General features: G+C 37.8%; 9 protein-coding genes and 2 non-coding genes across 22 annotated transcripts; 6 read left to right on the forward strand and 5 right to left on the reverse strand.

Annotated features, from left to right (window-relative positions):
- Positions 1-37,649: 37,649 nt before the first annotated feature.
- LOC138879121 (uncharacterized) lies at positions 37,650-38,329 on the reverse strand. Its single transcript, XM_070158706.1, has 3 exons — positions 38,222-38,329; positions 37,999-38,090; positions 37,650-37,905 (listed from the first exon to the last, which is right to left on the reverse strand). The coding sequence occupies exons 1-3, from the start codon at positions 38,327-38,329 to the stop codon at positions 37,650-37,652; spliced, it is 456 nt and encodes a 151-aa protein (XP_070014807.1).
- Positions 38,330-41,051: 2,722 nt separating this feature from the next.
- On the forward strand, positions 41,052-46,862 carry LOC104213763 (heat shock 70 kDa protein 15-like). The gene is made up of 10 exons (XM_070159994.1): positions 41,052-41,188; positions 42,404-43,619; positions 44,194-44,421; positions 44,548-44,643; positions 44,752-44,973; positions 45,280-45,474; positions 45,553-45,699; positions 45,777-45,926; positions 46,043-46,173; positions 46,369-46,862. Exons 2-10 carry the CDS (start codon positions 42,450-42,452, stop codon positions 46,616-46,618), a joined length of 2,589 nt encoding a protein of 862 aa, XP_070016095.1. The 5' UTR covers positions 41,052-41,188; positions 42,404-42,449; the 3' UTR covers positions 46,619-46,862.
- Positions 46,863-49,392: 2,530 nt separating this feature from the next.
- On the forward strand, positions 49,393-55,352 carry LOC104217099 (heat shock 70 kDa protein 15-like). Its single transcript, XM_070160027.1, has 10 exons — positions 49,393-49,520; positions 50,934-52,149; positions 52,724-52,951; positions 53,078-53,173; positions 53,282-53,503; positions 53,810-54,004; positions 54,083-54,229; positions 54,307-54,456; positions 54,573-54,703; positions 54,900-55,352. The coding sequence occupies exons 2-10, from the start codon at positions 50,980-50,982 to the stop codon at positions 55,129-55,131; spliced, it is 2,571 nt and encodes an 856-aa protein (XP_070016128.1). The 5' UTR covers positions 49,393-49,520; positions 50,934-50,979; the 3' UTR covers positions 55,132-55,352.
- Positions 55,353-64,941: 9,589 nt separating this feature from the next.
- On the reverse strand, positions 64,942-65,412 carry LOC104217100 (uncharacterized). The gene has a single exon (XM_009767254.2). It carries the CDS (start codon positions 65,410-65,412, stop codon positions 64,942-64,944), a length of 471 nt encoding a protein of 156 aa, XP_009765556.2.
- A 4,378-nt stretch (positions 65,413-69,790) lies between these two features.
- LOC138880568 (small nucleolar RNA R71) lies at positions 69,791-69,897 on the forward strand. Its single transcript, XR_011403302.1, has one exon. It is a non-coding gene; the product is annotated as a small nucleolar RNA R71 (small nucleolar RNA).
- A 5,873-nt stretch (positions 69,898-75,770) lies between these two features.
- Positions 75,771-77,116, forward strand: LOC138879122 (uncharacterized). Its single transcript, XM_070158707.1, has 4 exons — positions 75,771-75,920; positions 76,711-76,770; positions 76,862-76,978; positions 77,024-77,116. Exons 1-4 carry the CDS (start codon positions 75,771-75,773, stop codon positions 77,114-77,116), a joined length of 420 nt encoding a protein of 139 aa, XP_070014808.1.
- A 3,826-nt stretch (positions 77,117-80,942) lies between these two features.
- LOC104217984 (pentatricopeptide repeat-containing protein At3g16010) lies at positions 80,943-95,331 on the forward strand. Of its 11 annotated transcripts, none has more exons than XR_011402772.1 (5): positions 80,943-81,455; positions 82,022-83,869; positions 84,034-85,804; positions 86,781-87,536; positions 94,729-95,331. XR_011402772.1 is itself a non-coding variant. In XM_070159966.1 (3 exons), the coding sequence occupies exons 1-2, from the start codon at positions 81,383-81,385 to the stop codon at positions 83,857-83,859; spliced, it is 1,911 nt and encodes a 636-aa protein (XP_070016067.1). In that variant the 5' UTR covers positions 80,943-81,382; the 3' UTR covers positions 83,860-83,869; positions 94,729-95,331. The 11 variants fall into 11 exon arrangements, 1 of the variants encoding a protein (XP_070016067.1); XR_011402775.1 differs by having other exon boundaries at positions 87,134-87,536; XR_011402769.1 differs by having other exon boundaries at positions 84,034-84,527; positions 84,614-87,536.
- A 398-nt stretch (positions 95,332-95,729) lies between these two features.
- LOC104223665 (trihelix transcription factor ENAP1-like) lies at positions 95,730-98,050 on the reverse strand. Its single transcript, XM_009775136.2, has one exon. The coding sequence runs from the start codon at positions 97,024-97,026 to the stop codon at positions 95,917-95,919; it is 1,110 nt and encodes a 369-aa protein (XP_009773438.1). The 5' UTR covers positions 97,027-98,050; the 3' UTR covers positions 95,730-95,916.
- A 132-nt stretch (positions 98,051-98,182) lies between these two features.
- Positions 98,183-98,256, reverse strand: TRNAR-UCG (transfer RNA arginine (anticodon UCG)). Its single transcript has one exon. It is a non-coding gene; the product is annotated as a tRNA-Arg (tRNA).
- Positions 98,257-126,907: 28,651 nt separating this feature from the next.
- On the forward strand, positions 126,908-133,909 carry LOC104223664 (uncharacterized). 2 transcript variants are annotated; one of them, XM_070160471.1, is made up of 4 exons: positions 126,910-127,000; positions 127,257-127,982; positions 129,587-129,813; positions 133,283-133,909. In XM_070160471.1, the coding sequence occupies exons 2-4, from the start codon at positions 127,759-127,761 to the stop codon at positions 133,288-133,290; spliced, it is 459 nt and encodes a 152-aa protein (XP_070016572.1). In that variant the 5' UTR covers positions 126,910-127,000; positions 127,257-127,758; the 3' UTR covers positions 133,291-133,909. The 2 variants fall into 2 exon arrangements, with proteins under 2 accessions (XP_009773437.1, XP_070016572.1); XM_009775135.2 differs by having other exon boundaries at positions 126,908-127,982.
- A 3,731-nt stretch (positions 133,910-137,640) lies between these two features.
- On the reverse strand, positions 137,641-142,861 carry LOC104223663 (probable sulfate transporter 3.4). The gene is made up of 12 exons (XM_009775133.2): positions 142,310-142,861; positions 141,438-141,645; positions 140,243-140,414; positions 139,940-140,005; positions 139,727-139,840; positions 139,403-139,519; positions 139,192-139,318; positions 138,828-139,114; positions 138,540-138,730; positions 138,331-138,416; positions 138,169-138,245; positions 137,641-138,041 (listed from the first exon to the last, which is right to left on the reverse strand). The coding sequence occupies exons 1-12, from the start codon at positions 142,722-142,724 to the stop codon at positions 137,886-137,888; spliced, it is 2,016 nt and encodes a 671-aa protein (XP_009773435.1). The 5' UTR covers positions 142,725-142,861; the 3' UTR covers positions 137,641-137,885.
- Positions 142,862-144,179: the final 1,318 nt, after the last annotated feature.

Raw genomic sequence — 144,179 nt, forward strand, 5'->3', positions numbered from 1 at the left:
TTGAATCCGAGGTATTTTAGTTGATTTGATGTTATTTGAAGTGTTTTAATGATTGGAAAGTTTGTATAAGGTATTGGGTTATGTTTGTGCTTTTGGTTGAGGTCCCGGGGGTCTCTGGGTGATTTCGGATGGTTAACGGAAAGGTTGGAATTTTGTGGCAGCAGCTGATATTGCTGCTTCTGGTATTTTCACACCTGCAGATTGGGGACCGCAGGTGCAGCGCCGCATATGCATTGGATTGGCCGCAGAAGCGGACTAGGAGGATTTGTCAGGGACCTCAGAAGCGGTCAGGATGGCCGCATCTGCAGGAGTCGCATATGCGGAAGGGGTATCGCAGATGCAACTGTTGGGATCTTAAGTGAATTCCGCAGAAGCGGAGCATTTACCGCAAATGCGGTACCGCAGAAGCGGCGATGGGGCCGCAGATGCGAAACAACTGGACAGAAGAATTAAAAAGAGTCCTTCGCGAATTTTGGGTTATTTCACAATTTTTGAACTTCGGCTTGAGAGCTTTTGGATGATTTGGAAGGGAGATTTCAAGGTAACTTCACTAAGGTAAGGATTTTTACCTAAAACACATCCCTATGGTAGTATTCATGGATTAAGGCTGTAATTAAAGGAATTAGAGGGCTAAAAATTGAGGATTGGGACTTGAGTTTAAGAGGCCTTTAAAGGAGGATTTGAGGGGTCATTTGGACTCCGATTTTAGTGTTCTTGATATGCATAGACTCATGGGGAGATGAGGAATCTATGGATGTAAAATTTCTGACTTTCGAGATGTGGGCCCGGGTGTTGGGTTTTGGTAATTTCGGGATTTGTGCCTTTTATTGATTGTTTTCGCTTGGGCTTTGTTCCCTTAGAATACTTTGACGTCCTCGTTCTGATTTTGGATAGATTCGATGCGCGTGGAGGCCGATTCGAGGGGCAAAGGCATCGCGAGCTAGAGATTTAGCCGGTTCGAGGTGAGTAATGATTGTAAATGATGTTCTGAGGGTTTGAAACCCCGGATTTGCACATCGTAGTGCTATATTGAGGTGAGGCACACGCTTGATGACGAGCGTGGGGTCGTGCACTATTGGGATTGTAACTTGGTCCATCCCGATTGATCATTTTACCGCGTATTTGATTGAAAACTATTTGCTATTATCATATTTCGGGTTGAATGCCATATTTGGGCCTAGTGCCAACTACTTAAATCCTTCGGGGATATTTATTAATATTTCCTCACTGTTTTGACTTTATACTTGGAACTCAGTCATGTTATTTTTCACTGTTTTACTACTCAGCAATGTTTACTCAGTTTTAATACTTAAATGATGTTTGGTCTGAGAAACATTATTTTACTATTTTCCGAGGGGCTTGTGAGGATTTTTGACTGAGTAAGGCCGAGGGCCTATGTTGTGAGGAAACACTGATACTGATTTGAGGTCGAGGGCCTGAGATATGTACGCCACGAGGTGGCTTGGTTGATATGAGGCCGAGGGCCTAGTTTTGATGCCATGAGATGGCTTGTTATTGCGCTTGGGCCGTAAGGGGCCGCTCTAGGAGTCTGCACACCCTAGTGAGTGTGGGTACCCATTGTGATGTGAGATTGAGCCCGAGGGGCTGGTATTGTTCTATGTGATTGAGCCCGAGGGGCTGGTATTGTTCTATGTGATTGCTCGATGGGCTGATACCATTCTAAGATGTTGTCCAAGGGGCGGATTTGTTGATACTGTGCTCGAGGGGCGAGCCTTTTATGTGTTTACTTTTCATAATTGACTGTCAATTACCTGCTTAATCATTGAAAAGGGCTTTTTCATGAAGTTAAATTTTGAGTTAAAGGATTTTACCTATCTTTCACTGTTTTACTATTTTGAAATGGTTTTATTGCTTCATTATAGAATGCTTTGTACCGTACGTGATTTCTTGCCTTCAGTCTTTATTTACATTTGTTAGTCACTGAGTTTGAGTACTCACTTTACTCCCTGCACCCCTGTGTGCAGATTCAGGCGTAGCTGGTCCCACTCATGAGTGCTGATTCATTCCAGCTTCAGACGGATCTCGAGGAGTCTTTAGGTAGCTATTGGCGTTCGCAGCCCGGAGCTCATCTCTATCTCTTTCCTTTATGTCCTTAGTTCTGTATTTAAACTCTATAGTTACATTTGAGGACTTAGTGTTGTTAGATGCTCGTGACTTGTGACATCCCGGTTAGGGCTGTGTTGGGTTGTACTTCCATATTCTATTGATATTATCTGCTACTTCATATTATAAATCATGGTTTTAGGCTATTTTATTGTTGATTAATTGTTTAACGTCAAATTGGGAATAGTTGGCTGGCCTTGTAGGTGCCATCATGACCGGGTCCGGGTTAGGGTCGTGACAAGTTGGTATCAAAGCCTAGGTTACATAGGTCTCATGAGTCATGAGCAGGTTTAGTAGAGTTTCGTGGATCGGTACGGAGACCTCTGTATTTATCCTCGAGAGGTTGCAGAACCTTTAGGAAAAAACTTCATATTCTTGAAATTCTTGTCGTGCAAACTTGTTGATCCGAGTACTGAACTTCTGTTATTCTATTCTCTCACAGATGGTGAGGACACGCGCTACCGGACATAGTGGACGACCACCAGTGCCACCTGCTTTGGCCACCAGAGGTCGTGGTCGCGGTCGTGGACGTGGTAGAGGCAGAGCAGCGAGGGCAGCACCTGTGGATCCACCAGCTGCCCCAACTCAGGATCAGGCTCCAGCTATAGATGCTCCATCAGCACCAGCTCAGGCACTAGCTGTGCCCATTATGATTCGGGGTCTTCAGGAGGCCTTGGCACAGATCTTATCAGTTTGCACTGGCCTGGCTCAGGCGGTTTCAGCCACTACAGCCGCAGCTACTTCACAGGCTGGGGGAGGCAATCAGACTCCTGTCGCTCGCACACCTGAGTAGGTCATGCAGGGACTTCAGACGTCGGGGGCGCATCCAGCCTAGTCGGTTGCAGCTGCTCAGGACTATGTGGTTCCTGTCATGCCGGAGGATGAGCAACGTAGGTTGGAGAGATTTGGTAGATTGTAGCCTCCGACCTTCAGTGGCGCAGAAGGCGAGGATGCCCAAGGCTTTTTGCATAAGTGTCAGAGGATGCTTCGTATTGCAGGTATTCTGGAGGCCAGCGGGGTCACTTTTGCCACCTATCAATTTTCAAGAGATGCTTTCACTTGGTGGGAGGATTTCGAGAGGCGTAGGCATGTTGGTGCAACACCCCTTACCTAGCAGCAATTCTCTGTTCTCTTTCTGGAGAAGTATGTGCCGCAGTCTCGTAGAGAGGAGCTGCATAGGCAGTTTGAGTGGTTGCATCAGGGGGAGATGACCGTGTCGCAGTATGAGTTGAGGTTCTCTGAGTTAGCTCGACATGCCATCTGGTTGGTCCCGACAGATAGAGCGAGGATCAGGAGGTTTGTTGATGGTCTTACTTATCAGCTCCGTATTCTCATGACCATGGAGAGGGTGACTGGTGCTACGTTCGAGGAGGTTGTTGATATCGCCCGTGAGATTGAGTCTGTTCGCCGTCAGGAGCGAGGGGAGAGGGAGGCCAAGAGGCCTCGAGGATCTGGCAGCTATAGTGGTGCTCCTTTGAGGGGCCAGTTTCAGCACAGTAGAGGTCATTTATTTAGGCCTGCTTAGCCAGCTCGCCCAGGTTATCGTAGGGCATCTTCGGGTCATGGTTATCATGGTACTCAGTAGGGCCAATCATCACTTAGTGCCCTTCCAGCTCAGAGTTCATCTCGTGCTCCATCAGCTCAGGGCTCTTCTATGCTGAGTGCATCTGCTAGTCACTCCGGTGCGAGAGGTTCCCTTCAGTCCCCTTCTCCAGCATCTGGGAGTTGTTATGAGTGTGGCGAGATGGGCCACATATGGAGGCAGTGTCCTCATCGTGTTGCTAGTTCGTCCTAGCAGAGGGGTCAGTCATCGGCTCTAGTGCCAGTTTCTTCACCACCGCCCGCTCAGCCAGTTAAGGGTGGAGGTCAGTCAGACAGGGATCGCCCCAGAGGGAGAGGTCGATCAGGGGGCAGTCAGGCCCGTTTCTATGCACTCCCAGGCAGACCCGATGTTATCGCTTCAGATGCTGCTATTACAGGTATTGTTTCAGTCTGCCATAGAGATGCCTCTGTATTATTTGATCGCGGTTCCACCTTTTCTTATGTGTCATCATACTTTGCTCGTTATTTGGGTACGCCCCGTGTGTTTCTTGATTTACCTGTTTATGTATCTACCCCGGTGGGCGTTTTTTTTGTTGTAGACCGTGTGTACCGGTCGTGTCTGGTGACTATTGGGGGTCTGGAGACCCGAGTGGATCTGTTGTTATTGAGCATGGTGGATTTTGATGTCATTTTGAGCATGGATTGGTTATCTCCGTGTCGTGCTATTCTGGACTGCCACGCTAAGACAGTCACATTAGCTATGCCGGGTATGCCACGGATCGAGTGGCGAGGTATGACTGATTATGTTCCTAGTAGAGTGATCTCTTTCTTGAAGGCCCAACGTATGGTTGGGAAGGAGTTTCTTTTGTATCTAGCCTTTGTGCGGGCTGTCGGAGCTGAGGCTCCCCGTATTGATTCTGTTTTAGTTTTGAGGGATTTTCCCGATGTGTTTCCTACAGACCTGTCGGGCATGCCACCTGGCAGGGATATCGATTTTGGTATTGACCTAGTGTTGGGCACTCAGACCATTTCTATTCTGCCATATCGTATGGCACCAGCGGAGTTGAAGGAATTGAAGGAGCAACTTCAGGAACTCCTTGATAAAGGGTTCATTCGGCCTAGTGTGTCACCTTGGGGTGCGCCGGTTCTGTTTGTGAAGAAGAAGAAGGATGACACAATGAGAATGTGCATTGATTATAGGCAATTGAACAAGGTAAAAATTAAGAACAAGTATCATTTGCCTCGCATTGATGGTTTATTCGACTAGCTTCAGGGAGCGAGAGTGTTCTCCAAGATTGATCTCCGTTGGGGTTATCACAAGTTGAAGATCAGGGATTTGGATATTCTTAAGACAACCTTCAGGACCCGGTATGCTCATTATGAGTTCTTGGTGATGTATTTTGGGCTGACCAATGCCCCAGCAGCGTTCATGCATTTGATGAACAGCGTGTTCCGGCTTATCTCGATTCGTTTGTCATAGTCTTCATTGATGATATTCTGGTGTATTAGCGTAGTCAGGAGGAGCACGCAGAGCATTTGAGAATTGTGTTGCAGAGATTGAGGGAGGAGAAGCTTTATGCAAAATTATCCAAGTGTGAGTTTTGGCTCAGTTCAGTGGCTTTCTTGGGGCACGTGGTGTCCAGCAAGGGTATTCAGGTTGATCCGAAGAAGATAGAGGCAGTTCAGAGTTGGCCCAAACCGTCCTCAGCCATAGAGATTCATAGTTCTTGGTTTGGCGGGTTATTATCGTCGGTTTGTTCAAGGATTCTCATCTATCGCATCGCCCTTGACCAAGTTGACTCAGAAGGGTGCTTCATTTGTATGGTCGGGCGATGTGAGGAGAGCTTTCAAAAGCTCAAGACAGCTTTGACCATAGCTCCAGTGTTAGTTTTGCCATTAGCTTCAGGTTCATATACCGTGTATTGTGATGCTTCGAGAGTTGGCATTGGTTGTTTTTTGATAGAGGAGGGTAGAGTTATTGCTTATGCTTCTCGTCAGTTGAAGCCCCATGAGAAGAACTACCCCGTTCATAATTTGGAGTTGGCTGTCATAGTTCACGCATTGAAGATTTGGAGGCATTACTTGTATGGCATATCTTGTGAGGTGTTCACTGATCATCGCAGTCTTCAGCATTTGTTCAAGCAAAAGGATCTTAATTTGAGGCAGCGGAGATGGTTGGAGTTGCTTAAGGATTATGATATCATTATATTGTACCATCCGGGTAAGGCCAATGTGGTGGCTGATGCCTTGAGCCGAAAGGCAGTGAGTATGGGAAGTTTGGCATATGTTCCAGTTGGGGAGAGACCTCTTGCAGTTGATGTTCAGGCCTTGGCCAATTGGTTCGTGAGGTTAGATATTTCAGAGCCTAGTCGGGTATTGGCTTGTGTGGTGTCTCGGTCTTCCTTATATGATCGCATCAGAGAGCGCCAGTATGATGATCCGCACTTGCTTGTCCTTAAGGACAGAGTTCAGCATGATGATGCTAGAGATGTGACCATTGGTAATGATGGGGTGTTGAGGATGCAGGGCCGGATTTGTGTGCCCAATGTGGATGGGCTTCGGGAGTTGATTCTGGAGGAGGCCCATAGCTCGCGGTATTTCATTCATCCGGGTGCCGCGAAGATGTATCAGGATTTGAGGCAGCACTATTGGTGGAGAAGAATGAAGAAAGATATTGTGGGATTCGTAGCTCGGTGTCTCAATTGTTAGTAGGTAAAATATGAGCATCAGAGACCGGGTGGTTTGCTTCAGCAGATGGATATTCCTGGGTGGAAGTGGGAGATGATCACTATGGACTTTGTTGTTGGACTTCCATGGACATTGAAGAAGTTTGATTCTATTTGGGTGATTGTGGATCGGCTGAACAAGTCCGCGCACTTCATTCCTGTGTGTACTACCTATTCTTCAGAGCAATTGGCAGAGATCTATATTCGGGAGATTGTTCGTTTGTTTGGTGTCCTAGTTTCCATCATTTCAGATAGGGGCACTCAGTCTACCTCGCAGTTTTGGAGGTCTGTGCAGCGAGAGTTGGGTACTCAGGTTGAGTTGAGCACAGCTTTTCATCCTCCGACGGACGGACAGTCCGAGCGTACTACTCAGATATTGGAGGACATGTTGCGTGCTTGTGTCATTAATTTCGGAGGGTTATGGGATCAGTTTCTACTGCTTGCAGAGTTTGCTTATAACAACAGCTACCAGTCGAATATTCAGATGGCTCCATATGAAGCTTTGTATGGGAGACAGTGTAGATCTCTAGTTGGTTTTCGAGCCCGGTGAGGCTAGGCTATTGGGGACTGATTTGGTGCAGGATGCCTGGGAGAAGGTGAAGGTGATTCAGGAGAGGCTTCGTACAGCGTAGTCGAGGCAAAAAAGTTATACGGATAGGAAGGTTCGAGATGTGTCCTACATGGTTGGTGAGAAGGTTCTGTTGAAGGTTTTGCCCATGAATGGTGTTATGAGATTTGGAAAGAAAGGGAAATTGAGTCTGTGGTTCATTGGGCCTTTTGAGGTGCTTCGGAGGATTGGGGAGGTGGCTTATGAGCTTGCGTTGCCACCTAGCTTGTCGAATGTGCATTCGGTATTTCATGTTTCTATGCTCCGGAAGTATATTGGGGATCCGTCTCATGTTCTGGATTTCAGCACGGTTCAGTTGGATGATAATTTGACCTATGATGTGGAGCCATTAGCTATTTTGGGTCATCAGGTTCGGAAGTTGAGGTCAAAAGATATAGCTTAAGTGAAGGTGCAGTGGAGAGGTCGGCCCGTGGAGGAGGCTACCTGGGAGACCGAGCGGGAGATGCGAAGCAGATTTCCTCACATGTTTGAGGCTTCATATATGTTTCTTGATTCGTTCGCGGACGAACGTTTAATTAAGTGGGGGAGGATGTGATGACCAGGCCAGTCATCTCATGAGTTACCGCTCTATTTTTACCATTTCTGCTTCTTTATCCGTGTTTTGTGGTATCGGGTTGGTCGGATCGAATTCGGAAAGGATTTGGCAAGATTTGAGACACTTAGTCTCTTTAGAGTGAGTTTAAGTTGAAAAAGTCAACCGAATGTTTACTTATGTGTTAGAGGGCTCGGATGTGAGTTCTGATGGTTCAGATAGCTTCAGGAGGTGATTTATGACTTAGGAGCGTGATCGGAATGAGTTTTGGAGGTTCGGAGTAGATTTAGGCTTGAATTAGCGAAGTTGATAATTTGGCGATTTCCGATTGGTAGGCGAGATTTTGGTATAGGGGTCAGAATGGAATTCTGAGAGTTGCAGTAGTTCCGTTGTATTATTTGGGATGTGTGTGCGAAATTTCAGGTCATTCGAACGTGGTTTGGTTGGGTTTCTGATCAAAAGCGGAATTCGGAAGATTTTAGAAACTTAGGCTTGAATCCGAGGTGTTTTAGTTGATTTGATGTTATTTGAAGTGTTTTAATGATTGGAACAAGTTTGTATAAGGTATTGGGTTATGTTTGTGCTTTTGGTTGAGGTCCCGGGGGCCTCGGGGGCCTCGGGGTGATTTCGGATGGTTAACGGAGAGGTTGGAATTTTGTGGCAGCAGCTGATATTGCTGCTTTTGGTATTTTCACACCTGCAGATTGGGGACCGCAGGTGCGGCGCCGCATATGCATTGGATTGGCCGCAGAAGCGGACTAGGAGGATTTGTCAGGACCGCAGAAGCGGTCAGGATGGTCGCATCTGCAGGAGTCGCATATGCGGAAGGGGTATCGTAGATGCAACTGTTGGGCTCTTAAGTGAATTCCGCAGAAGCGGAGGATTTACCGCAAATGCGGTACCGCAGAAGCGGCGATGGGGCCGCAGATGCGGAACAACTGGACAGAAGAATTAAAAAGAGTCCTTCGCGAATTTTGGGTTATTTCACAATTTTTGGACTTCGGCTTGAGAGCTTTTGGATGAATTGGAAGGGAGATTTCAAGGGAACTTCGCTAAGGTAAGGATTTTTACCTAAAACTCATCCCTATGGTAGTATTCATGGATTAAGGCTGTAATTAAAGGAATTAGAGGGCTAAATATTGAGGATTAGGGCTTGAGTTTAAAAGGCCTTTAAAGGAGGATTTGAGGGGTCATTTGGACTCCGATTTTAGTGTTCTTGATATGCATAAACTCGTGGGGAGATGAGGAATCTATTGATGTAAAAATTTCTGACTTTCGAGACGTGGGCCCGGTGGTTGGGTTTTGGTAATTTCGGGATTTGTGCCCTTTATTGATTGTTTTCGCTTGGGCTTTGTTCTCTTAGCATACTTTGACGTCCTCGTTCTGATTTTGGATAGATTCGATGCGCGTGGTGGCCGATTCGAGGGGCAAAGGCATCACGAGCTAGAGATTTAGCCAGTTCGAGGTGAGTAATGATTGTAAATGATGTTCTGAGGGTTTGAAACCCGGATTTGCACATCGTAGTGCTATATTGAGGTGAGGCACACGCTTGATGACGAGCGTGGGGTCGTGCACTATTGGGGATTGTGACTTGGTCCGTACCGATTGATGATTTTACTGTGTATTTGATTGAAAACTATTTGCTATTATCATTTTTTGGGCTGAATGCCATATTTGGGCCTAGTGCCAACTACTTGAACCCTTCGGGGATTTTTATTGATATTTCCTCATTGTTTTGACTTTATACTTAAACTCAGTCATGTTATTTTTCATTGTTTTACTACTCGGCCATGTTTACTTAGTTTTAATACTTAAATGATATTTTAAATGATATTTTAAATGATGTTTGGGCTGAGAAACACTGTTTTACTATTGCCCGATGGGCTTGTGAGGATTTTTGACTGAGTAAGGCCGAGGGCCTATGTTGTGAGGAAACACTGAAACTTATTTGAGGTCGAGGGCCTGAGATATGTATGCCATGAGGTATCTTGGTTGATATGAGGCCAAGGGCCTAGTTTTGACGCCACGAGATGGCTTGTTATTGTGCTTGGGTCGTAAGGGGCCCCTCCAGGAGTCTGCACACCCCCAGTGAACGCGGGTACCCATTGTGATGCGAGATTTAGCCCGAGGGGCTGGTATTGTTCTATGTGATTGAGCCCGAAGGGTTGGTATTTTTCTATGTGATCGCCCGAGGGGATTGTACTGTTTTGAGATGTTGCCCGAGGGGCGGATTTGTTAATACTGTGCCCGAGGGGCGAGCCTTTATGTGTTTACTTTTCATAATTGACTGTCAATTACCTGCTTAATCATTGAAAGGTGCTTTTTCATGAAGTTAAATTTTGAGTTAAAAGATTTTACCTATCTTTCACTGTTTTACTATTTTGAAATGGTTTTATTGCTTCATTATAGAATGCTTTGTGCCCTACGTGATTTCCTGCTTTCAGTCTTTATTTACATTTATTACTCACTGAGTTGGAGTACTCACTTTACTCCCTGCACCCCTGTGTGCAGATTCAGGCGTAGCTGGTCCCGCTCACGAGTGCTGATTCATTCCAGCTTCAGGTGGATCTCGAGGAGTCTTTAGGTAGTTGTTGGCGTTCGCAGCCGGAGCTCCTCCCTATCTCTTTCTTTTATGTCCTTAGTTCAGTATTTAAACTCTGTAGTTACATTTGAGAACTTAGTGTTGTTAGATGCTCGTGACTTGTGACACCCCAGTTAGGGCTGTGTTGGGTTGTAGTTCCGCATTCTATTGATATTATCTGCTACTTCATATTATAAATCATGGTTTAGGCTATTTTATTGTTAATTAACTGTTTAACGTCAAATTGGGAATAGTTGGCTGGCCTTGTAGGCGCCATCACGACCGGGTCCGGGTTAGGGTTGTGACATTTAATGTAGAAATGGGATTTCTATGTCGCATTGGATACAAAATTATCCTGTTCTCATTGGAGCTCACTTACCAATGTTAGGGTTGTTGATGAGTTAAAGTTGAAATTGACGGATGAGCATCTTCAAATGTTTAGGAAAACTTATTTTGGCTATTTCCTCGATTTGCCTCCTGTTGTTGTACATAATCAAGTTATACGGTTCTTAATGTCAAGGGAGTTAGTTCAAGATAGTGAGGATGAGTTTTACGTCAAGATCAATCATAGTACCCTATGTTTTGGGATTAGAGAATTTGCAATTATATCTGGTCTAAGGTGTGTTTGTGAAGTCAATGATAAGGGAACTTATAGTGGATCAAATAGGCTCAAGGAAGCCTACTTTTCCGATCGTGATAGAGTATCAAAGGATGACCTTATTGATTGTTTTATGGAAAAAAGATGGCAGTCAGATAATGATGCTCTAAAAATTTCGTTATTGTACTTCATATACACCTTCTTATTTTCTACAATTAGTAAAAGATCCTTTGTAAGTAATCAAGATTTTTTTTTTTATAGAGAGTGGGGAATACGAGCAATTTCCATGGGGGGAAATAGTATTTGAAGCTTTAATTGGTTCTGTGAGAAATATGTTTAGATTTGTAAAGAAGTTTCATAGGTTTGGGGGTTTACCACTTGCATTGTAGATTTGGATTTATGAGTGTTGTTCTAAAGTAGACCCTAATATTGCCACCCGTGTTGCAAGCCGAGTGCGGCGGATACTAAATTGGAATGTTATACAAAGGCCTAGCTTTGAGAAATTATGCAACGACATATTGGGAGAATCAAGGAACAAGGTAACATTGTTAAATTCTTAAGTACTTTAAATTATTCTATTATGTTAAAGTAATTGTTATATTTTTATAGTTCCACTAAAACAGAATGATTCACATTTCTATGCATAATAATATTCTACTTATGATGCTTGATATACATGTACTTAGCATCATAAATTGTTGTCTTTTTGTTTATTGTAGTTGGTGTTTACAAATATTTCGGCAGCCGTGGATGAGTTAGGTGCATTATATTTTCCCATAAATGTTGAATATGCTGCACAAAAAGGTGTTGCTTCTGAGGATGCTTGTTAATTTAGTGTCAATGAATCTGGTTACATAATGCCGCCTTTGAAAAGGAACAACAAGCAGCAGCAACAAAATATAAATAGTAATGCCTCAAATGATCAAAGCTTTTTGGAGGAAAAATATAGTATAAGTGACTTTGAAAAGGTATGTTTGTTTTCAAATTACATTTGTTGAAATACAGTGAATATTTTAGAAATAAATTTTTTTACTTTTGAACTCTGTTAAACTGAGAAGGGAATATGAATCTTTCAAAAAGTTTGTCATGGAGTCATTCGAGAAAGTGTTTAATGGTAATATACCCGCACATGATTATGATCAAAGGTCCGATGAAAATGTTGAGAATGATTTTGAAAAGGTAAGAATTCTTTATATTTATTATTTTATAAATCTTCATTCTTTTTTTTCTTATAAAAAGGCCTTTGTATTATTTTGTGCCATTTATGTTCAGCTTAGCAATGATGTTTATTTATTCAAGGAGTATGTGATGGATTCTTTTACTAAATTATTTGACGAAAACAACAATCTTCATAATAGATTCTCTGAGAAGAGTGATGCAAAGGTATTCTAATTGTCACGACCCGGATTTTCCACCCTCGGGAGTCGTAATGGCCCCTACTAATGAGAGCTAGGCAAGCCAACCCTTAACTACCTTTTTCAGTAACAAATGACTTCTTTTTTAACAAATACCAGTGATAACATGAAAACAATGAAACTTTAATTAATCAAGCGGAAGGTAACGATGAAATATCTAAAAGCAGCGTCTATTACAACTTTTAAAATCCTCTAAATAACCCAAAATCTGGTGTCACGGTGTCACAGACTGTCTAAGAGTTACTACAACCATGGTCTGAAGAAAATACAATACATTGTTTCTGAACAAAAATAATGAAACAAAGAAAAAGGGATAGAGGGAGACGCCAGAGCCTGCGGACGCCTGCAGGTCTACCTTGGCCTCCGGGTGGACTGAAGGAAGCCCACCAACTATTGTCCGAAAGCTACTCCTGGATCTGCATACAGTGCAAAGTATAGTATCAGCACAACCGACCCCATGTGCTGGTAAGTATCAAGCCTAACCTCGGCGAAGTAGTGACGAGGCTAGGAACAGACCACCAAATAAACCTGTGCAGTTCATATATATATACAGCGGAAAATAAATACATAAATAACCAGTCAATGTGGGAGGGAGAAACATGTTGTGGGGGAGATAATAGTTCCAAATAGCAAGGCATCAAGTAAGGAAAGAAACAACATAACTAGAATATCAGCAAGGAAGCAGAAATCAACAATTGCACGGCATCACCCTTCGTGCTTTTACTCTCAGCCTCACCAAAGTAGTTATATAATAAAAATGTGCATGGCATCACCCTTCGTGCTTTTACTCTCGTCCTCACCAAAGCAATTATATAATCAAAATGTGTACGGCATCACCCTTCGTGCTTTTACTATCTTTCCTCACCGTATAATCAATAGATTCGGCACAGAATGGTATGTCATGCGGCACGACATCACCCTTCATGCTTTATACTCTTTCCTCACAATAACAAACAATGCACGACATCTCCCTTCGTGCTTTAACACTCTTCCTAACAATAACAAACAATGCACGGCATCACCCTTCGTGCTTTAACACTCTTCCTCACCCAAACAACAATCACAAGCAAAAGGGGCAAGGGAATAAACAAAATAGTAATAGAGATCCCGACAAGGGCACAACAATTAAATAATTAAATCCCGGCAAGGGAAAAACAATTAAACAATTAAACCCCAGCAAGGGAACAACAAATAAATCAACAATAGCCCGACAAGGGTGACAATATAATGATCTCTTCTCTTTCTCAATTTTACTTCACAATTCACTTCACAACTCGAGCCAATGCTCTAGAGGTGCGATTATCACTTATACTTCCACAATTCATTTCACAACTCGAGCCAATGCTCTAAAAGTTCAATTGTCACTTATACTTTCACAATTCCGCTATACAACTTGAGTCAACGCTCCTCAATGTTCATAGGTCACAATTCTTTCAACAAACTTTATACAACATTTAGAAATCTTCACCAAGGCATGAATAATACAACGAAATTATGAAAAATCACAATATAAGACTCACGGTCATGTTTGACACCCATATATAGATACTCGTCACCATGCCTATACGTCGTACTCGACAAGAAGAAAATAGAAAATAGGACACAACTCCTAATCCCTCAAGCTAAGGTTAGACCAAACACTTACCTCGATGCCACGAACACAACTCAAGGTTCAATTATAGCTTTACCCCTTGATTCCACCGCCAATTTGCTCGTATCTAGTCACAATTTACTTAATTACATCAATAAACGCTAAATGAATCAATTTTGAATGCATGAAAATGAGTTTTCCAAAGTTTTACCCAAAAAGTCAAAATCGCCCCCGGGCCCACGTGGTCAAAACCCGAGGTTCGAACTAAAACCCGATTACCCATTCCCCCACAAGCTCAAATATGTAATTTATTTTGAAATCGGACCTCAAATCGAGGTCCAAATCCCCAATATTTGAAAAACCTAAGTTCTACCCAAAACACTCAATTTCCCCCATGAAAATAATTGATTTGAAGTTAAAATTATGTTAAAAGATGTTAATAATTAAAGAAAACTAGTTAAAAATGACTTACAATTAATTTGGAGAAGAAAGGTTGTTTGAAAAATCGCCTCTTATGTTTTGTGGTTTTTGAAAAGTGCAAAATAACTGAAAATCTCGTCTATTTATACCCCTCTCAGACCCTCTCCGCGGACCGCATAAAAAAGACTGCGATCGCGGAGCTCTACCGCGGACCGCAAGAAATTGAGCGCGGCCGCGAAGGCTTTGCCTTGCTTACCATGGACCGCACAAATCCCACCGCGATCGCGGAGTTCCCACCGCGGACCGCGAGACCTGGCTTCAGAAACCTGCAACTTCTCTGAATCTGCAACTTTTTCCTAAGTGTAAAAACATCCTGAAACTCACCCGAGCCCTCGGGGCTCCAAACTAAATGCCATACTAAGACAAAAAACATCATATGGACCTACTCGTGCGATCACATCATCAAAATAACATGTAAAATCATGAATTAAACCTCAAAACTGAACATTTTCATCAAGAACTCTCAAAGTTCATAATTCTTCAACCGGAAGTCTAATTCACGTCAAATAAACTCCGTTTTTCACCAAATTTCAAGGAAACGTCTTAAATCATATATAGGACCTGTACCAGGCGCCGAAACCAAATACGGGCCCGATACCATCATGTTCTAAGCAAATTTCATTTCAATTTTCCTTAAACAATTTCAGAAAATAATTTCTTTTAAAAATTTATTTCTCGGGCTTGGGACCTTGGAATGCGATTCCGGGCTTACGCCCAAGTCCATATTTTCCCTACGGACCCTTCGGCACTGTCAGGTCACGGGTCCGGGTTCGTTTACCCAAAACGTTGACCGAAGTCAAATTAGCTCATTTTGAAATCAAAACTTATTATTTTTCACAGATTATCATATTTAAGTTTTCCGGTCATGAGCCCAGACTGTGCACGCAAATTGAGGTGACTCTAAATGAGGTTTTCAAGGCCTCAGAACACGGAAGTTTCGTTTTAAAGCAAGTGATATCATTCGTCCTCAAACGGACAGAAGAAGGAAGTACCTGAGTCAGGGAAAAGATGGGGATAATGGCTCCGCATATCGGACTCGGACTCCCAGGTCGATGCCTCAGGAGGCCGACCTCTCCACTAAACACGAACAGAAGGAAAACTCTTCGACCTCAACTGACGAACCTGCCGGACTAGAATAGCTACCGGCTCCTCCTCATAAGACAAGTCCTTGTCCAACTGGACAGTGCGGAAATCTAACGCGTGGGATGGATCGCCGTGATATTTCCGGAGCATGGACACATGAAATACTGGATGCATGACTGATAAGCTCGGCGGCAATGCAAGTCTATAAGCCACCTCTCCCACTCGATCAAGAATCTCAAACGGGCCAATGTATCTAGGGCTAAGCTTACCCTTCTTCCCAAATCTCATCACGCCCTTCATAGGCGACACTCGGAGAAGTACCCGCTCACCGACCATGAAAGCCACATCTCGAACCTTGCGGTCTGCATAACTCTTTTTCATGGACTGAGCTGTACGAAGCCGATTCTGAATAATCCTGACCTTGTCCAAAGCCTCCTGAACCAGATCCGTACCCAACAATCGAGCCTCTCCCGGCTCAAACCATCCAACCAGACATCGATACCACCTACCATATAAAGCCTCATAAGGAGCCATTTGGAACTTGACTGGTAACTGTTGTCGTAGGCAAACTCTGCTAGAGGCAAAAACTGATCCCACAAGCCTCCAAAGTCAATGACACAAGCTCGGAGCATATCCTCCAAAATCTGAATAGTCCGCTCGGACTGCCCGTCCATCTAAGGATGGAATGTTGTACCCAACTCAACCTGGGTGCCCAACTCTCGCTAAACTGCTCTCCAGAAACGCGAGGTAAACTGCGTACCTCGGTCAGAAATGATAGATACAGGCACACCATGAAGATGAACAATCTCCCAGATATAGATCTCACCTAACCTCTCGGATGAATAGTAGACCGCCACAGGAATGAAATGCGCTGACTTGGTCAGCCTATCAACAATGACCCATACTGCGTCGAACTTCCTCCGAGTCTGCGGGAGTCTAACAACGAAATCCATAGTGATCTGCTCCCACTTCCACTCGGGAAGCTCAATCCTCTGAAATAAACCATCAGGCCTCTGATGCTCGTACTTAACCTGCTGACAATTCAAACACTGAGCTACATATGCAACGATATCCTTCTTCATTCTACGCCACTAATAATGCTGTCACAAATCCTGATACATCTTCGCGGCGCCTGGATGAATAGAGTACCGGGAGCTATTGGCCTCCTCTAAAATCAACTCTCGGAGCCCATCACCATTAGGAACACAAACTCGACCCTGCAATCTCAAAACTCCATCATCATCTAAGATAACCTGCTTGGCACCTCGCGCTGCACCGTGTCTCTAAGGACACACAAATGGGGATCATCATATTGCCGATCACGAATACGCTCTAATAAAGAAGAACGAGCGACCGTGCAGGCCAATACACGACTAGGCTCAAAAATATCCAACCTCACAAACTGGTTAGCCAAAGCCTGAACGTCCAAAGCAAGCGGTCTCTCACCGACCAGAATATAAGCAAGACTGCCCATACTGGCTGACTTCCTACTCAACGCATCGGCCACCACATTGGCCTTTCCTGGATGATACAAGATAGTGATATCATAATCTTTCAACAACTTCAACCACCTCCTTTGTCTCAAATTCAACTCCTTTTGCTTGAACAAATACTGAAGACTCTTGTGATCCGTGAACACCTCACATGCCACGCCATACAGATAATGCCTCCAAATCTTCAATGCGTGAAAAATGGCTGCCAACTCCAAGTCATGAATCGGATAGTTCTTCTTATGAATCTTCAACTGCCGCGAAGCATAGGCCATTTACCTTGCCATCCTGCATCAACACCGCACCAAGCCCAATATGAGATGCATCACAATAAACTGTATAAGGCCACGAACTTGTGGGCAAAACCAACACCGGTGCTGTAGTTAGAGCTGTCTTGAGCTTCTGAAAGCTCGCCTCACACTCGTCTAACCATCTGAACTGGGCACCCTTCTGGGTCAACCTAGTCATCGGGGCTGCGATAGATGAGAACCCCTTCACGAACCGACGGTAGTAGCCTGCCAATCCCAAGAAACTCCGAATCTCTTTAGCTGATGCTGGTCTAGGCCAGTTATTGACTGCCTCAATCTTCTTCGGATCAACCTGAATACCCTCTGCTGATACAATATGACCCAAAAATGCAACTGAACTCAACTAGAACTCACACTTCGAGAACTTAGCATATAACTGATTATCCCTCAAGGTCTGAAGAACCACTCTAAGATGTTGCTCGTGCTCCTCCCGGCTGCGGGAATATATCAAAATATCATCAATGAAGACTATCACGAACGAGTCCAAATAAGGCCTGAACACTCGGTTCATCAAATCCATAAAAGTTGCTAGGGCACTGGTCAACCCAAATGACATGACCAGGAACTCATAATGCCTGTACCGAGTGCGGAAAGCTATCTTAGGGACATCGGATGCCCTAATCCTCAACTGATGGTAGCCAGATCTCAAATCAATCTTTGAAAACACCTTGGCACCCTGAAGTTGATCAAACAAATCATCGATCCTCGGAAATGGATACTTGTTCTTGATTGTGACCTTATTCAACTGCTGGTAATCAATACACATTCTCATCGATCTGTCCTTCTTCTTAACAAACAACACCGACGCACCCCAAGGCGAAACACTAGGTTTAATAAAACCCTTCTCAAGCAAGTTTTGCAACTGTTCTTTCAACTCTGGCGGGGCCACACGATACCTCAAAATAAAAATGGGCTGAGTGCCCGGAGCCAAATTAATGAAAAAGTTAATATCCTTGTCGGGTGGCATACCCGGCATGTCCGAAGGAAAACATCAGGAAACTCTCGAACAACGGGCACAGAATCAATAGAAGGGACCTCAGCACTAGAATCACGAACATATGCTAAATAGGCCAAACACCCCTTCTCGACCATACGCCGAGCCTTCATATGAGATAACATTGCGGGTAGAATGACCAGGAGTTCCTCTCCACTCTAAACGGGGCAAATCCGGTAAGGCTAAGGTCACTGTCTTGGCGTGACAGTCCAAGATAGCATGGTAAGGTGATAACCAGTCCATCCCCAATATAACGTCGAAATCGACCATGTCTAGAAGCAACAAATCCACACGAGTCTCAAGACCCCCAATCACCACAATACAAGAACGATGGACTCAATCTACCACTATTGAATCACCCACCAGTGTAGACACATAAATAGGAATACTCAATGAATCACTAGGCATGACCAGATACGGTGCAAAATAAGATGACACATACGAGTAGGTAGACCCCGGATCATATAACACTGAAGCATCTCTATCACAAACCAGAATAGTACCTGTAATGACTGCATCTGAAGCCTCAGCCTCGGGCCTGGCTGGAAGGGCGTAACATCGGGGCTGGGCCGCACCACCCTAAACTACATCTCTAGGACGGCCTGCAGCTGGCTGGCCTCTACCTCCGGCGGCCTGAGCTCCACCTCTAGTACCTCTACCTCCACCTCTAGCACCTCTACCCCCACCTCTAACTGGTTGGGCAGGCTGTGGAACACCTTGTGCTTGTACCATAGCACGAGGACCCTGATGTTGAGAGCTACTCAGTGCTCAAGGGCAAAACCTAGCAATGTGACCCGTATCACCACAAGTGTAACAAGCCCTCAGCTGCTGAGACTGCTGGCCCTGACGACCTGAATGACCACCCCGAAAACTCTGAAGTGGTGGTGCACTAATAGGAGCAGGTGGTGCGCTATAGGACTGTTGATCGGGATACTGCATCTAGGGACCACGACCACCTGAAGTACCGTGAGAAACCTGGAGCGCTGACTGAAAGGGCCTAGGAGGATGGCCTCTACCATACGAATCTCGACCTCCGGATGAGGTACCACTGAATCGGCCTGAATGACAGGGCCTCTTGTTTGATCCATGACCGCCTCCCTGTGACAGAACCATCTCAACTCTACGGGCCACATTGGCCGCCTCCTGAAAAGTAATCTCACTCCCAGCCTCTCTAGCCATCTGAAGATGAATCGGCTGAATAAGACTGTCAATAAACCTCCTCACCCTCTCTCTCTCTCGGTGGGGAGTATGATGAGAGCATGGCGAGCTAAGTCGATGAACCTGGTCTCATATTGGGTAACAGTCATGGAACCCTGCTGGAGGTGCTCAAACTGCCTCCGATAGGCCTCTCTCTGAGTAACGGGGAGAAACTTTTCCAGGAATAACATTGTAAACTGCTCCCAAGTCAAGGCTGGCGATCCGGCTGGTCTCGCTAAGATATAATCCCTCCACCTAGTCTTGGCGGATCCAGACAAGCGAAATGTAGCAAAATCGACCCCATTGGTCTCGACAATGCCCATGTTCCTGAGAACCTCGTGGTAGCTGTCTAGATAATCCTGGGGATCCTCAGTAGATGCACCGCTGAAAGTAGAAGTGAAGAGCTTGGTGAACTTATCTAGTCTCCACAAAGCATCGGCGAACATAGCCGCTCCATCACTGGTCTGAGCTACCACACCCGGCTGTATTGCTCCAACTGGCTGAACCGTTGGAGTCTGAATCTGAGGAGCTACCTGCTCCGGAGTGCGAGTAGCAGGAGTCTGGGCCCCTCCTCCAGCCTGAGAGACGACTGGTGCTACAGGAAGCAAGCCTGCCCGGGTGACAATCTCTATGAAGCCCACCAATCGGACCAAAGCATTCTGAAGAACTAGGGTAGCAATAAACCCCTCTAGGACCTGAGATGGGCCCACCGGAACTGCTGGAGCCGGAACCTCCTCATCGAAATCGACCTGAGGCTCCGTCACTGGAGCTGCTACTCGGGGCTGAGATCTGCCCCTACCTCGGCCTCTAGCACGGCCTCGGCCTTGCCCTCCGCCCCTCGTGGGAACTGCTGCTGGGGGCTCGGGCTGCTGAGCGGAGGATGAGGAAGCTCGTATTCTCGCCATCTGCGAAAGAACAGAGTAGAGGTTCAATTAGCATTGAGAAACAAAATCGCACGAAGAGAAAGAACAAATGTGAAGTTTTTCCTAACTCTGTAGCCTCGGGGGATAAATATAGATGTCTCTGTACCGATCCCTCAGACTCTACTAAGCTCGTCTGTGAACTGTGAGACCTATGTAACCTAGAGCTCTCATACCAACTTGTCACGACCCAGATTTTTCATCCTCGGAAGTCGTGATGGCGCCTACTAATGGGAGCTAGGCAAGCCAACCCTTAACTACCTTTTTCATTAATAAATGACTTCTTTTTTAACAAATACCAGTGATAACATGAAAACAACGGAACTTTAATTAATCAAGCGGAAGGTAACGATGAAATATCTAAAAGCAGCGTCTATTACAACTTTTAAAATCCTCTAAATAACCCAAAATCTGGTGTCACAATGTCACAGACTGTCTAAGAGTTACTACAACTAAGGTTTGAAGAAAATACAATACACTGTTTCAGAACAAAAATAATGAAACAGAGAAAAAAGGATAGAGGGAGATGCCAGAGCCTGCGGACGCCTGCAAGTCTACCTTGGCCTCCGGGTGGACTGAAGGAAGCCCCCCCAACTACTATCCGAAAGTTGCTCTATCTGCATAGTATCAGCACAACCGACCTCATGTGATGGTAAGTGTCTAGCCTAACCTCGGCGAAGTAGTGACGAGGCTAGAACCAGACCACCAAATAAACCTGTGCAGTTCATATATATATACAGCGAAAAATAAATACAGAAATAACCAGTCAATGTGGGAGGGGGAAACATGTTGTAGTAATAGTTCCGAATAGCAAGGCATCAAGTAAGGAAAGAAACAACATAACTAGAATATCAACAAGGAAGCAAAATCAACAATTGCACGGTATCACCCTTCGTGCTTTTACTCTCAGCCTCACCAAAGTAGTTATATAATAAAAATGTGCATGACATCACCCTTCGTGCTTTTACTCTCGTCCTCACCAAAGCAATCATATAATACAAATGTGCACGGCATCACCCTTCGTGCTTTTACTCTCTTTCCTCACCATATAATCAATAGATTTGGCACGAAATGGTACGTCGTGCGGCACGGCATCACCCTTCGTGCTTTATACTCTTTCCTCACAATAACAAACAATGCACCGCATCACCCTTCGTGCTTTAACACTCTTCCTCACCCAAAAAATAATCACAAGCAAAAGGGGCAAGGGAATAAACAAAATAGTAATAGAGATCCCGGCAAGGGAACAACAGTTAAACAATTAAATCCCGGCAAGGGAACAACAATTAAACAATTAATTCCCGGCAAGGGAACAATGATTAAACACTTAAATCCCAGGAAGGGAACAACAAATAAATCAACAATAGCCCGGCAAGGGTGACAATATAATGATCTCTTCTCTTTCTCAATTTTACTTCACAGTTCACTTCACAACTCGAGCCAATGCTCTAGAGGTTCGATTATCACTTATACTTCCACAATTCATTTCACAACTCGAGCCAATGCTCTAGAAGTTCAATTGTCACTTATACTTTCATAATTCCGCTATACAACTTGAGCCAACGCTCCTCAATGTTCATAGGTCACAATTATTTCCACAAACTTTGTACAACAATTTGAAATCTTCACCAAGGCATGAATAATACAACGAAATTATGAAAAATCACAATATAAGACTCACGGTCATGCTTGGCACCCACATATAGATACTCGTCACCATGCCTATACGTCGTACTCGACAAGAAGCAAATAGCAAATAGGACACAACTCCTAATCCCTCAAGCTAAGGTTGACCAAACACTTACCTCGATGCCACGAACACAACTCAAGGTTCAATTATAGTTTTACCCCTTGATTCCACCGCCAATCCGCTCGTATCTAGTCACAATTTATTTAATTACATCAATAAACGCTAAATGAATCAATTTTGAATGCATGAAAATGAGTATTCCAAAGTTTTACCCAAAAAGTCAAAATCGCCCCCGGGCCCACGTGGTCAAAACCCGAGGTTCGAACCAAAACCCGATTACCCATTCCCCCACAAACTCAAATATGTAATTTGTTTTGAAATCGGACCTCAAATCTAGGTCCAAATCCCCAATTTTTGAAAAACCTAGGTTCTACCCAAAACACCCAATTTTCCCCATGAAAATAATTGATTTGAAGTTGAAATCATATTAAAAGATGTTAATGATTAAAGAAAACTAGTTAAAAACGACTTACAATTGATTTGGAGGAGAAAGGTTGTTTGAAAAATCGCCTCTTATGTTTTGTGATTTTTGAAAAGTGCAAAATAACTGAAAATCTCGTCTATTTATACCCCTCTCAGACCCTCTCCGCGGATCGCATAAAAAAGACTGCGATCGCGGAGCTCTACCGCGGACCGCGAGAAATCGACACAGCCGCGAAGGCTTGGCCTTGCTCACCGAGGACCGCACAAATCCCACCGCGGTCGCGGAGTCCCCACCGCGGCTGCAAAGCTTCCACCGCGGACCACGAGACCTGGCTTCAGAGACCTGCAACTTCTTTGAATCTGCAACTTTTTCCTAAGTGTAAAAACATCCTGAAACTCACCCGATCCCTCGGGGCTCCAAACCAAAAGTCATACTAACTCAAAAAACATCATATAGACGTACTTGTGCGATCACATCATCAAAATAACATGTATAATCATGAATTAAACCTCAAAACTGAACGTTTTCATCAAGAACTCTCAAAGTTCATAATTCTTCAACCGAAAGTCCAACTCACGTCAAATAAACTCCGTTTTTCACCAAATTTCACGGAAATGTCTTAAATCATATAAAATACCTGTACCGGGAGCCGGAACCAAAATACGGGCCCGATACCATCATGTTCTAAGCAAATTTCATTTCAATTTTCCTTAAACAGTTTTAGAAAATAATTTCTTTTAAAAATTCATTTCTCGGGCTTGGGACCTCGGAATTCAATTCCGGGCATACGCCCATGTCCCATATTTTCCGATGGACCCTCCGAGACCGTCAAATTACGGGTCCGGGTCCGTTTACCCAAAACGTTGACCGAAGTCAAATTAGCTCATTTTATAATCAAAACTTATTATTTTTCACATATTATCATATTTAAGCTTTCCGGCTACGCGCCCGAACTACGCACACAAATCGAGGTGACTCTAAATGAGGTTTTTAAGGCTTCAAAATACGGAAGTTTCGCTTTAAAGCAAGTGATGACCTTTTGGGTCATCACACTAATCTAGAAAAGAACAATTTTATTTCAAAATTTAAAATTTCAACCATCATATTGTTATGTATATAATTAATGAAATCATTATATTCACTAAATGTGTAACAGAGTGATGGAATGGTTGACGAGCTAGGTAATGCAGATATCGATTCTCCTAATAACAATCATGACCACGGTACTAATGATGTTATTCATGTGCATGAGACTACCCAAATGTATATAATAAGCCAAGTCAACCGGGGAGATACCAATGTTCTTCATGGTATATTTGGAATCATGCTTTATTTTCTTAATTATTATACATGTTTATACAATCAACAAGTAAACTTATTTTAATATTTTTTATGAATTTTTTAACTAGACCGGTTGGAAAGTGTGGCTGAATGTCAGAAAGATTTTCCTACGTTTGATGGTGGTGATTATCCGATTCCAAGCGAGTCTCAGATTGTTATAGTTGAACAAACTGTTGTTCAAAAAGTAGTTGAGGTGGCAAATGACCCAATGCCAAAACAATCCACAAGAGTAAGACGTATTGGAAAATATGAGAAGTCTCCATATATGCCACTTGATTCAGGAGATTGCAGTTCTGCGGCACTAGTGCGTAAGCAATATTTTAACCTTAAGCATCCTTTTACCGTTGACATCGGGGTTGAACCTGATCTTGCTTTGCGTTGGGATTTTGAGCAATTTGTTGATGCGGGGACGTATAAGAAACCCAAGAAAGCTAATTTTTAATATCTAGCATAAATTATATTATTTTATTAATTTAATTTTTCTTTGATATTTAAGTTTTTATATTTTATTTTTTAAGAGTGGGTGCGATCTACAAAAAGGGAAAGGATTTGATTGAGCCTTATGTCTTTGGAGATCATCATATTGTTAAGAAAGAATGGTTCCACACTTTGAATTACAGTGGTCAACCTTTGGACAACACAGTATGATTTTTGTACTCCTTTTACATTATATTATATCATTGTGTGTGTGTGTGTGTGTGTGTGTGTATATATATATATATATATATATATATATATATATATAAACCCAATCCCTCGCTTAACTGCCTCACTACTGTGGATTATTTGAATGCATATACTTTGGATTAATAATGTAAGGTTAATGCTTCATGTCAATATCAAGCTTACCAAGTTCATTTTTTTATTATTGATTTGAAGGAGTTGAGAGCTCACATGAGCTAAATTGATAACATATCTCCTTAAAATAGGTATTGCACATTATGATAGGCTAAATTTGTGTATAATTGAATATTGTGTTACACCCCAAGTTTTCGTACGTGAGAGTACGTCGTAAGTCATTGATGTAAGCTCGGAAATGAGATTATATTTGGAAGCAAATAAAGTAAGTTAATCATGTTACATTGGAGATTACAAATATTTAAGATCATGAATAACGAGTACCAAGAGGGTTGGAAATCTTAGAAGCTAAACCAATTGAAGAAAATAAGTTTCGTTAAAAGTCGACAAGTTTGGAATGTTATAACATGTACTTTGGGGTGAGACTAGGGTTCTTAACATGAGAAGGAGGTTATTCTATGAGTTATTTTAGTCGTATGATAATCATTTTCTACATTTTGAAGGCAAGCAAGTTGTGGAACAAGAGTTGGCAAAGGTCATCACAAGTTACATTCATAAATTTGCTGAAATTTAGGTCAAATGTATCTGAGAATTTCTCCAAATATACTTGGAATCATGGGGTGTTCTACCTACCAAATTGAAGACCTATGAGTCTAGTTTTTAATGCATTAAACCGTTCATCAATACGACATCGGAGTAGAGAGAATTTTGTTTTTTGCGAGACCGTGCAAGCAGCTCCCAATGGGACCCACTTAGGCGGTGGTTGACCTACTTCAATTTATAAATGATTTGAACGCCTATTTTTGCTCACTTTTCAACTAATATTCGTCTCCAAACTTCTCCTAACCCTCCTAAATATATACCACAAGGGTTTGAAGTGATTCCAAAGTGATTACACTATATTTCAACATCAAAACTTAGTTCTAGTGAAGAACAACACCTCTTTGAGGTTGTGTTGTCATTGAGGATTGTTGTGGGCTGTATTTGGATGAAATTCCAAGTTGTTGTTGTTGTCTAAGGTGGGTATAACAGCCTACTAATTGTGCTTAATCTTGCTTGTATGTTGGTTAAGTTGTTAGGATGATAAACTACAAGATAATACTTGGGTTAGCTTAAGTCACTTCTATGGTGTTGTATTGCTATTGAGGGTTGTTGTAAACTGAATATAACTTGGATTTTGACTTGAAGTTACTGTAGGAGGTATTTATATTGTGTTCTTACTTGTTCCTAAGGTTATCTTGATGTTGATTAAGTTAAATGGATGGGCTAGACATGAACTAGTGAATAAAGTTGCTAATTGAGGATAGTTGAAGTTGTGGATTATTTTCGTTGTTATAAATATATGGTTTAAGGCTGGAATCATTGATTAATGACTTCATTATCATGTTAATGATACTTTTATGTTGAAGTAAGAAGTCTATAAGGATTGATAAGGGGTATACGGATTCCAATCGGAGCTTGCCGCTCGTCGTAATGTAGTTGTGACTTGTTGTTGTTATATGGTGTCTTGATATTGATAATTATGTATTGATGGATTGCTCTGGTCATTGTTGTTTGTATATGGTATTGGAGGAGGCCCTTGTTACAAGGGAGATGCTGCCAAAATTTACGTAAACGAGCTACTAGCTTAAGTTATAGACTTAGCCTTTGCTCAGCACTGATTTTGAATCTCCTTATACTATGATAGATTGAGTTGACTTGTTTGAAGAGTTGCTTGGAAGTGATTAAGGACTCAACGGGTTTAAGGTATGTTAAGGCACTTTCTTCTTTCTTTTGGCATGATCTAAAGTGAAATGAATACGCTACTTCATAACGGATCTACTCCTAGCAACTAAGGTTGTCCATGTTGTTCTTTCCTTATAAAATTATTCTAAGCAAGTGTGTATGATCCTTGAATCCTACTAAGGTTCATATTGAGGGTATGGATGTCCATAGTGTTCTTAAGTCACTCCAAAAGGTTTAGAAGGTGATTCTATGAGTTTAGCATGCATTATATATAGTATATATTTTACTCTACCGAGCCGCGCTATAGTCGGCCGGGTACGGCACCTATTGTGCAACCACTGATCAGTTGGGTTTACCGAGCTCCACGTGGCCGGGTACGATTCTACCGAACCTTATGATGGTCGGGTACGCTTTTACCGAGTCCTCTTTGAGGCCGGGTACGATATGATGATGATGATGCCCACAGAGGCGAATGTTTTAAAAAGTTTATGTATATATATGTATTATGCATTTCATATCAGTAACCCCCAGAGGCACTCTGATGTTACAGGTTGTATCTCCTCTATCTCTCTCTTTACATTACTGTTCTTGTTTATGCTTTCCTGCCTAACATACTCGGTACTTTATTCGTACTGACGTCCCTTTTGCCTGGGGACGCTGCATTTCATGCCCGCAGGTCCCGATTGATAGGTTGACAGTCCTCCTAGTAGGCTATCAGCTCAGCGAAGGTGTTGGTGCACTCCACTTGCTCCGGAGTTGCCTATTTGGTCAGTATGCTTTGGATATGTATTGATTGGTATGGCGGGGCCCTGTCCCGACCTTTATAATTTTTTGTACTCTTAGAGGCTTGTAGACAGATGTCAGGTGTATGGATAATTGTATGGCCTTGTCGTCCTATGTTTCGAGTTTACTAATGGTCATGTCGGCCTTATAGGCCCGTATGTCACATATATTAGTTTGTATATCATATTGGGTCTTCATATGTTGAGTATTCCCTTATGTTTTATTCTTGTTTTCTCATGACGGGTTTTCTGGCTCATTTACTCATGATAACATGATAAGAAAGATATGTTACGTTGGTACTCGGTTGAGTAAGGCACCGGGTGCCCGTTGCGGCCCTTCGGTTTGGGTCGTGACAGAAGTGGTATCAGAGCAGTTCTGTCCTAGGGAGTCTACAAGCCGTGTCTAGTAGAGTCTTGTGTATGGGTGTGTTGTGCACCACACTTATAAGCAGGAGGCTACATGGCATTTAGGTTTGTCACTCTTTTTTCTTACTCTAGATCGTGCAGTAGAGCTCAGTTGTAAGAATTCAAACTCCTAAATTCGACTTTAGTCGTAATACAACGATACCTACATCCACAAAGATAGTTGGTAAGAGATTGCATGTGGATGTCGAAGAGTTGAGTCAGAGGAACTCGATTTCACATCATGCTTATGATGAGTAAATATGAGGTCTTCTACATATCATGTGTGTACTAAGATGTGTATGCTTCTTAATAAGGAGCCTTAAGGCACGGATATCTATTCACGAATATGGTGAAAATCTATGAGGAATTCAGAAGTTAGATACAAGTTTTAACAAGTAAAAGAAGTAAGGTGAAGAGGGGTACGAGGCACCCAAATAATGAAGATTATCAATATTTTCAAATCAAGCAGAGAAATATAAGCATTTTGGTACCTTCATCAATGACAGAGGTAAGTACAATTGGCCACACCCATCTCAGTTATGTTCTATGGGAGCTAACAGATATTATTTAAGAGAAAGATGGGATATCAGGATCCAGTTGGAGTTAGAGTAACCCAAAAATTGTGGATAGGTTGTTATCATTAACTAACGTTTCCGAAAGATGGTGCAAATGTGGTAATAGATCTCCTTCTAAGACACCCAGATGGTGAACTCTAGAGTAGTACAATCAGATACGAATACTGGAATATTCAGAAATTTCAGAAGATAGGCAGTGGGATCCTAGAAGGGACAAATATTTACCTTAGTATGACTTTAGCCCCGAGTAAAAATAAAGAATGTTAGGCATTCCCAAGAGCCAGTGAGATGAAGCTAAAGGAGCTTATAGGGAAAGAACTTTTTGTTGAAGTTTTCAGAATAAAGTGATAGACAAAAAAATATTATCCGGAGAATAAGAAGAAAATAAATGAAGCATCATGAGTAAGATGTGATATATGGGTGATAACAGTAAATCAAAATATGACACGATGACAGAGTCTATAGTCAAGTGAAGGAAAATACAAGAGGTGACAAGCCTTAAGGCAATAAAAGAGTATAAGCCATAAAGTCATATTCTTATTTCGAGAAATGAGTTGGTGACTTCAACGTGATTACCAGGAGGAAAGGTTAGACCCCAGAGTAATAAAAATCAGTATGGGCTGGTGAACAAGATAAAACCGAACATGAATTAGGGACCGGAGGATTTGATAATGGTCGACATCGTGAGAATTTCAAAGATCGTGCTCCAACAATAATAGAATAGACAACAGACGAATAACCTTTAAAGGCCATTTAGGAAGTCGCTTACCTAAAGCAAGCACTCTGAGCAGAGTTAATCTTAAGGGACTAAGTATGCCAGTTACCGTAGGTGTCACCTTCGTGCTTAAGAAATTTAGTTATCCCTGGTACAGAAGGTTACCATAAGGTGATTAAGGTTCATTGATAATGTGAAAAGACGCCAAATATGAAAAGGTAAAACAACTATAGGTAGATCGTCGTAGTACTAAATCTTAGTACACCCCTAAAGGGGGAATATAGTGTGATATGATATTAAGTCAGAGTTAAGCGGTTTAGTTAACTATGGAATGGTAAAGAAAGAATGTGGTAAAAAGGAGAAAGGGATGATGTTGCATTTATTCAGTTCCTGCAGATATGTTGCGACTCCAAAACATTATACAAGCACGACACCAGAGAGAGGCAGTAAAAGTTTTCGGCCAGGATTTTATTGATAAATAAGTGTGAATGGACACTTGATACATCAGGAGCTAGTGGAGAGAGATAAGTTAAGACAAAGGATATATCCCAAGAGGGATTATGCAGAATATATATATATATATATATGAGAATGGACCAACGAGTAATTAGTAGTTGATTCAGGATGAGCCCAGTTATGACTAGACATGTCACAGATAAATCAATAGATCATGCAAGATAAATGTAGTGAATCGCAGCATAGTGAATTCAGTCTCGCAGATACGAGATCACAATCATTTGAAAAAATTCCAGATAGGAGTTGAGGCAGTTAAAGGTACCATTTTTAAGGTTTATGAAAATAAGAGAGAGTGCCACTAAGGAGACAATAAAAATTTGAGCTTAGAAGTAACCCTACGAGCACAAAGGCATAAATTTATGTAACTAAGGATTATTATAGGCGAGTAAGAATAACGAAAATTACCTTCGGGTGTACGATATATCAAGCTCGCAACTTTACAAGAGCCAGAAGGTCTCCCTAAGTACTACAATGAAAGACTAGCTGAGGAAATAAGGAAGAAGGTTTCCACCTAAGCATAGTGAGCTAAAGAGTAAATGATCCTGTAACAACAGTCTCACTACAATATTGTATACACTCCATAAGAAAGTGGCACCTATCATGGCTAATGAATGGTAAAAAAAAGCCATCAAAGGTGATGTTTGAGATCATATGAGGTACAGGAAATTATAGTATTCGTGGGCAAAAAGACAAGCCAAGTATTCATGCAACAAGTGATAGAACGACCAGCAAAAGTAATTGCTTACATTTAAGGACAACTGAGAAGGCACGAAAGGAAATTTATGGTGCTAGCAAGTTAAAGGAAGGTTGCGAGTAGTATAAATAGATCGGTGTAGGTCCTAAGGTAAAGTATTGTAGAGCAACAAGGTTTTAGGTAGATAGGAGTAAGGATATGAAAAGGTGAGTGAGAAGGTGACGAGAATATGTATGTCCTCGGGATTAAACCCATCAAAACAAGGGAGCTGATGATTTCCATATGTAATAAAAAGCTCGGTACAGCCTGAATGAACACAGAGGAGTCTGAGACTAGGTGCATTTAGAAGAGATGGAATGCTGCCCTGGCAGTAGAATAAGGGTGTAATTGTGATAGATAAGAGGATGATGCTTAGGCCTTTGATTGAGTAATGATTTAACGAGAAAGGGATTTCATTAATTGCACGGGATTAGAATACCCCCATAAGATGAATCGCATTGGGATGCAATGAAATACGGTTATTGAAGTATAGTATTATCCCTAGGTGGATCAGGAAAATCACTTCATATGTTCCCCGATAAGATGTGAGCCCTAGTGACAGTGTATTACGTAAGAGGTTGCAAGTTATCAGTGATAGATTATAGATCAACATTAAGGTGAATAAACAATAGATGGGTACAAGTTCCAAAGTTCGAGATGAGATTTGTTTGTTATTCTTAGATGAATAATAATGAGGAAGCACTAAAGGACTTAGATTTATACATATAGGATAAGCAGCGAGAGAGTAACCTGGAGTTGGGTAGCAAACCTCGGTAATAATAAACCGAAGTAAGTTTTATGGTATAGTATAACCTACCTAGATGTAGTAAATCCATAAGGATAGATATACAAGGCTATGAAACAAGAGATAGAAATAGTCTTAAGTTCGATAAAGTACCAAGCGAAAGACATCAGTACACCTATAGATGCCTAGAGGGACAGCTTGTCATAATTCTGTATATGTTCATAAAGTGAGGCTTAGAGATTGGCTAAAAGATGGAGGAAAAAGAGAATACGAGTCGCTAGGCGCTCATACAAGGACACAGTCGTACATACCGCATGACATAAGGTAGCAAATGTTATGATGTTGGAAGAATTCCGACCACATGTCATGGCGTGACAAAGAGGCCTAAAAGGGGGGAATGCCCAAGCGTTTGGATTTATTCACAAAACAATGGCTTAGATGGAAAGATGAGCATTAAAGTATTTGTAAGAGCTATAGTTTATGAAACTGATAAGCGCATCAATCAACATTCGAGGACGAATGTTCCAAAGGGAGGGAAAGATGTTACACCCCAAGTTTTCATACTTGAGAGTACGTCGTAAGTCATTGATGTAAGCTCGGAAATGAGATTATATTTGGAAGCAAATAAAGTAAGTTAATCATATTACCTTGGAGGTTACAAATATTTAAGATCATGAATAACGAGTACCAAGAGGGTTGGAAATCTTAGAAGCTAAACCAATTGAAGAAAATAAGTTTCGTCAAAAGTCGAAAAGTTTGGAATGTTATAACATGTACTTTGGGGTGAGACTAGGGTTCTTAACATGATAAGGAGGTTATTCTATGAGTTATTTTAGTCGTATGATAATCATTTTCTACATTTTGAAGGCAAGCAAGTTGTGGAACAAGAGTTGGCAAAGGTCATCACAAGTTACATTCATAAATTTGCTGAAATTTAGGTCAAATGTATCTGAGAATTTCTCCAAATATACTTGGAATCATGGGGTGTTCTACCTACCAAATTGAATATCTATGAGTTTAGTTTCTAACTCATTAAATCGTTTGTCAATACGACATCGCAGTAGAGAGAATTTTGTGTTTTCGCGAGACCGCGCAAGCTGCTCCCAATGGGACCCACTTAGGCGGTGGTTGACCTACTTCAATTTATAAACGATTTGAACGCCTATTTTTGCTCACTTTTCAACTAAAATTCGTCTCCAAACTTCTCCTAACCCTCATAAACATATACCACAAGGGTTTGAAGTGATTCCAAAGTGATTACACCATATTTCAACATCAAATCTTAGTTCTAGTGAAGAACAACACCTCTTTGAGGTTGTGTTGTCATTGAGGATTGTTGTGGGCTTTATTTGGATGAAATTCCAAGTTGTTGCTGCTGTCTAAGGTGAGTATAACATCCTACTAATTGTGCTTAATCTTGCTTGTATGTTGGTTAAGTTGTTAGGATGATAAACTACAAGATAATACTTGGGTTAGCTTAAGTCACTTCTATGGTGTTGTATTGCTATTGAGGGTTGTTGTAAACTGAATATAACTTGGATTTTGACTTGAAGTTACTGTAGGAGGTATTTATATTGTGTTCTTACTTGTTCCTAAGGTTATCTTGATGTTGATTAAGTTAAATGGATGGGCTAGACATGAACTAGTGAATAAAGTTGCTAATTGAGGATAGTTGAAGTTGTGGATTATTTTCGTTGTTATAAATATATGGTTTAAGGCTGGAATCATTGATTAATGACTTCATTATCATGTTAATGATACTTTTATGTTGAAGTAAGAAGTCTATAAGGATTGATAAGGGGTATACGGATTCCAATCGGAGCTTGCCGCTCGTCGTAATGTAGTTGTGACTTGTTGTTGTTATATGGTGTCTTGATATTGATAATTATGTATTGATGGATTGCTCTGGTCATTGTTGTTTGTATATGGTATTGGAGGAGGCCCTTGTTACAAGGGAGATGCTGCCAAAATTTACGTAAACGAGCTACTAGCTTAAGTTATAGACTTAGCCTTTGCTCAGCACTGATTTTGAATCTCCTTATACTATGATAGATTGAGTTGACTTGTTTGAAGAGTTGCTTGGAAGTGATTAAGGACTCAATGGGTTTAAGGTATGTTAAGGTACTTTCTTCTTTCTTTTGGCATGATCTAAAGTGAAATGAATACGCTACTTCATAACGGATCTACTCCTAGCAACTAAGGTCGTCCATGTTGTTCTTTCCTTATAAAATTATTCTAAGCAAGTGTGTATGATTCTTGAATCCTACTAAGGTTCATATTGAGGGTATGGATGTCCATAGTGTTCTTAAGTCACTCCAAAAGGTTTAGAAGGTGTTTCCATAAGTCTAGCATGCATTATATATAGTATCTATTTTACTCTACCGAGCCGCGCTATAGTCGGCCGGGTACGGCACCTATTGTGCAACCACTGATCAGTTGGGTTTATCGAGCTCCACGTGGCCGGGTACGATTCTACCGAACCTTATGATGGCCGGGTACGCTTTTACCGAGTCCTCTTTGAGGCCGGGTATGATATGATGATGATGATGCCCACAGAGGCGAATGTTTTAAAAAGTTTATGTACATATATATATATGTATTATGCATTTCATATCATAGCCCCTAGAGGCACTCAGATGTTACAGGTTGTATCTCCTCTATCTCTCTCTTTATATTACTGTTCTTGTTTAATGTTTCCTGCCTAACATACTCGGTATTTTATTCGTACTGACGTCCCTTTTGCCTGGGGACACTGCGTTTCATTCCCGCAGGTTCCGATTGATAGGTTGACAGTCCTCCTAGTAGGCTATCAGCTCAGCGAAGGTGTTGGTGCACTCCACTTGCTCCAGAGTTGCCTAATTGGTCAGTATGCTTTGGATATGTATTGATTGGTATGGCGGGGCCCTGTCCCGACCTTTATAATTTTTTGTACTCTTAGAGGCTTGTAGACAGATGTCAAGTGTATGGATAATTGTATGGCGTTGTCGTCCTATGTTTCGAGTTTACTAATGGTCATGTCGGCTTTATAGGCCCGTATGTCACATATATTAGTTTGTATATCATGTTGGGTCTTCATATGTTGAGTATTCCCTTATGTTTTATTCTTGTTATCTTATGACGAGTTTTCTGGCTCATTTACTCATGATAACATGATAAGAAAGATATGTTACGTTGGTACTCGGTTGAGTAAGGCACCGGGTGCCCGTCGCGGCCCTTCGGTTTGGGTCGTGACAGATTGTTTGGTGCCTGCTTATGCCAAATTAATCGCTCCAGGGTCATTCTTTCGTGCAGTTGTATGTGCTTTGTCTAGTGAGAAATTTGATATTTTTTATCTCCTTGTGTACAATACTTACGATATCATGTTTTCGGATGGAAGTTTTAGAATCTTGATTTCTAGTAATTATGGATGCCCTTATTTGGTGTTTTACTGTGTGCTGAATTCCTAATTGTAGTTTCTGCCATCTGAATTACTAATTATAGTTTCTGCAATCTGAAACCTATTTTTCCTAGTATTTTTTTAGAAAACTCTATGTGTATATTTAACTCTCTATATATATATATGTAATTAATTGTCGTACTGTCATTTATAACCATTTATAAATAATGAAAGTAAATGTATAACTGCCTAGTGTATTTGTATATTCAAACACTCAACTATATGGATATGCTATATATCTACATGTATATCAAACCCAAAAATTATTAACTTCATTTATATCTTTAATTGTGAAGAAAAAGTTACCACTTATATAGGCATCTACATAAGATAATGTATGCTGTCCTATGTGTTGTACTGCTTGAACATTTGATTAATCCGGCATTATTTATTGTTCAAGTGTTTAACTGTTTCATTACATGATTCTTTTGGTGAAAAGATGCAATTAAAGTCCATTTAGTGCAGATGCCTATTATGACAAGTATGAACCACTTAAACCTCAGCAATATAGATGGAGATTATGGGCATTGTCTCTTTTGTCTAACATAACATGTCATGCTATTGCTGATTAAAGAAATTACTTTGCTATGGTAAAGAATGACCTTCTATGTATCTAGATTATATTGGTTTTGGGGTATTAATGGAAAGTCTGTATCTTATTCTGAATACCATAGCAATAATGTTAAAAACCTGAAAGGGATTTCTTGATTCTGGATAGTCTTTTACTTTAGTCCTCAAGATATATTTTCCATGTTCTTCCATGTATACTTCTTAAAAGTATATCCCGATATGTATATTTAATAGTAAAACACATAACTATATGTTTATATTAATTTATTTCATGTATATCAAGATATTAATTGTATATCATACCATGTTTAACTTGAAGCACATCAGTTTTTGCTTAAATACTTAGTTTTATTTTATTAAATCTTTAAGTGTTATATTTATTGACTGAAATCCATTTTTATTTTGGCAGTATATTGATGTCATCTTCTACTATCTAAGGAAAAAAATAAAGTATGATGTTAACATTCCAAAGTCCTTCACCACGATAAATTTTCCATTTTGTGTTAAGGTAAAATCATTGTATGATCCGTTTCTGTCGAGCAATAGGGACAATGGTGTCATTCCTAAGGATCATGAAATAGCTGATTATATGTGAGGCTCATACATGCAGTGCAATGTTCTGTGGCACACTGTTGATCATGTATTAATTCCTATATGCTTAAAAGACGAATGACATTGGATTTTAGGTGTGTTGACTTTTAAGGACAGGTGCATACACGTGTATGATTCTATCAGAGGAGCGCAACATGATGCTAAAATTCGTGATGCCGTTCAATCATATGCAGTGTTGATTGCTCGTTTCTTGGCTAGCACAGGTTTTTACAGGAAGAGACATGATATTGATTTGACCAATGTACCATACAACGACAGACCACTTGCTGATCCATTAGCTATTCACTTGGTTGATGATCTGCCACAACAAGAACGCGCGTATGTTAAGTTTGCGTATATTTTATTTCTTTAAATAATAATATTTTATTAAAGGGTGTTGATTCCTTCTAACTTATCTTCACTTTGTTTTAGTGATTGTGGTGTATATGTGAAATCTTTTGCCAAATATTTTATCCATCAAAGATCAATTCCAGCTGTCTTGGCTGCAGAGCAACATCGCAAATGACTTGGTACATTGTTGTGGGATTATGGTAGATCCAAACAAGAGAATGAAGATGAAAGTGTGCCAGAGTTTTCTAAAAGAAGTTTCAGAATAAATGCTCCTGTAACATTGAAGAACAATTAGTCTTACTCTTTAGTTTAGTTATCTATTATTAAAATACATTTGTATTTTATTAGTGGCTCATTATGGCACAATATTTGTAATATATTATTTATATTTTGCAGGTTAAACGTATCTTTTTCCTTTTTTCGTCAAATTAAGAAATTTCTAGTATGTAGCATGGGTATATTTATGCAATTTTCTTTTTTACTTTGTTTACTGTTTATTCTTTTTTTTAAAAAATTTAATATGTGTATGTCTAAATTTTCTTTAGCATGCTCATGTATTTATAACATGTGAGTCACCACTCGATAGTGTGTAAATTAAGTTAGACAACAAACAAATATTGTGGTCATTATGCAAGATAGCAGACAAATATCTATTTCACAGCATGAGTAGATGCCAAAATTAGGAATTCGAAACAAAGGTTGCAGAGTAAGAATGAATAGATTGAGTATACATAATCATAACTGATGAATTGCTAATCTTCTTTTTATTTCGGCTATTTTGATAACTAACATAAATGAATGTTGCAGTTCCTTCCCCCTAGCTAGTACACATTTACTATCTTTCTTTAATACTTAGTATAATTTAATATTGAATTATTTTGTGTCATGCTATAAATAACATGTATATCGTGAACTAGGTTATGAATATCCATAAACAAACACCACCATTATTGTGTATCTCTACCCACATGTATATCAATACATAATTATACTACTACATGTATATATCTTTTTCTGTATATCTGTAAACTAATACACTAGCATTGTGTACATCTCTATCCACATGTATATCAACACTTAATTGTACAACTACATGTAAACATTTAAGAGTGCTAACTTGTATATATTGATATTTATATCCGTGAACTAACTACACCAGTGTTGTGTACATCTCCATCCCCATGTATATTAATAATTAATTGTCAAATACATGTATACATTTGTTTTAGCTAACATGTATATCTTGTTCTGTATATCGTTCAACTAACAACACCACTATTCTGTATATATCTATCCCTTATATATCAATACTTAGTTTTATAAATACATGTATACATTTAATAGATATAACATGTATATTCTACTATGTATATCCGTGAACTAACTACTCCAGTTTTGTGTATATCTCCATTCCCATGTATATCAATACCTAGTTGTACAAATATATGTTTACATTTGTTTGAGCTAACATATATATTCTGATGTGTATATCCTTGAACTAATAACACCAGTATTTTGTATAACTCTATTCCCATGTATGTCGAAACTTAATTGTTCAAATACATGTATACATTTTGTTGTATATTTGTATGTGTAACAAGCACAAAGATGTATATTCAAACTTGTATATCCTTAAGTAATGTTAAATCTTTATGTATCAATAAAATTCAGTATTCAGTATGACAACATAGTAATTCAACTTCATATAAAATGATTAAATTGTTAAAGACCATGTGCTATAATACTGTTTACATATCTATGCAATAATATACATGATGATATACATGTCCTACACAACTTAATGTATTGACCTTGTCCAACTAATTTATATGATACATTTTGATATGCATACGAAAATGCAACCTCTATTAAATTAAAACTTGCATACACAAGTGCAAAATTTAAATAACTTCTGAACATGAATAATACTTCAATCATTTAATAAACTTGATATATATACAAATCATTTATCTTTAAGGCCATTCAGTGGTGATAAGGTATATTTCTACATGTTCTCCTATTGTGGCCCTCACGTCCACATTGTCCGCATGAACTCTTTGGCCTCTTAGCTTGTGATTCTGTAACCTTCTTGTATCTCACCTTCTTCGGTCTTCCAGGCATCTTATTCCAGACTGGTGGCAACACAACTTGTTCTAATACCTCTACTGGAATTGTCCATGTGCTTTCATCTAGAAGAGGATAAATTGGAATGTTGTATGCTTTAAACATGTATTCATTGCTATAGTACATAGAGCAGTAATCTTCACCCTCTAAGTTTTTTTACCTCAAAACCGCCCACGCATGCGGACAAGGGATTTGCTCGAGCTGGAACCTTCTACAACTACATATCCTTTCCCTAAGGCAAACGATGAACAACCTCCTATTGTCAATAACTGAATGTAAGTTTTCAGTCGATGATCTCACCTATATTTGGTAGAAAAGCAAGATTAGTCTACACTTTATGTAAAAAAATCCAAAAGAGTAACCTTATTGAGTGTTTCTGTAGAAAAACATGAAGTTGAAAATAAGGAATATGTTATATAATATAAACGTACTATCATATGCTGTGATGCATCAAGATTTTTATCCAGTATAGCATTGTATTTAAAGGTAAGCTTTGTAAATATCGCTTGTACAGTGTTTCGATTTGTGTAGTTCCACATGTTGATCAACATTCAAATTTCTTCCAGTAATTGCTGTATCGGAAGTTCCCTCGTTTCCTTAGTTGCTGAATTTAATGATTCTGCAATGTTGGAAGTCATTGTCATTGTTTTGTTGACTTTTGCATGCGCTCTACTCCACCTGTGATACCCAATATCAAATAAGTAATCCTTCACTCTTCCGTCTATTTGTTCCATCTTTGTCATATGGTGATTAAACTCTTGAATAGTATATACTCTTGCAGTAGCAAAAAATATGTCTCTTAGCTTTTCTTGGCTCCTCTTATATCTGTCTTTTATGTTATTCCATAGATGCCATATACAAACACAATGAGAAACTTGAGGATATACTATTGAAGCTGCCTTAGCTATGCTCTCATTTATGTCCGATACAATGCATATATCATCTGTATCACCGAACGCTTCTTTGAACCTTTCAAAGAACCACCCCCATGAGGCATCATTCTCCTTATCAACAATTGCATATGCAAGTGAAAAATCTTGTCTGTTTACAATATATCAATTATATTCCTTCAACAAAGTGCTTATTATAAATATGTTCTATTTAATAAATACATATGGATGGTTAATTGATACGCACAGATTTAAAATAACTATATAAGTATAAATGGCTATACACAGAACTTTTATACATATATGGATACTCTGATATACAATGAGATATTTGGATATACATGAATATGTAAATGAAATATAATAGAGTATTTCTAGAACAAACCTCCAGCATCTTGCGAGCAAGCTGTGAGTAACATTCCTCTCTACATTGCTTTAAGGAAGCTTTCATCAACCACAACAATAGGTTTGCAAAATACACATCCCTTTATTGATGCATATAAGGTGACAAAGGCATACGTGAAGTGTCCTTCATCTGATTTTCTCAAATTCACAACTGACCCGGGATTGGAATGCATCAACATATATAAGTAGCTTGGCAGCTTTGCATACGACTCACTTGGGTCTCCTCTTAAAAGCTGAAGGGCCTTTTGCTTTCATCTATTTGCCTTCCAGTAGCTTAAGTCAATACCATAATGTTTTTTCATGTCTTTCATTACGTCCTTTGCAATGTATATTGTTTTAGGATCAATATATTTATCACAAATAATTCTTCCAATAACAGGAGCAGTAGCTACACGTTGTGTAAACAATCTATCCCTCGCCGAACATGTGTGATCCTTACTGAATTTTCTAATCCTAAAGATTTTTTACTTGTTTAGCGATGAAGACTTGAAAAACCACGTGCAACGATCATTGACACATACCAGGTAGTATCTAATAACATCCAAATTTACACAATAGTAAATAAATTAAGATAAACTATCGTGCGTAGTGAAAATAAAAAACTGATGGTTGTATACAATTATTAAAGTTAGATATACATTCATAACTGATGGTTGTATACAATTATTAAAGTTAGATATACATTCATACCTTGATGGACTTGATCGATCAAACTTAAACTGAAATTTTTTCTGAGTAGCATAGTTTTTTAACACCATCATCAGTGTGTCTCCTTGTCCTTGTAAAGTTGGCCTTCCGAAACAGTATTATTTAGAGGATCATATATTATTGGAGTTTCATCAAAATCTACAACTTCAGGATCATCTGCGTTATCAGACGCAATCAACTGTAGTGTATCCCCGTTATGTATATCATATGTATTGGCAATTTGTAGGCATACAGATGAATTTTCCTTGTTTCGATTAAACGCGTGCATATCTTTCTCTTTCACTGTTAAACACAGCAGATACTCATTAAACGCATAATTTTTCTTCTTCAACTCGATATATACACGCAATCCCATATCATTGTGTATTATCATTGGCGGTGAATCTTCATCGCATTTATACTGGATTCAAGCAAATTAATTGTGGTGTCAATCATCAATTGTTTTGAAATTGTAGAAACAAAATTAATAAATTTAGTTTCGGTACTAAGCACCACGCCTTCAACTGAGTAATCTACAAATCGATTGTTGCTATCCCAGTGTCCCCCGTGCTGTATCAAAATCGACAAAGTAGCCATTGAATCTGTATTCTATATACAGAGATTGACACCCTTCTTCAGCCGATATCTTAGAACTTCAAAAATAAGAAAAAGTTATTGCCAAAGAAAGAACTAATTATTGCATCAGAATATAGAAATTTGATATTCAATTTCCGTGATGGCTGAAAAATATTTGCACCCTTTTTGATTTTTGAAGGAAATATATTTTCTGCATTTGGTTTTATTTTGGTCGACTGGGTAGTTACGCTTCTGAAGGGATACATCATGCAAGCGTGATTGGGGGACAAAATCTTAAACCTTCCCTATTTTTGAGGGGTTGTATAATCGTGTATTTTGGAATTTGGCTATTTTATGCCAATATTTTTGGATTACTAGTGCCAACCTAAATTTATGGCCAATAAAATGCCAATTATAGTGAAGGATTTACGGTGTCAATTCCTCTTTTCAAAGCCCACTTTTAGATCCACGAACACAACAGAGCCTGTGAACAAACCCTCGAGGCCCAGTACCTAATTAGTTCAGAGTTCAGACATCAGTTGGAGAAAGATCTTTCTAGAAGAGTTAGCACCTCTACATATATCTAGGACCACTAGAACCCCCCCCCCCCACCCCGCTTCAGTCAAAAAAAGGAAAAAAAAAAATTCTATTTTTAGTGAATTATAAAATCGAAATTCTACACAAACCCCTATTCTCTTGTTCCTCTTTATTGCTCTCCCTTAAACCCCTTTTATTTTATATATCAGTATCCTCCGCTTTGGCTCACAAAAAAAAATCAACCGTACACCCACGAAGTGCGTGGAACATAGATTCCAGAAGATTCTGTTCTTCGTCTTCAAGGTATTGTTTGAATCACGAAACTCTAATTTGCAGATCTATGATTTTTGTTTTTTCTACTTTTAGGAATTTGTTACAATCGATTGCTTGATTGTTCGTTAGCTTCAGATTTTTCGCTAGAGATGTAGTATCATTGGTTATATTTGACGTTTTCCCTTTTGAATCGCATGCTTCATAATGTTTTTGCAGGAGTTAAATAAATTTGTTGTCTGGTGATGCAGACTGTTGTATAGCTTCATGAAATGCTTTATGATTAGTACAAAATTGTCTCGTCGTCCTTCTACTTCCTGCATTGTTAGTTGCTAGTGTGAAATCTTTAATCTATTTTTGGAAAATTAGAAAAGAGCAAATGGTAATTCCTATCTGCCTAACCCTTGGTGTGCATAGTTACCCGATACGTGCAATGCTAGTGGAAGATAGCAGGTACCTGGTGGAATGCCAGAGGTGCTGTCAAGTCAGAGAACAAATGATAAAGAAATGAAGTAACATAGTTAAGTTTATTATCAAAGGTGCAAGATTGAGAAAGGGGAGGGTAGCAAATTCCTTAGGCTAGATAAAGTGGTGATTGTAATTTACTAGGTAGCCATTAGCCAGTCTTTAATTAATCCTCTATTCAATTAGTTCTTAACATTGAAGATTCTTTTTTAGGGAAAAATGGAACAGGCTACGGTCTGCTTTGATCAGTGCCTGACTTAGTTTGTATAAGGCTTTCTAGAGAGTACCTTCTTTATAAAGGCTGAGTTTTGGGCGTGTTTGGTGTATTCCTAGATAGTAGATTCAAAAATCCTTGTTCTTGTTGGTTCTTTACCAATTGAGTCCCGGCTTGTTGGTATGTGGGCAAGCTCATTCATGCAGGAAAGTTTCCTTGGCAGGAAAATTAGATAAAATCGTACTTGAACTTTGGATTCTGTAGGGGAAAAAAACTTTCATGATCTTTGAGTCCTTGTTACATTAGTCTGTTGATGTTTTCGGTTGCGCCAGCCAACTCATATTGCTCTCTTCAGTGTACCGATGATTGAGACATAGTGTAGTTGCATTTCAAGAAAACCCAGCCATGAGTGATCATCTTTCTTAGCTCTTTAATGGAAACGTAATCCGTATTTTCATGTTGATTTTGAAAGCTGTCATTTAAAATGCATAACTTCTTTCAGCATAGATTTGTGTAAGGTGCATGCTGGTGTTTTAGTTGATTTTATCTAGTCTTTTGATGTTGTCCAGGTACTTTGGTTTATTGTTGGATATTGAGTGATTGCAGCCAGCAAAGATGAGCGTGGTTGGTTTTGACTTTGGGAATGAGAGTGGCGTTGTTGCAGTTGCAAGGCAGAGAGGTATTGATGTCGTACTTAATGACGAATCAAAAAGGGAAACGCCAGCTATAGTCTGCTTCGGAGAGAAGCAACGGTTTCTTGGGACTGCTGGTGCAGCGTCAAGTATGATGAACCCAAAGAACACCATTTCACAGATAAAGAGGTTAATAGGGCGGCAATTTTCTGATCCCGAGCTGCAAAGAGATCTTAAGGCACTTCCTTTTTCGGTAACTGAAGGACCTGATGGATATCCTCTCATCCATGCACGATATTTGGGTGAAATGAGAACTTTTACACCTACCCAGGTTCTTGGAATGGTGTTTTCGGATCTTAAAACTATAGCAGAGAAGAATCTCAATGCAGCAGTAGTTGATTGTTGCATAGGAATTCCGATTTATTTCACTGATCTTCAGAGAAGAGCTGTAATGGATGCAGCCACCATAGCTGGCTTGCATCCTTTGCATCTAATTCACGAGACAACAGCTACTGCATTGGCATATGGTATTTACAAGACAGATTTACCTGAAAATGACCCACTGAATGTTGCTTTTATTGACGTTGGACATGCAAGCTTGCAAGTTTGTATTGCTGGCTTCAAGAAAGGCCAGTTGAAGATATTGGCTCATTCATTTGACAGAAATCTTGGTGGGAGGGATTTTGATGAAGCTCTTTTCCAACATTTTGCCGCAAAGTTCAAAGAAGAATACAAAATCGATGTTTTCCAAAATGCTAGGGCATGCATTAGACTTCGAGCTGCTTGTGAAAAGTTGAAAAAGGTTCTCAGTGCAAACCCCGAGGCACCTTTGAATATAGAATGTTTAATGGATGAGAAGGATGTCAGAGGATTTATCAAGAGGGAGGAGTTTGAGCAAATCAGCATACCTATGCTGGAGAGAGTGAAGAAACCACTTGAGAAAGCTCTTGCCGAAGCTGGGCTCACTATTGAGAACATTCATGCAGTTGAGGTTGTTGGGTCAAGCTCTCGAGTGCCTGCAATTATGAGGATTTTGACGGAGTTCTTTGGTAAGGAACCAAGGCGCACCATGAATGCAAGTGAATGTGTGGCCAAAGGATGTGCGTTGCAATGCGCTATTCTCAGTCCTACCTTTAAAGTGCGAGAATTCCAGGTAACTTGTCAGCCTTGTATTCTCTTGATTGATTTGTTTTTCCATGGTCATATTGGACTCAGGGCGTTCAACTTCTTAATGTGTTGCAATGTCGTCGATAATCATTGTTATTTAAGTAGACACATTTAGTATGTGAAGAAAAATATTGGTTTGATCTTTTCTTCATTTTATTTAGTTGTTTGAGTGGGGTAAGGTCTGCGTACATATTACCCTTCCTAGACTCCACTTGTGGGAATATATTGGGTATGTTGTTATTGTTGTTTGAGTGGGACCTAATTTTTGGTTGGCTTGAAACAAGCATGAAAGTGAGGTAATTAATGACGAAGTTCTAAGAAAAAAAAGGCAATGAATGACAAAGTGGGAGGTTGAAGATATTGTCTTCTTGAAGGATGAAGGAAATGCAAGATTTATTATAGAATGACCAAGATTTTTATTGAAGCGAATGTCAATTGTTTTACTATTAACCTTTGATGAACGATTATGTCGCTACTGCACATCTGGCTCCAAGCTGAATAAATTATGGTGATTTATAAGCCTAATAACTGTACTAATTGTTATCATTGGCTGATTGAAGGTCAATGAGAGCTTCCCTTTCCCAATTGCATTGTCATGGAAGGGGCCTGCTCCAGACGCACAAAATGGAGCTTTAGAGAATCATCAGAGCACGGTTGTTTTCCCCAAAGGGAATCCGATACCCAGTGTGAAAGCTCTGACATTCTACAGATCTGGCACTTTTACAATAGATGTGCAGTATGCTGATGTTAGTGAGCTTCAGGCGCCAGCAAAGATCAGTACTTACACGGTATTTCATAGTTTCACTCACTCATTAGGTCCTGTGTTTTTCATCTGTTAAAATAAATGGAAAATGGATCCTCTGGTTTCAGGTGAGTCCTTGGCTCACTTGGGTTTTCTTTGATCTCCTTGACAGATCGGACCATTCCAATCTGCAAAGGGTGAAAGGGCCAAACTAAAAGTTAAAGTACGTCTAAACCTGCATGGTATTGTCTCGGTTGATTCTGCCACTGTAAGTCCAGAAATTTGTGGTTTCTCTTCGTTTTTCTTTTTTATGTTGCAATTATTTAGTGAATGGAGAGACTATCATCTAATCTTATGGTTTTGGTCTGTAATTTAGCTTTTGGAAGAAGAAGAGGTGGAAGTCCCAGTTGTGAAAGAGGCAGTTAAGGAACCTGCCGAAATGGAAACAGATGAAGCTTCTGGTGATGCTGCTCCTTCAACGACATCGGAATCTGATGTAAATATGCAAGATGCTAAAGGAGCTGGAGATGCTTCTGGGGCTGAGAATGGTGTTCCAGAATCTGGTGACAAACCTGTCAAGATGGAAACAGATGCTAAGGTAACACGGCGCTGTTTTATCTCTTCTCATTACTGCTTGAGCTAGTTTATATTTCCTATCAGTCATATTTGGTTGTTTTTAATCAAACTATGCATCTATTCAAATCGCGGGATTTGATTTATGCATTTACTATTGCGAATGCATGCATGGATTAGTGTTTACCTGTATTTTAATTCTTGAAATGCATCAGTGCAGTGCTTTTTTCGCTTAATTAATGTTGGATAACTTATATTCTTCTTCTGCTTCAGCGTATTAGCTCAAAGATGTCGGTAAAGCTTAGCATTTACTGTTTTCATTTTCTTGCAGGTTGAAGCCCCCAAGAAAAAGGTCAAGAAGACATCTGTACCAGTGACAGAGATTGTTTATGGAGCAATGGCAGCTGCTGATGTTCAGAAGGCTGTTGAGAAAGAATTTGAAATGGCTCTTCAGGACCGTGTTATGGAAGAGACAAAGGACAAGAAGAATGCTGTTGAGGCCTATGTTTATGACATGAGGAATAAGGTATTTGTTGGCCTTATGGTAGTTGTATGAAAACATTTGATATGTTACTGACAGGTCTCCCCTTCTTAATATATCCAGCTTTCAGATAAATATCAAGAGTTTGTAATTGATACAGAAAGAGAACAATTTATGGCTAAACTTCAAGAAGTGGAAGATTGGTTGTATGAAGATGGAGAGGATGAAACGAAGGGTGTGTATATTGCCAAGCTTGAGGAGCTTAAAAAGGTTGGTGTTTCTTGAATATCCTATTTCCATTGTCCTTTTGGCATGTATGGAGCTGATTTAGTGTGGCAAATCTGCAGCAAGGTGACCCGATTGAGCAACGGTACAAGGAATACATGGAGAGGGGTTCCATGATCGATCAATTTGTTTATTGCATAAATAGTTACAGAGAGGCGGCAATGTCAAATGATCCTAAGTTTGATCACATTGATTTAGCAGAGAAGAAGAAGGTGTGCGCATATCTGCTTAATCTTGCTATTTGCCTTTTCTTTTCTTTTGTCATATGCTCTCCCCTCTGCTTCCTGAAAGTGTTTTTTGATGTTTATGTTTCCCTTGCACTTCCTAGGTTCTGAACGAGTGTGTCGAAACTGAGGCTTGGTTTAGAGAGAAAAAGCAGCAGCAGGATGCTCTTCCGAAATATGCCAACCCTGTTCTTCTGTCGGCTGATGTTAGGAAAAAAGCAGAGGCACTTGATAGGTACTGTTGACTACTGAATCTATTTTGCTATCAATTGAAAAATATAATTTTTTGGGCTAACCTACAGCAAAATCTTGTTTGGCTAGTTGCTATATCTGTTTTGGCTGCGTAGGGCCGGCCTTCTTTCCTTTTTCTTCCTTTTCCTTGCTTTGCGCTGCCGATTTGTCATTTTCAAGGTACTTTCTGTCACTACAGGGTTTGTAGGCCTATAATGACAAAGCCTAAGCCGGTAAAGCCAGCAACTCCTGAAACACCATCATCTCAACCTCCTCAAGGAGGTGAGCAACAACCTCCTCCAGGAGGTGAGCAACAACCTCAGGGTGCAGAAAGTCCGAATTCAGGAAATGCAAATACAGCTGAGGGTGCCAGTGCTGGAAGTGCAGTACCACCTGCTGCTGAGCCAATGGATACAGACAAATCTGAGACCGTGCCAAGTGCTTCATGAGTTAAGTTGAAAGTTTGATCTTCAGATATTTTATGAAGGCAAAGACTTGGTTCGAATTGTATTGTTTTGCATTTTAACCATATCTTTTTGAAGGATCTATACCGATCAACATTTTGTCATTAGATTGTTGCGATCAATTTCGTCCATCCATTTGCCCAGTCAAGTTATATTAATGATACCGACTCTGTAAAATCCTGCTTTTCAGAGGGTTTTAAAAAAATTCAATTGCTGTTGCTTTGTCCCACATATCTCTTAGCTAAATGAGATTTGCTGAGTCCTGTTTGGCTCCTTGTAGCAAGAATATATTAGCACTTTAACATTTGTAAAAATAAACACAAAACCTTTACCCCATCATTTTCTGCAATATTGTCTCATTGGAAAAGGCTTGGAGGAACGTTGAGCTTATGCTTGCGTGTAGTGTGATAATCAACTTGTACTCGTTCATGAGATTGGGATCTTCCTTTTATCCTTCAGAGTATTGCCAAACCGAAAACATTAGGACTCATAATATGTAGGAATTTTGTTCATAGGAGGTATAGCAGGCATCATGATTTAGGAATGACATTTACCAAATATCCTGTTATCTCTTGGCAATGTCTGAAGGTCCTTCGAGAATGGTTGAGACATAACAACCTAGTCAAGCGACTATCGTTGCGCTTAAGTTTATCTTGGGCAATACTCCAAACAACAATTATCTGTTCGGATCTTGGTGTCTGCCGGTCTGTTAATTGATTTTGACTTTGGATCTCTGTATAAAAAATAGTAGTGTGCATAGGTGAACAGCAGTCAGTCTATCCTACCTAAATATACAGTGTCAATTGACCAATTGACACTGTATAAGCAAGGAAAAGATTGACGAAAATGGAAGACAAAGTACAAAGAAAAAGGGAACACTGTATAAGCAATGAAAAGAATGACGAAAATGGAAGACGAAGTACAAAGAAAAAGGAACTACATTTGTTGCTTCGCCTTTCAGAAACACGAACTTTTACAGTAAAAGATTTGATATTGGAATCTTGAATCAAATTATTATTTTTTATGATAAAAGAAACATAAAACAACCATAGTTTCCTTAATTGTATTTTACCCTACGAAAAAAAGAATGTTTTCAAAATCTTTTACTAACAGGGCTGGCACAACATAAGTTGAACGAAAAAATGTTGGGATCTTTCCGCAAATAACTGGCAGATCTGCTACTCTTTCCTAGCATTATTTTTCACAGATAGCCATTCTTAGGGCCGGCATTAAAGTTATATTTAGATTGCACAAAAATTTGCAAAATTTACCTATCGGGATATGAAATTTTTCTATCTCTTTAATGCAATTTCAGAATTCGGATTGAAGTTCTATCCTTCGAACGCAACTTCAAAAAACAACATCTTAAGTTATTCTATCTTTTTAGTGTAACTTCAGAAAAATCGGATCTTAAGTAGTTCTATCTTTTCAATACAACTTCAAATATTGGATTTTAGTTCTTCTATCTTTCCAATGCAACTTCAAAAAGTTCAAATTTTAAGTAGTTCTATATCTTCAATACAATTTCAGAAATCGAAGTTGTTCGAATTTCAACAATCTAACACACGATTCAACACCCAAATCTACTCCAAATGAGATCAAATTTTGAAACATAACTTTCAAATATCATAAAGAACAAACTTTAATTATCAAATTATTAAAATAACAACAAATTTAACAAATTCATTTTGTAACTAAGAAGAAGTAGAAACCTTAAGCACAACCTACAAAGGTATTTTACAACTAAGAAGAAGAAGAAGCCAAATGGCTCCTGTATACATGGGACATGAATACAGAGAAGAAGAAAGCAACAACGAAGCTGAATACATAGGGTATAGAGAAGAAGAAAGTAGTAGCGGAGAAGAAGAAAAACACGTATCTAAAGTTACTCAAAAATTCGGTATCTATTTTTTTTTTAAAAAGTGGGTATAACTTAAATGAGGGTGCATGGCATCCCGTAAAATTTTACACTGATATACAAGTTTATATATGATTATATATGTATTACACAAATATATTATACATATGTCGGCTATTTTTTATTTATTTAAATAATTTAATAAACGACTATTTAAGTTAATTCTTCAAAAATAGTTCACCTCATCAAAGCCCACTTAGATCCACGAATCCAAAGAATCTATGAACTAAGTTAAAATAGCACGGTCTAGCTAGTTTTCGGACTGGTCATTCAAAAATAGCAGCGTTTGCCAAGTCACTGAAAAATAGCCACTATTTTGCTGCAACAGAGACCGGTCCAGTATAATATACTGGAGTTCGTTGCACATGTGTATGAACTTCCAGCATATTATGCTGGACCAGTATACTTTGTTGGCTCCGGTATAATATACTGGAGATTAGAGCACCGATGCTCCAAACTGGAAACTGGAGCACTGATGCTCCAAACTCCAGTATATTATGCTGGACCGGTATATTATACTGGAACTTCAGTATACTATGCTGGAGTATTTTTTCGGATCTTGAACACTTTTAAAATTGTGGCTATTTTTGAATGATAACTTGTAAATGTGGCTATTTTTGAATTTCTCCCATGAACTAACCCTCTAGGCCCATAACCTCTTAGTTCAGACACTGTCAACAAGGGTATAGCTGTTGGAGAAAGATCTTTCTAGAAGCGCTAGTATACCTCTACACAAATCTAGGACCACTCGAACCCCCGTTAGTCAACTAAAAAAAAAAAGGAATAAAAGAAGTCATTTTGAGTAATTATAAAATCGAAAATTCTACACAAACCCCTCTTCACTTGCCTCTTTATTGTCTCCTTTAAACCCCTTCTATTTTATATCAGTATCCTCGGTTTGCCTCACCAAAAATTCAGTCGCGCACATTGGAACATAGATTCCAGAAGATTCTATTCTACGTCTTCAAGGTATTGTTTAAATCACGAAACTCTGATTCTCTCTATCACAATTTGCAGATCTATGATTTCTGTTTTTTCCTACCTTTAGGAATTTGTTATAACCGATTGCTTGACAAGAGGGGTTGCTCTGATGGTAAGCAACTCCACTTCCAACCAAGAGGTTGTGAGTTTGAGTCTCCCAAGAGCAAGGTGGGAAGTTCTTGGAGGGAAGGATGCCGTTGTTTATTTGGAAACAACCTCTCTACCCGACCCCACTAAGTGGGATTATACTGGGTTGTTGTTGTTGTTGTTGTTTGTTGTTGCGATTGCTTGACTGTTCGTTGGCTTTAGATTTTTAGCTAGAGATGTAGTATCATTGGTTAGTTTTGACGTTTTCCCTTTTGAATCGCATGCCGCATAATGTTTTTGCTAGGAGTTAACTAAATTTGTTGTCTGGTGATGCAGACTGTTTTATGGCTTAATGAAAGGCTTTATGATTAGCATCTCTGAGTGCTTCTAATTCCTGCATTGTTGGTTGCTATTGTGAACTCTTTAATCTATTTTTGGAAAATTAGAAAAGAACAAATGGTTATTCCTTTCTGCCTAATCCTTGTTGGGTATAATTACCCGATACCTGGTGGAATACTCAGGTGCCCCAAGTTGGTTCGGAGACCAGCGTCATAATAATAAAAAGAACAAATGATAAAGAAATGAAGTAACATACTGAACTTTATTGTCAAAGGTGCAAGATTGAAAAGGGGACGATAGCAAATTCCTTAGGCTAGATAAAGTGGTGATTGTCATATACTAGGTAGCCATTAGCGAGTCTTTAATTAATCCTCTAATCAATTAGTTCTTAACATGAAGATTCTTTTTTAGGGAAAAATGGAACAGGCTGATCAGTGCCTGACTAAGTTTGTATAAGGCGTTCTAGAGAGTACCTTCTTTATAAAGGCTGAGTTTTGGGCGTGTTTGGTGTTTTCCTAGATAGTAGATTAAAACCTCCTTGTTCTTCTTGGTGGTTCAACAATTGAGTCCCAGCTTGTTGGTACGTGGGCAAGCTCATTCATGCAGGAAAGTTTCCTTGGCAGGAAAATTAGATAAAAATCGTACTTGAACTTCGAATTTTGGGAAAATTAGGGGGAAAAAAACTTTCATGATCTTTGAGTCCTTGTTACTTTAGTCTGTTGATGTTATGGGTTGCGCCAGCCAACTTATATTGCTCTCTTCAGTGTATCGATGATTAACACATAGTGTAATTCCATTCCAAGAAAACCCAGCCATGAGTGATCAGCTTTCTTAGCTCTTTAGTGGAAAAGTAATCAGTTTTTTCATGTTGATTGAGAGCTATCATTTCCTATGCATAACTTCTTTCTGTGTAGATTTTATACAGTGCATACTGGTGTTTTAGTTGATTTTATCTTGTCTTTTGATGTTGTCCAGGAACTTCCGTTTGTTGTTGGATATTGAGTGATTGCAGCCAGCAAAGATGAGCGTGGTTGGTTTTGACTTTGGGAACGAGAGTGGCGTTGTTGCAGTTGCAAGGCAGAGAGGTATTGATGTCGTACTTAATGACGAATCAAAAAGGGAAACACCAGCTATAGTCTGCTTTGGAGAGAAGCAACGCTTTCTTGGAACCGCTGGTGCAGCATCAAGTATGATGAACCCAAAAAATACCATTTCACAGATAAAGAGGTTAATAGGGAGGCAATTTTCTGATCCCGAGCTGCAAAGAGATCTTAAGGCATTGCCCTTTTCAGTAACTGAAGGACCTGACGGATATCCTCTCATCCATGCACGATATTTGGGGGAAATGAGAACTTTTACACCTACCCAGGTTCTTGGAATGGTGTTTTCGGATCTCAAAACTATAGCAGAGAAGAATCTCAATGCAGCAGTAGTTGATTGTTGCATAGGAATTCCCATTTATTTCACTGATCTTCAAAGAAGAGCTGTAATGGATGCAGCCACCATAGCTGGCTTGCATCCTTTGCATCTGATTCACGAGACAACAGCTACTGCATTGGCATATGGTATTTACAAGACAGATTTACCTGAAAATGACCCACTGAATGTTGCTTTTATTGACGTTGGACATGCAAGCTTGCAAGTTTGTATTGCTGGCTTCAAGAAAGGCCAGTTGAAGATATTGGCTCATTCATTTGACAGAAATCTTGGTGGGAGGGATTTTGATGAAGCTCTTTTCCAACATTTTGCCGCAAAGTTCAAAGAAGAATACAAAATCGATGTTTTCCAAAATGCTAGGGCATGCATTAGACTTCGAGCTGCTTGTGAAAAGTTGAAAAAGGTTCTCAGTGCAAACCCCGAGGCACCTTTGAATATAGAATGTTTAATGGATGAGAAGGATGTCAGAGGATTTATCAAGAGGGAGGAGTTTGAGCAAATCAGCATACCTATGCTGGAGAGAGTGAAGAAACCACTTGAGAAAGCTCTTGCTGAAGCTGGGCTCACTATTGAGAACATTCATGCAGTTGAGGTTGTTGGGTCAAGCTCTCGAGTGCCTGCAATTATGAGGATTTTGACGGAGTTCTTTGGTAAGGAACCAAGGCGCACCATGAATGCAAGTGAATGTGTGGCCAAAGGATGTGCGTTGCAATGCGCTATTCTCAGTCCTACCTTTAAAGTGCGAGAATTCCAGGTAACTTGTCAGCCTTGTATTCTCTTGATTGATTTGTTTTTCCATGGTCATATTGGACTCAGGGCGTTCAACTTCTTAATGTGTTGCAATGTCGTCGATAATCATTGTTATTTAAGTAGACACATTTAGTATGTGAAGAAAAATATTGGTTTGATCTTTTCTTCATTTTATTTAGTTGTTTGAGTGGGGTAAGGTCTGCGTACATATTACCCTTCCTAGACTCCACTTGTGGGAATATATTGGGTATGTTGTTATTGTTGTTTGAGTGGGACCTAATTTTTGGTTGGCTTGAAACAAGCATGAAAGTGAGGTAATTAATGACGAAGTTCTAAGAAAAAAAAGGCAATGAATGACAAAGTGGGAGGTTGAAGATATTGTCTTCTTGAAGGATGAAGGAAATGCAAGATTTATTATAGAATGACCAAGATTTTTATTGAAGCGAATGTCAATTGTTTTACTATTAACCTTTGATGAACGATTATGTCGCTACTGCACATCTGGCTCCAAGCTGAATAAATTATGGTGATTTATAAGCCTAATAACTGTACTAATTGTTATCATTGGCTGATTGAAGGTCAATGAGAGCTTCCCTTTCCCAATTGCATTGTCATGGAAGGGGCCTGCTCCAGACGCACAAAATGGAGCTTTAGAGAATCATCAGAGCACGGTTGTTTTCCCCAAAGGGAATCCGATACCCAGTGTGAAAGCTCTGACATTCTACAGATCTGGCACTTTTACAATAGATGTGCAGTATGCTGATGTTAGTGAGCTTCAGGCGCCAGCAAAGATCAGTACTTACACGGTATTTCATAGTTTCACTCACTCATTAGGTCCTGTGTTTTTCATCTGTTAAAATAAATGGAAAATGGATCCTCTGGTTTCAGGTGAGTCCTTGGCTCACTTGGGTTTTCTTTGATCTCCTTGACAGATCGGACCATTCCAATCTGCAAAGGGTGAAAGGGCCAAACTAAAAGTTAAAGTACGTCTAAACCTGCATGGTATTGTCTCGGTTGATTCTGCCACTGTAAGTCCAGAAATTTGTGGTTTCTCTTCGTTTTTCTTTTTTATGTTGCAATTATTTAGTGAATGGAGAGACTATCATCTAATCTTATGGTTTTGGTCTGTAATTTAGCTTTTGGAAGAAGAAGAGGTGGAAGTCCCAGTTGTGAAAGAGGCAGTTAAGGAACCTGCCGAAATGGAAACAGATGAAGCTTCTGGTGATGCTGCTCCTTCAACGACATCGGAATCTGATGTAAATATGCAAGATGCTAAAGGAGCTGGAGATGCTTCTGGGGCTGAGAATGGTGTTCCAGAATCTGGTGACAAACCTGTCAAGATGGAAACAGATGCTAAGGTAACACGGCGCTGTTTTATCTCTTCTCATTACTGCTTGAGCTAGTTTATATTTCCTATCAGTCATATTTGGTTGTTTTTAATCAAACTATGCATCTATTCAAATCGCGGGATTTGATTTATGCATTTACTATTGCGAATGCATGCATGGATTAGTGTTTACCTGTATTTTAATTCTTGAAATGCATCAGTGCAGTGCTTTTTTCGCTTAATTAATGTTGGATAACTTATATTCTTCTTCTGCTTCAGCGTATTAGCTCAAAGATGTCGGTAAAGCTTAGCATTTACTGTTTTAATTTTCTTGCAGGTTGAAGCCCCCAAGAAAAAGGTCAAGAAGACATCTGTACCAGTGACAGAGATTGTTTATGGAGCAATGGCAGCTGCTGATGTTCAGAAGGCTGTTGAGAAAGAATTTGAAATGGCTCTTCAGGACCGTGTTATGGAAGAGACAAAGGACAAGAAGAATGCTGTTGAGGCCTATGTTTATGACATGAGGAATAAGGTATTTGTTGGCCTTATGGTAGTTGTATGAAAACATTTGATATGTTACTGACAGGTCTCCCCTTCTTAATATATCCAGCTTTCAGATAAATATCAAGAGTTTGTAATTGATACAGAAAGAGAACAATTTATGGCTAAACTTCAAGAAGTGGAAGATTGGTTGTATGAAGATGGAGAGGATGAAACGAAGGGTGTGTATATTGCCAAGCTTGAGGAGCTTAAAAAGGTTGGTGTTTCTTGAATATCCTATTTCCATTGTCCTTTTGGCATGTATGGAGCTGATTTAGTGTGGCAAATCTGCAGCAAGGTGACCCGATTGAGCAACGGTACAAGGAGTACATGGAGAGGGGGTCCGTAATTGATCAATTTGTTTATTGCATAAATAGTTACAGAGAGGCGGCCATGTCAAATGATCCTAAGTTTGATCACATTGATTTAGCAGAGAAGCAGAAGGTGTGCTCATATCTGCTTGATCTTGCTATATGCCTTTTGTTTTCTTTCTTTATATGCTCGACCCTCTTCTTCCTGAAAAAGTCTTTTGATGCTTATGTTTCTCTTGTACTTCCTAGGTTTTGAACGAGTGTGTCGAAGCTGAAGCTTGGTTTAGAGAGAAAAAGCAGCAGCAGGATGCTCTTCCGAAATATGCCAACCCTGTTCTTCTGTCGGCGGATGTTCGGGAGAAAGCAGAGGCACTTGATAGGTACTGTTGACTACTGAATCTATTTTGCTATCAGTTTGAAAATATAAATATTTGGGCTAATTGTACTGCAAATTCTTGGTTTGGTAGTCGCTTTGTCTGTTTTGTCTGCATAGGGGGCCGTCCTTATTTCCTTTTTCTTCCTTTTCCTGCTTTGCTCTGCCTATATTCATTTTCGAGGTACTTTCTGTCTTTACAGGGTTTGTAGGCCTATAATGACAAAGCCTAAGCTTAAGCCGGCAAAGCCAGCAACTCCTGAAACACCATCATCTCAATCTCCTCAAGGAGGTGAGCAACAACCTCAGAGTGCAGAGAGTCCTAATGCAGGAAATGCAAATGCAACTGAGGGTGCCAGCGCTGGAAATGAAGTACCACCTGCTGCTGAGCCAATGGAGACAGAGAAATCTGAGACTGTGCCAAGTGCTTCATGAGTTAAGTTAGTGGTTTGATCTTCAAATATTTTATGAATGCAAGGACTTGGTTCGATTTGTATTAGATTGTCTCTAAACCGATCCAACATTCTGTCATTAGATTGTCGTGATCAATTTCGTCGATCCATATGGCCTGTCAAATTATATTATTGATACCGACTCTCTAAAATCCTGCTTTTCAGAGGGTTTTGAAGAAATTCAATTGCTGCTGTTTTCTCCCACATATCTATTCACCGAATGAGATTTGCCGAGTTATGTTTGGCTCCTTGTAGCAAGAATATATTAGCACTTTATAAAGATAAAAACAAAAACAACTTTACCCATAGTGAAAACAATGACTATTATTTTGCATTATCTTTCAGATGCTGCGACTGAAATAGGAGCAATTGACACATCTCGATCCATAGTGAAACAATGACTACTATTTTGCATTATCTTTCAGATAAACCTTATATATTAATGGTACAAATTTTGATTTTAATGATGTAAATAAACAGAATATGTCACGTATATTAATTATATATGTATAGTATACTTTTTTATTTAAAAAAACATACAAAAGTAAAACAATAACAGACGACGTACATTTGAGTTTTTCTGCCAAGGTTATGTCCATACAAGCAGAAAAATGTAGAATGGTTCTGTACTCTTTCCTTTTTTAAGCTAAAATTCAAGCGTCGGCTTTACCGTTCTAATGTGGATACAAAACCTCGGGAAATGGAAAACTCCATGTAGCATACCTTCGATTTTGTAGTATCACATCTGAATCCAGCGCATCAGCTGCGTAGGATTGGCTATAGCCGGGAATATGGGTCTAATCAATTTTCAACAAGTTAGTCAATTCAACAAAACTTCAGCTTCCGATCCCTACTCGGCTCGGGACTTGAACCACTCATTTTTCTTCTTCTTTAATTCGGTTAATATATTCACTAATCACTTGAATAGCTTCGGTAAAATACTAAAATGCACTTAATACGTCCATTAATATACCTTTTACATTGGGAGTAATCTATCACATGTATTGTTTAAGTACGCATAATTTACATAATATATATCACTAATATACTATACTATTATATACGTATAGTGTATTTGTTATATACATTCTAATAAGTATATAATTAACATTTGAAGCTATAGTAGAATTTGTTTTAGTTGTTGCTGATTTATCTCAATTGGCATGGTCAAATGCTCTGAAACTTAATGGCCTCTCCATATTATAACCACCCAAAGCTTTTTATGGTCCAAATTTTTCACAGGCGTAATTTTTTTTTCCTGTTGAAGTCTCCAATGAATCCATATTTTCCAAAACTTAGTCTGTAGGCTCGTCTAATGGTGTTCTAGCATGTAATTTTGATTTGAAAAGCTGAATTAGATATTTTATGTTTAGCCAAGTTTCTAAAAACTACTTATTTTGATAAATATTTTGTTAAAATAGCTTTTTAGAGAAGTAGTTTGTGTTTATCTAATTCATTTGAGAAATCTTTTAGTGCTATTTAATAAGCTGGTTGTGTTTAGTCAATCTTTTCAAAAAGTACTTTTGAGCGTTAGATTACAAAATAAAATATATTTTTTTGGTAATAACTTTGTATTAATCACCAAGTGCCAACATTATAAAGCCACAGACAGTTCAACACAATTAGCTATCTCAAGGAAAATCAAAATAAGCCTAAGCTGGACAAGCTACAAACTACAGTCAAAACATAGCTAAACAAGCTAGAACGTCATGTTATGTAACAAGTTCTAGACTCTATGAGATGCTCTACATTGCACATGTAGGCAATCTCTCCAGCTATTAACCTCCCAGTTCTTAGTCTTCTTTTCCAAAGATCCTCTAATTTCTCTCCATCCAAATGGTATAGCCACACTCTGCATAAAAAAATTCCGAAGATCTTGTTGGGTCCTCCCGTTGGCATTTTGAATTATCCATGCTACATGTTGATCCCAATCAGTGGTAGATCATGCCTGTTTTTGAAGCCATAGAAGAATCCTATTCCACACTGCTCTGGTAAATTCACAACTCATGAACAAATGATCTCTACTCTCAGGATGAGCATGGCACATGGCACACTCCAAATCAACAGTTATATCCCATTTTGCTAGTCTATCAGTAGTGAGAAGCTTGTCTTGTACCTGTAACCACATAATGAATTTGGCCTTACGTTTAGCGTCATTCTTGTACATCACACATTTTCAAGGTACTCTAGGATAAATAGGCAGGAGCTGATCGTAAATTTCTTTGGTCAGGCTACCTGGAATATTTCTAATTTGCACTTATGCCAAAATTTGTCTTACTTCCAAAATCTTCCTCATGATCCAACAAGTTTGATAACTTGATCCATAACTTGTTATCCATAACTTTGAGGTAGAACTCATGGCCTTTGAGGTAGAACTCATGGATCCACTTGATCCATAACTTGTTATCGTTGTGAGCAACATCCCAGTATGTCTTAGCCAGAGTAGTTCTATTCTAGATCTTTATATTAAGGAAGTTTAAACCTTCAAAAGTTCTGGGTAAACAAGTGAGCTTTTTTAGTAGTGTCAGACCATACAAAACTTCTTATATGCATCAATCAGCTAAAGAACCTTAACTGGCATTTGAAACAATCGGGACCAGTATGATTATACTTTAAATAAAACAGATTCATCCAGTTGAACTCTCCTAGCATAGGAGAGTTTCTTAGCTGTCCGGGATGTAATTCTGGCCACTATTTTCTCTATTAGAAAAGAAATTATAAATATTTTTTATGGAAGGATTTAATTAAGTTTTTTTTATTTAGTTAAAATAACAACAACATACCCAGTATAATCCCACAAGTGGGGTGTGGGGAGGGAAATGTAATGATCCAGCCGGTCGTTTTAAGAATTAATGCCTCGATCCTCCTATTAACTGCTTTTCCCGTGTTTGTTTCTGCTATTATGAGTTGCCGGGAGGATTCGTTTTGAGTTTCGGAGTGTTTTGGGACACTTAGTCCCTAAATGAGAGCTTAAACTTTAGAATTTGGACCGTAGTCGGAGCAGTGTGAAGACAGCCTCGAAATAGAATTCTGTCAATTCTGTTAGCTCCGTTGGGTGATTTCGGTCTTAGGGGCATGTTCGAATTGTGCTTTGGAGGTCCGTAGCTTATTTAAGCTTGAAATGCCGAAAGCTGAATTTTTGAAGTTTCCGGATCGATAGTGAGATTTTTATATCGGGGTTGGAATCCGATTCTGAAAGTTGGAATAGCTCTGTGTTGTTGAATGTGACTTGTGTGCAAAATTTGGGGTCAATCGGACTTGGTCTGGTTGGTTTCGGCATCAGTTATAGGATTCTTGAAGTTTCAAGTTCTTTAGGTTTGGATTGGAGGGTGATTCATGATTTTAGTATTGTTTGATATGTTTTGAGGGTTGGACTAAGTTCGTATGATAATTTAGGATTGGTTGGCATGTTTGGTTGAGGTCCCGGGGTCCTCGGGTGAGTTTCGGATGCTTAACGAATTGGAATTTGGACTTAGGCTATTTTCTGAGGTGCTGATTCTAGTATTTTCGCACCTGTAGTGAGGAGCCCGTAGGTGCGGCCTGCAGATGCGAGGAAGTTGGTCGCAAGTGCGATTTGGGTCCTGTTGGCCAGTGACCACAGATGCGGTTAGAGGGCCGCAGAAGCGGACCGCATCTGCGGAGAATGGAGCGCAGGTGCGGTTTCTGGCCGTTTTAATGAATCTCGCAGGTGCGAGTCCCCAGCCGCAGAAGCGGGACTGCAGGTACGGTCCCATGATCGCAGACCAGAAATATGAAAATCGAGGGTTTGAGTTCATAACTGGGAAAATCAAATTTAGAGCTCGAGGTAAGGCGATTTTTGGGAGGATTTTGAAGAGAAAATCAGTGGGTAACTATTCCTTATCCCTTTCTAGTTATATTCCAACAATCTAATCTTAGTTTTGTCATTTAATTTCGGATTTGGGGTAAAAAATTGGGAGAATTGAGGAAAAGTTCCCCAACCAAGTTTTGGATTTTGATCGAGGTTTTGGTATCAGATTTGAGTGTTTTTGGTATGGTTAGACTCGTGAGTGAATGAGTGTTCATAATTTGTAATTTTTACTCGATTCCGAGACGTGGGCCCGGGGAGGATTTTTGGGCGTTTTTCTATTTTCTTACCTTAGCTTCGATTCCTTTAGCTAAATTCGTTGTTTGTAGTTATATTACATTATGAAGTTTATTTGATTAGATTTGGGCCATTCGGAGTTGGATACTCGTGGCAAGAGCGTGATTTAAGATTGATTTTGAGCTGGTTCGAGGTAAGTGGCTTGCCTAACCTTGTGTGGGGGAAACTCCCCTTAGGATTTGGTACTATTGTTATATGAGTGTCGTGTACGTGCGGTGACGAGTGCGTATATATGCTAATTGTTGAAAAACCCCATTTTCATTAAGTAAATATTTATGTTTTCTTGTAATTGCAATTGTACTTGAAGCCTCTTGTTTAGTTTAGGAAAAAACGTGCTTATGTGATTTAATTGTCTTACCTACTTCAACTGCTTACTTGTACTCTGTGCAACATATTTAGAGTAGAATTTTCTGTTTAATTCTCAAATAGAACTGTAAATTCTTTCTTAAGACTGTTGTGTGTTTACTTTGGGACTAAGGGACGATTTCACGGCAGATACCCCTACATGTTTATTTTGGGACTACAGATCGGTATTCCGGGAGATCCCCCTGCATTTTTACGTTTGGGACTATGGGACGACACCCGGGAGATTCCTCTGTACTGGATATTTACTTTGGGACTATGGATTGGTATTCCGGGAGTTCCCTCTGCATATTTATGATTTGGACTACGGGACGATATCCCTAGAGATCCTCTGTACATTTACATTTGGGATTACGGGATGATATTCTGGGAGATCCCCTATTGCTATCTCTATGTACTAAGTATATTCTGTCTGTGATTTTACTCTTTATCGACTATTAGTGTTTTTAATTATACTGTCGCCCTTCATATATATATAACCAATAGGGCCCTGACCTTCCTCGTCACTACCTGACCGAGGTTAGGCTTGGCACTTACTGGGTACCGCTGTGGTACACTCATGCCCTTTCCTGCACATGTGTTTCGTGTGCAGATCCAGGTTCTTCTGCTCAGCCGTTCTACCAGTGAGGCGGGCGACATCAGAGACTTCAAGGTATATCTACCGCGTCCGTAGACCTAGAAGTCCCTCTCTATTCTTCCCTTCAGCTTTAGATTTCATGTATTTTCTTTTGATTAGACATTCTGGAATTAGAACACTATGTAGTATCTTTAGTTTGTGATTTCATGAGATTTCGGGTTTTGGAAGTTGATTTGGTTTTGAGAGTGAGTATTTGTATATGTCGAGCGGCATCTTAAACGTTTTTATTATGTTTTATCCGCAATTTTTGCTACTTTTGTATTTCGTTTTCTTTTTTCGCAATCTGTTAGTCTTACCTAGTCGTAGAGACTAGGTGCCGTCACGACAGTTCACGGAGGGCGAACTTGGGTCGTGACAAGTTGGTATCAGAGCTCTAGGTTCATAGGAGTCATGAATCACAAGCCAGTTTATTAGAGTCTCGCGGATTGGTACGGAGACGTCTGTACTCATCTACGAGAGGCTATGTAACTGTTAGGAAAATTTCACTTCATTTGATTACCTTATCGTGCGAGATTTTTGATATCGAAATTCTAAACTTTTGTCTTCTATTCTCACAGATGGTGAGGACATTTTCTATCGGAGATGACCAGGCACCCGCGCCCCCTGCTAGAGCCGTCATAGGTTGGGGTCGGGGTAGAGGCCGAGGACGTACACGTGGTGCAGCCAGAGCACCTGCGTGAGCTGCCACCGAGGAGACACCAACAGCTCTAGTTAGAGCCCAGGCACCTGATACGCCTACTACTACTACTAATCCAGCTCTTTAGGAGACCCTTGCACAGTTCGTGAGCATGTACACCACTCTAGCTCAGGCAGAGTTGTCCTCTTACTGCAGCCACATCTCAGGCCGGGGGGGGGGGAGCACAAACTCCCCCCGCCCACACTCCTAAGCAGCCGATCCAGGTTGATCAAATCCCTGAGGTTATACCGATACCGCATGTAGCCTCAGTTCAGCCCGAGGACAGGGCAGCAGTTTTAGAGGATGAGCAGTGGAGGCTTGAGAGGTTCAAGAAGTACAAGCCTCCTATATTCAGTGGGTTAGCATCAGATGATGCTCTGGGATTTCTGGAGGAGTGCTACCGTATCCTCCGCACTATGGGTATATTAGGATCGAGTGGGGTTTCTTTCACTGCCTTCCAGCTTCGAGAAGCAGCCTATCAGTGGTGGCGTACTTTTGAGTTGGACAGTCCAGCTGAGGCAACATCCCTTACATGGACCCAGTTTTCAGATATGTTTTTGAGGGAGTATGTTCCTCAGAGCTTCAGGGACGCATGGTGCGCAGAGTTTGAGCATTTGTGCTAGGGTACTATGACTGTGTCGGAGCATGCTGTCTGTTTCATTGAATTGGCTAGGCATGCACCAGCCTTGGTTTTCATAGTTCGTGAGAGAGTTTTCCAGTTTATTAAGGGGCTCATTCCCAACATCAGGTCTAGCATGTCTCGGGAGTTGGAGATGGATATTTTTTATCAGCAGGTGGTGAGCATTACTAGGAGAGCAAAGGGTATGCATGCTCGGGATAGAGAGGAGAGGGAGGCCAAGAGGTCTCGAGAGTCGGGCCATTATTCTAGTGCCTGCACCCCAGCTACAGTTCGTCATGGTAGGGGTTATATGAGTCGCCCCGTTCATTCAGCTCTTTCAGCAGCCAGTGGTATTCCAGCTTCTCCTAGACCTCAGGAGCCTTATTATGCACCTCCAGTATCTAGTGCGCCTCCTGCACGGGGTGCTTTCAGCGGTTAGTCCAACAGACCTGGTGACGAGGCCAATGCGTATAAGATTTTGCTACTCGTACTTTGTCAAATTCTAGTATAGTTTATGATATCGTCCCACAGAGATTGGAGAATCTAGCTACAAACTTATAATATTCTTACTACTATTTGAGAGAATCAGATTGATGAAGTTTTGTTTGTTGAAAATTTAAATTGCTTAAGTTGAAACAAAATAACTTTCGGAAGATTTATATTTAAAAAGAGTTGGGAATCATTGAATTCACTCGATAGCGTGATAATAATAAAATCTTAGCTTCTACATGTATTTCTCTTAGGAATAACTGTTTATTGCTAATACAATTATATTTTGCTCACTAAGAAATAATTAATTAATAACACTCCGCGAGGTTATGTAAATCAATTGATATATGACTCGTGACGATTAAACTGAAATAATTTTCTTACCTGAATTGTGCTAAAAGATAGCTAAAACCTCTTGCGATTAATTTTTACTAAAAATCAATAATCTTGCCAACTACAACTCCTCCGTGAGAATTAGAATGGAAGTAAGCAAGATTACAGACTTGGAATGATAGCTTAAAAAGAATTACTCTCACTCTATTATTTTACCCAATAGTTATCGTATATTAATTTTGCTTCGTGAGAATTACAAAATTGACATACAACTAACTTTGGAGAATAAATAGATAGAAGTGATAATAATTAATTAAAACTAATATTCTAGCACAATATAGAAATATAATTAAAAAGTTTCAGGTCAAGCATGTAGTAAAATTGAGATTAATATTATAACACTATCGAGCTTCATCAACTATCCCAACAAAAGAGTTCATCAACTATCCTAACAAAAGAGATTACTCCATTATGGAGTATTTAAATCTCACAAAGAAAGAAATTCTTAAAATATTATCAACACTCTTAGAAAATTCAAAGACTACAAGATAAAATGAAATAGATAAAGAGAGAAGTAAAGACCAAAGCTAGAGAAAAGTTTGCTAATTAGGCACGTATGATATCTCCCCCCTTTCAACACAAACATCCTATTTATAGAAATCAAATCTCATAAGGTGCCACGATGCCTCGTGGTTCTTTTGCCATGATGCGTCGTGCTTCTATTGGCATGATGCGTCATGCTTCTATTGTCATGATGCCTCGTGCTTCTCTTTTTATTCCTTTATTTGCTTTATCATGATATTTTTATTTCCTGCAAAATACTATTAGAAAATACAGATAATTGACATATTATCTCTCTCTCTCTCTCTCTCTCTCTATATATATATATATATATATATATATATATTATTTAAAATAATTTATTTTTAAGTATATAATATATGAATATTTTATAGTCATCAAACTCCCCCGCACTTGAATCCTTGCTCGTCCTCGAGGCAGTAATTTTATTAATAATTGTTGTTTCTTGTAGAGTAGAAAAGTAAAAAAATAAAGTTTCACATAAAATTCAAAACCTATAAGTTTTTCAAGTCGCCAAATCTATACCTTGTTTCTGCTTCTGCTTTTGTTTGCCAAAAACTTTCAACTCCTTTTTTGATGAACCTTTTGAGATTGATAACATTATGATTACAATTTCGAGTTTCTCAAATTTTGTCCATAGGCTTGCCCTTCATGTCAGTCTCCACTAATGTAGAATCAACACTAATTTCTAAAATTATTTTAGGATTTTTTCAGGCTTGTAATGATAGACTTAATGTTGGTAAGGTAAAATGATATATTTGTAGTGACTTTGTTCCATCCAGCTTTATTATGAGAGCCGATTATTTTATCAAAGTAACTATGTACAACTCAACACAAGAAAATAACTCTAGAGATTGGGCTAAAGGTCTCGGTCTCCAATTTCATAATTAACATCACTTAATTCATCATTTCTCTCAATAGATTTCTTAAATTCAAGCTTCTTGAACCAATAATTTATTTTACAGATATATACACCTTGTTTTCCTCTTTTTTTTAAGAGTAAAATAGAACATTTACTCTATAAGTATTCCTTCATCGCTTGCTATAATAATTATTTTTGCTCAACAATAGCCGGAAGGAGTAGTATCAATATTTTGTAAGGTAAACCAATATGGTGTATCAATAAAAGTTGGTTTATCCCTCTCTTTTTTTCTTTTTTTTGGGGGGGGGGGGCTCAAAGTTGGGTGCTAAAAGGTAAAATATAAATATTTGTGGTGAAAAATAGATAGGCTAAAAAAAAGTGTCAAAGAAAGCCTAATTTCATTCTAAAAATAGTGTTGTCTAGAATTTCGCCTTGATAGACATTTGGGGCAAGTTCTAGCAGAATTTTGTTGATTCTACCTGTTGAGATCATAATGCTTCTCAATTCCAACACTTTCTCAAATTTGGAGATACTCGTTCTTGCCTTCACAAAAATAAAATCACAAACTTGGAAGTTATATGGCATAAATGAAAAAAATATGTTGAAAAATATGTAAACTTTTACTTTGAAACTTTAATATTGTATAAGAACAACAATTAAGAATAAAATAAAAAATGGATATATATATATAGGGAGAGAGAAGAAAAAACTTGAAAGAGTGTGTGACAATACATATTTTTATATGTAATAGACTGACTAATTTAAGACCTTATCAGTCATTTGGTTCTGGTTTAAATATAAACCAACAAATTTACCTGTGCCAACATTTTGAATTGATTCATTAAATGGTTAATCAACCAGTTACTTAGGCATACCGATCACCATGGAGTTACTCCTGCACATGTGACTCTGTTGTTGTAGAGGCCTTCATGAGATGTTGTGGTTGTACAATAACCTGGATATTGACCAGATCAATTGATTAAGCATTTAATTATCCAAATCTATGTCGGGCTTATGAGGCTCCACTGCTTCTCCCTCAATGGCTACGGGTTTTGTATCTTAGTTCTGAGTTTAACATCGTTAGCTCGACTTATTAATTGCAAAATTCATCAGTCTATCAAAGTAACCGATGGATGTTGTTCAAAATATCTTCCATAGTACAATTTTAGCCTGTGACCATTTACCTTAAACTTGTCTCCTCCATTTTTCTGAATTTCAATTGCCTCGTACGGAGTAACACCTATAATATTGTAAGGACCCGTCCACCTGGATTTTAATTTTCCTGTGAATAACCTGAGTCGACTATTGTAAAGAAGTACCTGATCTCCAATTTTGTAACTCTTTGGTCGGATCAACTTGTCATGCCATATTTTTGTTTTTTCTTTAAAATTTTTAGCATTTTCATAGGCTCCCAATCTCAGTTCTTCCAATTCATTAACCTGAATAAATCGCTTTTTACCAGCGGAGGTTAAATCAAAGTTCAGTGCTTTCAATGCCCAAAAAGCTTTATGTTCTAATTCTACGGGCAAATGACAAGCTTTTCCAAAGACTAATCTATATGGAGATGTTCCAATTGGCATTTTGAAAGCCGTTCATTACGCCCATAATGCATCATCTAATTTTAAAGCCCAGTCTTTTCTTGAGATTCCAACCGTTTTTTCAAGAATTCTTTTTAACTCGCGGTTGTAAACCACAACTTGCCCTTGAGTTTGAGCATGATATGGTATTCCTGTTTTGTGAGTCACATTATATTTTGACAGTAAAACAGAAAATTGCCTATTGATGAAATGAGTTCCTTGGTCACTAATGATGGCTCGCGGTGTGCCAAATCTGGTAAAAATATTTTTTCTAAGAAAATTACACACTGTACGAGCATCATTATTTCTTGTAGGGATGACTTCAACCCATCTTGACACGTAATCCACAGCCACAAGAATATATTCAAAAGAGTGAGAAGAAGGAAAAGGACCCATAAAATCTATTCTCTAAACATCAAATATTTCACATACTTGTATTGATTGCAGCGGCATCTCATCTCTCTTGGTGATATTACCTGTTCTCTGACACCTGTCATATTGTGTTACATATGCTCAAGCATCTTTAAAGAGTGTGGTCCAGAAGAATTCGGCTTCTAAAACTTTAAAAGCTGTTCGATTTGCTGCATAATGTCCTCCAATTGCTCTATCATGACAGTGATATAGAATTTTATTCATCTCTTCTTCAGGTACACACCTTCTAATGATATTATCTACTGCCAACAGCTTTACGATCTCTTTTTTCACTACTTCCTGCATTGCTGGATTCAATCTTCTTTGCGGCCGGACTATTGGCTTGTAGCTATCCTCCATGAGGATTCTGTGTGTACAAATAGCTGGACTAATCCCTTTAATATCTTCTACAGTCCACCCCAAGGCTCCTTCGTGTGCTTTCAATACTTTAATCAAACTATTTTCTTGTTCTGCAGTAAGAGAAGATGAAATAATTACTGGAAATAATTCTTGCTCAAGATAAACATATTTCAAATGAGAAGGGAGAGTTTTGAGTTCAATTTTTTATTGAACTTTTTCGGATTTCATCTCTTCTTCTGAATCTTTGTCCAATATTTCAGCTTCTTTTCTGATGGTGGGATCATCGTCTTGTATGGTGTCTGATTTGATCAAGCATCTTTCCATTGAATCTGGAAGTAATTGATCATCTTTGAATTCATCTATAAGATAACTAATCATGTCAATTGAAAAACATGAAGATGATGTTTCATCTCCTGAATATCTTAGTATCTTTTGCATATCAAATATGACTCTTTCTTCATCAACTCTTAAAATTAATTGTCCTTGATGAACATCTATAATTGTTCTTCCTGTAGAAAGAAATGGTCTACCTAAAATTATTGGTTCATTAGGACATTCTTTCATTTCAAGTACTATAAAATCTACAGGGAAAATAAACTTATCTACTCTTACGAGTACATTTTCAATTATTCCCTTAGGTTTCTTAGTATTTTGATCTGCAAACTGAAGAGAAACACTTGTGTCTTTTATTTCACCAAGATCTAACTTTTTAAAGATAGAAAATGACATTAAATTTATTGAAGCTCCAGAATCACAAAGTGTTTTTTCAAAATATACTCCTCCCAAAGTGCATGGAATTGTAAAACTGCCTGGATCACCAAGTTTTTGTGGTAGCTTATTTTGAAGTATAGCACTGCATTTTTTCATAAGCATTACCACAGAAACTTCTTCTAATTTTCTTTTACTTGACAAAATTTCCTTTAAAAATTTGGCATATGAAGGCATTTGTAACAAAGCATCAGTAAAAGGAATATTGATGTGAATTTGTTTTAAAATCTCCAAAATTTTTGCAAATTGGTTGTCAAGCTTTTCTCTTTTCATTTTTTATGGAAAGGGAATATTCACAGGGAGAGGAGTCAATTTTTCAATATTTTTTTTTTTTTTTTTTGACTTCATTTTTTTGAGATGGTTCAGAGGGTATTTCAACATTCTTACCGTTGTTTACCTGTTGTTCTGACTGGTCTGCATAGGGTTCATCAAGCTCCTTACCTGATTGTAAGGTGATGGCCTTAAGGTGCTCTTTTGGGTTTTTCTCTGTATTGCTTGGTAATGGACCTTGAATCTTTTCTGAAACAAGAGCTGTCAATTGGCTCAACTGTATTTTCAGATTTTTGAGGGATGAATTTTGGCTCTCCATCTTTTCATCAGTGACCTTAATATACTTATATAGAAGATCATCAAGACTTCAATGAGCTTGTTGAGGCCTTTGCTGATAGGGCCCTGCTTGTTGATAAGGTTTAAAGTTTGATTGACCATGGTTTGGATTCTGGTGTCCGGGTGGACCCTGTATTTGTTGCTTCTGGAAGCTTTGAGAGTTCTCTGCACCATTTGGATTGCTCCATTGAAATCCTGGATGTTTCTGTGCCCTTGGACTTCCAAAAGGATACTGCTTGTCACCGATGACATTGACATGTTTATCATTGTGATTGGTTGCTTGACATTCATGGTTTTGATGATTTCCTCCACACATGTCACAAGCCTCAGATTGACTTGGTTGTTGTGTATTCACCTGAAAAGTTTCAAATTTTTATGCCAAAGAAACAATTTATTGTGTTAGTGTATTTAAAGCATCAACCTGATTTACTATAGCGACCTTCTTGATAATTATACACTCAGATGGCCATTGGATGGTGATCGCAGCAGACTCAACCTAAGGAAGAGTAGGCGCTAATACTTTTACCCAATAGCGGTATCGGGGTCAATTTTTCACAGGGAGCTTCAATTTGGAGTTGAGTGTTTGTATGGTCTAGGACTATGTTTTAGCTCCTAATTGATCTTCTAACATTTTTGGTTTTCTTTTGATTATCAACTCAATATATCAACTACAAATTTAAAGCTAAGTTATGCTAAGATATTAATTCTAAGTTATATGCAATATAGAGAAAGGCACTAGGGTCGTGGCATGTACCTAGGTGGTCAACTAACGGGTAGAGATTCCTAATGCAAGAATGATGAATATGGGACTTATGCTATAACCGTTGCACTTTTGCACCCACTCTCACACCTCTCGGTAGAGAGAGTGATTTTGCCCAATTGACTCTCTCGAGACCAATTGGGTAGGCCAATTTGCCCAAGCAACTTATGGTTCAAATTGGGTAATTACTCTCTCGAGGTTTAACCCGTTAATTGGGACTACCATTCTCATGGGTCCATCCCAATTCCTTGTTGGAATTAATCTTGGGGTCATAGACTCTCTTTCTCAAGAGGAGTCAAGACTCACTAAGCTAGACTTAGTGTTTTCAACCACCAAATCTTAATGAAAATATAAGATTAATCCAAATAACAAATACCCAACATCATTGATGCACTAAACAATCACACCCATTAATTACCCACACTAGGGTTGAGCCACAACCCTAGCTAATGGGTTTAGCTAGCCATAATAGAAACAGAAATTGAAGAAATAGAAGATGAAACAACCATATTAATTAATTGCTAATGTTAAACTACAATAATCTATGATGAAAACTAAGCTAAAAATGCCCAAGATAGGCCAAAATATGAGTCTCACGAGCTCAGCTGCTATCCGCCCAAAAACAGAACTAAAGAAAAACTGCTCCTAAAAAGTAAAATGTTCTATTTATACTACACAGAAAAAACCGGACAAAAATACCCCTGAGGGTCTGGCGCGGACCGCGCACAAATGACGTGCGGCCGCGGAGGGTTTTGGGTCTTCATATCTTGCTTCTGGCACTGGGGACGCGGACCGCACAAAAGTGACGCGCGGCCGCGTGAACTTCATCCACGCGGACCGCACTGATTAGGTGTGCGGCCGCGTGGGTTTTTGCCTTGAATGATTGAGTCTCTGACACTCTTAGGCGCGGACCGCATGAAAAGGGGCGCGGACCGCACGGAAAGAGGCGCGGACCGCACGGAAAGGGGCGCGGACCGCGCAGCTTGACTTACAAAATGGCATGGCCTCTGAACTTTCCTGTGCGGCCGCGTGGCAAAACAGTGCGGACCGCGCAGGTTGACCTTGCAAATGCCCAGCCTCTGAACTCTCCTGTGCGGCCGCATGACAAAACAGTGCGAACCGCACAGGTCATTTTGTTCCCCCATTTTGTTATCTTTTGACACTTGGTAGATTTCACTCCTTTTTGAGCCGATTTTTAGTATTTGTCATCTTGTCGCTCAAACTTGCAATCAAGCGCAACTTGTAAGCATTTTGGGACTAATTTATGGCAGTTAATGCACAAAGCTTAGGTAAGAATGAGTATAAAACATGTAGAAATCACAGTTATCAGATGGCATTCTCAGAAATTTCATTCAACAATTGCAACACTTCCTCTGTTGTTTTTCCCATTACTGAACCTCCTGCAACTGCATCTATCACATTTCTAGAAGAGGGTTTTAGCCCGTGATAAAAAAATACAATTGCATATGTTCAGGAATGTCGTGGTGTGGACATTTTCTTAACATTGTTTTTAACCTTTCCCAAGCTTGATAAACTGACTTTGTGTCAGTCTGCAAGAAATTAGATATGTCTTGTCTTAACTTTGTGGTTTTAGCATTGGAAAAATATTTGTTTAAAAATTTCTGAGTCATTTGATCCCATGTGGTAATGGAACCTTGTGGCAAACTTCGCAACCAAGTCTTGACATCTCCTTTTAAAGAGAAAGGAAATAGCCTTAACTTGATAGCTTCAGGAGGTACTCCATTATACTTAGCTATTTCAACAAGTTCCAAAAAGTCAATTAAATGACTGTGTTGATCTTCACTTGCGTCTCCAGTAAAGATGCAAGACTGTTGAATTGTTTGAATCAAGTCAGTCCTGATTTCAAAGTTGTTGGCTGTCACTGGAGGTTTTCTGACACTAAATTCACAGTTGAAGCGGTCAGGTCACTGTTTGTTGGCCTTGGCGCCACTTCATCAAATTGATCCTCTATTTGGACTGGTGGTGGTACTTCGCGTGGGTTGATATTTTCTACTTCCTGATTCTCCATACCTTCTTCACAAGCTATGCTTTGGGAAGATAATGCTTGTCCTTTCCTGCGCAATTGAAAAGATCTTTCAATTTCAGGATCGTAATTGACCAACTCTTTTATAGAAGAGCAGGTCATAACCTACTCAAAATTCTAAAAAAAAAAACTGAACTTAACTCCTAAAGTGGTGTTAGTAGTAGTACTTAGAAGAAAATAATTAAAAGAAAGTGATGAATAACAAGGACAACAAAGATTACAAAGATGACAAAAATAATAAGCGATCAGATAAAAATAGTAGTATGATAATGTTGTTGTTGTTGTTGTTATTATTATTATTATTAATAGTAGTAGTAGTATATGATAATAGTAATTATATTAGTACTAATTAGCAATAGATGTTATGAAAAAAAATGGTAACGAAATCAGTTAGTAGTTACAGTAACTAACGATGGAAAATAATAATATAATACTAATATAGTTTATAGTTACAAGTAGTACTAGTATTAATAATAGTGACCGCTATGTTATAATGATGATAAGAAGGATAAATGATAATAACACTTGTATAAGATGTTAGTACTTGTAATAGTAAAAGTAATAGTAGAAATATTTAGTAAATATTGATATCAAAGATAATAATACTAATACTAAGTTCCCAAATTAGTAACAGAATATTTAGTCTGAAGTAGACTTGTGCCAATCCCCGACAACGGCGCCAAAAATTTAATGAGGCCAATGCGTATAAGATTTTGCTACTCGTACTTTGTCAAATTCTAGTATAGTTTATGATATCGTCCCACAAAGATTGGAGAATCTAGCTACAAACTTATAATATTCTTACTACTATTTGAGAGAATCAGATTGATGAAGTTTTGTTTGTTGAAAATTTAAATTGCTTAAGTTGAAACAAAATAACTTTCGGAAGATTTATATTTAAAAAGAGTTGGGAATCATTGAATTCACTCGATAGCGTGATAATCATAAAATTTTAGCTTCTATATGTATTTCTCTTAGGAATAACTGTTTATTGCTAATACAATTATATTTTGCTCACTAAGAAATAATTAATTAATAACACTCCGCGAGATTATGTAAATCAATTGATATATGACTCGTGACGATTAAACTGAAATAATTTTCTTGCCTGAATTGTGCTAAAAGATAGCAAAAACCTCTTGCGATTAATTTTTACTAAAAATCAATAATCTTGCCAACTACAACTCCTCCGTGAGAATTAAAATGGAAGTAAGCAAGATTACGGACTTGGAATGATAGCTTAAAAAGAATTACTCTCACTCTATTATTTTACCCAATAGTTATCGTATATTAATTTTGCTTTGTGAGAATTACAAAATTGACATACAACTAACTTTGGAGAATAAATAGATAGAAGTGATAATAATTAATTAAACTAATATTCCAGCACAATATAGAAATATAATTAAAAAGTTTCAGGTCAATCATGTAGTAAAATTGAGATTAATATTATAACGCTATCGAGCTTCATCAACTATCCCAACAAAAGAGATTACTCCATTATGGAGTATTTAAATCTCACAAAGAAAGAAATTCTTAAAAATACTATCAACACTCTTAAGAAAATTCAAAGACTACAAGATAAAATAAAATAGATAAAGAGAGAAGTAAAGACCAAAGCTAGAGAAAAGTTTGCTAATTAGGCACGTATGATAGCTCCCCCCTTTCAACACAAACATCCTATTTATAGAAATCAAATCTCATAAGGTGCCACGATGCCTCGTGGTTCTTTTGCCATGATGCGTCATGCTTCTATTGCCATGATGCGTCGTGCTTCTATTGCCATGATGCCTCGTGCTTCTCTTTTATTCCTTTATTTGCTTTATCATGATATTTTTATGTCCTGCAAAATACTATTAGAAAATACAGATAATTGAACATATTATATATATATATATATATATATATATATAATTTAAAATAATTTATTTTTAAGTATATAATATATGAATATTTTATAGTCATCACCTGGTCTGAGTCAGTCACAGCCGCCACATCCTCTCAGAGCTTGTTTTGAGTGTGGCGACACACGCCATATGGTGAGGGATTGCCTCAGACTTAGGAGGGGTGCACCTCCACAGACTTCTCAGCCACAGCGTGCTCCGCAGAGTTCCCAGTCTATGATCACAGCACCAGTTGCTGCCCCACTTGCCCAGCCAACTAGAGGTGGAGGTGAGGGAGGTAGAGGTTGCCTTAAAAGGGGAGGCCAAACCAGATATTATGCCCTTCCTGCCCGTACCGAGGTTGTCGCCTCTGATTCTGTCATCACAGGTATTGTTCTAGTTTGTCATAGAGATGTATCAGTTTTATTCGATCCATGCTCTACTTATTCTATGCGTCCTCTTATTTTGCCCCGCATTTGGGCGTATCTCGGGATTCTTTGAGTTCCCCTGTTTATGTTTCTACTCATATGAGAGATTTTCTTGTTATGGACCGCGTTTATCGGTCATGTTTGGTTGCTCTTAGTGGTTTTGCGACCAGAGCCGATTTATTATTGCTCAGCATGGTAGATTTTGATGTTATCTTGGGCATGGACTGGTTGTCGCCCCATTATGCTATTCTTGATTGTCACGCCAAAACCTTGACGCTGGCTATGCCAGTTGTACCGGAGTAGAGTGGATGGGTACCTTAGATCACACTCCCAATAGAGTTATTTCTTTCATTAAGGCTTAGCGAATGGTTAAGAAGGGGTGTGACGCGTATCTAGCCTATGTGAGAGATGTCAGTATTGATACCCCCATAGTTGATTCAGTCCCAGTAGTATAGGATTTCACTGATGTGTTTCCAGCCGATCTTCCAGGTATGCCACCCGACAGAGATATTGATTTCGGCATTGATTTGTTGTCGGGCACTCAACCTATTTCTATTCCTCTGTATCGTGTGACCCCTCCTTAGTTGAAGGAGTTGAAAGATCAGTTACAGGAATTGCTTGATAAGGTTTTTATTCGGCCTAGTGTATCACCTTGGGGTGGTCCTGTCTTGTTTGTGAGAAATATGATGGTTCTATGCGTATGCGCATTGATTATCGCCAGTTGAACAAAGTTATAGTGAAGGACTGATATCCTTTGCCTCGTATTGATGATTTGTTTGACCAGTTACAGGGTGCTCAAGTGTTTTCTAAGAGTGACTTGCATTCGGGTTATCATCAGTTGAAGATTCGGGAGTCAGATATCCCGAAGATTGCTTTCAGGACTCGGTGTGGTCATTACGAGTTCCTGTTATGTCATTTGGGCTGACCAATGCCCCAGCAACCTTTATGCATTTGATGCACAACATGTTCCGACCATATCTTGACTCGCTCGTTATTGTCTTTATTGATAGTATTCTGGTATACTCCCGGAGTCGGGAAGATCGTGAGCAGCACCTGAGGACAGTTCTTTAGACTTTGAGAGAAAAGAAATTATAAGCAAAGTTCTCGAAATGTGAGTTTTGGTTAGATTCGGTGGCATTCTTGGGTCACGTGGTATCAAGTGAAGGGATCAAGGTGGATCCGAAGAAAGTGGAAGCAGTGCAGAGCTGGCCCAGACCATCCTCAGCTATAGAGATCCGTAGTTTTCTTGGCTTGGCAGGTTATTACCATCGATTTGTTGAGGGGTTTCATCTATTGCAGCACCTATGACCAGGCTGACCCAGAAGGGTGCTCCATTTCAGTGGACGGAAGAGTGTGAGAAGAGCTTCTAGAAGCTCAAGACAGCTTTGACTACAACCACAATATTGATATTGCCTACAACTTCGGGGTCTTATACTGTCTATTGTGATGCCTCGAGGATTGGCATTGGAGCGGTATTGATGCAGAACGGTAAGGTGATTGCCTACGCGTCCAGACAGTTGAAAGTACATAAGAAGAATTATCATGTCCATGATCTCGAGTTAGCTGCTATTGTTCACGCCTTGAAGATCTAGCGTCATTATTTGTGTGGTGTTCCTTGTGAGATTTATATTGATCACCAGAGTTTGCAGCATCTATTCAAGTAGAAGGATCTTAATTTGCGCCAGAGGAGGTGGTTAGAGCTGCTGAAGAACTATGATATCACTATCTTGTATCACCCGGGCAAGGCCAATATGGTGGCCGATGCTTTGAGTCACCGGGCGAAGAGTTTGGGGAGATTGGCCTATTTACCAGCAGCGGAGAGGCCCATAGCGATGGATGTTCAGGCCTTAGCCAGCTAGTTTGTGAGATTGAATATTTCGGAGCTTAGTCGGGTTCTAGCTTGTGTGATTTCTCGGTCTTCCTTATTTGATCGTATCAGAGAGTCAGTATGATGACCCTCATTTGCTCGTCCTCAAGGACAAGGTTTTGCACGATGACGCAGAGATGTGACTATTGGTGATGACGGGGTATTGAGGATGCAAGGTCGGATATGTGTACCCAATGTTGATGGGCTTCAGGAGTTGATTCTAGAGGAGGCCCATAGTTCGCGGTATTCCATCCATCCGGGTGCCGCGAAAATGTACCAGAACTTGAGACAACACTAATGGTGGAGGAGAATGAAGAAAGATATAGTTGGGTTTGTAGCTCGGTGCCTCAATTGTCAGCAGGTAAAGTATGAGCCCCGGAGGCCGGGTGGTTTGCTTCAGCAGATAGAGATTCCGGAGTGGAAGTGGGAGCAGATCACCATGGACTTCGTAGTTGGACTCCTACGGAGTTTGAGGAAGTCTGATGCCATTTGGGTGATTGCGGATTGCTGACCAAGTCTGCACATTTTATTCCTGTCTGTACTACCTATTCTTCGGAGCAATTGGTGGAGATTTATATCCGGGAGATTGTTTGTCTTTATGGTATTCCAGTTTCCATCATTTCAGATAGAGGTACACAGTTCACATCACGGGTCTGGAGACCCGTATAACATGAGTTGGGTACTCGAGTGGAGTTGAGCTCAGCATTTCAACCCTAGATAGACGGACAGTTCGAGCGCACTATTCAGATTCTTGAGGATATGCTTTGTGCGTGTGTGATGGAGTTTGGAGGTTCTTGGGATCAGTTCTTGCCACTGGCGGAGTTTGCCTAAACAATAGTTATCAGTCCAGTATTCAGATGGCACCGTTTGAGGCTTTGTATGGTAGGTGGTGTAGATCCCCGGTGGGTTGGTTTGAGCCGGGTGAGGCTAGATTATTGGGCACAGACTTAGTTCAGGATGCCTTAGAGAAGGTTAAGGTGATTCAGGATAGACTCCATACAGCCCAGTCCAAACAGAAGAGTTATGCGAACTGGAAGGTTCGTGATGTTTCCTATATGGTTGGAGAGCGGGTCTTGCTTCGGGTTTCGCCTATGAAAGGCGTTATGATTTTTGGGAATAAAGGGAAATTGAGTCCGAGGTTTCCTTTTGAGGTATTGCGACGTGTTGGGGATGTTGCTTATGAGTTTGCCTTACCTCCCAGCTTGGCAGGAGTTCATCCGGTATTTCATGTTCGATGCTCCGGCAGTACCACGGTGATCCGTCACACGTGTTGGATTTCAGTTCAGTCCAGTTGGGCAAGGATCTATCTTATGTTGAGGAGCTAGTGGCTATATTGGACATGCAAGTTCGGAAGCTGAGGTCAAAGAACATTGCATCAGTGGAGGTTCAGTGGCGGGGTCAGCTGATCGAGGAGGCGACCTGGGAGACCGAGCAGGATATGCGCAGCCGTTACCCTCATTTTTTCACTACTTCAGGTATGTCTCTATGCTCGTTCGAGGACGAACGAATATTTTAAGAGGGAGAGGATATAACGACTCGGTCGGTCGTTTTAAGAATTAACGCCTCGATTCCCCTATTAACTGCTTTCCCTGTGTTTGTTTCTACTATTGTGAGTTGTCGGGAGGATTCGTTTTGAGTTTCGAAGTGTTTTGGGACACTTAGTCCCTAAAGAGAGCTTAAGCTTTAGAATTTGGACCGTAGTCGGAGCTGTGTGAAGACAGTCTCGGAATGGAATTCCGTCGATTCTGTTAGCTCCGTTTAGGGTGGTTTAAAACCGAACCGAAATCGAAAATCAAACCGAAATCGAAGCTTAATGGCTTATTGGTATCGGGTTAACGGTTTAATGGACAGGGAATGGATTGAATTTTTTTTATTAACGGCTTATTGATTTAGGGCGGATTATTCATTTTTCTTAACGAATAATCTGTTAACCCGTTAAGAATATATATATATATTAAATAATCAAAAACCCTTCTTCCATTTCCAGTACTCTATCTCTATTCTCTATTACTAATTTACTATTACACATTTAGAAACCCTAATGCCTAAATTCACTTGTTTCTATCTACAACCACAAAACATGCTTGGGGTTTTACATTTTTGATGTTCCACGTTATATAAGCTAGATATAACTCCTTATCGCCTTGTGGTTCCATGATATTGTCTCTTTACAGGTTGAAGTTGATGAGGATCCGACAGAAGCCAAGAAGGAAGGAGAAGATGCGACAACAGAGGTAGCTAGGAGTAGTACATATTTTGGGGGTAGCTTTGTTGATTCTGCTGTTGTCTTTTTCCATTTCTGATGAAATTTCCAACTTTCTGCAGCAGAAAAAGGAGACCAAAAAAATTGTGGAGAAATATTGGGACTGGGAGCTTACAAATGAGACTCAACCAATATGGTTTAGTCTCCAGATTACTATCTCCTACTGCTATGCTTCAAAAGTTTGTTCTTACTGATATAATGAGTTACTGTCTTTCCTTTTCCAGTTTCGAAGTCCTAAGGAAGTAAGTAAAGAGGAGTACAATGAGTTCTACAAGAAGACTTTTAAACTCAAAGACACATGTATTCTGGACTTTTAAACTCGAAGTCGTAAAGACATGTATTCTGGACTATCTGTAATGTAGTCTGCTTTGGGATGTAATGGACTCATCTATTGTATTCTATAGAGTGGAATGTAGTCTACTTTGAACCCAAAGAGCGTCATGTGCAATACAGATTGAATTAGGCCGATAAACCGCCCGATCAGAGCTAAATCGATACCAATCCGCCCGATATCTTATCGGGTGGCTAGCGGATTAATAGATTTAAAAACCGATAAGCCAAACCGTTAAGAGTAAATAACCACCCAATCCGCCCGATAAGCAGCCCTAGCTCCGTTGGGTGATTTTGGGCTTAGGGAAGTGTTCGGATTGTGTTTTGGAGGTCCGTTTAGGCTTGAAATGCCGAAAGTTGAATTTTTGAAGTTTCCGGATCGATAGTGAGATTTTGATGTCGGGGTCGGAATCTGATTCCGAAAGTTGGAATAGCTCTGTGGTGTTGAATGTGACTTGTGTGCAAAATTTGGGGTCAATCAGACTTGGTTTGGTTGGTTTCAGCATCGGTTGTAGGATTCTTGATGTTTCAAGTTCTTTAGGTTTGGATTGGAGGGTGATTCGTGGTTTTAGCGTTGTTTGGTGTAATTTGAGGGTTGGACTAAGTTCGTATGATGTTTTAGGATTGGTTGACATATTTGATTGAGGTCACGGGGGCCTCGGGTGAGTTTCGGATGCTTAACGGATTGGATTTGGACTTAGGTTATTTTTTGAGGTGCCGCTTCTAGTATTTTCGCACCTGCAGTGAGGAGCCCGTAGGTGCGGCCCGCAGATGCGAGTTTGGGTCCTATTGGCCAGTGATCGCAGATGCGGTTATAGGGCCGCAGAAGCGGACCGCATCTGGGGAGAATGGAGTGTAGGTGCGGTTCTGGCCGTTCAATGAAATCTTGCAAGTGCGAGTCCCCAGCCGCAGAAGCGGGACCGCAGGTGTGGTCCCATGATCATAGAAGCGGAAATCGCTGGGCAGAAATATAAAAATTGAGGGTTTGAGTTCATAGCTTGGAAAATCAAATTTGGAGCTCGGGGTAAGGCTATTTTGGGAGGATTTTGAAGAGGAAATCAGTGGGTAATGATTCCTTATCCCTTTCTAGTTGTATTCCATCAATCTAATCTTAGTTTTGTCATTTAATTTCGGATTTGGGGTGAAAAATTAGGAGAATTGAGGAAAAGTTCCCCAACCAAGTTTTTGGGTTTTGATTGAGGTTTTGGTATGGTTAGACTCGTGAGTGAATGAGTGTTCATAATTTGTGATTTTTACCCGATTCTGAGACGTGGGCCCGAGGAGGATTTTTGGGCTTTTTTTTATTTTCTTACCTTAGCTTCGATTCCTTTAGCTAAATTCGTTGCTTTTAGTTATATTTACATTATAAAGTTTATTTGATTAGATTTGGGCCATTCGGAGTTGGATACTCGTGGCAAGAGCATGGTTTCAGATTGATTTTGAGCTAGTTCGAGGTAAGTGGCCTGCCTAACCTTGTGTGGGGAAAACTCCCCTTAGGATTTAGTATTGTTGTTATATGAGTGCCGTGTACGTGAGGTAACGAGTACGTACACGTGCTAATCGTTGAAAAACCCCATTTTCATTAAGTAAATATCTATATTTTCATTAAGTGGTTAGACCAACCATGTTTTATGGAGCTGAGTGTTGGCCAATCAAGAATTCACATATCCAGAAGATGAAAGTAGCAGAAATGAGGATGTTGAGATGGATGTGTGGGCACACTAGGCTGGATAAGATTCGTAATAAAGATATTCGGGAGAGGGTGGGCGTGGCTCCCGTGGACGACAAGATGCGGGAAGCGCGGCTTAGATAGTTTGGACATGTGAGGAGGAGAAGCCTAGATGCACTAATTAGGAGGTGTGAGCGGTTGACTTTGGCAGGTACGAGAAAAGGCATAGGACGGACTAAAAAGTATTGGGGCGAGGTGATCAGGCAGGACATGTCGCGGCTTCAGATTTCCGAGGACATGGCTCTTGATAGGAACATGTGGAGGTCGAGCATTAGGGTGGTAGGCTAGGGGTAGTCGAGAGTTCTTCCCTCTTTGTACTGGGTAGTCGGATAGAGTTTCATTTAGGTTTGTTAGCGGTCTTTGTTGTATTCACATTGTTATTTTGCATAGTTTTGTGTTATTGTCATTTCACTTATTTGCTGTGGTTATTTTCTTTCTGGTATCTTTTGTTGTTACAGGTCTTTTCTCTTATTTCTTTTATGATATTATTGCCTCTCCTGTTGAGCCGAGAGTCTCCTAGAAACAACCTCTTTGCCCTTTTCGGGGTAGGGGGTAAGGTCTGCGTACACTCTACTCTCCCCAGACTCCACTAGTAGGATTTTACTAGGTATGTTGTTGTTGTTGTTGAGCAATAATTGTACTTGAAGCCTCTTGTTTAGTTTAGGAAAAAGCATGCTTATGTGATTTAATTGTCTTACCTGTTTCAACTGCTTACTTGTACTCTGTGCAGCATGTTTAGAGTAGAATTTTCTGTTTAATTCTCGAATAGAACTGTAAATTCTTTCTTGAGACTGTTGTGTGCTTACTTTGGGACTGCGGGACGATTTCACGGGAGATCCCCTTGCATGTTTATTTTGGGACTATGGATCGATATTTCGGGAGATCCCCTGCACTTTTATGTTTGGGACTACGAGATGACACCCGCAAGATTTCCCTGTACTGTATATTTACTTTGCGACTACGGATTGGTATTCCGGGAGTTCCCCCTGCATATTTATGATTTGAACTACGAGGCGATATCCCGGGAGATCCTCTGTACATTTACGTTTGGGACTACGGGGCGATATCCTGAGAGATTCCCTGTTGCTATCTCTGTGTACTGAGTATATTCTGTTTGTGATTTTACTCTTTATCGACTGTTGGTGTTATTAATTATACTGTCGCCCTTCATATTCTTTCACCTTTTCTTATATATATATATATATATATATATATATATATATATATATATATATATATATATATATATATATATATATATATATAAGGCCCTGACCTTCCTCGTCACTACCCGACCGAGGTTAGGCTTGTCACGTACTTGGTACCACTATGGTGTACTCATGCCCTTTCCTGCACATATTTTTCGTGTGCAAATCCAGGTTCTTCTGTTCAGGCGTTCTACTAGTGAGGCGGGCGACATCAGAGACTTCAAAATATATCTGCCGCGTCCGCAGACCTAAAAGCCCCTCTCTATTCTTTCCTTCAGCTTTAGACTTCCTGTATTTTCTTTTGATTAGACATTCTGGAGTTAGAACACCATGTAGTATCTTTAGCTTGTGATTTCATGAGATTTCGGGTTTTGGGAGTTGATTTGGTTTTGAGAGTGAGTATTTGTGTTGCCAAACGACATCTTAAACGTTTTTATTATGTTTTATCCACAATTTTTGCTAGTTTCGTATTTCGTTTCCTTTTACTGCAATTTGTTAGGCTTACCTAGTCGTAGAGACTAGGTGTCGTCACGACAGTTCACGGAGGGCGAACTTGGGTCGTGACAGAAAATAATGTGTACGCAGACATTACCCCTACCTGGTATTTGGTTAAAATATAAAATAAAAATACTATATATTAAGACTTGCTATTGATATAAATGTCGTTAAACAAAATAATAAGAGACGAATAATTTGGTATTTATATTTGCGAGATATATTGATGAATGATGGTTTGATAAATATATATTTTTGATAAGAATATTTTTTATCTTGAGATAAATAATTATCTCCCGCATAACATAAAGCTATTCCTGTTATTGCTCAAAAAAATCTCAAAAAAATATTTCTTCCGGAGACAAAATTGCTTTTGGCAATTTGGCTCCAGAAGCTTTGGTCAGAGTCAGACCCGCTATAAGTTGTCAAAGTAGGCTATTAGTGAAAAAAGTTCCCAAAACTGCCAGTGACCCGGCCTGTCATTCGACCCAATACCACCAAGCCCAAACTAGCGGCAGCGTTGCCACTATCACCACCACAACACCGCCAGCAGCGCCCTGTGCCCTTATGAAGTATAGCTGCACAGTGTCCCAACTCATGTTTTGAGCCTTATAAACTGAATTTCAAGGTAGGTAGGAAATATCACTGCACCCATTATCTTTTCTGTCAGAATAGTATATACTAAGCCTAATTTTATGTAGAATTTTTGTAGTTGTTTTAGATACTGAATACTACTACTACAACAAAACAACAACTAGGCCTGAGTCTAAGCCGACTGTTGGCAGCATATTTGTTTGTTTTTTGAAGTTGAAGCTATAACGATGATAGGCTCAGCTTGTTCAAGGAGAAGTATATATGCATTTACTTGTTTATGTCAGAGAATTAAGCAGACAGGTGCGTGTTTCTTCCCGTGAACTTTATTATTCATAATCTCATATCATTATTGAGAATGTTCTTTTCAATCAATTTGTTTGTTGGTTCAAGAAGAGTTGTGTATTAGTTATGGGTATACTAGTGATACCTAAAAGTAGATTTTTTTCTTCATAAGGTAAAAAAAGTTTTTTTTTTCTAGGAGTTGTTTAGGTATGTAGAACATACAAAGAATTTTAGTACTTTTTATTTTTATTTTATTTTTGTACAATATTGGCCTGAGTTGAGTTTATATGGGGTAAGATGGTCAGCGAGGATTACTATAGCCAACCCCAACTTGTTTAAGACTGAGGCATGGTAGTTGTTATTATTGTTGTATAATGTAAAATAGATAGATGTACTGCTAGATCCAATCTATATTATAGTTTTTTCTTGCCCTCAAATAACGGGAAACTTGAGGCGCTACTATGTGTACCAAATGCAGATAGTAGGATTTTTCATGAAAGGTAGAACTTTGCAAAAACTTGATTTTTTCCCCGTTAGGCACTAAGATGATGATGGTAATCGCCTTTATTTATTTGATGTTGCAGATAGTGAAATTGTTAAGATGTTTGAAATGTCAAGGCCTAAGGCCGAAACAGAAGGGTTCCAAGAGAAGCAAGCACCCTTAAGAAGGGGCTCTGTAAGGATATTAGATGAGAGGTTCATCAGGATTCTGAAGATATTTAAGTGGGGTCCTGATGCTGAAAAGGCCTTGGAGGTGCTAAAGCTGAAAGTAGATAATGAATTGGTTCGAGAGGTTCTTAAAATAGACATGGAGATCAGTGTGAAACTTCAGTTTTTCAAGTGGGCTGGTAAAAGGAGGAACTTTGAACATGACTCTACCACCTACCTGGCTTTGATTCGATGTCTTGAAGAAGCTGGGCTAACAGGTGAAATGTGGAAGACGGTGCAAGAAATGGCTCGGAGTACATGTGTCATTACTCCTGCGGATCTCTCTGAGACTGTAAGAATTTTAGGCAGGGCAAAAATGGTAAACAAAGCACTATCAGTATTTTACCAGATTAAAGGCCGCAAGTGCAAGCCAACTGCAACCACTTACAATTCCATTATTTTGATGCTGATGCAAGAAGGTCAACATGAAAAAGTACGTGAGCTCTATACCGAAATGTGTAATGAGGGCAATTGTTTCCCTGATACAGTTACATATAGTGCTCTTATATCATCCTATGCAAAACTAGGTTGTGATGATTCTGCTATTAGGTTGTTCGATGAAATGAAGGACAATGGTTTATATCCCACTGCAAAGATATATACTACCTTGTTGGCGGTTTACTTCAAATTGGGTAGGGTGGAAACGGCTTTAGCATTAGTCAATGAGATGAAAGAGAAAGGTTGTGCTCCAACTGTGTATACTTACACTGAATTGATAAGAGGGCTTGGTAAAGCTGGTAGACTCGAGGAGGCATATTCTGTATTTCTGTCCATGCTAAAAGAAGGATGTAAGCCGGATGTTGTGTTGATAAACAATGTGGTAAACCTTCTAGGAAGGGGAGGACGTATAGGTGATGCTCTTAAACTGTTTGATGAAATGGAATCATTAAACTGTAAACCGAATGTTGTGACATATAATACTATTATAAAATCCCTGTTTGAATCCAGAGCTCCAGTATCCGAGGTATCATCTTGGTTTGAAAAAATGAAAGCAAATGGTGTTGCTCCAAGCTCTTTTACTTATTCAATACTTATTGATGGGTATTGCAAGAAAAATAGAGTTGAAAATGCTTTAGCCTTGCTTGAGGAGATGGACGAGAAGTGTTTTCCTCCTTGTCCAGCTGCCTATTGCAGCTTAATCAATAGTCTTGGAAAAGCAAAACGCTATGAAGCTGCAAATGAGTTGTTTCAAGAACTAAAAGAGAGTTGTGGATCTAGTAGTTCTCGGGTATATGCTGTAATGATAAAGCACTTTGGGAAATGTGGGCGTTTGACTGAGGCTGTCGATCTTTTCAACGAGATGCAAAAACTGGGATGTTCTCCTGATGTCTATGCATACAACGCAGTCATGTCCGGGCTGGTGAGAGCAGGTATGCTAGATGACGCTTTTTCCATGCTTCGTGCTATGGAGGAAAATGGTTGTGCTCCTGACTTAAACTCATTTAACATAATACTAAATGGTTTGGCCAAGACTAGTGATCCACAACGGGCGATTGAGATGTTTACAAAGATGAAACATTCAACAATTAAACCCGATGCTGTCTCTTACAACACCATTCTTGGTTGTCTTAGTCGTGCTGGCATGTTTGAGGAAGCTGCAAGGCTGATGAAAGAGATGCGTGCCAATGGTTTTGAATATGATCTTATTACATACTCATCAATACTTGAAGCAGTTGGTAATATTATCGGGGATGGTACATATCAAACTTCCTAAAAGAGCATTGGTATGTTAGACTCTCTTTTGGTGCTTTTCTTTATTTACGCTATTTAATACTTGGATACCTTTTGAATCATCTTGGCCTGGCAATATAGACTTGCTTTGTGTAGGGTTTTACAGTAATAATTGCAGCACTTTTGTTACTCTTCCTGCTGGTGTTGACTTCTGCAGATATGTAATTGGCTTTATGGTAAAGGTTTGAACTGGGGTATGTTCAGTACAATATTAGCATGCATGCAGAATCTTTCACCTGTTTTCTCAAATCGCTGGGCGGAATTAGGTTTGGCAACATCCTGTAAAAAGGACGGGGATGGTGATCTTTTGGCAGGTGGGACCTGATTAGTTCCTTTTGTTTCGTGATTCTCTCTGTGTTATATTTCTCTAATTCTCTCCGTGAATATTTGAAACTAGTTATAGATTTCCGTTTAGACTATGTTTATTCTACCTGTTGGTAGCTTCTTTATTCTGAGAACTTGCTTTAAGAACTGCGGTTTGGATTTAAATTAAGAATTCCTTATTAATCTTCTTCTGGAAGGGAGGGATGGAGAGAAGGCAGGTTTCACTTGTCCTCTGCATTCGGTAGTTTTTCACTAGAGAATTCAATTACTTTGCGCTCCAGGATATTTAACAGCTGCTCTTTCTATCTTCTTAGAGTGTGCCAAAAGGTATTTTTATATACGGGCTTGGTATTCCTCAAGATTCAATAGAATATCCTCTTTTCTTTTTCTAATAACGGTGGTGTCTGAGCCAGCTTGAGTCCGATCTTTGCTGCTAAAAATTGGAGATTCAGGACTCAGAAATCACTATGGAGCATGGACTATGGAGCGAGTTTACTGAAGCCAAGTACTGTAAGAGAGCACAGAATGGCTAAAGTTTGTGATTATGGACAATCATATTTGGAGAAGATTGATGGAAATCAAACCAAAGGTGCAGGAGTTCATTCTATGGAAACCTAATGCTGAAACTACATTGTTTTGGTGGGATAATTGGTCTGGTCTTGGGGCTATTACGAAGTTTCTGTTACCTGGGCCAAAATCTGGTAGAATTGAATTCAATAACTTCATGGAGGATGATAGGTGGCAAGTCGATGAGCTGAAGGAGAAACTGCCTGCACACATTTTGAAACAAGTGGTAGCAACTAAAGTTGGGACAGCTTGATAGCATGGACCAGGCCATCTGGAAACCTGCTACAAAATGGAATTTTCTCATGTAGATCAGCTTAACAAGTCTTGAAAATCCTTTTCTTCACACAAAGATACGGCACAAAAAACTTCCATTCAAAGTGTCATTTTCTATGTTGAGCTGCTGAAACAGAAATTATCTACAGATAATGTTATAAGGAGATTTGGGATAACTGGGACAAGCAGATCCTTCTGCTGCAGAAAACCCCAGGAAGATATCATATCTCACTTTTTCTTTTCTAGCTAGCAAGCAAGGAGAGTATGGCGACATTTTGGAAATGTTCTGGTAATTAGAGAAGCTGCTGACTTGAGGCAAACCCTGATGACATGATGGTTAGTTAAGCCCAAGAATGAAGTTCATGCCTTTATATTACAATGCCTTCCATCTATTATATGCTGTGAACTTTAGAAACAAAGATGTGCTGCCAAGTATAGTGGAGTGCATTGTTCCTTGAATGATTTTCCAGATTCATTTCTTAGCTGTTATGCAGTTGAAATGCCATTTCAAAAGCCATGAATGGACAGGCACATGGACCAAGATTTGCACCAGTGTTGAAGGCATCAGACCTGGATTGTTGATTATTGAAGTGCAGTGGGAATTAGCGACAAGTGGTAGACTTAAGATAAATACTGATGGTAGTTGTAATCAACAACATACCCAATATATTCCCACAAGTGAGGTCTGGGGAGGGTAGTGTGTACGCAGACCTTACCCCTACCTTGTGCAGGTAGAGATTGTTTCCGAGAGACCCTCGGCTCGGGTAAGCACAGTAATCAGTAGTAAAGAAATGTACTATATAAAACTGAAAAAGTTATGGAAAGGAAAGATAAGCAATAGTGAGAGTAAAACAAAATGAACCAGAAGCAATAAGCGGTAATGATATGCAAAGAATAAGCCACAACTAGCGTAATGCTAAATCTACCGGTAAGAGAGGGAAGTACGCTATACTACCTACTAACCTTCTACCCTAATCTTTGACCTCTACAACTTCCTATCAAGGGTCATGTCTCCAGTAAGCTGCAAAAGCGCCATATCATGTCTAATCACCTCTCCCCAATACTTGTTAGGCCTCCCTCTACCCCTCCTTAGACCCCACATGTGCAAACCTCTCACACATCTTTTTTTTTTTCTTTTTTTTTTTGAGATGGTAACAAATTCAATATATTAATAAATCATTAGCACAAATTTTGTACCGGAACCAAGATTACATCAAGAAGAGCTAGGACAAAAACAAAAATTAAACTTCCTTGTTCTTCTTACAAGGAGCCTAAGACTTCTATGATTGAATCCTGGTCATCTATATATTCTGTTTTACACCCAAAACTAATAAGAAAAATGCAATTCATTTTGATTTTCTATACGGGGCTACTTATATCTTCAAAACACCTTGTATTCCTCTCCTTTCAAATTGTCTACCAAATGGTTGCTGGGACAATTTTCCATCTATCTTTGTTAGATGTAGAGCTCCCCCCTTGTTCCAGCTAGACAAAAGTTCATACGTTCTTCCTGGCATTGTCCATCGGATACCCCTGATGTTAATGAACAACTCCCACAGCTGTCTTGTCACTCTACAATGTAGAAACAAATGGCTAATTGTCTCTGCATCTTGGCCGCACAAATAACATCTAGAACAAATTGATAACCCTCTTTTCATGAGGTTTTCTTGAGTGAGTACTGCTTCTTTAGCCACCAACCAAGTAAAGCATGCCACTTTATATGGTATTTTGACTTTCCAGGTATGCTTCCAAGGCCATAGGCTGAGTTGAAATCCTACCCGATTCAGATTTTTATAAGATGATACTACTGTCAACCTCCCACTAGTATATTTCTGCCATCCTACGGGGCATCTCCTTTTCACATGCTCATACCATCTCAGTCTCTCTTCCGCAGCTTATCTTCCACTGGCCCACCCCCACATTGTCCCGAATAACCTCATTACTGCTCTTGTCTCTCCTAGTATGCCCACACATCCATCTCAAAATCCTCATTTTTGAAATCTGAAGGTGTTGGAGAGATTGCTAGGGCAAAAATGGGGATTTGAGCATGGCATTTGCTAAATCACTCCAGTTCTGCACTAATAATTTTGCAGAATATGAAGCTGCTTTTTCGGTCTTTTCTGGTGCTCAATGCGCAGGGAGTTCGTCATGTCATTCTTGAGATGGACTCTCTCCTATTTGTGAACATGCTAACTGGAGTTTCATCACCTTCCTGGGAGCTTGAGGAGGATATTTTGAAGATGAGAAAAATCATACAGCAGCAGCAGCAGATCACAGTACAACATTGCTACAGGGAAGGGAATATTGTTGTTGATGCCTTGGCTAAATTTGGAGGGGAGTAGCCGCCTATCTTAAAAGCTGATATCTTCCTAACGATACAGGACTTGCTACTGGAAGTAAAGGGTGCTCTCGGGGCTTGACAAAACTCAGATGCCCAGCTTTAGAGTCAACACCAGGCAGCTTTGTAATTGTCCAGATTTGGTCGACCAGTTCGGGGTAATTTTGATAGCTATCTATAGGCCTTTATTTATGCTTTATATAAGTCACTTTTGTGTCAAGCTAACACCGACCAAATTTAAAGGAGTCCTCCTCATCTCATCTTTGGCAAGTCACATAAAATGTAATATGTGACACTATGAAAATACATGTGAAATCTCACAACCACTCATTTAAAAGGGTGATTTTGGTACTTTGCATATATTTATTCTACATGTCAAAAGTTTCTTTAATTTCTTAAACTCCAACTCTGGTCAAACACTTTCACATAAAATGGGATGTAATGAGTGCTATTTTTGTGCCTTTTGGTGAATTAAAATGGGATCTAGGGAGTGTTATTTATGTGCATTTTGGTGAAACATTGCTTATTTATCAGGAAAATGGAACATATGGCAGACTGTTGATAGGAGGATTATTAACTGGATAATGAGCTGAGGCAACTCTTTATCCTACACTAACCAAATATAGGATGAAGCTTTGTTTGAAGATGACTTGCTCCAGAATATGTTGTCCTACTATATCCGGTCTGTAAAACAAACATGTAATAGGTGTTTCTTTAAAGAGCTGAGGCAACTCTTTAAGAACCTAGCGATTATTTCTTTACCTGAAAGGCATTGTTGATAGGTGTTTGTACTATCATGTTGGGTAAATTTCAGGACGATCTGAAAATACTGTTAGAAAATAATAATCAAAATTAGCTTTGAGGCGTGAAAATCGATTGTCCTTAAAGAGTTATCGCCTGTATACTAATTTAGGGAAAATACAAAACGATTCTCTTCAGGATACAACAAAGCCTGCAGTAACACTTGTGATTTTCTATATCCACTTCGTTGGAATTCTTGTGTATTTATAGGCAACCAATAGACCCTTTCAGAAAAGATGTCTTGTTTCACAAACAGACATGACTATTTATTCGAATTTTGAATTTAAAATTCAAATAAATAATTAACTCTAGGATCTCGTGCCTGTTGAGTTAATTTCGTGCCTGTTGAGTCAGTCTCGTGCCTGTTGAGACAATCTCGTGCCTGTTGAGTCAGTCTCGTGCCTGTTGAAACAATCTCGTGCCTGTTGAGTCAGTCTCGTGCCTGTTAAGACTATCTCGTGCCTGTTATGTGCTATTTCATAATGATCAGTTCCGAGGCTAACAAGCACGGTACGAGTAAGGTCGGTCCCGGGAGTGTTTCACATGACAGGCACAGAACTTCTTTCTTCCGTTGTGGGAAGAATCCCACTTCCAACTTGCCAATAACAAACTATCTTACAATCCCCCACTAGTTTGTTATTTCACTTCATAACACTTGTGAATAATTGAAACTATCTTTTACAAATTTGAACTTTCCTTTAGTGTAAGTATATTAAAGTTTTGACGAAGTTAATGGTATCTTAAGATTTGAACCACAAATCCTTGTGCCAAAACCGAAAATACCACACACACAGCATTATCTAGTAGCTTAGAAAATCCAGTATTCGCTTTAGCACGTTTACGGCCATGTGCTCATCCTGAATTCATGAATATTTACAAGATCAACCCTTTAAATCTTGCTAGAAGCGGCACCACTTCAATATTCATATAGGTGGAATTAGTTACTATGTCCCTGTTACTCCAGACATTAATAATTCCATTAAGATTAATCAACCTCTTCATGTAACAGTATGCACTTTGGAGTTTGTCTTTATGCCCCTGTTATAACAAGCATTTAACAACTCCTTAACTCCTCACATAACAGTAAGTAGTACAATAGAATTAGGGCTCCTAAAGAGGAGATCAGTGCTTAAACAATACAAGTAACTTGTTATTACCCATTGAACTTATATTGTTAGAGTGTATACTAACTCAAAGTGGGGTTCCTATTCCTTGTATTTAATTTAAGGGTCTCAGCCCCATCCCTCCACAAGTTTGTTGTACTACATCTCTACCTAATGGCTTCGTAAGTGGATCAGCCAAATTCTTATTTGATCTCACATATATTATAGCTATAGCTCCATTTGTAATTAATTCTCTTATATAAGCATGTCTCAAGCTTATATGTCTCGATTTCCCATTATATATTTTATTGTGAGCAACACACATTGTAGTCTCACTATCACAGAATATGGAAATGGCTGGCATAGGTTGTGGCCACAACTTTATATCAAGTAACATATTCCTCAGCCATTCTGCTTCTTTTCCAGCAGCTGCTAATGCAATAAATTCAGATTCCATAGTAGAATGGGAAATACATGTTTGTTTCTTGGATGCCCAACTAATGGCTCCACCGCCTAGAGTAAATATCCATCCTGATGTGGATTTATTATCATTAACACTTGTAATCCAACTTGCATCAGAATATCCCTCTAATACATTAGGAAAACCATTATAGCAAATGCCTAAGTGCTTTGTATATTTTAAATATCCAAGTACTCTACTTATTGCTTTCCAATGATCATTACCTGGATTACTGGTAAACCTTGAAAGTTTACAAACAGCAAATGCAATGTCGGGTCTAGTGCAATGCATTGCATACATCATACTACCTATCGCACTTGCATACTCCAACTGTGCTACTGCTCTTCCAGTATTTGCAGTTAGCTTAACACTAGAATCATAAGGAGTATTATACCCCTTTATTCCTAAATGACTGAATTTAGTAAGGATTTTATCTATATAATGTGCTTGTGACAAAGTCACTTGCTTGTTATCTCTTTTGACCTTGATTCCCAAAATAGTATCAACTTCATTTAAATCCTTCATTTTAAAAACTGAGGTTAGATACTTCTTGGTCTCGGTAATTCCTTGTAGATTCGTACCAAAAATCAGCATGTCATCGACATATAAACAAATTATTACTCCATATTCTTTTGTAAATTTAGAGTAAATGCACTTGTCTGCATTATTATGTACGAATCCGGTTGATAGTATTACACTATCAAATCTTTCATGCCACTGTTTAGGCGCTTGTTTAAGACCATAAAGAGACTTTATCAATTTACAAACTTTCTTCTCGTTTCCCGGAAGAACAAAACCTTCAGGTTGTTGCATATATATTTCTTCACTAAGGTTCCCATTTAAAAAGGCTGTTTTAACATCCATTTGATGTACGTAAAGATCATAGATAGAGGCCAAGGATAAAAGGACTCTAATGGATGTTATTCTTGCAACAGGAGCATATGTATCAAAATAGTCTATGCCTTCCTTTTGAGTGAAACCTTTTGCAACTAATCTTGCTTTGAAGGTTTGGACAGAACCATCTGTATTGTACTTTCTCCTAAAGACCCACTTACAACCTATAGGTTTTGATCCAAGAGGAAGATCAACCAAAACCCAAGTGTTGTTGGATATAATTGAGTCCATTTCATCATTAATGGCCTCTTTCCAAAAGGCAGCGTCTCTAGAAGACATTGCTTCTTGAAACGTCTTTGGGTCTTCTTCAACATTTAATACAATAGGAATTTGATTACAAACGTTTGTCCTATCTCCTTCAACAAGAAATACTATAGATTGTGAAGAAATAAAATCAGAACCAAGATGTTTTTCTTTTCTTATTCTTTGGTTTTTCCTTGGTTCTATCTGCATATCATCACTTCTTTCCTTAGTTTTAATAATTTCAGAAAGCGACAATTTATTAGCATCGATACGTTTTCCATTTATTTCAGTCATTTCATCAACATTGTCATTTATAAATCTATTTTCAATAAATTCAACATGTATAGATTCTATAATGACATTAGATTCTAGATCTAGCAGTCTATAAGCTTTGGAGTGTTGTGCATATCCTACAAAAACACTTTTAATTCCTCTAGGACCCAATTTTGTTCTTTGATGGTCAGGTACTCTATAATAGGATATACACCCCCACACTTTAAAATAATTTAAATTTGGTTTTCTACCATTCCAAAGCTCATAAGGCGAAATATGCATACTCTTTGAAGGCACTCTATTTAAAATATAACATGCAGTTAGTAGTGCTTCACCCCATAAATTATGTGGCAAATGTGCATTAAGTAACATAGCATTAACCATATCCACCAAAGTTCTATTTTTTCTTTCCGCTAACCCATTTTGTTGAGGAGTATAAGGGGCACTCATTTGATGTATTAGGCCATGCTCTTCACAGAACTTATTAAATTCGTTAGGAAAATATTCTCCGCCTCTATCACTTCGAATAATTTTAATTTTCCTACTCCTTTGATTTTCCACAACAGACTTGTATTCTTTAAACTTTTGAAAAGCTTCGTCCTTAGTTCTAAGTAGGTAAACATATGTAAATCTAGAGAAGTCGTCTATAAAAGTAATAAAATATCTTTTGCCTCCTCTAGTTAATTCTCCATTTAATTCACACAAATCTGAATGTATTAAATCTAATAGTTCTGTGGATCTTTCAACTTTACGAAATGGTTTCTTTGTCATCTTTGCTTGTATGCAAATTTCACATTTTATATGTTGAGTTTTACATGAGATATAACCATTTTTGGACATATAATTCAAGGAGCCAAAATTTAAATGTCCTAGTCTAGCATGCCATAAACAAGAATCAGACTCAACGATGTAAGCAGAAACATAATTTATTTCATTAATACTCAATTTGAACATGCCGTTACAGTTATAGCCTTTTCCAACAAAAACACCATTCTTAGACACTATTACATGATCAGACTCAATAACTATCTTGAAGCCTTTCGCAAAGCAGCGGACATTAAGTTTTTCTTCATATCAGGAACATGATACACATTCAGTAATGTCAACTTCTGGCCAGATGTGAAGTTAATCTCAATACTTCCTTTTCCAGCAACATCTGCCGCAACATGGTTTCCCATCAAGACTTGTTCAGAATCCTGCACTTCTGCATATGTCTTGAACATCTTCTTGTCATAACAGACATGAATAGTAGCACCCGAATCTAGCCACCAGTCTTGAGTATTTGTAGCAGCGGTAGCCACATTCAACTCTGTGACCATACCAATTTGCATTGCGGAAACCATGGCAACCAGTCCTTGGGCAGAATTTTCCACTACGTTTGCCTTTTCAGAATTTCCAGATTTTTTAATCTTTCCAGACTTTTCGGTATTGCCTGCATTGAAATTTATTCCTGCCTTTCTATATCTGCAGTCCCGAATCATATGGCCTTTCTTTCCACAATGATGACAACTAAAGTTCTTTCTCTTTTTAAAAGAAGACTTTTTGGAAACTTTCAGATGTTTGTTCCCACTTCCTGAATCATTCTGACTGACAAAATTGACTGCGGAACTCGAAGGCTGACTAATAACATCACGAGCACGAGTCTCACTTTCAATTTGAATGTGAGTACGAAATTGTTCCACAGTCATTTTATCCATAGAATGTAGGATTTTCTTTCTATAGTCATTCCAAGAGGAAGGCAATTTCGAAAGAATAGCACCTATTTGAAGTGCATCAGGAATTTTAACTTCAAGATCACTTAGTTTTGATACTAAGATTTGCAGTTCATGAATCTGATCCATTATAGGCCTAGTATCAAATATTTTAAATTCAAAGTACTGCAGAGCCAGGAATTTGTCAATACCTCATTTTTCATTCTGGTATGCAGTTTGTAGAGCAGTCCAAATCTCTCTTGGCGACTTTCAGATTGCAGTAAAGATCATAGAGTCGATCTGTCAAAGTATTCAGAATATGGCCGCGACACAACAGTTCATCATGTTCTCGTTTCTTCCTTTCTTCCTTGACTACGTCAGAATCTTCTGCTGTGGGCTCAGGCATCGGAGGCAAGGCAGAATCAAGAACATAGTAGATATTGAGAGCGGACAACAAGAATATCATCTTGTCTCTCCAACGGGTAAAGTTCGTTCCATCAAAGCGATCAAGTTTGATGAACTCCTTCGGATTCTCAACAACAGACATCAATTTCTCCATAGCAGAATAACTCTTTAAGATTGTTAGAAAATAATAATCAAAATTGGCTTTGAGGCGTGAAAATCGACTGTCCTTAAAGAGTTATCGCCTGTATACTAATTTAGGGAAAATACAAAACGATTCTCTTCAGGATACAACAAAGCCTGCAGTAACACTTGTGATTTTCTATATCCACTTCGTTGGAATTCTTGTGTATTTATAGGCAACCAATAGACCCTTTCAGAAAAGATGTCTTGTTTCACAAACAGACACGACTATTTATTCGAATTTTGAATTTAAAATTCAAATAAATAATTAACTCTAGGATCTCGTGCCTGTTGAGTTAATTTCGTGCCTGTTGAGTCAGTCTCGTGCCTGTTGAGTGCCTGTTGAGACAATCTCGTGCCTGTTATGTGCTATTTCATAATGATCAGTTCCGAGGCTAACAGGCACGGTACGAGTAAGGTCGGTCCCGGGAGTGTTTCACATGACAGGCACAGAACTTCTTTCTTCCGTTGTGGGAAGAATCCCACTTCCAACTTGCCAATAACAAACTATCTTACAAATACCTTCTCTAGGTTAAAAAAATAACAAACACCTGTCACATTTGAGAAACTGAGAGATACCTTTGCTTTAATTTAATGAGTTATTACTAGTTAAACTCCAGTATTACTTGGTTTAGGGTGCGTGATCTCAACAAGATTTGTTGAGATACTGCCAACCACCTGTGAGATATTTTTGACTTGATGGACTTCCGTTTTTCTCTTCTTTTTTTCCTCAGCTAGTAAATGACTCAAAGAGAGAAATAAAAAGTACACAGAAAAAGGAATCAAATTCCAACAATAGCAGAGTCCATGATAAAACTAAATTCCCTTTATCCCCTCATGATTAAAAGAAAAACTGAGCTTCTTTGGGAGAAGGACAATGGTCTCCCAGAGAAAGATTGCAAACTCAAGAATTGCTAGATGCTTATCGACAGGAATGGAAAAACTCAAGAATTGCTCACGTTCTGTTTGACATTGAGCAAAGAATGGAATGACAGCTAAAGTAGTAAAGATTTCAAAATGACAATGTTATTCTGTTCCACTTCTACTGTTTAGTCGTGGAGGTGTCTGTCATTTTCAACCTGAAGGAAGGTCCGTCCACCTAATTTCGTCAAACTAGTGTGCATGTTCTTGTAGTTTCCTAGTTCATACTTCTGATACTGAACCTAGACTTTTTTTCGTGGTTCTCTCTAATCTATGCTGGCGAGATAATGCCTTTGTGTGAAATTGGCAAAAAACTGAAAAGGAAATGCCATTGGTTTTGTTGTCTGATCAGGAAAATAATAGTATGTACTCTTTGCAGGATATCCCACTGTCGTTGGCTGCCCTAGTTGTTGGCTCATCTGGTCTAAAATTCTCTCATCAATTTGCTTACTGCAAAAGCTGTGCATTATGCTGTGCATATCAGTCCCTTGAAGCCATGCAGCACTTGGGCATTGCAATCCTGAAATTCATATATATCTAGGGGACAGCAACCAGTTAAAAGCCAAAGTTATTCCTAGTTTTTAGAACTATTGCTGAAGGAGGAAGAAGCTGAGCTTATCCGTCTTGAGGTTCAACTGTTGATACAGATAATGTAGCGTGGCAGGGTTTAACGTATAATGAGCTGACTGATTGCCATAAATCTCTTGGACATAGGCTTTGTCAACGAGAGTTATCATATGTTGTGTGGGTGTCACCATGGAATGCTTAAATGTAACAATTTTGGGAACCTCTTAAATTATGTTTCCAATTGTAAAGTCAGTCTTGATAGAAATGCGAGAGAACACTGAAGGCAATATTTTGATACTGAAAATACATGCAATTCAGGTTACATATGTTGAATGCTGAGTGGGCGTTTGATTGGAACAATTGTATATAAAACCTCTTACTTTGGATATTACAACAATGTCTGGATGTTTTTTTAGTATGAGGTGTATGGTTACGTTGAGATTTCTCTCCAATTACAGCTACTGTTATAGCATTCAAATGCCTTTGGATGAAAATAGCAACACACTAAAATTGGAGTATGGAAGAGGATCCAAGTTCCGGGGAATTAGGAAGGGGCTTGAATAATTCTTGAATTTCATTAACAATAGTGTGAGGAAGAAAGTAATTGGCAGACATTACTTTATTTTGCTTAAAAACTAAAGTTACTTGTAGTAGTAGGAACAGTAAGGAATGAGGCTAAGAAGTGAACTGGGCTACAACAGTAGACTATTCTCGGTCAAGCTGTTGCATCATTCATGCTAAATCACAAAGCAGCTACATATGCGGTAAGAGTTGTTTAGGTTTACAGACAATTTCCATAGGAATAAAAGAAGATTAAATACGGAAGTTGTGATCTATATAATGTTATTATCGCTGCTGAAACTACATCCAAATACATTCTTACACTACATTAAGCTTATTGTCTTGCATATTCTGCAGGATGGTAAGAGAATAACCTGCAAGATATAATACAACAATGGAAAATAGCCAACAAGCGATGAATAGAGATAATCCGGCAAAATCATCCGCTAACATTTTCAGCAGAAATGTCATTCTCTTCATCACTTCCTTGGCGTATTCTTGCAATTTCTGCGTGTGCTCGCTCCACAATTTGCCTCTTTTGCATTTCCAAGTCTCTGTGAAAGTCCATCCTCATTTTCTCCAGTTCCAGCATTTGCTGTCTCTTGCTATTCTCAATCTTCACATATATCTCACTAAATTTATGAATAGAATCTGCTATTAGTTTGAAAGAAGCTCCATTCCCTCCTGATTGTCCATTTCTTGATCTTTTTGGTGGAAGATCCTCAGAATCATCATCGTCACCATCAGCAGATCCCGAGTTAGCAGGACTGTCCCTCATCTCATCCAACCCATTGGCACGATTCAAGTAAACTTTGGGGCTCATGAAAACATACTCACCGGAGTCCACTCCACATGAAATGCCCGCTTGTTGTGGAGTTGACGTTAGTAACATGTCCATCTTTTTGAAGTACACCCACTTACTGGTGTTACTTCCATTCTCCGCGAACTTCATCTTCTCCTTTTTGTATTTCTTTTTCAGAGTGTCCAAACGGTTACGACATTGGGTGTCTGTCCTCTCAAGTTTTGACCCCTGTGACACTTTCTCTGCAACTTCTTGCCATTCATCTGATCGAAGGCTCTTCCTCCCATGTCGAACAAACCTATCCCCCCATGCTTCCAGCAAAATAAACGTCTCATGTTCAGACCAATCTGAAAGAGGATTCCTCCCACCAAATGAAGGCTTGGGAGCGGTTGCAGCTGCAGTAGATGGTGGTGGTAATCGAGGTGCAAACTCGTAACTTGATAACAAGCTCTTTAACTTCCTCTTCTTTTGATGCCTCTGCGAATCACCATAATCATCATCATCGTCATCCTCAAACACATCTTTCCCTATCCGCTGAACACCATTTCCGTCATCATCATCATCATCTTCTTCTTCTTCGTCATCAACCTCTTCATCATTATCCGCCTCCTCAACATACTGATCATCGACATGCCTTGAATAAGACGTGTCGCGAACAGGAAGCTTCGCACGATTGGATGACCCATAACCCTGATTCATACCATAAGGGCTGGGAGGATATCTCCCATTATCCTCATTGTCATCCATTCAAGCTCAAGAAACCAAGCGACTACTAATATCGCACACTAATATCTACCCTCTTATTAGAGAGAGTCCAACATAAAATTCCAAATTTTAAGCACAATGTTTCCTTTATCAAAACCAACCCATTTTAACTCCAAATTAACATTTCATTCCTAACAACTAGATGATAACTTCCTCCCACATCACATCACAAATACCTCATTTGAAAATATAACCTCAAATACAAGCAAAACACATTAATCAAAATCATGAAAATATGCCTAGAGCAACCCAAAAATCAATACACGAACTTCTATTTTCAACGGATTAGATACAATAAAAAGGAAACCCCTTTAATCCCTTCACCTCAAAAAGGGAAGTTTGTGCTTTAATTGCCTTCAAGCTGGAAACTTAATCAAAACCCTTAAAAACCCCAATATCCATTGAAAAAACAAGAACAACTCATTTTCAGCGGATTAATTTTCAATTAAGAAATGCCCTTTAACTCATTTACCTCAAAAAAGGGAGATTGTACCTGATGGGCCTTAAAGTTGGGAACTTTGAGCAAAATCAAACTCCTTAATAACAACCAAAATCAATCTTAAAATACAAGAACATCTGATTTTCAGCTTATTAAGTTCCAATAAAACATACCCTTTAATTCACTTACCTCAAAAAAGGGAATTTTGTGCTTGAATTGCCTTAAAGTTTGAAACTTTAAGCAAAATCAAACAACTAGCACCAACAAAATACAAGAAAATCAGACAAAAATTTAAGAATCTTGGAGAAATCTGAGGCTGTAAAAGGATTCAAAGGTTGTATCATAATTGAAAAGTACTTATTGAGTAATTTTCAAGATTTCTAGGGTTCATATTGTGGGGCAGTAAATATGAAAAAAACAAAAGTTTATCCCCATCTGATCTGAGGACACAAAAATCAGCTGGGGGGTGGAACTACCAAAGTTGCTAAAGTGCGCCAAGTGTGAACTTTTCTTCCGGCTGCATCTCACCTGCCTTTGGCTGGGGTCCAAAGTGGGGTGTTAACTGTTATGGTAGAGGTATGACAACACGTGCTCTTGGCATTATTACTGTTGTGTTTTTTCTTATTTTACAAAACTTGTTTTTAGTTTTTCAATTAGTGGTAAGGGACAAAAATAAAATTAGACACTTTTCACATTGTCCGACCACAGTGGGAGTCGAACCCACGACCTTTTGATCCGAAGTTAAACGCGCTAATCCACTGCGCTATGCGGTCCTGAATGAACAAATTACTCTCATTATTATATTAATATATATTGTAAAAATTCTATATCTACTTGATTAGATCAGAAGGAAAACAATCTCATTAAAACTCATCTATACCATACGAAACGGAACAAGATTAACCTGCATATGTAAATGACCTTCAATATACTAATAAAATAAACCTACATTTGCTTCACATAGTCAACCTTGAATTAGTGGTGGAGCATCGGAGCCGGAGTACTTTCAAGGGGATGCAAAAATATATATGGCCTAAAATCTAAATACTAAAGCCAATTTTGAACCCCTTTATTGACACTACTACACTATAATTTTCGCTTGCCATGATAATTCAACAGTTTATATAATTAAAAAAATAATATTTTTATCATATTTATGATGAAGGGGATTCATATACAACCCTTGCCAACACCTAGCTCTGTTTTGCCTTAAGACGACCTTTATTAAACACAAATGTCGGGTTTTTGGTGTATCTAGTCATTTATAAATACGGATAAAAATGACTTGTTCTATAATCATAATAATCATACACTAAACATTTTATTGTATATTTATATAACTTTGGAAAATCTTTTTCGCTAGTGTATATTAAAACTGCAAATTGTATTTTGGAGTAAGTCGCCATATGTTCTCTAGGTAAGTCCTTCAGATATTGTAAGGGCGTCGGCATGTTGCCCCATGATTGACCTTTGCGGGCTTCGGAAGAAACATGCATAATAGTAATGGACAATGAAAGTATTGGCTTGGCTTAGGTGTAACCGGCTGATAAGTAGCCTACACATGATTTTTTATAAGCGACACGGTGTCACATCTATAAGAGTACAACAATAACAATAATATTAACATATTCGGTGTGATCCTACGAGCGGGGGTTTGGGGAAGGTGCGTGTATACTCTTAGATTGAGAGGTCATTTTCGATAGACTTCCAGCTCAAGAAAAATGTTCTTAGAACTGTTTTGAAAAATACAAGAGTAAAAAGACTAAGACAAAAATATTGAAGTTCATAGCAAAAATAGTATAGATAACCAAAGTAAAAGAAACAACAGTGGTAAGAAAATTAAAGAATAAAATAGTAACAGAATAATAATAATAATAATAATAATAATAATAATAATAATAATAATAATAATAATAATAATAACAATAATAATGATAAGGAGAAGAGGGAACAAAGAAGGTGCTCCAAACTAGAACTATGCTCTTTCACAGAAAATAGAAAAATTATTGGATTACCTATTAACTTTCTACCCTAATTTTTGACCTCTATGCTGTAATGAACAAATAAATTTAAAACATTGTTACAAAAGAAAAATAGTTTAGATCATATAAATATAGTATTCAAATTACTTCTAAAATCTAACTATTGCTATGTGGCTCTACGGTTTTACTGTTTCAAGTATAATAGAGGTCACAATTTCGAAACGTGCCTACTCTGTTAATATTTTTCAACATTTCTAACAGAGAAAATGTATTGGTTGGACTCGAACCCAGAACTGAAAATCGATTATTGCAACGCTTGTTGTGACTCAACCTTTCTTGCGGTAACTCATCTTTGTGGAAAGTAATTTTATGACTCTACAGTACCTGCCCGACCATGTTAGCCATCTCTCCACTAGTGATGCTGGTGGGTACATAAGCTTCACTTAACATTTTCATCAAGGCATTCTTGTGTGCGTCTGAGTTTTGCAATAGTGATAAGATTGATATCTGAGCGGGAGACTTGTTCATATGGTCAACAACAGAGTATTCCCTTGCTTGTATCTTCCTCCAAAGATCGTCAATGTGTGTCTCAACAACAGGCAGCTTAGGTGCAACTTCTTTGCTCGTTCCTCCCAGATTCTTAGGTGTGTAAACTCTGCCAGTTCTAGGCATACCTTGCGCGACACCTGTTTCTTCCATCTTGCAACCAAATGGCTAGCTGAATCAACATGTGATATCATAACATACTGAATGCGGAAGATATACTAATACATGCTGATATACTGAAAGTCTGAATGATATAAATCAAAGTACGAAAATACTAATACAATTTCTGAAACGTATTTGTAGCAAATATAGCTTAACATGAAAAACTTGAGACTCTGTCTAACTGTTATTATAGTCTATGAAGCCTCTATTGAAGTACTGAAAGCACTAACTATCTGTAAATACTGAAAGGTTGTAAAGTAATGATAATACCCCGAAAGAACTGGGGATCACCAAACAGCTGATACGAGAGTCCTAGCGCTCTGAATCGTCAACCTATAAATCATTACCTACATTGTGAGATGCAGGCCCCAGGCAAAATGGACGTCAGTACATTTAAATTGCACTGGTATGTAAAGCAATTGAAAGAAAGAATTATAAATGCTGAAACTGAAACTAAGCTGAAAACTAAGAATTGATAATTGATAACTGAAATGATAACTATTGAAACTGAAATGATAACTGATGACTGATAACGGATAACTGAACTAATAACTGGTAATTGAAATGATAACTGATAGCTAATAACTGAAATGTTAATTGATAACTGATAACTGAACTGAACAAAGGAAGTAATGTTATGAATACTCCCTCTTCTGAATGATGAACAACCAGTTTATCTGAATATATATATATATATATATATATATATATATATATATATATATATATATATATATATATATATGTGTGTGTGTGTGTGTGTGTGTGTGTGTGTGTGTGTGTGTGTGTGTGTGCGCACAACTGCAGCCTCAGGCCCAAAGATGCATAAAGCATTAACTGCGGCCTCAGGCCCAAATATAGGTGTTCGACATTCAGGGATTTAAAATTAGGAATTGAGAATCATACTGCAATACATAATAGTGAAATACTGAATTATGCTAAGTTACATGATACTAGAATACTGGATCATACTAAGTTACATAATACTGGAATACTGAATCATAGTGAGTTACATAATAATGAAATACTGAATAGGACTAGAATGAGACATGTATTCTTGAACTGATTATGAACACTGAAATTTCAACTATTTATGATATGCTGAGTAAGCTATACTGAGACTTACGGACATCGAACACAAGTCTATATTGAATACGAATTGAGCTCACAACGTTCAGAATGAAAGTCATGAACGAGTTATGAAGCTAGAGAATAGAAGCTCTACAACTATTCAAGGAACTAGGCTTAACTATATTTCTGAGGCAATCGATACGTTGTAAAAGAAACGTAGTGTAGGGAGAATCATTAACATTCCCAAATAAGAGAGTTAGCCTCACATACCTTAACTTCCTGCTCTTGAGCATAATACAACATTCGTCAACCTTTTCAACTTTAATCTATATCAATTCAAGTCAAAGGGATTCCAAATTAGCAACAATACTCATGTTTTGATCACTTAGGCATTTTCTCAAACACTTGGTTGCATAAAGATTCATAGTCCTTATTAATGGTGTTTCTACACCCAATAACCCATTCTTTTGCTCTTAGATAAATTCTAAAGTCTCAAATGGTTATAAACAACATTATTCTTTATCACCTATAAGGTAATCAACACTCATAACCAATAATAACCTATCAACAACCCAAACCTATCACCGTTCATGCTTTTCTATCAAACCCATCAACTCATATCTCATGAAATAGAGTCTATAATCATTAATTCAATGATAGAATCAACTAGAGAGTGAAGATATTACCTTTTTGACGTTCAATCTTCTTGAATTCGAGTTCTAGGGTTTCTTCTCTCAATAATGGTGTCCCAAATCGAATATCTAATGATATGGAAGGTTTACCCATGTTAATAAGATATTGGGAAATTAAAATTAACTTAGAATCACCATTAGAACTTACCTTGGATGGTGGAGGGACCCTTGAGGAGTTAGGTTTTTGAGAGTTTTCCTTTGTAGAGCAAGTTTTTATGTTTTGGGGCTGTGGGGGACGAAACAGGGATGAAAAAATGACTTCTCAAGTCGTCCACCACATCACGGTTGGCGCGGCCGCAGTCCTGACCGCGGTAAATCGCTGGAACTCTGCCTCGCCACCGCGGTCGCGGTAAAACGCGACAGGACCGCAGTGGTTGCATACCATTCTGTAAAATGGGTATAACCTTTTGCACAGAGCTTCATTTGGGCTCCATAATATATGGTTGGAAAGATATTTCAAAGGTCTACAATTTTATGCTTTGCATTTTTTCAGATTCCTTACACATTTTCACTAAAACCTGCTGGAAGCTAGACCTTCTACAAACTTAGTCGATTTTGCCAAATCTTATGCACCTCACTTTCCATCTTGATTTTGAAACAGCTATTTTCATCCATAATCATCCCGATGGGACTTCACATGTTCAAAATATATCCTTACTACTCTTTTAACTCATTCATACCTAAGACGAATTTTTACGGGGTGTTACAGTATACTAAACATAGGCCGACAAAATCATACAAACTTTCACGTACATGACATCTGCCTACAAGCCTCTAAGAATACATAATATCATAAAGGTCGAAACAGGGTCCCGCTATTCCAACCAATACATGTACTAATCATACTAACCAAAGAAGCAAATTCGGAGCAAATAGAGCGTACCAACACCTTTCGCTAAGCTGATAGCCTACTTGGAGGGTTCTCATCCTGTCTATCGGGACCTGCGGGCATGAAACGCAGCGTCCCCAGGCAAAAGAGACGTCAGTACGAATAATGTACCGAGTATGTAAGACACATAAATAAGCATATAAAAGACATGAAAGAACATGGAGTAAATGACTCAATCTGTAAGTCTGGATAACTCTTTAAATCATGAAATACTTATAGTGTCATGCATATGCGTATGAATATCATGTCGTGCATAGGTACATGTAATCGTAACATCATCAAGCCTCTAAGGGCATACCATCATATCATCTCGGCCACTATGGGCAAAATCATCAACGTATACCAGCTGAACAGGTGGTGGTATATATATAACGCCGTAACCTTTTCCCATATCCCATATACATATAATATACATATATAGGCGTGTATAACATCGTCTGGTCATGGGTCAATGTACACATATAAATGAATACAATGCATGAGGAGTACGTCATAAGACTATTATACCTCTGAAAATCATGAAACAAACTTTATCAACTTACGTATTTTCTGAGACCCATGAACAAACGATAGAATAATAAGAATATGGGAATTCAAGAACATAGACATCTCCGTTACTTCTATGAATAGAGTCATTTATGGAATTTATGCATTTGCTCGTTTCGTTCGTGTCGTATAAATCATGCCAAAAAAGAAAGAAGGGATAGCCTTAACATACCTGAGTCGATTCTCTTGACACTCCTCTAACACACGCTAATTGCGACTAAATACGAAACACGTTGTATGAAGAGCTCGTTGCTTATGCAAAGACTATCTTCGCCGAAGCCTCTCCTTAAGTAACTATGAGAAGCTTGAGTTAAGCTCTTTAGAAAATGATGTTAAAATGTATGAAAAGTTTTGTTGAAATTTGAAGAGATTAAGATTATCATTCCTAACAGAAGCTTTAAGAGGGATTACATTACTGAAGTTATGGAAAGTGTTTGTGAGAATTCTTTCATAAGACATTGTAGTTATTATTCAATTCTTTTTTAGGTGGCCCCACAATTAAGCTTGGTGTCACACTTCTTTCTCAAAGTGTGACACCTTACAATCTTTAATGTAAAGGATGATTGCCACATTGGGGGGTTTAAATCTTATCCCACGCTTTAATTAATTACCCAATAATTAATTAATTACCCACATAATTAAGAATTATCTCAAATTACTTAAAATACTACTCACTTTAAACACACCTTATACACCTTACTATCATGGTCACATGTTATCTTGTATGGTACTAGTCCATAAATACGAGGTATTATAGCTTGGACTATATCTTATCTCAAAATGTAAACTTCGATGAAACTCATTTTCTTCGATTTGCTTACCCTCTTACCTTCACGAATTTACTTATCCCTTGTTTGAAATGGCATAATATTTATAATCCCAAAATAATCTCATTTCCGTGCTTACGTCAATTAACTTACGACGAAACTTTAACGTACAAAAACAAATGCGGGATGCAACATCTCATTTCCGAGCTTTCATCAATTTATTTATGGCGTACTTCCACGTACGAAAATATGGGTTATAACATCATTCCCCCCTTTGGAACATTCGTCCTCGAAGTTGACTGATGCACTTATCATTTTCATGACTTATGCCTTCCGAATACTTTAGTACTCTCATTGCCATCTAGGCAATTGTTCTGTGAATAATTCCAAAGGCCAGGGCATTCCCCCCCTTTAGGCGTCTTTCTCACACCATGACTTATGGTCGGAATCCTTCCAATCTCGTAATTGTTGTTACCTTCTATCATGCAGCTTGTACGACTTTGACCTTGTAAGTGCACCTATGCGACTCTTCTCTCCTTTTTCCTCCAGCTTTTGGCCAATCTCTAGGCCTCACTTTGTAAACATATATAGAGCTTGACAAGATGTCTTTGTGGGCATCTATAGGTATACTGAAGTTCTTCGCCCGATACTTTGTTGAACTTACGAATATTGTTATACCTTATTTCATAGATCCGTTTATCCATCCGTATGACTTTACTGCCATAACTCTTACTTTGATTTATCGTTACTGAGGTCTGCTACCAAACTCCAGTTTACTCTCGTTGCTTATCCTATATGTATAAATCTATGTCCTTTAATGCTTCTTCATTACTATTCATATTAAGAATGATGACCTAATTTCACCTCATACTTTGTGACGTTTGTCCATCTATTGTTGATTCACCTTAATGTTGATCTATCATCTATCACTAATAACTTGATCTCTTATGTAACACTGCCGCTAGGGCTCACGTCTCATCATGGAACATTTGAAGTGATTTTCTTGATCCACCTGGGGGCGATACAATACTATACTTCCATAACTGTATTTCATAGCATCCCAATGTGATTTACCTTACGACGGTAGTTTAATCATGTACAATTCATCAAATCATTACTCAATCGAAGGCCCAAACGTCATCCTTTATCTATCACAGTCACACCCTTATTCCACTCTGGATGTTATTAGTCTTAGATTCCTTTGAGTTCATTTCGGCTGTACTGAACTTTCTATAACTTAGGGAAACTATCAGCTCTTTTTTTTCATGGGCTTAATCCCGAGGACTTATCCATTCTCATCACCTTCCCACTTGCCCTTTCTTATACTTCCTCTTGTCTTCCTAAAACTTTGTCGCTTTACCATTCTTTAGCTTGCTACCTACTAATATCTATTTATATTATTCGCAACCTTCCTTCAATCTTGCTTGCACCATATATTTCCTTATGTTATTCTGGAATATCAAGCGAGACATTACATCGTCTCTAACTCTGCTTTACTCTCTTAACTAGACCTCTCGGTACCTAGAAACCATAGGCTGGAAGATATGCCACTTATGACGCCGCTATCGATACTGAATCTCAGTGCTTCTCGCCTTCTGTTCGAAGTATGGACTATTCACAACCTTCTGCATTTGAGTATCTCGTACGTTGTTCACCTTTTCCTTACTTACCTTAAAATATTGCCTCACATTTTTCTATCTCTTTCATAACCAGGTATAATTTACATCCACAACCTGAAGCCCTATTATAATACTTGAACCATACACAATCCGGTGGGAGCTTCATACTAACTTCTTTTGAGGCTGGTACTCTTCAGTTGGATTTATCGTAGAGCCATTATAAAATATGGCTATTGTGCTATCTCTCTTGTACCTCTGCTATTTAAGAGTGATCCTGAGGTCTATAATTTTCTTGGTCCAATAATTAGACCCTGATTTACTTAGTTGATGTAACTCTTTAGTTTCCTCTTCCTTCTAATCAATCTTTATGTAGGCTTAAGTTATCTTCCGATCTGCGGCTCATGGTGTTAGTTATTACTTTAGCCCTTTATGGACGATATGGAATATCCATGATACAATCTTCTAACAATTCAATCCTTTGTCTATGATCTGGGCTCAATTCTTTCTTTTAACTTATATCGGAATCTTCTACGGCTGTATGATTGTCAACATATGTGCTGCTGCATGGATAATACTCCGAAATCTTAAGTGCGTTCATAACATACTAACTCTGGATCATTGATAGAATAATTCTTTTCGTTCCTTCTCAGCTTTCCTTAAATGTAAGCAATTGCTTTTCCTGGTTTTCCCGCTCCTTGTTGCGTGCATACTCAGCTTACCTTAGTGCCCACACATATTGGAATTCCATACAACTCATATGATCTTGAATATCACTTCTGATTTTACTCCCCGTTCATTAGCCACGGTAGGTGCCACTTTCATACGGGGTGCATGCAATGTTGTTGTGAGATTGTTATTATAAGACTATTCTCTCGTTGGGTCACTGAGCTTAGGTTGAAGCCTTCTTCCTTACTTCCTCAGTTAGTCTTTCATTGTAGTACTTAGGGAGGACCCTTTGACTCTTGTAAAGCTGTGAGCTTATTACAGACATTTTGATGTCCTTCCTTGCCTATAATTATCCGTAGTTACTTACCTCCATGCCCTTGTGACTATAGGGTTGCTTCTGAACTGATATTTTGACTGTCTTTCTAGTGACACTCCCTTTTATTCTCGTAACTTTCATACGGTACCTTAACTACCCGACTCCTATCTAAATATATCTCAAGTATTATAATGACATTACTGTGAGGCTGAATTCTACATGTTGGTGTTCACTATGTTTATCTTGCGTGATCTGCTGATTTTTCTGTAACCTCTTGTCTGGTCATGACTAGGCTCTTCCTGAATTAACTACTAACTACTCGTTGGCTCTTTCTCATATCAATATTCTGTGTAATCTTTCTTGGTTTATTTCCTTTGTCTTAACTTAAGTCTCGCACTGGCTCCTTATCTATCAATAACATCTCGGGCAGGGACCCTTACTTCCTTCTTGATGTTACGTTTGCATAATGTTCTGGAATCGTAGCATATCTGTAGGCTTCGAATAAGTGCAATCTCATCCCTTTTTTATTTTTTTCGCATTCTTCCTTTACCATTCCATAATTACTAGAACCACTTAATTCTGACTTAATACCACATTACTCCATATTTCCCCCTTTAGGGGTACTCTAAAATTTAGCGCTATGACGATCTACCTATAGATGTTTTAGCTCTTCATCTTTGGCGTCTTTTCACATCATCGATGACTCTTACTTGCCTTGCAATAATTCTTCTGTACCAAGGATAACAAAATTCCTTACTCACGATGGTGACACCTAGTATAGCTGGCACACACAGTTCCTTAAGCTTAACTTTGCTCACATTGCTTGCTTTAAGGAATCGTTTTCTTGAAGACCTTTAAAGCGTATTCTTCTGTCTTCCATTCTATTATTGTCAGAACACAATCTCTGAAGTTTTCATGATGCCAACTATTATCAAATCGCTCAGTCCCTAATTTATGTTTAGTTCATCTTGTTCACCAGTCTACACTGATTTCTATTACTCTAGGGTCTAACTTTTCCTTCTGGTAATCACGTTAGAGTCACGAAATTATTTCTTGAAATGAGGATATGACTTTATGGCCTATACTCTTTTGTTGTCTCAAGGCCTTTCACCTTTCGTCTTTTCCTTCCCTTGACTATAGACTCTGTAATGATGTCATTTCATTTTTTTATCTAACGTTGTTATCCATGTATCACATCTTACTCATAATGCTTCACTAACTCTCTTGTTATTTCCCTGCTAACATCTATGTCTATTACTTTATTCTGAAAACTTCAACAAGACGTTCTCTTGCTTTTAGCTCCCCTTACTCCATCCACTAGATCTTCGGGTTGCCTATCTTTATAAAAAAAATTAACACTCTAGTATTCATATTTAGCTGTATTGTTCTAGGGTGCACCATCTAGGTGTCTCACAAGGAGATCTACTAACACATTTGCAATATCCTTCGAAAATGTTAACTAACGCCAAACAATCCATCCATCCAGTCAGATCCTGATATCCCGTCCTTCTCTTAAACTATATCTGTTAGCTCCTACAAGGCATAACTGAGATGGGTGTGGCCAGTTGTACATGCATCTGTTACAGTTGAAGGTAACTCAAAATGCTTATATAATTGTAGATAATGGTCATCTTCACTAACTGAGTACCTCGTACCCTTCATCACCTTGCTTTTTTCCCTTGTTGAAACTTGTACCTTCTGGTTCTCTCGTTCCTTTTTACCATATGGATGGATAGATATCCATCATTAGGGCTCCTTATCAAGAAGCTTACACGTCTTAGTTTACACATGTTCTGTTGAAGACCTCACATTTGTTCATCATAAATATCATAAAAATTTGAGTTCCTCTGACTCAACTCTTTCCATAGCCACATTCAATCTCTTACCAACTATCTTTCTAGATGTAGGCATCGTCGTATTATGAATAAGATGGAGTTTTGAAAATTGAGTTCTTACAGTTGAGCTCTACCACACGATCTAGAGTAAGAAGAAAGAATGACAATCTTAAATGCCCTGTAGCCTTCTGCTTATAAGTGTGGTGCACGACACACCCATAAACAAGACTCTACTAGACACGACTTGTAGATTCCTTAGGATAGAACTGCTCTGATACCACTTTTATCACGACCCAAACCGATGGGCCACGATGGGCACCCGGTACCTTACTGAACCGAGTACCGACATAACGTATCTTTTCGTATCATGCGATATAGGTAAATGAGATGGAAAGGGTATCGTAGGATAACCAAAATAAAAAATGTAATACCATCTTATACATAACACATATGGGCCTATAAGACCAAAATGATCACTCGTATACTAAACAAAGGCCGACAAGGCCATACAAACTTTCACATACATGACATCTGCCTACAAGCCTCTAAGAATACATAATATCATAAAGGTCGGGACAGGGTCCCACCATTCCAATCAATACATGTACAAATCATATTGACTAAAGAAGCAACTTCGGAGCAAATGGAGCGCACCAACACCTTTTGCTGAGCTGATAGCCTACTTGAAGGGTTCTCATCCTATCTATCGGGACCTGCGGGCATGAAACGCAGCGTCCCCAGGCAAAAGGGACGTCAATACGAATAATGTACCGAGTATGTAAAACACATAAATAAGTATATAAAAGACATGGAAGAACATGGAGTAAATGACTCAACCTATAACTCTGGATAATTCTGTAAATCATGAAATACTTATAGTGTCATGCACATGCGTATGAATGTCATGTCGTGCATAGGTACATGTGTTTGTAACATCATTCAGCCTTTGAGGGCATTCCATCATATCAACTCGGCCGTTGTGGGTAAAATCATCAACGTATACCAACTGATCAGTGGTGGTGCGTATATAATGCCGTAACCTTTTCCCATATCCCATATACATAATATATATATATATATATATATATATATATATATGTACGCGTATATAATGCCATCTGGTCATGTTTCAATGTACATATATAACTGAATGCAATGCATGAGAAGTAAGTCAATAAAACCTCTCGGAACGTCATTAGACCATTATATCTCTGATTAATATCATGAAACAAACTTTATCAACTTACATATTTTTTGAGACCCGTGAACATTCGATAGAATAATAAGACATATGGGAATTCAAGAACATAGATATCTCTAATACTTCTATGAATAGAGTCATTTATGGAATTTATGCATTTGCTCATTTCGTTCGTGTCGTATAGATCATGCCAAAAAGAAAGAAGGGATAGCCTTAACATATCATAGTCGATTCTCTTGACACTCCTCTAATACACGTTAATTGCGATAAAACACAAAACACGTTTTATGAAATGTTCGTTGCTTATGCAAAGACTATCTTGGCTGAAGCCTCTCCTTAAGTAACTATGAGAAGCTTGAGTTAAGCTCTATAGAAAATGATGTTAAAAGGTATGGAAAGTTTTGTTGAAATTTAAAGAGATTAAGATTGTCATTCCTAACAGAAGCTTTAAGAGGGATTACATTACTGAAGTTTATGGAAAGTTTTTGTGAGAATTCTTTCATAAGACATTGTAGTTATTATTCAATTCTTTTTTAGGTGGCCCCACAATTAATCTTGGTGTCACACTTCTTTCTCAAAGTGTGACACCTTACAACCTTTAATGCTTAGTCATTTAAGTGTAAAGGATGATTGCCACGTTGGGGGGGGGGGTTAAATCTTATCTCACTTTTTAATTAATTACCCAATAATTAATCAGTTACCCACATAATTAAGAATTATCTCAAATTATTTAAAATACTATTCATTTTTATCACACCTTATACACCTTACTATCATGGTCACATGGTACCTTATATGGTACTAGTCCATAAATACGGGGTATTATAGCTTGGACCGTATCTTATCTCAAAATGTCAAACTTCGACGAAAGTCATTTTCTTCGATTTGTTTACACTCTTACCTTCACGAAATTACTTATCCCTTGTTTGAAATGGTATAATATTTATAATCCCAAAATAATCTCATTCCCGAGCTTACGTCGATTAACTTACGACAAAACTTTAACGTACAAAAAAAATACGGGATGTAACATCTTATTTTCGAGCTTTCATCAATTTATTTATAGCGTACTTCCACGTACGAAAATATGGGGTGTAACAGGAGCTACCATTATAGTGAAGGGTGTAGCTACCTTGACCTCAAATGGTGCCTGGGTTTGTACCACAACTAGCATGAGGGTGACCGGAGATGTTTTAGGAGTGTCTCCCTCTTGAATAAGTCCAATGGACCCTTCCTAATCCTATTCCTCATAAGTTTCTATCACGCTCACCCCCTCATCCCCGTGATCCGGGAGAGGGTTATTGCGGGCATTTGGTGTGGCTTTCTTTGCTTGTATAACCTTAGTATCGATCAGTGTCTGAATCTTGTCTTTTAACATGCGGTACTCCTCAATGGTATGACCCTTCATGCCTGAATGATAGACACATATTTTATTGGGATTGATCCATTGGGAAGGGTTCTCAATAACAACAACATGAATAGGGGTGACGTAACCAGCGACCTTCAGTCTCTCATACAGTTGCGCTATGGGTTCAGCAATTGGGGTGTATTGTCTAGGAGTTTTGCGATTGAAATTTGGACGTGGCTTTGTGTAGTTTTGGCGTGCGGGTGAAGGTGAATGGTAATATGCTACTTGAGTGTTGTAGGTATGGGAGTGAGGGTTGATATGTGGGTAGAGGTGTTTGGTATATGAGGGGAGACTTGGGGCCCTAGGCTACCATTATAACACCCATTTCTTTCTTATTTGAGATACCTCTTGATTGAAAGGCTTTATTTGTGGCTTAAAGTACCTCGAAATTAGTCACCATCCCACTCTTGATTCCTTCTTCTATCCTCTCTCCTAACTTGATGATGTCTGAGAACTTGTGATTCTTGATGACCATCAACCTTTCATAATACTGCAGATCTTGAGCTCTAATGAAGAACTTGTTCCTTAGTTCTTCTTCAAGTGCTGGCCTTACCTTTGCGGCCTCTGATCTCCAACGAGTAGCATACTCACGGAAGGTTTCTGCCGGCTTCTTCTTGAGGTTTTGGATATAGAAAACATCTGGCATGTTCTCTGTGTTGAGCCTGAATCTGTCCATCAAATCTGATGCCATACTTACCCAATTTGCCCACTTCTTCAAGTTTTGACTGATATACCAAGACAAGGCATCTCCTGTAAACTTTTCATGAATAGTTTCGTGCATATTTGTTTATTCTTACCCACTCCTACAAGCTTGTCGCAGTAGGTTCTTAGATGCACCTTCGGATCACCAGTGTCATAGAATATTTTGAACTTTAGAGGTTTGTAACCCTCCGACACTTCTACATCGGGCTGAATACATAAATTTTCATAGTTTAGATCTTCAACGCCTTTCCCACCTTCAACACTCTGGACTCCCCTGTAATTTTCTTGAGTTCCTCTGCCATGTTTGAAATGAACAGGTCCTTCTCAGTCGGCTCAGGTATGTATAGGGTTTTCTGCGGGGTATAGGGTAAGGTTTTCATATATATCAGATTGCTTTGATGAGTTCCTGGAACTTGTGTATATGGGTGATCATTGATTGAGTTTTGGAGATCGAGAGTAGGCTGTGGTGCATTTTGGGGAGTAGGATAAGTAGTGGTTTGCAAGTATTGAGTTGGGAGATAGCGATGTTGTTGAGGGGTTTGCACTGGTGGTGGGTTAAGGTTTTGGGGAGGTGCGGGATTATGATATTAGTATGGTGCGGGTGGATTCGGAGCTATGGGTGGTGGATTTTGGTTTTGTGTGTTTTGTGGCGGTATTTTGTTTTGGTAGTTGGATTTTCTTGGTTGATGTCGGGAACATTGAAAGTAAGGGAAATGTTTGCCAGATTTCGGACTTGCTCAAGCTCACCCTATACTCCAGGATGATTTGCTCCAAATGTAAGACCAACGTATTCTGCCCTGGGGTGCTTCTACCATCTAAAATTTCAACATTTTCCGCCATAGTAGAATTATTTTTCGGGATACCACTTAAATCAGCCATCTTTCCTTTGTCATTGCCTTTGGTTTTCGGGTCGCTGGGTGGAGGAGTAGGTGGAGGACCTCTGGATCTAGTGTGGTATGCTAATTATGCCAGTATGTACGAACCAACCTTTGGGAATGAGAATAAATAAAAACAAAAGGTAACGAAGTCATTAAGGTGTTGCAATATTTAAACATTTTTAAAAAAAAGTCATGCAATAATTCGTGTCCTAATTTGGGGACCTCATTGTGCCTGAGGTATACCTAAGCGATACATAGACTTGGAGAAAATTGATGTCAACATTTGCTTCATTTGATTAGTGCGAAAATAAGTCAAAATAATCTTTTACTAGATCGACAATAATAATAATAAATACATAAATCACTAATGGCATTAAGCCTTATTACATCAAAATCTAATCTAAACTAGAAAGCAGTAAAGAACATCATCTCCTAATCTTATTGATCCCTAAAGGACCTTCTCCATGCTTGGCTCTCTTGACTCCATCAATCATGTTCCCCAGATCACGCATGTCCAGTAATAAGTAAGCTTTTGCCAGCTTTTCTCCTTCATCGTCGTCCATGCCTTGACAATCCCAAAGTCTCTTTCTCATCTTCCCTTCTAGCTCCATCATTCCTTGCTCCAAGATTCTAATCTCTCCGTTGAATTAGTGGCTTTCTCTTTCATTCCCTTATCGCCTCCATGTTTATTTTATGTTGCTCCAGATGCTTAGCTTTGGACTCGAACACCCTTTTGTGTAGCCTCTTGTACTTCACCTGTGCCTCAACCACTTCATCTATGATCCTATACTTCATATTGACTCCTGGTTTGACGTCCCCAGCTACATAGTCTTCCAACCATGGTAGATAGCAGTACATATGGCCGGTGTGATACCTATCGGGCTCAATAGCTTCTCCTTCCACGATGATCTTTTGGTTCCACATGTGTTGCGCTTCGAACTTAAATGGGATAACATCTCCTTTGAAATATGCCTTGTACTAAACCATGTTGGAAACCCGAGGTATGACTTGTTTTCTTCCAGCTTGCCTCATTACCCTTATAGGAGCGTAAGGATATATGACTCGCAGCCCGATCAATACCAAGTGAGTAGTCCCTTTTGATATGATGATGAACTCACTACAAGGAAACCATTCTAACATCCAATTCACTTGCTCGTTTATCAGATTGCTGAAGAAACGCACCCAGCCTACAACATTTCCAGGCTTTGCAAACTTATCTGGAATGAAGGTCATTTTCTTTGGGTGATAATTGGCTATGTATTCATTCAGTGGCTTCGTAGAAGTTGTTGACGATACTCACCCCTCTGAAAGTGTTCCAGCAGCCAAACTTGTAGCAATAGATTACAACCCTCAAAGTGTCTGAACCCATGCTTGCACTGATCCAGAGCACGATACATCTCAGCTAAGATCATTGGGATGATAGTATAAGTTTGTCCTTCGATGCCATCCATTAAGGTCCTGGAGACTATGGCTAAGCGAGCATGAATCTTTCCTCCTTGCATCGGAAAGATCAACAACCCCAAGAAGCAAATAATGAAAACATAAACCCGGTGATGCACCCATCCCAAAAAGGTAATGGTTAGTTCATCATGATGAAGATGATATGATTTTGTATGCCCATAACGCTCGTAAAGAAACTCAAAAGGGATGTATGATTTCTTTAGACAAAGCGGTTCATCATTCTTCTTAAAACTCAACATCTTCAGAAAACTGAACGGAGTGTGATTTTCTGGCACTAGAAGTCCCAGACTATCCCATGGTAACTTGGCAAAACCTCCTATTTATTCCAAGAGAGGAGCCATTTCTATATTGCCAAATCGAAAAATAGCTCTTTTCTTGTCCTAGAATATGGTTGCGGCCTCGATTAGTTCCCTATTTGGTCGAATGTTCAGCAAAGATGGCAGGTCACCAAGTACTCTCCTCAAATGATTTCTATCACAAGGTGCAAGGTCTTTCCACCAATCAATTAGCAAAGACCAGATGTTTTGGACCATACTGAACCTGAGGGTTTCGTGCTTTATTTTCTGCAAACAAATAAAGGTTAGCCTTTTTCCCCTCTAGATTCGACTACTTACGCAATAATGATCAACATGTTGGCACGTTTTCTCCAAGTAATGCACATAATATGATGGTGTCCTTTGGGATCATGGAAATTCCGTCGGACTTTGGACAAGGTTTATCTAAATGGGTTGTTATGTGAATGGCGCTTCAATCCGTTCTAGGTTTAGCATGATACATGTATATTTTAACTCAGAGTATAGCTTCTAGAAAGGTCTAGACTGGTACTCTCAAATGGATAACTTGAGAGGGAAAGGCACAGGATCGTCGACTGCACCGCTGATCGGCTAGTCTACCGCAAATAAGCGTTTTCGATTTAAAAGAGTAAGTTCAGGAAAGCACGGACACTCATAAAGCACCGCTATATTGATAATGAGCATGAGTGGAGTATGATGTGGAGTATGCTTTATATAAAAATAGTAACACGTTGCCAAGTATTTGCATGATAAAAGTGCATAGAAACAATAAATAACATGGTAAAGATGAAAAATAAGAGAAAAGAAAGAAAGAAAAAAGAGGGAAGTCAGTTTAACTCATGAAAATGTGCGAGATCGTAATGAAGCAAATAAGGGAATAGGGACGGGAGAGCCATTATATAGCAGTCTTAGACAAGATGAAGGAAACGGAGAGAGGGCGTGCATGTAATAGCAATAAGCTAAAGGATGTGCATTTCATAGCAATTTAGACAAATAAAAGGAAATAAGGGAAGGAATGTGCATGTCATAGCAATTAAGGAAAATAAGGGAAAGGATGTGCATGCCATAGCAATTTAGACAAATAAAGGGAAGTAAAGGAAGGGGTGTGCATGCCATAGAATTTAGATAAATAAAGGTAAATAAGGGAAGTAATCCACATAAGTCAAATTCGTTATGGTAAGTATTTTCCCACCAGAGTCGCCATGATGTCGCGCCCCATTTTCTCGCGAAAGCGGGTTTCGACATGTGACAACTTTTTTAAATGGGTATTAAAAGAGAAGAATCGCCACCTAAAGATTTTTAAGGTGCATTAGGGCACCTATTTGCAGATAACTCTGTTTAATTAGTCTACGTCACCAAAGATCGGGTAAGAGCTCAAATTACCCCAAAGAGAAGGTGTTAGGCACTCTTCGAGGTTCACAATTATGGGTCCCGTCCGGGTTTTATACTATGTGGATTAGATAATAAAGCTAGGTGATCAAATAAGCAAAGAATGATATAAAATTTGAAGACTCTATTATAACATAAGAATTAACTATATGACTAATTAATACAAGTCTTAAAAAATCACAAGGACAATTGCATCGATCGGCAAGTATATAAAAGGATAGGGGGACCTAAGTTTTGTAGTTTAAAGGATCACCCCGTGCAACATAAATAATACTTCGCAACTCCCTTAGGGTAGGGGTTACTCATATTATTCAGCGGGCACAAGACTATCATCTCCTGCTACCCAATTACTATATTAAAGTTATTACTTAAAGACGCTCTAATTCAGTTCTAAACCGTATCCTATGCGTGCACTACCCGTCCCATGCCTATGGTCCAAGAGGCTTTGAACCTACTATTAGGTGGTTCTAGACTTTACTTAGGTTGCTCAAAATGATAAAACTAGACGACATTCAAAACAGATAGGATTCCACACAATTGCAATGAAAGGTTCAAGTTGACCTCCACATGAAAGCATAAAAGCATGCGATCAGATTCTTATATTAGGCAGTAGGCAATTTCAGAACTAAAACTTAGAGTCATTAAGTTCTATAGGCATGGTCTCTAAATGATTCTGAGTTCTAGCATTGTACGAGCATCGTTGTTGTTTATAACTAATGAATTCGCAGATTATAGGTATTACAAATCCCATAGGCATGATCTCTAAATTTTATACAATGAGGTAGTAAAACTGTTTGAAAGCTCAAAATTAATAGCACTAATTTTATAGATATGCGTCTTAGGCAGGTGACATTGTTCTACAGGCATAATTGTTAATAGTTGCATAATTAGGCAGTAAGACAGCTTTGAGAGTCCAGCATTAACAATGTTAATTTCAAAAACAACTTTTCTAGGCGAGTGAGAGTATCCTATAGGCAGGATTTCTAACGTTTGACAATTAGACTTGATTTTATAGCACCTCATCCCTATAGGCATGTCATCTAAGTGGGACAGTATAAAAGTCACATGAAGCAGTTGGTCAATTATTAAACCTTATAGTCATGGTATCTAGATTAGGGAAAGTATTGTATTATTGTATCCTATAAGCATATTATCTAAAAGCGTTGAATAAGAGACATGGAAACAACTGCATCATATTTGACAAGTTAAGTGAAGTATGTGTGTGATTCCTATAGGCATGGTTCCTATTAGTGTGCAACAAATATGGCATGCCAGATGTAATAGCAATTAGAACACACGACCCTATAAGCATGCTTTCTACCCTTTCATGCAAGTATTAGATACCCCAGCCCTCATTTTTATTTAAATCCCCATCATTCATTATACAAATTATTACAACCCAAATGGAATAAATACATGCCTAATCATAAATGTAAAATAACCAACGATGCATCTGGCCTTCAAAATGGCTTTAAACATCGGGCAGGCCCATATCCCAAGCGCAGATAGTGTGCTCAAAACCACAGTACCAAGAACCAGATTCAGCAGTCCAGGCCCAACAACAAAACAATTCTCTTGCCCATCCATTACCAGTTATAGATAATTAAAACACGAATGGCAACTCATGCAAACCCCAAATCATTTAAGATAAATCAAATTCTAAGGTGGAGCATATGCTCATTGAATCCTAATACCACAACTAACAAAAGAAAGAATTTTAAACGTCCCAAGGATAGGACACACACTTAAACATCACATAAGCACACATAAAATGTAGAGAGTATGCAGAATATATAAATTGGACATATACATGGGTTTTCATATTAGCAAACAAGTTCCAGGTTTCTTGGGATACATATGGTTTGATTGCAGGAATCTAGCATACAATAATCTAGAAAACAAAAGAGTAAAGCATGAGAGTTCAAAGCAAACAGGGTCATAAATTAGCTTCCAGAAGGTCAACAAATAGCAATGACATACTCGAGATACAAGGACCAACAATGAACTTCATAAGAAAATTTTAATATAAGCATGTAGGGCAAAACATAACTAAGATTTGTAAGTCAGTTTGTGACAAGCAGAAAGTATTTATAAGAAAACCTATTAAGAAATCAAAGGTCAACAATATTGAAAACTCTGCACGACAGCTAATTAGTAGGCATGTATCTAGTTCTGGGAATGCAAGTCTATAGCGAGTTCCATTATACATACCAAGAATAACACTAGGCATGAAACTGAGCAAGCTAGCACTAGCAAGCATGGCCTATAGAACAATGTTGTAGCAACCAAAATGGTAGTAAGACATGCAACTATAGTACAGTGTTGAGGCTTGCAGGTAGCATAGAAATATGCAGTCTGATAGGTTCAGGATTCACATAGGCATGATCATTTTAAGAAAATAAGCAGGTAGAAAGTTGTATATATGAGTGACTTAGAAAGAAGGAAAAATACATTTGGAACAATTTTTGAGCAAATATGAATTACTAGTAAGTTTTAACACAAGAATCCAAAGCAGAGTATGAAGATACACTCACACCAGGCATTGATCAGGTTTAACATTTGAACCAGGCAAACATACAAAGAGCAGGAATAAGCTTAGTTAACTACTCATGATTCTAAGATTAGAACCTAAATAGAATTGAGGCATTAAAACTTAAGGCGAACATGATTGAAAATAAAGGTTGCACAATAGAAGGATCACAAAAGTTCAAGTAACATTTAAGAGGGCTAAAACTTTACTGCACCTAGAAAAGAACAAGCTTACCCATCTAGAAGCTGTGGACTTAGGTAATATTAGAATACACAGAATTATAAAAGAAACATCATGGAGACTGACAGTCAGTAGACCATATGATAATCATACAACTTTAGAAATTCATAAACAACAGGGAAACTGAGTCAAACAATAGCGGTACACACAATTCACATAGCCATCATCACATAGGAAGGAAGTAATTTGAATTGTAAAGGTTGAGAACACTAGTTAGTTGCAAAGATAAACGAGCAAAAGAGTGAGGAACTTAGAATATCAGTAGTGATTCAGTAGCAGCAATTGAAGGAAGGCAATGAAACCCCAAATCCCCAGTGCTTCAGAGTTCAGAAGAGCCTCGAGAAGGGCTCCGAGCAGTGCTTGCACCGGAGGAGGTCATTTTATAGTATTATGGTCTTGAATTTCAGTCGGCCAAGAATTCAACAGTTTCAGAAAGTATTTGAGTGTAACAAAGTGAGTGAATGAGTGAAAGAGGAGAACAATGAGAGCAATAATAGTAATGAGGTCTTTCCAATGGGGAAATTGGGGAGGGGTTATATAGTGGTAGAAATTAAACAAACAAACATGGAAAATAATCAATCAAATACAAATAAGGAAAGAAAATATCACATGCAACTAATAATATAACCGGTAAAGGAGAAACTGAAATTTCAAATTCTAGTTGAGTCCAATGGCCATGAATCTGGTCGGAAATACGAGAATCGTTTATTGTAGAGTATATATATTGATGAAACATTAGCCAAATCTTCACAAAATTAAAGCCAAATCAGGCACGTCTTGAAAGGTAGCATTTACCAAAGTTAGGTAAATACTAAATAACACCATAAATGCGTGAGTAGTAGCAGAATAAGGCAAGAGAATTATGAAGAGATTCCATATTGGGGCCGGATTCGGAGAGGATTTAGAGATACGTTGGCTAGGGTTTGTAAAGAAGAAGAGAGGAGTAGAGAGAGTAGAGGCGCTAAAGTAGGGAATAGGTCTCTAGGGTTAGTGGAGAGGGATATATAGAAAGAGGTCAGCTTAATTTGGGTCGTTGATCATTTGAGATCAACGGCCAAGATTGAAAGATGAGCCGGGCGAGCTAAGGTCGGGTCGCGACCGGGTTTTGAAGAGGGTTGTTTGGTCTTGGGCTATTGAAGAATGAACTGGGGATGGGCCAAATGTTTTGGACCTCTTGTGGTCCGAAATTAGCCCTAATTGGGGCTATAAATTAAATATACGAAAAATAACTTATAAAAATAATTAATAAATAATAAAAATATTACTTATACAATAAAATGATTGAAAATTATATCTTGTCATTATAAAAATATTAAGAAATACTATTTTAGCACAAATAATGTAATAAAAAAATAATTATGCATATCATATAGGCTATTGTTGCAAAATTATGTAAATAGCTTTAAAATACAAATATAATTATATGAAATGAAGTAAAATATAATAAAACATGTATGTGGATGCAAATAATAAATTTTGATGATTAAGTCATTACAAAATAAATTAAAGGGGTAATTAATACATATTCAAGTAATTTAAATGCAAGAAAATCAATTTTAAAGCTTTAAAAATTATGAAACATTATCAAAAAATACTTATATGACACCTGTAAATTAGGTAATAATGCAAAAAATGATATTTTGAAAGTATACATGATATTTATAAAATGCGAGGGTAAAATTGGGTACCAACACTATCTCATTTAGATCCTCGAACAAATCAATGTGAATACGAGGTTCAAAAGATAATTTATTTGTAAAATATTGCCAATTAACAGCCAAATACATTCACTAACCTACCAAGGGTGACTAAATCACATATTCCAGCTGCAAATGCTCATATTCGAATTGATGTCCCGGCTGGACAATCTATAAATGCAAATGAGTCTAAGCCACAATTGAAACGTGGTAGATCAATCGGTTCTAAAAAAATCCCTGAAAGAAAAAAAGAGCAAATGATCTAAGAGATCATAATATGGAGGCAATTGCTCAAAAAGAACCTTGTGACATAACAAATGATAAGACCTCAGAGGAGGTCCAGATACCTGAAAATAATAAGAATGAAGAGATCTCAATAAGTTATGTCTCTTCGGAAAAAAGGTGGAACCGAAATAATATTATTGTCGACAACATTTTCGCTTATAATGTTACTATTGAAATGATGCAACAAGATGAGGATCTTGAACCAAGATCTGTAGATGAATGTAGATAGAGAAATGATTGGCCAAAATGGAAAGACGCTATCTAGGTTGAATTAGCTTCACTTAAAAAACGTGAAGTATACAGACGTATAGTCCGAACACCTGAAGGAATAAAGCCAATGAGATACAAATGAGTTTTTGTGCGAAAATAAAATGATAAAAAATGAAGTCGTTAGATATAAAGTACGACTTATGGCACAAAGATTTTCGCAAAGCCCTGACATTGATTAAATGAAGACATATTCTCCTGTGGTGGATGCAATCACTTTCAGGTATCTTATAAATTTGACAGTCCATGAAAAATGTGATATGCGTCTGATGGATATTGTTACTGCCTATTTGTATGGCACATTAGACAACAAAGTTTATATGAAAATCCCTGATGGGTTTAAAGTTGCTGAAAGTTATAAAAGTTTTCGGGAAACCTATTCAATAAAACTTCAAAAATCCTTATACGGATTGAAACAATTAGGATGAATGTGGTATAATCGCTTAAGTGAATACTTGCTAAAAGAAAGGTTTCAGAATGATCCAATTTGTCCTTGTGTCTTTATAAAAAAGTTTGGATCTGAATTTGTTATAATCGAGTGTATGTTGATGATCTAAATATCATTGGAACTCCTAGGGAGCTTCCAAATACAGTAGACTGTTTGAAGAAAGAGTTTGAAATGAAAGATCTTAGAAAGACAAATACCAATCAACATATCCAAAAAGATTTTAAAGCATTTTTATATGGATAAAGCACATCTATTGAGTACCCCGATGGTTGTGAGATCACTTGATACAAATAAAGATTCATTCCGGCCTCATCAAGATGATGAAGAGTTTCTTGGTGATGAAACTCCATATCTTAGTGCAATTGGGGTACTAATGTATCTTGCAAATAATACTCGACTAGATATAACTTTTGCAGTAAGTTTATTAGCAAGATTTAGTTCCTTTCCAACAACAAGACACCGGAATGGTGTTAAGCATATTTTCAGATACCTAAGAGGGACTATTAATATGGGATTATTTTATTTTTATGAATCCGATTCACAAATGATTGGTTATGTAGATGCAGGTTATTTGTCTGATCCACATAAAGGCAGATCTCAAACAGTCTATCTATTTACTTATGGAGGTATAACTATTCCATGGCGTTCAAGAAAATAAACTTTAGCTGCTACATCTTCCAATTATGCAGATAATAGTTATTCATGAAGCTAGTCGAGAATGTGTATGGTTGAGGTCAGCGTCTCAACACATTCAACAACTGTGTGGTCTTTCTTTAAAGACGACGATTCCAATAGTATTGTGTGAAGATAATGTTGCTTGCGTTGCTTAACTAAAAGAAGGATATATCAAAGGAGACAGAACAAAACATATTTCACCAAAATTCTTTTTCACGCATGATCTTCAATAAAATGGTGAGATTGATGTTCAACAAATCCGTTAAAGTGATAATCTGACAGATTTATTCATTAAGGCATTTCCAACATCAACATTTGAGAAGCTGGGACATAATATTGGAATGCATCGTCTTCAAGATATCAAATAATGTTTTTATCAAGGGGAGCATAATACGCGTTGTACTCTTTTTTCCTTAATCAAGTTTTGTGGGTTTTCATGGTAAGTTTTTTTAATGAGGCATCACTCAATGCATATTACAAGATGTGTGTACTCTTTTTCCTTCACTAGGTTTTTTTCCACTGGATTTTTCGTAGTAAGATTTTAACGAGGCACATTATATTTCAAATGAACATCCAAGGGAGAGTTTTATAAATAAAGTGAATGTATATGGATGTTCATTTAATCTATCCATACATTCTATATAATGTACTACCTGGATAGATGTATCTATTAATTCATAGGATGTATCTAGTGAGTTTTGGATGTATCTTGTATACTATAAATATGACATTCTTTGCCCATGGAAGAACACACAAGAAACACACTTGAATAAGATAACTTTTATATTCTCCTCCTATATATATCTTGTCTCCATTACCAGAAGCGGAGCTAGGATTTGAAACTTATGGGTTCCGAATAGTACTTTTAAGTTACTGAGTTTAAAATTAATAATTTATATATGTTAAATAAATTTTTTAAAACAAATACAGAGTTTGCACCAAAGTTACTGGATTTGGCCGAACTTGTACCTCGGTCTCTAGTTCTGCCCTTGTCCATTACTATATTATTCTAGTATGCTCTCATTTCTTAATATTTTGAAAGTTTTTTTAGCCCTAAGGTTTTTGTCATAACCCTTTTTTTCTTTTTAGTTTCTTTAATGAAAACTGATACTTTTTTTTTACCCTCTAACATCTCTCAGCTTATTGAGTGACTTGCATTTTTCTTAAAAAATAATCGTTAAGATTGTCTATTGATAATCCGTAGCTAATAAAATAATAAATAAGGAATGATATAAATAGCACATCAAGAATCTAAAATAATTTGATTGATATAAGTAACACATCAAGGACCTAGAGTAATTTGATATACTTAAATTAGTTTGATCGATGGTAGACACTACGTAACATCCAGACCATTATCATATTTGGCCTCCAAATAACCCGCATCAAATTAGCATCTAGAGAGAAAAAGTTTTATTTTTATTTGTCATATTTTATTTTACAGTAAAAGCTTTATGTCACAATGTGATATAGGACTCATAATATTTTTTATGGGTAAATTTCACAAAAGATCATTTATTCTATGACTTTAAAAAAAAAAAAAATCCTATAACTATATGTTCTAACACAAAATTCACAAGACTTTCAGTTACTCACACAAAAGTCACAATTGCTGGAAAATTTAACTTTCCGATATAATATTGTTTTACTCCATGTATATTCTATTTTCAATCTAATCAATATTGACCAAATTAAAAGAGGACCGACCCCACTCGACCCAACCCAAAACCTATATGTATAAATTAAAATATATGTACTAAAGAAATATAAGGTCTTTCCAGCACATGTGATATCTATCTACTTACTCAAACCTTTTATTTTATTTTTTCAAGATTTTCATCCTAAATTAAGTAGACAACTGACTAAGTTTTTCTAGACTTGTACAGAAGATGAACCTTTCGATTCACAACATAATATATATGAAAAAGAAAATAATTTATTTTACATTAGCTATTTTGGACAAATCTAATCATATAATTCTAAGCAAGGATCTAATCATTTGTGTCCTTTAAGAAAATAGCCCTTTCCTCGTATATGATGTATCTTGCTTGCAAGACATAATAAAAGCAATCAAATATGAAACTTCATTAAAAGCAAGAAATTTTGTAAAGAAAATCATGGTATGCATTTTGTCAATTCTTTACAAAAAGAATAGACATGAAAAACTTAAAAAAGGTTAGCAGCTGAGTTGACATCAAAGTTGTTTATCCACTGAACATATACTAATTACTGCTTAAGGCAAAGTATAATGTTATTCCCTAATCATTACACATCCAATTAGCAAGGATTATGCTAGTTATACGTAAGGATCATTGCTTAGTTATTGTGTAATATTATCGATATCTTATTGTAAGTCAAACCAAATCGGCGCTCCAAACGCTTCCAATTGAGAAAAATAGACAGAAACATATACACGAATGAAACTAAGTTATCTCTCAAAAGACTGATATTCCATGCAAAGCAGAGACAATGATCGATAAACTTAACCTATTATATAAGAACAAATGAGGCAACACAATCAAAGATTTATTCGACGTATCTTGTTTAATTGGATTTTTCTTTTTCCTTAAAGAAACTGAAATATTGTTAGTAATATATAACGGTTAACAATTATACATGTTGACATAATTTATTATTCATTAATAGGTTCCGACCATCTTTACTAGAGTGTAGTTTCGACGTTGCCTCTAGAAAGCTCATACTTGAAGCGTGAGGGAATAGTGATGAATATACCAGTAGTCAACCGAGACAACAAACCTTTTATATAGTGGTAAAAACTAATTTCAATTTGTATGGTTTAGAAGTTAGAACTTCAAGAATAGGTGGTTTTAGAATTCCATGCAAAATCATATTAGGAAGTGGTTTTAATATTTCAATTTTATCCTTTTTTTTGGATGAAATAACTAATATTTAAAGGATATAAAAGCAAATCAATAATTTAAGAATTTCCTAATAGTATGTTTAATTAGTTTTCATCTTATAAAAATTAATATACGAATTTATAGGTTATGGTATATATTATCCACTTTGATCCTACCGACACTTTATGCTTTGTCTTATATATTAATGTAACATTTGACTAGGGTGTCATGTGTATCCAAATTTTGATTAGATTAGATAGATTTAGATTAAATAAATATCTTACATTCACCGATTTAACTAAAAAAGCACTCTTAAGTACAGTCAAACCTTTCTATAACATTATCGTTTGTTCCAAAAAAAGTCGGCTTTTATAGTGAATAATTGTTATATATCTATAATAACATTTGACATTTAAATATATTTTGGTTGTTACAGACAAAAATTACCCAAAAACTAATTATTTTTCTTTTTCAATATTATATATAAAAGATTAATAAAATGTTTAAATTCAAAATCTCAAAAGATACAAATATTTCACGAATTAAATGCTAAAGAAATCTAATATATTATTAAAAAATTCTTAACTAAACACACAAATATTTAAACTCTAAGACAAGCACAATTAAAAAATACAAATAAATTACGTTTACATATTATTGGTAATTGTCCAATATAAGATATATTATGTGTACATCTTCAAATAAAAAAAAGAATGATATGCATATCTTCAAAAAGTATAAATAGATCTTTTAAATATCTTTTGGCATTTTTCTAATGCAAGATATATCATTTGTAAATTTTTAGTTATAACAATATTTGATGTGCATATGTTCATGGAACATACTGCTATCCTTAAAATAATATATATAGCTATAATAAGTTGTACATTAAAGATATAAAATATTTGCTTAAATATTTAGAATTATTATTAGTAATAATCTTAGAAAATTTGCATGAGTGTTATAAAGGGGTAATTTTACAAAGAACGTACTGTTATAAAGATGTTGATGTTATAGGCAGAATGCTGTAACATAAAAAAATCGGTTCTGAGAAAAACTAGGCTTTTATAGTGAATGAGTGTTATATAGGGATGTTGTTATACCGAGGTCTGACTGTATTTAAAGTTTTATTGTTCAACAATACATCCGTAAAACCGTAATTAGTGTCGATTCTTATCCCTACCAATAATCCTCCCTAGGGTGTACATGGACCGGATTGGTTCGTTTTTTATCAAAACCAAACCAAACTAACTATATCAGTTTGGATTGGTTCGGTTTTGTCGGATTTTCGGATTTTTCAGGTTTTTGTTACTTAAATATTGTTTCAATCTTACTTTGTCAAATTTTTGATAAGTAAATATATATGTTTAATAAAAATATAAAAAATTGACAAACATATTATCTATTAAAATATTCTTATGAGAGAATTTTCTTAGTAACACATAATAGTTATTTTTTTAGTCGTCTGACAATAATGTTTCGTTGATGTACACTTTCAAGGTTAATCGAATTTAGTAATTAAACATAAAAATCAATATGATACTTAAACAATAATAATCACTTCACATTCGAAAAAGATAATTTAGCAGATCTTAACATATGATCATACTATGGAAGAACAAAAAAATTAACACATTTCAGTAACACTTGATGAGAAAGTGATCATACAATCTATTATTTAAGGTTAATAAATATGGAGCACTTCATATATTATTATATATTATATCCGCAAGATAATCCCAAATATTTCTAGACGTTTTCTAAAGAAAATTCTATATAAAATCTTAAAAGTATATATAAAAATTATATATTTATTTGTTAGTTTGGTTCAAGTTTTTTTACTCAACACTAATATAAAACGAATTTTTTAATCGGTTTGATTTGACTTTTTAATTTGGTGCGATTTTACGGTTCCATTATTTTTACCCCTAAATTCCTCCTCTTATGGTCAGTGACCAAACTATTATTCGTTGAATATAAGTTTATTTGTTTTTTTCTAAAAAAAACAAAGAATTCAGCTTTTGATTTTCAAAAACTGAATCTCAGTTTCTCTTCGCTTTAACGCTTTTTCTTCTTACCGGCGAAATTAAGGTTACGTATCTCCTTTCCCTATTCACATAATAACATATGCTTTATTGCAATTCATGCTTCATACTTAGCTTTGAATTTTGATTCAGATCAGAGATTGTTACTTTTGGTGTATTTGTTTTAGGTTCAATTTTGATTCAGACCAAAGTGTTGAGTGTTTGTTTGTGAGAGAAGAACTCAGCAACAGTCATCAAAGATTATACTTTTTCTTTTGTGTTTTTGAGGTTGAATTTGATTCAGATTAATAAAACGTTTTCAGGGAATTGGGGAAATTTGTTGTTTGTTTATGTGGAAGAACTCAGCAGCAGTCATCAAAGATTGTAGTTTTGTGTGTTTTTGAGGTTGAATTTTGATTTAGATTAATAAGTATTTTGGTAGGTTATAAGGGAATTGGGGAAATTTGTTGTTTGTTTGTGTGGATGAACTCAACAAGAGCAATCAAAGATTGTATTTTGGTGTCTTTTGAGGTTGAATTTTGATTCAGATCAGTGAGTGCTTTGGTGAGTGTTTGTTTGGGTGGAGGAACTCAGCACCAGTCATAAAAATTGAACTTTGGTGTATTTTGAAGTTGAATTTTGGTTCAGATCAAAGGGTAATTTTGTGGGTGTTGAGGGAGTTGAAGAGTTGGGTGTTTGTTTGTGAGGAAGAACTCAGCAACAGATCATCGAAGATTGTACTTTTGGTGTGAGTTCTTTTGTGAATTTTGGGGGAATTGGAAAGTTGTTGGGTGTGTTTTTGTGGGGAAGAATTCATCAACAGTCATGTTCTATGGTGCGGTGGTGTGGGATCCTTGGCTAATTGTTGCCCAAATTGTGTGTCTTCAATGCCTATACTATTTGACACTAGGGATATTCTTGGCAATTCTTGTTGGGACTCGTGTTTCTCGATTGAATCTTGTCTATTTCTTTGATTATGCTGCTGTTACTGCTTCAACTGTAACCGGATGGTGCGTCATTGCTTCCTTTCTCCTAAGTTCTCTTGCAGGGTGAGATTTCATTTTTTTTCTTTTCTGTCTTCGCACATAATCTGGTGCAATCCGTTGTCAGCAGCTTTGTGGTTTAGAGTTTTTTGACAATTTTATGGTCATATTGATAAATTGTGTTATTGTTAAAAATCTTTTTAAATTGGTTCGTCTATTCCCTTTTCTGTTAAGGTACTAATTTTATTAATGCGGTGAGAAAAATTTCATTGGGGCAGATATACCAAAAGATAGAAACAAATGGTTGAAAATCTTGTAAAAAAAAAAAGAAATCTGTATGGTTAATACCAACTAGAAGACTCTTAGAGCTATAACTACTAGAGTTCATTGGAGAACTCTAGTATCCCCTCTGTCCAATTTATGTGCTGGTGTTTGACTAAGAAGGGTTTTTAAGAAAGAAAGACTTAAAACTTGTGGTCTAAAACAAGCCATAGAAATTGTGGTGGCTATAGACCACTATATTAAGGGTAATAGGAAGTTTAAGGTTAAATTGAACTAATATAAAAAGATGTCATTCTTTTTGGACTGACTAAACAGGAAAGAGTGACATAAACTGAGTATTAGATTATCCTTAAGTACGGAGTATTGAAATACTATGGACCCAAATAGAGCATTTATGATTTTGAGGATTCATGCCGCGGACCCCTACTAGCTTGGATTGCAGCATAGTTATTGTTGTTGGTGGTGAGAAATTCTCTCTACACTGTTCAAGTAAAATTGCAAAGTACAAACGATATGCAAAAATAGGGAGTCTGCACAAAGAGATAAATAGCACCTAGTCAACTTCATGGTGCGCCAAGAAATTAACTAATAACAAAAGACTGACCCTCTTCTATAAAAGATCATTTCCCACCCCTTCATAAGCTTTCATCTTCGTTTATTCCCTTTTTTGTTGATTTAATTACTTATAGGACTGTTACTTAATTCAGTTATATTAACTTAGTGAAGAGTATAACTTTAGAAGTATCGTTGTTGATATTTTCATCTTTGGTTATGCCTTCATTAGTGATTGAAAGCCTACTAATTCCCATATCATAAGTCTGTTTCTGCCTTAAAACCCTAGAACTCTTACCCATTTTATGTGAAAATATTCCGCTTGGAATTGGTGAGATAAAGGTTATATCTTTGAGTAATTGGGGTTTCATGTGTTGGAACTCAAAGACATGTTACCTGTATTTTAGAGAACTGATCCTTTCAGCCTCGTCTTTGTTTTGGAGTTTTATTCTTTTTGCTGGGGAGGTTACAATATATTACTGCTGGTACTCTTTGTGTTACATCTTCTACAGTTCTATTTGTCCAATATAAATTGGTGGAACAGGGAAGAGGGACCTTATCCTATGGAAGAAAAGAAATCAAAAGGCAAATGCAATACCAAATAAGCAAAAAGATGAGTTAAGAATGAGTTATATATTTTAACTTTGTTCCTCCATTGTTGTATACTCTTTTTTTCCCTTTCTGGGATAAGGTAAATGCTCCAAAGTTGTCTACTTGTTCGAACCTTGTGTGGTTTTCCTTTATGCATGGTGTTCTCATGTGGAAAAATATTATTTCTCGAGAATTTGATTAACCTGCGTAATTAAATTTCCAATTTGTCTTGTTGCCCTTAACAGAGCTGGCATTTTACTTTATTTGATTGAGAGGGCAAAGAAGTGCCTAGATTTTTCTGCAACACTCTACATCGTCCATCTTTTTATATGCATTGTCTATGGCGGTTGGCCTTCCTCAATTACATGGTGGATTGTGAATGTTACTGGGCTTGCGGTGATGGCATTGTTGGGTGAATATTTGTGTATAAAACGTGAATTACGAGAAATTCCCATTACAAGATACCGATCAAGTAAGCTCCTTTTCCATCCATTTGCCTCCTTACTGTTATAGAATTACCATCGTTTGAGGAAAAGCTTTATCATTCTGCTATAATCTATCTCTATCGTGTTGGCCTATGTATCATCACTTTGATTTGGTCTCTTTAAGCTGTTCTAATGTTTTTTTCCTTAGGTTTTGTTATTATTGCTGCTTCTTAATTATGATGTGAACTGGCACTCTGTAGATGTTCTCTGTCTATTCTTGTCCACATCTATCTTTTTCTTTGTATTTCACTGTTATTTCTTGAACATATACACTTGAGTGGCACGCACTGATTGAAACTTTTAAGGTAAACTGCAGAGGTAATATTAATTTTCTATATGCTGTATGTCGCCAGAAGTTCATTTATAACCGCATCTTCCTTCAGCGTTCCATAGCATGTGAAGATTTGTATCTATTTATTTGATTTTGTATATATTGAATTATACTGGTGGTCTTCTAGAAAATTTCACTTTTATCTGGTTCTTTGCCGACAGCTTGTTATAGCTATGAATGAGATGGCACCATGCTCGAGTGTTTTTGAATTCATATACTGGATACAAGTTAGTATTTATATGTGCCGTGTTCAAGGTTATGTGACGAAAACTAGAGGAGTAGTTGCAGTTACAAATTTGTAATTATTACACCAAAAAACATGACAGTAGAAAGGCAGGGAGAGGGAGTCAGCATCTGAAGAAACTGATGTGAGTTAATGGGATAAAAGTGCAGAATATTGCACAGAGACCTCGGGATTGACTTACCCGTGAACATCATGTTTCTCAATTCTACATGAAGTAAAGTGTCTTTCTTCCACTTGCCAGTTAACTTCCTGTTGCTAATTGACTAGGATGCTGGTCCTTTTTAACTGAGAGGTTTTTCATTATGGAAATTAAGTCGCCATGAATAAAGATGGATCCTTTAGATTTTCTGACAGTAATAAATTAGAAAATATTTCAAATTGTACCAGTTCTTTGGGATTTGTTCTGACTGTGTCCCTAGAACCCAATATTACAAAATTTTAAATTTCACCCTTCACATTCAGAATTAGTTGATGTCTTCTTAGTCTTTGGAAAAGATGTTTTGAATACCATTAGGCTTATTCTCCTACCTATTTTCCCAAATGTGCATCTTTGAGTGTCTTAGCCGATCCACAGCCTCGCTGTATCAATGTAAAAAGGGAGATATCTTATAGGACTTTCATTCTTCTTGTAATTTGGTTAACCTTCTTTTTTTGTGAGGGAAACCTGTGCCAAAGCAACTAAACTTGCCCCTCGGTGCTGATATATCTTCATAACCCCCTCTTTAGACGGTTAAGGTGGTGGATTCTTCCTAGAACTCAAGGTCAGTAAGCCAATTCAGGTCAGAAGAGGACTTGGCCCTTGGTTATGCTTAGAAACGTGATTTGCTTAGCAAAAGCGTGAGGGGCCTTCAACTATAGTTGAAAAAAAGAAGGAAGTTTTTCTGGGAACCATTTTTACCTCTAAACACCCCCCCCAAACCCCCCCCCCCCACCAAAAAAAAAAAAAAAGTCAACTAGATTATAAGAGAAAATGGAAAGTTTTCTTAACATGACCTGTTTGTCGTGTTTGAATCATGTGATCGGAAAATGCTGGTGATGTAGCCAAAAGCATTTCAGGTCAGAAGAGGACTTGGCCCTTGGTTATGCTTAGAAACGTGATTTGCTTAGCAAAAGCGTGAGGGGCCTTCAACTATAGTTGAAAAAAAAGAAGGAATTGAGTTTAGTTTTTCTGGTAACCATTTTTACCTCTAAACACCCATCCCTCCCCCCACCCCCCCCCCCCCCAAAAAAAAAAAAAAAAAAAGGTCAACTAGATTATAAGAGAAAATGGAAAGTTTTCTTAACATGACCTGTTTGTCGTGTTTGAATCATGTGATCGGAAAATGCTGGTAATGTGGCCAAAAGCATTTCAAATGCGTATTTTAAATTATGAAATCTAGACATTAGGAATAGACTTGACGAAATTGACACAAATTCCAGACACCATGGATGGAATTAAGACTTCCAGATTCGTAGGGACAAACTGAGACAAAGCAAATTATTAGAGATGATTTGTGCAATTTATTTTTAAGTTCAAGATTAAAATTTTTGTCTGAAGTCAAATTGATGTTAGCTTATGCATTATTGGCAATCCAATTTAGAGTAGTTGGAGAAGTAATATGTGAAGTCTGTTCACGCATGGAATAACTGATGCCAGTTCGGACTATTTGCATGCATTCATCATGAGAATGAAATAACATCTTGTATCTGGTTAACTAATGGTAAAACCAGTTACGTCTTGATTTAAGAGATTTGGGATCTCCGATGTTCTCAAACCTTAGCTTTTAGAATAAGTTCTTCTTTGTCTTTCCTAGTTTCTAAAGATGCAATAAGTGAATCAACATATAACCCATTCAAATACAGCAAAGTATGATGTGGTTCTGATGTTTGTCATATTTGCATGTGGTGCTGTATTCCCCATTATTATGCTTTTCACAACTAGGTCTTCTTTTGTATCAGAAGAAGCTGGTCTTAGAGTCGCACTTTTACCCTGGCAGTTGTGATTGGGAAGGTTGTTATTCATTCTTATTTCTTAGCATCTATAGCTATAAAAACACTTACCCTATTTCAAGACAAATGATCACGTGGAGGTTGGTTACGAAATGAATCTCTTTTATATTAAATTTCTCAGAGCTCAATGATTTCAACTAGAACTGGCATTTCTTAAGATCCTGGTGCAATTTGATTTGAAGCACCATTATGTATTAACTCCTATGACTGAATCCATACGGTTCATGACCAACTGAGTTGGGTGATTCTGTATTCAGGCTTAATTTTGTCATTTTACGACTTAATCTGATCTAGTCCCCCGCCCCCACCCAAAGAAAAGCTTTGTTATTATATTTCAATCTTTTCATCTCAATTGAAGGCTGTCCTGATAAAAAAAGGAGTATCAGCCTTAAAAAAGGAATATCTCACCATTTTATTAGTGTTTTGTGTGGTGAGCGTCTTGGCCTGTCATGGTATAGCAGTGAGTTTCAACAACAGTAAGAACATGGACTATTCACTGTTTTTCTGCTGCTTCTGATTTGCTCTTGTTGTCTCTTAGGCTTGTGAATTCAACGCCACTTGAAATCCTCTTATGCTTTGGCACCTCTTCTTTACTTCTCCGTTTCCCCCTTTTCCTTTTGTTTTCTTTGAAGATTGTTAGTACTTTAGTTGGATGCTTCAGTTGTTGGGGTTGTATTACTGTGCCCGTGATTATGAACAATTCAAATCCTTTTAGAGGTTTGGAGACTCATAACTAGATGACTTTAGTGTACTATGATGACATGCATATCGTCGGAAGTACGTGTGTCTTATTTTATGCATAACTTATTTTTTTTTGGTGGTAAATACGCATAAAATCTTGATGGCTGTGTAATTCTGCCAGTATAACTAACTTGAAATTCATCATGTGTAGTGGTTTGATCAAGTAGATGTTCAGCAGCAAACAACAAATTCCGTTTAATTGTACATCGATGGCTTCTTTGGTTCATAAACTATTTGAGAAGATTTGAAGCTTCTATATGTGATTTATTTCTCATTCTGCGGCAATGACATATCGAAGACTACTGGGATGTCGCCAAATGCACAAAGCAAGACAAGCTAATCAGCTGAGTTACTAGGTGATTCCTGTTCAATATATGGATACTTACAAGGAAGTTAAGCAACTTTAATGGGATGTTAATTGTTGCCAAGCTACCTGTAGATTTTAAGCCCTTGGATTCAACAATTTTTTAATATCAAATTGCAAGGTTTTGCAGCAAATATTCTGATCAGTCAATTAGAAGCTATTTCGTCCTACTTGTTCCTGTTGGTTTCTCTAACCTTATGTTTGGAGCGGGATAAATGCAAATGGTTGAGGAATTGCTTGAGTTATAAATATATGAGAATAACCTTGGAGCAGGCTGCATGGATCTTTGATACCCTTTGCCAAAACCCCTTCCCTCTGCAGTTCGATACTAAACCTTCTTCTAGGCCTTTTAGTTTGGGTGAACAAGAGAAACTTCATTACTGAACATATTAAAGACAAGGTGCTGAATGGTAACTTTATGTTGTACTTCTTTTTATAACCGAAAAATCACCAAGTTCATTGGGGCACAATGTGAAATTTGATAGAGAATGGGCCCACTTCTCTAAACCGGCTCCATTTGAATACTACGCTTTTGTGTTGGAACATGTAGAGCTAAGAGGGAAAAAAGTCAGAATGGTTTAGTGGGCGCTTGGACATAAGAATTGTAAAATTTCAGAAAAAATGTGAAATTTTTCTTCAAGTGAAAATGATATTTGAATATTAGAGTTTTGTTTGGATATGAATATAATTTTGAGATGTTTTCGAATTTTTATGAGTAATTTGAAGTGAAAATTTTGAAAAATAGTTTTTTGGAATTTTTCAAATTTTCGAAAAACTCTAAAATTCATTTTCAAGTAAAAATCGAAAATTTTCATTGCCAAACGTTGATTTCGAAAAAAGTGGAAAAAGATTCGGAAAAAGATGAATCTGTTATGATAAAAATCAAAATATGGTGGATGTCTACTCTTCCTCCATGATCTTTCTCTCAAATGGTTAATGAGATATTCAATGACATATTTTCTATGTTCAATGACATATTCCATGACATATTTTCTTCACTTTTCATGCCTATATAAAGGCCTTGTAATAGATAGGAAAATACACACAATTGAAGAAGAAAATCTCTTCCTTCTCTCTATCTCTATTTCTTGTTCATGTTTTACTAAATTGCTTTTATTTCTTGTTCATGTTTTACTAAATTGCTTTTATTTCATAACACGTTATCAGCACGAGTCTCTAACTAATTGTATATATATATATATATATATATATATATATATCTACAAAAAAAAATTCTACATCCATAAAGATTACAATTAGAAGCCATACATATCATCACATGGTTAAATGTAAAGAGAAACTACATATGGTAAGTAATGAAATGTAAGAAGGTATGATTATCTTATACTTGTCATTCCTTTAAAATCTCATATGCACACAACTTCGTACTACACCTGTATTGCATAAGCACATATTAATATTACATCTTTTATATCACATGAATGGAATAAAATTTTCGAAGTTCTATATGTGAAAATCATAGTAGCAGTTAATTGTTGATATGATGCATGTCATGGTAACCAAGGATATTTTATATAAATTGTCCTATGCATAATTTATGTGTTAACTATCTTCAATATGTCCTGCCGCTTTAAACATTTTCTTTTACTTGGATGCATATTTTTTTTTCCTTTTGGATTTTTACACTTGCATATAGTACAACAAAAAAAGGAATAAAAAATAAAATAAAATTGGTCATACTGATTAAAAGCATAAATCATCTTGAAGAAAACAAGAAATACTTCACATCTTTATCTAGGTTGATTAATTAGTACTTCTTTGATATTTGGAAAACAAACCAGCTATTTGAAAATATACTTCATAATTTATGATCGTATCATTTGAAAGCAAACAATGATTAGTATGATTACTAGAAGAGGTATTTTTGAGTATCCATGACCTACTTGATGCTTGCTACTGACTTACCATTTTTAAGTATTTTATATGAATGATGCACAAGCTACAACTGGTAAGTTGTTACCTATAATGTCACTTTTCAGGTAATATAAATGCTGAATTTATGTATTAATGCTATATATGTGTTAGGTGTACTTTTGATAAATTTATTCACTAATTGCTTGGTTGAATTGAGTGAAGGAAAGTCATGGAGTTAAATCAAATCCAATCGGTAGGGTATACCCCGAAAACAACAATATTTTTGAGAGAGACTCAATAAATATTATGACAATGATTTTATGGTCCTTTTAAACTCTAATAGAATTTAGAAAAAATATTCTGACTACAAATGATTGTATTTCATATAGTTGCTACAAATAATTAATAAAGCTTTACGCTGATTTGAGATTTGTACTTATTTTATGGCAATGATTGCAATACCGATCTTATTAGTTATGTCGATGTGGGGTATTTATCTGACACACACAAGACTTGATCTCAAACATGTTATGTGTTTACATGTGTGGCACTATCATATCTTGGCGATCGACTAAGCAATCAACCGTGGCTACTTCTTTTAATCATGCTGAGATAATTGCTATTCATGAAGCAAGTCGAGAATGTGTATGGTTGAGGTCTACTATACATCTTATTCGAGACAAATGTGGTTTGAAGTGTGATAAACTACCCAAAGTTTTGTATGAAGAAAATACAACATGCATAGCCCAATTAAAGGGAGGATTCATAAAGGAGTTAGGACAAAGCACATTTCACCTAAATTATTGTTCACACATGATCTTCAAAAGAATGATGATATTAATGTGCAACGGATCCGTTCAAGTGATAATATGGCTGATTTGTTCACCAAATATCTACCGGCGTCAACCTTCAAGAAACTAGTGTACAAGATTAGGATACGAAGGCTCAACGATGTGAACTGATGATCTCATCAGGGGGAGTTAATACGCGTTGTACTCTTTTTCCCTTACAAGGTTTTGTCCCATTGGGTTTTCCTTGCAAGGTTTTTAACGAGGCAACCAAAAGGCGTATTTCTAAATATGTGTACTCTTTTTCCTTCATTAGGATTTTTTTTCCCATAGGGTTTTTTTTCTTCTAATAAGGTTTTAACGAGGCACATTATTTATGGACATCCAAGTGGGAGTGTTATGATAAAAATCAAAATATGGTGGATGTCTACTCTTCCTCCATGATCTTTCTCTCAAATGGTTAATGAGATATTCAATGACATATTTTCTTCAATTTTCATGCTTATATAAAGGCCTTGTAATAGATAGGAAAATACACACAACTGAAGAAGAAAATCTCTTCCTTCTCTCTATCTCTATTTCTTGTTCATGTTTTACTAAATTGCTTTTATTTCTTGTTCATGTTTTACTAAATTGCTTTTATTTCATAACAGAATCTTTTTTTATGGCCAAACGAGCCCTTAAAGTGCAAAAAGAGATGGTACAACAAAAACAGAAAACTAGATGCACACAATAATTGTACATGGTAAGATCTTCATTTCCTTGCTAATGAATTTAGAGAAAAGGGTTGAGGCTCACTTGTGAGCTCCCTGTCTTCCACAGTTGAGGTGGAGGATTAAAACCTCATTAGTAGCGTAGCATTTCCTTCTCTTTTCCTCCTCTCCTGGTGTAACAAACAAAAAATTTAGAGAAAAAGTTTGAGGTACTTGTTCAAATCAAGTTCAGATTGTGCTAGGACCTTTAGATTGTTATCTGTATATATGCAGATTATTATCTTCTTTATTGATATATGATAGTAATGGCGCCAACTATTTTCTGCTGTTTTATGACAATGACTTGAAGACGCTTAACGTTATATATAAATGTGCACAGCAGGATGGGGAATAGGTTTTGCTCACTTGTAAATTTAATTTTAATATGCTTCAAATACAGATTGAAAATTATAATAGCCATTACACTAATCTTCACAAAAGTTTAAGTAGTATTAAGTTTTTCACTTTCCACCCTTCACTTTACTACTATTGTACATGTAATATTTTTTCCCCTTTTTCTTGAATTCTGAGTTTGCAATCATCATGAAAAGAAAAAGGGGAAACCTATGATACTATGATTTTCTTCAATCTTGACCATGATGAGGAAACACAGAAGAATCAACCAACTAATCGCCAAGGTCACATTTTTTCTGGAAATTCAGAAAAACTAGTTTGAAATCGCTGTTCCACCAAGAAAGACATTGGACCTTTAGGCATTGCTTGGACCGAGTTAAGAAAAGACTGGCTACATAGTTAAGTGGGAAAATAGGCTTACAGTGAATTGAAATTCATACACTTTGTTGCAAATTTCAGCTAATCTAATATACAAAACTTCAACTAAGGATTTGATATTGTAAACAGTTCCAACACTTTGAGCTGTGGAACTATCATGACTTGCTACATATCGTCCAATTTTCGAAGCGCGAATACTTCCTCTTCATTTATTGACTTTGAGATTTGAAAGCAATCAAAACCTTATATATTTGATTCAGGTTCAGACTTCCACAAAGATGAGATATCAGCCACAGCTTCAGAAACTGTTAGATATATTCCATTTAATCCAAAGGCCTCAAGAGTGCTAGATTGATGCAGCTTTTCCATAACATTCCCAACTGGATTTGCCAGCACAAGCTACAACAACAAAAAATCGAAGATTTCACGTGAAAGGAAAAGATAAAAGGAGAACAAATTTTGGAACAAATATTTTGACTAGTGAAGGAAAACAAAGAAACATCTTTTATGTGGTTGACGGATTTACCTTAAGAGATCGTTTATTCAGTGTCTTTCTTAGTTCACATATTGTGTCGATACCACTTGAGTCTATGGACGACACAGCTGGTGAAGGATGACAAAAATTCGTTACTGCCAATAATACAGAAGATAAGCAAATGTTCTCTCCGACTCTTCTTATTGGACTGACCTGTCATGTCGATAATTACACATTTGATTGCAGTTTCTTTGTTGGATACTATCCACTCTTCCTCTTCGCGAATCCATCTCAATATCCTACAGTTACAAAATGTGAATTTTGAGTGAATAAAACTGCGTGTAATATTCTAAACAAATTAATTGAAGTTGGCGAAAAGCAAAATACTGAATCTGCACTCTGTGTTTGAAGTTTGAACTAACCTCTCTTTTAGGTAGGTAGAATTTGCAAAGTAGATAGGAGCCTCAACAGCGAGGATAAGGAAAGAAGGAATTCTAACAGCTGTTCTATATCTGCTTAAGTTTTGATATACTTGAGTTCCAGGAATATTGCCCAGGACACTAGTATTTGGCCTTGTTACATGCAAGAGGATCTTAAAAACCGAAACTCCAACCTAAAGTTTCACAAGCAGAAGTAGAAAATGTTAGGTACAAGGAGGAGACATCAAAGAAAGTCGTACTATAAGATGTGATTTTTGAGGAGATGCTTACTGCTATGGCTAGGCCGAGAGGCACTGAGATGAAAAGAACACCAAAAAATGAACACAAGCAAGCCAAGAAGTCGAGCTTGTCAACTTTCCATAACCGGAAAGCAGCTTGATAATCAATTAGGCCAATAACTGCTGTTATAATAATTGCAGCCAAGATGACAATGGGGGTGTAATAGAACAGTGGCATTAGAAATAACAAAGTGATTAGCACAGCTGTTGCCATTATTATGTTTGAAAAGACTGTTTGTGCCCCAGCGTTGTAATTTACTGCTGATCGAGAAAATGACCCTGTAAATCAAATATTAGCTGGTTAAAAAAAGAGTTAATCTTACTTATCGGGAAAAACAGGCCAATGAGGCGGGTACCTGTTGTAACATAGCACGAAGAACAAGAGCCAGCCATGTTCATAAGTCCAATCGCCATCATTTCTTTGTTGCCGTCAATTTGGTAATTCCTTAAAGCAGCAAATGTTCTTCCTACTGCAATCCCTTCCTGCAGGTCAATGAAAATGTCAAACCCAAAGCGCTTCTTTATATTTCTACGGCCAATTGCTTGTAATAGTCTCAAGTGACTTACTGTTAGCGCTAAGATTCCGGAAACAATGCCAGTTTTGATGGCAAGAGGCAGATAAGGACCACTTAGATATAACATGTTCAATGAGGGTGGATTTAGACCCTTTTGCAGGTGTCCAATCTGCAATAAACCAAAGATATTTTCAGTTTTATTCTGTCAAAAAACCTATGTTGGCGGACTCTCCAAAATACTGCCACACCCGTGTTGGATCCTTTAAAAATACACTAATTTTGGAGGATCCAACATACACCCGACGACATTTTCGGAGAGTCCGAGCAACATAGCTAAAAACTACGAATGGAGGTAAAGCTGATGAATTTTACTTACAGTTTGAATGCCATGAGCATTCGACTTAAGGAGCGCGACTACCAGAGTTGAGAGAATAACCGAGGCCAACGGAGATGCTGCTGAAAGCCAGAAAAGTTTTGGGTTCCTGGTGCTCTGTAATCACAGCAGAAAATTCAAATCTTTAGTTAGAAAATGAACACAGAGATGAATATTAGTCAGAATATTATGTTCTGAAATAAACCAAACACTTACAATTTGCCGAGTGGTCAGTAGGAAGGCGAGAAAACAGACACCCATAACAATGGTTTGCCAAGACCACTGCAAATAGATATAGAAGAGTTACAACAACAACAACAACAAAAGACCCAGTCTAATCCCACATGTGGAGTTTGGGGAGGGTAGTGCATATAAAGACCTTACCCCTACCGGGTAAGGTAGAGATATAGAAGAGTTAAATTACTAAATAATGATTTGCATCAGTGCACAAACATAGTTAATTTTTCCACAATCTTATATCTTAGAGGAGTTCAATATTGAAAAAGAAGCTTTTCTTACTTCATCTTTGTGCTGGAAAACAGAAGACAAAACAGGAATTATTTGCATCTGGCTTGTGAAGTGGACTATCCCTAACAACCCTTTCAGTTGTTGCAATGAAACAATGACTGCTGCACCAGCCATGAAGCCAACCAAAGTCGCCTTCGACAGAAAATCAATGATAAATCCTAACCTGCAAACCATAAACTTTAAGTCGCTTGACATTTGAACTAACCGAGCTCTAAAATAAATATAAACACATGGCAAAAAGTTTTAATTCTTGAAAGTAAATCTTTGAGGACCTTAGATTACTTAAAAACATAAAGATAGAATGAAATGGACTCGCATAAAATGGAGTGGGTATACAAGATTAATATAGCCGACCCAACTAATTTAGAAGTAACGCAATATTGATACATAAAAGTCAATAATAGCGATCAAGTGTGGCCAAGAAGGATAGTCCGGAAATGTAAGCATTTGAATGCTATGCAAAATTCAAATTCTCTCTTGACTTATGGGTCATGTGACATCTTTAAAAGTTTAACACTGTGGTTATATGGCTAAAGACAGAGATGCATACTCTTGGTCAAGTTATTACATAAACATTAGAATTGTAAAGTCGAAAGCTTTGGGAGTGATCAAACAAAATAAGAGTAACAAAAGTCATTATGTCAACCTTGAAATCTTTTTCTTTTTCACCAGCTATATTTGTTAGTTTCATATTGTGCATAAAAATCTAGAGTCCAGTTTTATATGGCGCGTAAAAATCCTCTGTCCCTTTCCATGTTTCTTCTCTGTTTTCTTGCTGTTTTTAGTGGAAGTGCCCAATGTTTCTAAATGATTCTTTTGGGATATCTTTCCAAAAGTTTGTTTCCACTTAGCTACTGTAGTCCATTACTTAATTAACGGTAACTTTGATGGTGGAATGGGGAATGTTATGCTAGAATTATAAATTATTCCTCTCTTTTTAGTTGAATAAATAATAACGAGTCCATTAGAAAGTCGACTTAACAACTTTTGCACCAATTTTCAAGTGGATGAGAACGACTAACATATGGACTTAAGTTATATCAACTGACAGGGTCAATGTAATTTAACATTTCATAGAAGGTTACTTATAATTTATTCCAGGTTATCCAGAGTTAATGGCAGTATATTAACTACCTTTTAAGTGACCTAATTGTGTAAGTGTTTCTTGCTTCAAGAGAATTAATACCTGAAAAACCCTAGTGAAGCCTGAAACAGTCCGGCAAAAAGGGTAGCTGTAAAAGCCAACTGAAGGTAAAGAACAGGCTCTTCAGTGTAAGAAACTGCTTCACTCAGCATTGTGCCCATAACAAGTGAAGCTATCGAGACCGGACCAACTGCTAAGTGTTTCGAACTCCCCAAAACTGAATAGATCAATGGTGGCACAAAGCTTGAATCTGCATCATCATATCCATTAATATTTCCACTCTTAGATTAGTAAATAACTATATTGAATATAGTGTGATTTTTATTTACAAAATAAGTAAAGTACCGTATTCGATTAAGCACACATTTACTCTTCAACATAGACTGTATACTTTACAAACAGCGGGTGCATCATTTTTTACTCAAATTACATATATATGCGGAAATTTCTAGAAATTATGTATTTATAGGAAGTCTGAAACTGCATGTCGCAATTCACAAAAGACAACAATATTCATATCCACTGATCTTATAATCTTGCATGCACCTCTGCCTTCAATGAATAGACCAGTAGACCCCAGATAAATTTTCATAATCTTAACCGATTTTTAAACTTAAGAATTAAAATTAATTATCAAATATTGATTAATTAACAACTGGTTTTAACTATGGAAAAAACCTTATTCAATAATTATGCTTCAACCCCAAACGAGTTGGAGTTGGCTATATGTATTTTACATCAATTCAGCTCTATTCTGCCCCATTTCATTCCAATACAACTGACAAAAAATTGTTAGTAAATGATAAAAACGAACAATTCTATCACTTAAAAATCAAATTCATATTCTAAAATTAAGGGATCAAAAGCAAATTAGATTTTAAAGAAGAAAATGACAAGTGTGGTTATTTACTTACATAAGCCAACAATAGGTGGCAAATTAGCAAGTTTTGCATAGCTAATTCCTTGTGGGATAGCAAGGCTAGCAATTGTGAGCCCAGAAATTATATCAGCCCTTAGTAGTTTAAGATTATACTGAGGACCCCACTCAAAAACAGGGAAGAAAAACTGAAGACCCAAAACCAACTTCATTAACCATGTTTGGTTCTTGAATTTGTGCAGTGGATCATCTGGGAAAAATACTTCCAACAACCTTTGCCTAAGTTTTTGAAGGGTGGTTTTGTGTGGTGGTAAGCAAACTCTGTGTACTTCAAATGGTGGATTACTTGATATTTGTAATTCTGTAGTAGTAGTAGTAGTAGAGATTGTGACAATTGTTTCATTGCATGCATGGCCTGATAAATCTTCTACTCTGTTTGAACTTAATCCCATATTCTACAAAAACACAGTTTATAACAAAAATATACTGAGTTAGAAGCGGTGGAAATTGTGGTTGTTTCAAGAATTTGGAAGAGGAAGAAGAGTTGAGAGAAAGAGGAGTTGAGTTAAGAGGTAGGGGCAGTTGTTTGTTGTTAAATGCACAGACACTACCCATCCTTTTATAGGACAACTTTAACTATCACCATCCCCCAGAAAAACCCAAAAAAGGAAAAAGGAAATAGAAAAATAACAGAGGTGGTGCTGTGACAACATTGGAAGGCCAAGATTTTTTAAACTTTGTTTTCTAATATATAAAGAAGGGCATTCGGGCGAAGAATGCACTGATGCATGCTTCCACGACTCGAGCCTGTGACTTGTAGGTCACACAAATATAATTTTATTTGCTAATATAAGGAAAAAAAATAAGTTTACTTTGTTTTCTTATATAAGAAAAAATATAGTATAAGTTTTACTTATTGATAACACACAAAAAATAGGGAAAAGTGCGAAATATAGCCATCTACTTTCGGATATTATCAACATTTAACCTCTGTTATACTATTCGGTCAAATTTATCTCTACCGTTATATTATCTAATCAAATTTACCCTTATATCAGCAAACTTTTAAAAGTTACCCTTTGATCTGTTAGGTAATCCAAAATCTCTCAGTTTCCTTTAATTTAAATCACTTATTGTTCTTCTTCCTCCACTATTTTCAGAAATTGCTATTGATGTGAATGCTAAAGGTACTAGACTATACAAATTATTCATAGATAATTTTAATTACCATTGCACCCACTTCTCTTCTTGTGATAGTGGGTTTGAAATTGGTTTAAAATTTTATTTATTTTTCAACCATATACATACAGTAGAATTTAGTGAGTCTATTTATTGTGTATTGTATGCAACTGATTATCATATATGTACATGTATATTCGAATATATTTTGTTATTGTTTGATTAATATAGAGTTCGATCGACTAACTTTAGAGTGCACAATGCATAGGCATTTGATTAAAACAAAGTTGAATCACTAACTTGCAAAGTCTCCATACCTTTGGTGCAACGAATTCATTATAATTGGGGTGTTGTAAATATTTTTGGAATTTAGACAAATTACCTAATTTAGATTCTTCAATTTACTATATTTTATTTACTAATCGCTTCTCTTATTTATTTTTTCCAATTAAGAAAGCAAGCAAATGCCCATTATTCGAAAATAGTGAATCAAGAAGAAGAATAAGTGACTTAATTAAAATGATTTGGGTGATTCGGTCACTTGAGGGATTAAGGGGTAATTTTTAAAAGTTTATTGATGGTAGGGATAAATTTAGCCAGATAGTATAACGATAGGGATAAATTTGACCAAATAGTATAACGGAAATTAGATATAGACGATATTCGAAAATAGAGGAGTAAATTTGGTCTTTTCCCCTAAAAAATGTTTATATATGAATCAGGTCAGT

This window comes from Nicotiana sylvestris, chromosome 10 (assembly GCF_000393655.2).
Source record: "Nicotiana sylvestris chromosome 10, ASM39365v2, whole genome shotgun sequence".
Classification (NCBI taxonomy): domain Eukaryota; kingdom Viridiplantae; phylum Streptophyta; class Magnoliopsida; order Solanales; family Solanaceae; genus Nicotiana; species Nicotiana sylvestris.

Bases quoted from the DNA above. Each gene is read 5' to 3' on its own strand.
- LOC138879122 (XM_070158707.1), top strand. From the start codon at position 75,771: ATGCTCCGGCAGTACCACGGTGATCCGTCACACGTGTTGGATTTCAGT. The intron at 75,921-76,710 runs GTTCAGTGGCGG...GTCTCTTTACAG, and splicing joins AGAACATTGCATCAGTGGAG to GTTGAAGTTGATGAGGATCC. The intron at 76,979-77,023 runs GTTTGTTCTTAC...TTCCTTTTCCAG, and splicing joins CCTACTGCTATGCTTCAAAA to TTTCGAAGTCCTAAGGAAGT.
- LOC104223663 (XM_009775133.2), bottom strand. From the start codon at position 142,724: ATGGGATTAAGTTCAAACAGAGTAGAAGATTTATCAGGCCATGCATGC. The intron at 138,417-138,539 runs GTTAGTTCAAAC...TTGTAACTGTAG, and splicing joins TCTACCTACCTAAAAGAGAG to GATATTGAGATGGATTCGCG. The intron at 138,246-138,330 runs GTCAGTCCAATA...ATCCTTCACCAG, and splicing joins TGTAATTATCGACATGACAG to CTGTGTCGTCCATAGACTCA.
- LOC104223664 (XM_009775135.2), top strand. From the start codon at position 127,759: ATGTTCTATGGTGCGGTGGTGTGGGATCCTTGGCTAATTGTTGCCCAA. The intron at 127,983-129,586 runs GTGAGATTTCAT...TGCCCTTAACAG, and splicing joins CTCCTAAGTTCTCTTGCAGG to AGCTGGCATTTTACTTTATT.
- LOC104217099 (XM_070160027.1), top strand. From the start codon at position 50,980: ATGAGCGTGGTTGGTTTTGACTTTGGGAACGAGAGTGGCGTTGTTGCA. The intron at 54,005-54,082 runs GTATTTGTTGGC...TAATATATCCAG, and splicing joins TTTATGACATGAGGAATAAG to CTTTCAGATAAATATCAAGA. The intron at 54,457-54,572 runs GTGTGCTCATAT...TGTACTTCCTAG, and splicing joins ATTTAGCAGAGAAGCAGAAG to GTTTTGAACGAGTGTGTCGA.
- LOC138879121 (XM_070158706.1), bottom strand. From the start codon at position 38,329: ATGTGGAACTACACAAATCGAAACACTGTACAAGCGATATTTACAAAG. The intron at 38,091-38,221 runs GTACGTTTATAT...TACCAAATATAG, and splicing joins ATGCATCACAGCATATGATA to GTGAGATCATCGACTGAAAA. The intron at 37,906-37,998 runs GTTCCAGCTCGA...TATGTACTATAG, and splicing joins AGGATATGTAGTTGTAGAAG to CAATGAATACATGTTTAAAG.
- LOC104217984 (XM_070159966.1), top strand. From the start codon at position 81,383: ATGATAGGCTCAGCTTGTTCAAGGAGAAGTATATATGCATTTACTTGT. The intron at 81,456-82,021 runs GTGCGTGTTTCT...TTGATGTTGCAG, and splicing joins TCAGAGAATTAAGCAGACAG to ATAGTGAAATTGTTAAGATG.
- LOC104217100 (XM_009767254.2), bottom strand. From the start codon at position 65,412: ATGCCAATTGGAACATCTCCATATAGATTAGTCTTTGGAAAAGCTTGT.
- LOC104223665 (XM_009775136.2), bottom strand. From the start codon at position 97,026: ATGGATGACAATGAGGATAATGGGAGATATCCTCCCAGCCCTTATGGT.
- LOC104213763 (XM_070159994.1), top strand. From the start codon at position 42,450: ATGAGCGTGGTTGGTTTTGACTTTGGGAATGAGAGTGGCGTTGTTGCA. The intron at 44,644-44,751 runs GTAAGTCCAGAA...TCTGTAATTTAG, and splicing joins TCTCGGTTGATTCTGCCACT to CTTTTGGAAGAAGAAGAGGT. The intron at 45,927-46,042 runs GTGTGCGCATAT...TGCACTTCCTAG, and splicing joins ATTTAGCAGAGAAGAAGAAG to GTTCTGAACGAGTGTGTCGA.